The sequence below is a fragment of the Nelumbo nucifera genome, chromosome 4 (assembly GCF_055504915.1).
Source record: "Nelumbo nucifera cultivar China Antique chromosome 4, China Antique-T2T, whole genome shotgun sequence".
NCBI lineage: Eukaryota > Viridiplantae > Streptophyta > Magnoliopsida > Proteales > Nelumbonaceae > Nelumbo > Nelumbo nucifera.
The window spans coordinates 66,681,303-66,825,481 of record NC_142652.1 but is presented as its reverse complement, the minus strand read 5'-3'; the positions used below and the strand labels follow the sequence as shown (position 1 = coordinate 66,825,481).

Below are 144,179 nucleotides of genomic sequence, written 5' to 3'. Positions count from 1 at the left end.
ATTCATTATTGTTAAACTAAAAGAATTATAAAAGCAATTACTATTTCAGGAATTAACTAAAAAGCATAATTATAACAAATTAATTACTTTATATTAAAAATAAATAATAATAATAATAATAACTTAATATTACTTATTTCAAAATCAATACACACATAATAAGAATATAATATTAGTAAATAATAGTAATAATAATATACTTATTATTATTACTAATTCCATAATTATTAATATATTATTAATCTATATTACTCAATAAAGACATGGAATAAAAAAAATATTCAAATTATCACTAAATGAATGAACTAAAAATCTGAGTATTATAATTGACTTAAATTTGACACATCAACATGCCCAAAATTATAATTTCAACCTACATTTTCTATTTCTATCTCCCAATTCCCATAATTCAAACATACCATTAGATTATGTTATGGTTTTCCTACCTTTTCCTAAAGATAAATTCTAGACAGTCTACGTGCACTGTGGGGAGCTTAGACTTAAAATCCATAACCATGATTGGCCAAAAGAAGTGTTGCCACCTAACTTGGAGGTGACGTCCATAGTTAGGATGGTCCCATTATTCTCCTTTCTTTCATGTTTCCTCTGTTGGACGGGCTTTGGAGTCCTGATTATATTATCAGTTGATTGTAGCCATACATGATGATGATTTGATTGTAGTCATATGTTTTTCATCTCTTACTCCAGATGATGGATGCATCTACAAATGTTGTTTGGCATGGATTATTTTTCTTAGCAGCTCTTTGAATGATTTTCTTCCTTCTTTGCCTTTTTTAATGGATATCATTTAAATGCTTTTTATCCATTCATATGTCCCTAATTATTAAGCAGTATTGGTGATATTGTTGTAAACATTCATCTAATTTTACTATTTTAAAAATAGATTAATGATTTCAAAGTTATTGATACTTTTTTGGGGGTGGGTTCCTCAAGAGGATATTGATTTTTTATTATTAAATAGTAAAATTCAAATTAAATGATATTGTAGTTGCTAGGGATGGCGATTTTCCCCATAAAACCAGGGCCCCACCCTACCCCGAATGGAGCGAGTTTTCCCCGACCCTAATCAAGGATGGGGCGGAGATGGGGAAAATAATTTTTCCCCGAACCGGGTACGGGGTAGGGACAGGTTTTATATATAATTCCCCGAACCCGAAGGTAAATTAGTAAAATATCTCTACGTTTAATATTGATATTTAAAATATCTCTAAGTTTTTCCTAAATTTTTTTAAATCCTAGGATCCCATAATTTTATTTTTGAAATACCCCTAAAGTATTATAATTCAATTCTAAAATACCCCCAAATTCCTATATCCTATGTATAAATTGTCCATAAAATAGATAATTTTTTAAGTAATTGCCTTGGAGCAGGGAAAATTCGGGGATTCCCCATCCCCAATGGGGAATGGATGCCCCGCCATCGGGTACGAGGCAAGGTATCGTGACTTCGGGGCGGAGACGGGGAGGGGGTGCCCCGTCCCATTGCTATTCCTAGTAGTTGCCCCTTACTTAGTATGGGATCATTGTGTAGATAAAATATGGTAAGCCTCTTAAATCAAATAAAGAGCCTACCCTAAATGTCTATTATAAATAATTAAAAAAATGAAATAATTCAAATTAAATCAAATAATTACTTGCTGAAAATTACTAGATTAAGTAAATAATAATAATAATTATTTATTTATAGAAATAATTAATGATAATAACAATCATCAAGTACTTAATTAAGTAAATAATAAAAAATGAAATAACAATCTTCAGTTATCATTTATGTTTATTCAAAGCATGCCCCATAGTAATTACCGAATACAGCAATTAAACCTTAAATAAGAATCAATATTTATTAACACATTAAAATTGTTAAGCCAAATCATTAATGTTTATTCTTAAATGCAAAATATGAATTAACAAATCTATTATATAATAATTATACTTGGTTGCAAAAAATATTTTAAGTAAATATTTAAATAATTACAAGTTTAGTTATTATTATTACTATATAACAAAAGTTTTAAATTAAATACTAAAATAAATTAATAAGAATAAGAATAAGAATGGTTAAATTAATGTAATAAACAGTTCAAGTTGAATTTAATGGCCCGTATAATTTTACGGGTTTGACATATAAGGGTCAATTTATGTGAACCCATAGACTATATGAATGTCTTAAAAATTGGCAATTTATAAATAGTAATAAAAATTATTAATGTTTATTCATATATATAATTAACTTTCCTATACTTAGTACGGGGTTATTCACTAGTTATATAACATGCGGTAGCAGTACATCTAAGTCTGACCCATGCCTGGATCTACTCCTCACACAGGGTGCCTCACACCGACCTTACATCCACATCCTACCATGCATCGGGAACATCTCCCGTACTTATAAGTTGTTATTCATGGGAGATGTTCACAATACACGGTGGATGTGCCTGTGAGGCACCCGTACGTGAGTAGTAGATCCCGTTCCGCCGATAGACGAGTTATCGGATAGATAACTAAATTACTCTTATACTACCAACTGATGGTGGCTAAATTGATAGATTTTCTGATTCATCGGAATAGAGACCTGCGATCAAATCCCGCCGCCACCAGGGGTTGGGGGGTTAAGGGAAAGGGGATGGACTACCCCTGTTGTGTAGCCCTACGAAGCTAAAAAACTAAACTCTTCTACCTGCCCAACAGAAACAGGTACAGCTACCACATTATTTGGACAAGGCTGTTCAAGGTCGGAGCCTCACATCTTTTCCACTTCTAATTAATTGTGGTTTGCGTGGCAACGAAGCAAGAGTTAACCCGAGTCCGCATTTTCTGTCTTCTGTTCTGCCACGACTATATTCGCACTTAGGTGAGGTTAATCCAAAACCATCAACAATCAATAGGAGAATGAGTTATCTACGAAGACAACGGGGAGACAAGTGTTGATGCTTCATTTTTTGACCATTGATTTGTTCACATTCGTATAATCGAAGAAGAATCTTTCAGAATTGGCAGTGTTCCAAATAACCTATGCCAAAATTTTCTCTCTCTGTTTTGATTGATTTCTTGGACCGATGAGTCGTCAAGGTACCGACAACATTTCCACATTTAGAGGAAGAATTGAAATCAGACCCCACAAGATAATTCCCCACAACGTCCCACAGCATATTCTCGCTGTGTATTAGGTACATCTCTTAATGATGCTTCATCATTTTTTATACTATTATCAAGGATACATGGCGGGAATGTGTGCTGTAAGATATTGTGAGGGGCTGATTTGAACTCTATGAAGAGGTGATTGGTGGGTAGAGAAATGTTGAAGACAGAGATATCAGTCCTACTTTACACGCACCTGAACTGGTCACATTTGCATTTGCAACCTATAAAAGTGTCTTTGCATTACAACCAAACGCAGCCTATGAGACAACATCTAACATTGGACTCTAGGCTAGAGGTTAGAGACCTATTTGGGTTTGAATAATATATAGATATGGCACAAATTAAGCTGAGGAGTGAAGACAATCAAGGGTCCATTTAGTTTATAAGAATATGGAATCAGAATCAGAATGGTCTATTTCAATTTCAATTCCAATCATTTGATTGGATGGAATTAAAATCTAATTCTCATTCTTAGTGGAATTCCACGGTCTATTTGAGAGAATAATATCTCATTCCTTCTGCCTCCCCTTAAGAATGAGAATCCATTCCAATCGATTTTGATTTCAATTGTCATCTAAACCAAACAGGAAGAGGGAATATATCATTCTGATTCTGACTCCAAATCAAACGGACCAAAATCATTGAGAAAAACGATTTCATCAACTGTTATGACCACAACATCCATGGATGCATATCTTTATGCCATTTCTGTTCTAGCTGTACCAGATTCACAATTAGCAAATCAAACATGACTGGATTTGGAGGTCGAGACGTTTAAAAAGGCTCCAAACTTACAAGGAAACAGAATTTCTGCAGTTCCTTTTAGTTCTGTCCAGAGACTTCCAGGTCTTCAAGGATGCTCCTACTGTTTTGGATAGAGTCTCTTACCAGTGGGCCGGCCTTAATGTTTTCGGTTCTGGGTATATATCTCTTGAAAAGTAAAAATAGTAATTTTGTAATTTTCTTCATCTTTTATCTTTTGTATTAAGTGGGTTTGTTTTAGGAATTGGAAGCTGAAAGGTTTAGACCATAAAAATAAATCTCCTTTATAATATCTTGTAATCCATCCGAAACATTTTTGTAACAGAGCTCAAAAGGCTAAGAACAAAATAAAATTCATGTTCTCTTCTTTTCTTCATTCTATATTTCTTTTCTCTTTTACAAAATTATTTTGGTTTTCCTATGATTTTTACAACCACAATTTCATTGCTCCAACATATACAATTGTGTTAGTTGTATTACATGATGTCAATGTAGTCTGTCCATCCATGATCTACCCTAAAACCTGATCACTGAGTTTTGAGACTAGCCCTTCTGCATCAAGATAAACTTTTAATTGGATTGATGTTCAAATGCTTTACTTGTCCAAGTCTTACTGTCGTCGACTGCTTGACATCAAGAACTCTGAAATGAGACAATCATTCTTTGACATGGGATATATGATATTGGATGATGTAAGAGATTGTCGCACATCTGTAAACAACAAAAAGGTTTGAGTGGAGAGTGGAGTCTAGAACTTGTGAAGCATTATTGTTTGTGATGTGAGAGATTGTCGCATAAGTGCTGTTAAGCTGTAGATTATAATCCTATGCCTCTATCTTTTCGTATATTTTCTTGATGTAACCGTTTTTGGTCACATATCAAGTTTTTGGGTAAGTATCTCGTGAGGTTGAAGTAGAGCTCCCCAGTGTAGTGTAATCCGGCTGTTCCCTGGAGGGGATGATCTGTTCCTCTTTGTAGACGGTGGGAACTAAGAGATCTGCGAGATCTGAATCAGAGAATTCGGGGATGTTTATTCGGCGAGGCCACTCCGATGGCTAAGTCAGTACTTAATTGTGAGTTGAATATGATATTGGAGAATGAGAGAGCTAGAGAGCAGGGGTTACCATTTTACCTTCGCCACTGGGGGGTGAGGTCTTTATATACTGGAGTCCTCGTGGGTTTGGTGGAGCAGTTCCTAGATTCCCGCTGTGACAGGACCTGCTTTCGTGTTAGGTGGGGGTAAAGCCACCAACCGGTAAGGTCACCCATTTCCGCCTGACTCGGGGAGTGGGTGAGCTAATATAGCCGTTATAAGTCACAATCCCGTAAAATGCGGAGTACGGTGGTGAGCTCCTCGGGGTTGTCACGCGGTGGTCAGTCTGACTAGGAGGCGAGCTGCCCGTAAGTGGCAAGCTGCCTGGTGGCGAGCTGCTTAGTGGCGAGCTGCCTGTGCAGTGCCGAGTTGTCTAAGTTGCCAGGCTGAGGGTGAGCTGCCTGTGGCGAGCTGCCTATGGCGAACTGCCTGTGACGAGCTGCCTGTGCCAGTGACGAGCTGCTTTAGTGGCGAGCTGCCTGTGGCGAACTGCCTGTGGTGAGCTGCCTATGGCGAGCTCGAGCTGTCTAGTTATCAAGAGGCTGCACTTAGTTGGCATGAAGTGCCAGGTGTCATAATGTCATTGGAGGGCCAAATCCGCCCTCATCATTTGCCCCTAGTCCCGAGCTAAAAGTAACTCGGTGAAGGGAGTAGATTTCTCCTTTTGGCCCATAATTCGGCGAGCTCGTAAGCGTTGATTCAGTTTCTTAGGCTTTGGGAGCTGCTTGGAAGCGAGTTGCCCGTAAGGTGCCGAGGTCTTTGCCAGTTCAGTATTTTAGTCCTTAGGCTCTGGGAGCGACTTGTAGTCCACTCTCCTTGGCTTTGCCCATGCCGACGAGGCGGCTGGGTCTTGTGCAGTATTGTAGCCCGTAAGCTTTGGGAGCGATTTGTAGTCCACTCCTAGACTTTGCCCATGCCGAAGAAGTGACTGGGTCTTAAGCAGTATTGTAGCCCATAGGCTTTGGGAGTGACTTGTAGTCCACTCCTAGACTTTGCCTATGCCGAAGAGGCGACTGGGTCTTAAGCAGTATTGTAGCTCGTAGGCTTTGGGAGCGACTTGTAGTCCACTCCTAGACTTTGCCCATGCCGAAGAGGCGATTGGGTCTTAAGTAGTATTGTAGTCCGTAGGCTTTGGGAGTGACTTGTGGTCCACTCCTAGACTTTACCCATGCCGAAGAGGCGACTGGGTCTTAAGCAGTATTGTAGCCCGTAGGCTTTGGGAGCGACTTGTAGTCCACTCCTAGACTTTGCCCATGCCAAAGAGGCGACTGGGTCTTAAGCAATGAGGAAGTCTTTTATTAGTTCGCCAGTTCGTGCCTGGGTCAGGCCGTCAGGTCGGCGCCCGTGCCAGGTTGCGCCAAGTCGGCGCATGTGCCAGGCTGCCAAGTCGCCAAACCTCACGCAGGCCGCACTAGGTGGGCGCCTTAGAGCTACTTAGTCTGTTAGCTCCCTGCATAGTCTTTGAGTTCATAAAAAAAGGGAACTGTAAAGCAAGAGCTTCGGTTTCTAAAAAGTGAGGGCTTAGTTTTCTGGGAGAAGAGGACTTAGCTTTTTGTAGGATGAGAACTTAGCTTTTTGTAACGTTTCCCACAGACGGCGCCAATTGATGTAACCGTTTCTAGTCACGTATCCAATTTTTGGCTAAGTACCTCATCAGTCGGTCTGCTCCCAAGTGGCTTGCGACTCAGAGGCTAAAGTAGAGCTCCCTAGTGTAGTGCAACCCGGCTTCTCCCTGGAGGGGATGATCTGCTCCTCTTTGTAGACGGCGGGAGCTGAGGGACCTACGAAAACTGAATCAGAGAACCCGGGAGTGTTTACCCGGCGAGGTCACTCCGATGGCTAAGTCAGCACTTAGTTGCGAGCTGAATATGATATTAGAGAATGAGAGAGCTAGAGAGCAGGGGTTACCATCTTACCTTCACCCCTAGGGGGTGAGGTCTTTATATACTGGAGTCCTCATGGGTTTGGTGGAGCAGTTCTTGGATTCCCGCTGTGACGGGACCTGCTTTCGTGTTAGGTGGGGATAAAGCCACCAACCAATAAGGTCGCCCATTTCCGCCTGACTTGGGGAGTGGGTGAGCTAATATAGCCGTTACAAGTCACAATCCTGTAAAATGCGGGGTACGGTGGTGAGCTCCTCGAGGTTGTCACGCGGTGGTCAGTCTGACTAAGAGGCGAGCTGCCCGTAAGTGGCGAACTGCCTGTGTAGTGCCGAGTTGTCTAAGTTGCCAGGCTGAGGGTGAATTGCCTGTGGCGAGTTGCTTTAGTGGCGAGCTGCCTGTGACGAGCTGCCTATGGCGAGATCGAGGTGTCTAGTTATCAAGAGGTTGCACTTAGTTGACATGAAGTGCTAGGTGTCATAATGTCATTGTAGATTACAATCCTATGCCTCTATGTTTTCCTATATTTTCTTATTTCAAAGACTGCCATATTTGATAAAGCATAATTTAGGGCTATTCGATAAAGAAAAATTTTGCTCACGTAGAAGCTGTTTTTTTTGTTTTATCATGTTGTCGAACACCCCGTGAACTCTCGCTCTCAAAAGATAGACTTGTGTCCAGAGATGAAATGTTGATATATCGATCAGTACTCCAAGTAGAGAGGATTCAAAGGACATACAAAGGTGATCGATTTTTAAAACCAGATCGGATCGGAAAAATCAGGAATCGGTCAGGTGACCGGTTTCATTTCCCCCCAACCAGATTTTCTAAAAAAACATAAATTTTGGTCAGCAAATTATTGAACCGATTAGTTAATTGTTCGAATGATTTTGACTAAATTTTTTTATCAAAACGGGTTGACTGTTTGATTCATCAATTAAACCGTTTGACCCGATAACCGAACCCCTGACGGATTCAATCTCCGAATCGATTTTAAAAACTATGCTCAAAACACCAAGGCATCATCAGCCTGCCATTTATTTGCACCAGATGTGGGGCCTGCAGAACTCCACCCATTCGGTGTATCATATATTAGATGCTCAAACACCAAGAGCTGTGCAATATGTACGCTCAAATGCTGTTAGGGTTAGGTTCGGAGTCAGCGTCAGTCGGTACTGATTATCAAAATCAAGTCAGTTGAATGGGTATTTCGGTCCCACTGCGATGTATTTATGATGCATAATGTTCTCTCTTCCGATAAGTTTTTTCTTTTTTTTTTTTTTAATCTTGCCGTTTTCTGCCGTGATTGTAAATTCCTATAAGAAATTTGATACCTTAGGAATCTTGTTTCAGACGTTTTTCGGTAAATTTGCCGAACAAGGTTTTGCTGCTGAATGGTTTAGCTATTCAGTGTTCAGCAGGCTGCGGAACCAATGTTCTATGTCGGTATTTAAATGCATGGGGCCTCATTAATTACACAGCCTGCTAAACAGTTAATCTAAATTCGGATTTGCCAAGGGTCAAGATGTCGATGTAGGCCATAGATGCATACCTACACAGACCGGAATTCATGTCAGGATCTCCTGCCAATAAAACACATTCCAACACCCTACCAATATGATCTAACATCATACATCTCATGGGAGCCACTATAAAAGTGAGACCCATCATACATGAGATGTGCGGTGTGAGATGATGTTGATAGAGCATTGGAATGTCTTTTATTGGCAGGTGAACTAACTCCCCACAACACATCCCAACCGTGTATTTAAAACATCTCCCAATGATAAAAGGGAGATGTTTCTAATGCATGTTGAGATGTGCATGTGAGGTGCCAATGTGAACTCCACAAACCCATACTCAAGTGTTGGACAATTTTTAAAACAAAAACAACTGACATGTCATTTAAAACCATATAATTTTTTCTTGATGTTTGGATTGTTCAATTTGTTCAAATTGGTTTTAATTTAGATTTATTCCAATCCAAACCTGGTCCATTGGCACCCTTATTCTTATCTTCTATTAATGGACCATATATTGGTAGAATCTAACCCAATCCAATATAAATCTGTTGTGGATGGACAGGTCCGATCCAATCCAATAAATACTTTGGACTATTAAGTCTAGATTGGTCCAATTCAATATATCTTATAGGTTCGTCCAATCCATCCAAATTGATTTTGATTTGGACTGGTCCATTGACAACTCTAAGTGTATTCATGGCTCTCCATGACCTTGGATATGGATTTTATTTTGGTAGAGACCTTGGATACAAATATGATATGCCTGATATCATGGTTTTCAAAACTAGACCGGACGGTCAGATCGGAAAAACCGAGAACCGGTCAAGTGACCGGTTTTGGTTTTTCCCAAAATCGGATTTTCTTCAAAAACCGTTGATTTTGATTAGCAAACCGCTGACCTGGACGGTTAACCATTCAAACCGTTCGAACGATTTTGACCGTTTTTTTTTTATCAAAATAGGTCAATCGTTCGGTTCAAATAGTCGAACCATTCAACCCAATAACTGGACCCCTAACCGATTCGGTCTTCGGATCGGTTTTAAAAACCATGGCTGATATCATATCTATATTTTGATCCTTTTGTCCAAGATTGTGAACATGCCTCTAGAAGAAATAAAAAAGGGTAGAGGTTAACAGTCCACATCACATGCCAATAACATACATTCTAACCCCCTTTCAGCATGCTGTGTGTTGGTGACCTGAATTCTAATTGAAATCCAGTCTATAATTCAATCCAGACAAAGTTAAAAAAGAAAAGTGAATACAAAATTTGTGGAAGCGAAGGGCTTGAGCCACTATGCAAGTGGAGATCAACAGTATTCATACTTGCAGCATAACAAACCTTGCAACTTATTGTTATCTGGTGGCTCATTTGGATCTTGCAGGACTCTAGACTCACAATAACCTGATATGGCAAGCTGATCTCGTAGTCAGGACTTGTTGATCTTGGGATCATTGATCTCTGATTCGCAAGTGTGATCTCATATAAAGAGTCTTGTACCTTCGGTAAGAAGTTTTCTTGGGACTGTTTGAGAATAAAGGAGTACGACCTTTGTTTAAGAAATTATCTTGTATTTTGTAAACATTGTAATTATAAATCTCCTTGGCTGATAGTAGATTTCTTCTCCTTATGTGATGTTTGTGTGCTTTGTTTTGTTTTTTCTACTTAATTTTTTGTTTTCAATTCATAGATTTTTTAGAACTTCAGTATAACATGATCTGTGAACCGTACATCTCATACTTGCAAGTCCTACTTTTAGGGTGGATCCCAGTCTCATGTAAGTTGTACAGCATCAGATCATGTCGGTAAACCAACATACACTCCTAACATTGTTCGAACATGTCACTGTAGCTGCACATTGGGAATATCCCCCTTATCATTCAAAAGAGAGATATTCCAGATGTATGACTATAATGATTGGGTGAAGCATTATTGGGATCATGTGATGATAACTGATCCAAACTCGTATCACGTAAGGATCTGCTACCAATATTACGCTTCAACACTGTCCCAACATGTTACTGCTGCACACGGGGAAAAGTTCTGGAGGTACGGCTGCAATGGCCGATTGAGATATTGTCGAAACCATATATTGTAGAGAACTGCTACCAATAAAATGCTCCCAGTATACCACTGGGACAGCACATTGGGAACATCTCGTCATTTCATTTACTTCGGTATTAAATCTATTTAAAGCCCACAGCAAATAAATCAAAGGCCCTATAAACCCAAACAACTTATTATGGCCCAATAACATTTTCTATTCCACATGAAATTCCTTGCTGCTTTTATAAGGCACAACTCACAAGGATATCCATTTCTTTATTTACTTTTTGTTTTGGCTCCGCAGCTAATTAATCTCTTTATTAAAGTAAAAGGAAAAAACTTCATCAAACCTGATCCTGAACTTCTCTGCAGTCCGTTACTCTCATCAGTCGTCATTTCCTGTGAATTTGGTGGAGGCGTAGAGAAAAAGCAAGGTTTAAAATATCGATAGGTTATAGCAGGGGCGTATCGGTATTTAAAATAATATACCTCTGTGGTTTTTTAGTTTTTGGGCCTATTTTTTATTAAAAAGATGAATTCCTAAGCCACCAATACACCCAATTAAGGCCTTGTTTGGTGCATTTTTCCGTATTAATTGTCAACTTTTTAGAAATCCAGCAGTTCGTTTTTTGGTCTTTCTTTATTTAGTTAGAGGAAGATTTTCCGGCCGAAGAAGCTCGATTCGAGTAGAAAGACATGCCTCTAACCAAATGATCTTTGGGCTGTCAAAATCATTAATTATATAAAAATTCACTACATTTTTGGCTATCAAATCTTATAAAAAATCCTGTAGAACATTAGGTACAGGTACGTGAGGAAGCAAAGGAGGATGATAAATTGGTGGAACCTTGTAAATGGTGATTTTGTAGACCATGTCTCTAGCTCTGCAATCTGCACGTACCACATTACCACTAAGATCCTTGTGTCAAGAAGCTTGATAAGCATGATTCTGCAGGAACCATAACATAACAACTCGGACTGCTCACCAACTTATCCACCCAGTTCGTCTGGTCGGCCACCTCCTGGATAAAACACAGCCAAGAGAGAGAGCCTAGAGGTACACTGGTCATGTGCTTCCAACCCCGATAGTAAGAAAGCAAACCAGGATGGTTAATAGCATGAAGCCTTTGTTGTTTTAGGGTTATTGGCCAGCAAAGACACAGCATAGTAGAAGCCAAGGTGCTACTGCTACTAATTAACTGGTTGCGCTTTCTATATCACGGAGCAACGTCATTGTCATATAATAATGCGGAGTGGATTTAAACAGTTTCTCTGTTTGCTTTGTTTATCATGTTTAACCATTCGCACTGACCTGTAATCATGTTATTCGTTTTATTAAGTTGGCCGTCTACCTTTTTGTTTGTTGAATTAACAGCAAGAGTAATTGAATTGCCAGCACTCTTTCCAATACCCACTGCCATACCACCCAGAATAGAATCTTTATGTGGAAATTTAATTATGATCAAAGTCATAAATTGTTTTGTTTTATTTTCTTTTTTGCCTTTAATATAGTTGGATCATGGTGGGATTTTATATATAGAAGGGATTTCTTGAGTTAGTTTCTTTAGAAAATCAAAGAAAATAAACTTTTGGATTTTTAAAAATTTTTGTTTCTAAATTCTTTTGTGCTTTCTAATCTGTTTCTTTAATTAGTAAGAGGAGGACAATTAAAAGGGCACGTAGAGAATGAAATTTTGTAGGAAGGAAAAGAAATGAGATCCTCCTTTTTAATTGGATATGGTAAAAACCTGAGAAACAGCGAGACAATTGAAAGAGGTGTTTGTAAGAGTGAGGGAAACCATGAAAAGTTGTATAGGATGAGATTTTCTAATATCATTTTTCTTTTTTTTTCTTTTTTAATTCAAAAAAAAATCTTCAGGGATTGAGAGGAATAGGGAGACCTCCAACACGAAAATCATCGTAGCATGTAGATTTGGTGGTAAGATATTCCTTCATCACAACCAGTTAGCAAAATCCTGTTTCTCTATTGGTAGATTTGGTAGAAGTTTTCTTGGTTTGATGAAGTCTTCATGTAAATCTTTTACAGAAAAAAACACTGACAGTTTTATCACACTGCATAAAAGAATCATGTTAACAGATTTTTATAAAATGAAGAAATAAAAGGAAATAGTAGTAGGGAAAAAAGTGTCTGAAAGACATCAAGATATTATAGCCAAATGTATGATTCATGTTAGCACAGTTCAAGAAATACAAAAAGGGCATAGATAAGGAGTGTATGAAAGAATGGTAAAATCCATCATATGGACGCCAAAAAGGTTGCGGAATGGGTGGGCAAATTTCAAAAATTTCTTACATTTCTTTCAACTGGAAATCATATTCCCTAAATTATCCAGGAATTATCTTGAATCAAAACCGAACCAGATCTGAACCAAAAGAGAAGGGAAGGGATATACCTGATCCGGAGAAACAGTATCACCCAACGTCGGTGTTCACGCCCCAAAAAAATCCCAAGAACTGCTCCCACTGAATATGACATAATGATGATGGAACAGAACCAGCAGTGTTCGTCCCATGAACCAAGTTCTTCTGAAAAACTCGATGGAAGCAGTGAGCACCACACACAATCAAGAACTTTTCTTAATCTTCCCTCTCAGAGAACTCGAACTAGCAGTAGATGGCGGCGGCAGCTAGAGGAGAAGGCTAGAGAAGAAGATGGCGAACTGCTTTCTCTTCTCTAGGGTTTCTGAGATCCTATCTCAAGAATGCAGTCTAATATGCAAATCCCTTATGGTTCGAATTCTTGTAATTCGAATTAGGGTTTCTCCTCTTTCTTTGTGATTAAGAAACCTCCTAATCTCATTATGAGCTATCCCAATCCAAATATGTATTTGATAAAGAGTCTTCTTAATCCTATCTACAGATTAGATCAGCCCACTCCTGATCTTATCAGGAGGTTACCATATTCAAATCCTAATTTGAATTTGGTCTCCATGAGTGGATAGGGTTAAGACCCAATAATTTTTGGCTTGGCCTAACCTCAGATTCGCCCCTTTAAATGACTGATCAAATCAGCCCAGTTCGAAATGGGTTTTAGGTCCAATATGTTTTAAGTGCTCAATAGGTTTCCAAAACTACTGCCCAGTTGAGCTTCTTTGTATGGCGTGGGACCCAAGCAATGATCTACACAATAGCCACATGGGTTCGGCCCAGCGATTGAAATCAACTGCCAGCAGTTTGGTTTCCATCAAAGAGAGTGCATCCCCGATCATTACCTTTGTCCGACAAAGGGGCTGATCCTATCACTATGATCACCCACTCAGATGAATTCTCAAATTGTCCCAACATACCCAGGTTTTGACCCCCGCTAAGGATCTCACTGATTGGCATATCAAAGACAACCCAATCTGACACCTAGTGTAGTATCATAATCGAGTCTAGGGGTCAGGTGTAACTTTCTAGTTTTGCCCATCAATCTCCAAGGTCCAAGGCAATACTGGAAATCTGTTTTGGTTCAAAGATTCAAGTAATCCTACACTGCATGTGCCTTGGGTCTTACCCTAGTGGCTGAGACAAGCCACCCCAACATTTGGCAGCACACCAGTGTCAGCCTTGGCAGGATAAATCTCCCCAAACTTATCCAACGGCTGTGAACATTCTAAACTAACACGAGTTTCATTAAGTATCAAATTTAAGGGTCTTACACAGAAACATACCACACAACATGAATCAAATATGCACTTTATCCATTTATACTAAATGTCAAAAGTACAACAAAACTTATTGGAGCTAAGGGCATACAAAACTGTCTAACAACTCCCACTTACAGTTAGGTCCAATCTGGTACAAGCCAGAGTCCCATTCTTTCCACGTGCTTCTCAAACACTTTTTGTTTGAGTGGATTAGTAAATGGGTCTGCCACATTATCCGCTAACGCTACCCTCTAAATCAGGACGTCCCCTCTACCAACAATATCCCGCAGTACATGGTACTTCCTCTCGATGTGCTTTGACTTCGAGTGGGCTAAAGGCTCCTTAGCCCGGGCGATCGCTCCATTGTTGTCACACAACAACGGGATGGGTGATGTGCTGGATGGGACCACTCCTAATTCGTGAATGGACTTTTTCATCCACACAGCTTCCTTGGCAGCTTCACTTGCGGCAATGTACTCGGCTTCGGTCGTGGAGTCTGCCTTGGACCCCTGTTTGCTGTTTTCCAGCAAACAGCACACAATCCTATCGTGAAAACATACCCAGATGTAGACTTTCTATCATCTGGATCTAAGTGGAAATCGGCATCAGTATACCTTAGAATTTGTAGTGAACTACCATCGAATACCAAACAAAACTCTTTTGTCCTACGAAGGTATTTGAGTATGTTTTTCACAGCAGTTCAATGCTCCTGCCCTGGGTTGAACTAGAACCTGCTTACCACACTCACCGCCTGAGCAATGTCAAGGCGAGTGCACAACATGGCATACATGATGCTCCCTATGGCTGAGGCATAGGGAATGTCTTTCATGCCCTCAATCTCCTCAGAAGTTTTGGGAGACATCTTCTTGGAGAGAGTGACTCCATGCTTGAAAGGAACATTTCTCTTCTTGGAGTTCTCCATGTTGTACCTTTTGACAATTTTGCCAATGTAAGCAGCTTGAGATAATCCTATTATCCATTTCGATCTATCTCTATAGAGTCAAAGACCCAGTATATAGGAGGCTTCTCTAAGATCCTTCATGGAGAATTGCTGCAAAAGCCACATGGCCTCCACCCACTTCTGGGAATCTGTGTCCAACATAGCTTCTGCGTAAGTCACGAGATCCTCCTTACTAGTCAAGGCTTCCACCAGGTAACTATTCTGGTCATAACCATAACGGACTGGTGGCCTGGATACCCAGGTGGATCTTCTAGGTTGGTCACTACCTGGAACTTGTGGGACACCTCCCACTGCTCCTGAGCTCTCCTCATCAAGAACTATTTCCTGACGATGGGTGTCCAGGATGTAATCGGTCTCTAAGAAGTTGGCATTTCGATTGCAGAACACTTTCTGCTCACTTGGGTCATAGAATAGATAACCCACCGAATCCTTTGGGTAGCCTACAAATAGGCAATGACTGGTCTTGCATTCCAACTTGTCCGCATTCGTTCTTTTAACGCGTGTAGGACAACCCCAAATCTTCAAGTGTCTGACACTTTGTTTCTTTCTGGTCCAAAGTTCGTATGGAGTTTCCGAAACCAATTTGGTTGCAACCCGATTCAGCACGTAGATAGCAGTTTCTAATGCATATCCCCAAAAGGTTGTGGGTAATTCTGAGCATATGAGAAGTGACCGGACCATGTCTAACAAGGTCATATTTCTCCTGTCTGAAACACCGTTAAGTTGTGGTGTTGTAGGAGGAGCTAACTGTGATATTATCCCGTTGGCCTTCAAGTAGTCCTTGAATTCGTCACAGAGATACTCGCCACCTCGATTTGATCGAAGGGCCTTAATTTCTCTCCCTAACTGTTTCTCGACTTCTTGTCTGAACTCTTTGAACTTTTCAAAGGATTCGGACTTCTGTCTCATTAGGTACACGTAACCATATCATGAGTAATCATCGGTGAAGGAGATGAAATACACGTGTTGGTTACGAGTCCTAACACTCAGGGGACCACATACATTAGTATGTATAAGGTCAAGCGTGCTTGTACATCTTTCAAACTTACCGTTAAATGGTTGTTTTATCATCTTACCTCGAAGGCAAGGCTCACAAGTGGGAATATCTTCAACGGTTAGAAAATCCAAAGGACCATCCTTTACCAGCCTTGTGATTCGATCAATACCGATATGGCCAAGTTGGTAACGCCACAAGCACATGGGACTAACTATATCACGAGTTCTTTTCTTGGGGATTTCGATCGACGTAGTTTCGATTAAGTTAGTTTCTAGAGAAAAATGTAAAACAAAGAAACTGTTCTCCAGTTCCCCGCATGCGATGAATTTATTGTTCCTTTTAATAATAATCATATTACTAAAATAGACAGTATATCCATCAGCACACAATTTAGAAACAGAATTCAAATTTCTTCTTAAGTTTTGTACATAAAGACAATCCTTAAGTACATGAATTCCTTCTCCAAAGACTAATTCTACGGTTCTTATTGCCGTAGCTGCAACACTTGTAGAATTCCCCAAGTAAACCGCCACTTCCCCTTCACTCTACCTTCTGCTTGCTTTGAACCCCTATAGTGAATTACACGCATGAGTTGAAGCCCCGGAGTCAACACACTAGGACACAAAAGTAACTAACAGATTAGTCTCTATGACATAAGTTTCGAAATTTCCTTTCTAAGATTCCAAGTAGGTAGGACGGTTTCTCTTCTAGTGGTCGGCCTGCTTACAGAAGTGACAGGCATCTGATGCCTTGTCTTTCTTTTGCTTCTTAGATTTCATGGCCTTTTTCTAGGGCTTTCTCTTTGCCCTCCTCTTCTTGCATGATTTTCCAGTTTCAACAAGCATGGCTATTGGCTCATCCTTTCTAATATGTTCTTCGGCTCGTTGCAACATATTGCTAAGCTCTTGAATGCTAACATTCAGCTTGTTCATATTATAGTTCATAATGAACGGATTAAAGAACAAAGGCAAGGAGTTAAGAATGGCGTATATCTGTGTGACCAGATCTAGCTCAGAGCCAAGGGCCTCCAGCTTGTTTATGTAACCCATCATCCGGAGACAATGGTCATGAACTTGTTGCCCCTTGGTCATCTGCATGGTCATGAACTGCTTCAGGACCTTTTGGCGAGTAGAACGGTTCTGTTCTTCGTACATAGTTTTTAGACTATCCAATATGTCTTTGGCGAGTTGGATCTGATCAAACTGCCTCTGTATCGGATTATCTCAAGAGGCTATGATATAGTAGCGGGCTAGGGAGTTTTTCTCCTCCCACTCTTGGTATTCCCTCTTGCGGGCTTCTGAAGCCCTGTCTCCCGGACGTTCCGGTGCAAGATTCTTTGCCACTTTGTCTAACTTTTCTGAAGTTAGGACCAGCATAAGGTTTCTGTACCAGTCGGCATAGTTTGGACCCTTAAGATTATTATCGTCAAGAAGCTTTGCAAATTGATTGTTTGCCATTTTCTGGTAAAACAACAAAACGTTAGTCCACAACCATAGTTTGATTCAAGTTACCTACATAGCTTTTAATCTATGTTCCATTTCCATTGGTTCATCTCTAAGATTTCCCTCCCATCTCAGTGACGGAGATGGCGAAATGTCTTTGGAAATGTGGGAAATCACATAGGGTGCATGGAGCCAACTATTTCAACTGCATAACCCCACCACCTTTCTGTGAAGGATCACATCCACTCATCGTATGAGTTTTCCCTTTGGCCTCTGCCAGACAAGGTTCATAGCCATTTTAGGGTAAACCTTTCTGTCCAGTGAGTGCTCACCCATCATATTCAGGTTACGCCAAGGTACCGTGAGAGAGTTCCCATTTTCTGGTGAAGCCCCTCCCACATCGGTCTATGACGCCCCTATCATCTTATGAAACACTCTAACAAATCCAACAGCAAATGGATAGCCCAATTTTATGGTGCGTTTCCTCATTACTGAAGGACCCATCGTTGTGCTAATGACAAAAGGCCTTTAGAGAGATCATCACATGAATCTCCCTATCACATGCACTCATATTTGCTGGAGGGAACAAAATTTACGCCCTAGTTAATTTAGGTCAAACCAAAGTAGCTCCCACTGAATTTCATAAAGTCAGATTTCTGGTGGCCCAATTCGGTTAGGGTATCCGCACGCGACCCCTTTCAAGGTTGTGGGGCCCACCACGAAGGGAGGGGTCATCTAATGACCGCAAGGGACACCATGGCAATGATGTGCATTCAGCCATGGTGTGCGCAAGAGCCACTATCGTATCGTCATGGGCCAAGTGACTATGGCCCATGGTCACAACACATCAAACATCCATACATCACATGAAATGGAAGAATTGATCCAATCAATCAATTGCTGTAAAGCCCATTAAAAGTCCATAATGTTAACAATTAACATTATCTAGGTATAAGGGTTGAATGGCAGTTAGCAGTTCGGCCCATATAGCGTTCACACAAAAGTGGGCTTTTGCAGTTTTAACTCTTTAAAATTGGGCTTTACAGGTTGGGCCGAATTAATTTTTACAATTAAACATTAGTTTCAGACCTGAAAGTGGGAGAAATCATGACTGAAAATAGTCTCCTTTGAACCCTAGATTCGATCCAAACCATTTTGGTCCAATTTCGTCCGAAATTGTCCGAAACTAATTTTCAATTCAAGAATCAATTTCAAGAAAGATCCGAAATTAATAATTCTGATTACAAACAATCACAAATCAGACATGGGATTGTTCGTACCAAATCCACCTGCAAAACAAAGGTTAGAACGCAAGGTTGTCGTTTCACAAACAGCAAAACGTAGATTAAGATAGTGATATCTGTGAACCTCCAGCACCGCCGCCAACTTCAATCAAGAAATAAAAAAAAAAAACAGAAAACCTAATTTCTATTAATTAATTACAACTTGATTGAATCCTATACATTCAGTCTAGAAAAATGAAAAAAAAATTATTTACAAATCGAATGAATAGAAACTGCAAAAAGAATGCGCAGACATTCTGCGCTGAATCTGCATCTCGATCTCTAGGTACGAACAACCCAAGAAATCAAGAAATAAATAAAGAACAATTCAAAATTAATTTCATATCAATCACCCCACATCTAGAAACAAATTTCTAGAAATAAAAACAATCTGCGCAAATCCGGGTATAACACCTTCTGCCCATTTGCGCAGGTTCAGATCTGATTTTATTTGATTCAAGATTCGAACCTATGGCTCTGATACCACTGAAAGAATGGTAAGATCTATCATATGGACGCCAAAAAGGTTTCGGAATGGGTGACCGAATTTCAAAAATTTCTTACCTTTCTTCCAACTGGGAATCATATTCCCTAAATTGTCCAGGATTTATCTTGAATAAAAACTGAACCAGATCTAAACCAAAAGAGAAGAGAAGGGATATACCTGATCCGGAGAAGCAGTATCTCCCAACATCAATGTTCATGCCCAAAGAAAATCCCAAGAACTACTTCCACAAAAGATGACATAGTGATGATGGAACAGAACCAGCAGTGTTCGTCCCACGAACCAAGTTCTTCTGAAAAACTCGATGGAAGCAGTGAGCACCATGCACAATCAAGAACTTTTCTTGATCTTCCCTCTTAGAGAACTCAAACTGGCAATAGATGGCGGCGGCTGCTGGAGGAGAAGGCTAGAGAAGAAGATGGCGAACTACTTTCTCTTCTCTAGGGTTTCTGAGATCCTATCTCAAGAATGCAGTCTAATCTACGAAATCCCTTATGGTTTGAATTCTTGTAATTCGAATTAGGGTTTCTCCTCTTTCTTTGTGATTAGGAAACCTCCTAATCTCATTAGGAGTTATCCTAATCCAAATATGTATTTGGATAAAGAGTCTTCTTAATCCTATCTGCAGATTAGATCAGCCCACTCCTGATCTTATCAAGAGGTTACCATATTCAAATCCTAATTTGAATTTGGTCTCCGTGAGTGGATAGGGTTAAGACCCAATCCTTTTTGGCTTGACCTAACCTCAGATTCGCCCCTTTAAGTGACTGATCAAATCAACCCAGTTCAAAATGGGCTTTAGGCCCAATATGTTTTAAGTGCTCAATAGACTTCCAAAACTGCTACCCAGCTGGGCTTCTTTGTATGGCGTGTGACCCAAGCAATGATCTACACATCAGCCACATGGTTTTGGCCCAGCATTTGTTACAATGCCTAGCCGAATTCACTGGAAAGCCCAGTGAACCCCTTGAGCCCATCACATGGACTCTATGGGCCCAACACGTACACTAAGTGGTCCTTGGGCCAAGCCATCTTATAAAAACCCAAGGACTGTGGGGAGATGCAAGATTAGCCCATCAGGTATAACCTTAAATGGCCTTACACTTAACCTCTCAGCCCATAATGATCAAACACTACCCGATAAGAGAGGACCTCTCCCTCGGCTGCAAGGAACAGTGTTGCACTCTCTGCTCACATCGATCCCGGGAATTGAAACCATTTGCAAACATTTTGAAACCGTACATATCTATATATCGTATATATAAATTTCGCAGAACAAAATTCCAACGATTGAAATCAACTACCGGCAGTTTGGTTTCCATCAAAGAAAGTGCATCCCCGATCATTACCTTTGTCCGACAAAGGGGTTGATCCTATCACTATGATCACCCACTTAGATGAATTCTCAAACTGTCCCAACATACCCAGGTTTTGACCCCCGCTAAGGATCTCACTGATTGGCATATCAAAGACAGCCCAATCCGACACCTAGTGCAGTATCATAATCGAGTATAGGGGTCAGGTGTAACTTTCCAGTTTTGCCCACCAATCTCCAAGGTCCAAGGCAATACTGAAAATTTGGTCCGGTTCAGGGTTTCAAGTCTACACTAATGTACCTCGGGTCTCACCCTGGCAGCTGAGACAGACTACCCCAACACTTGGCGGCACATCAGTGTCAGCCTTGATAGGATAAATCTCCCCAAACTTATCCAACGGCTGTGAACATTCTAAACTAGCACGAGTCTCATATGTGTCTAGTTTAAGGGTCTTACACAAAAACATATCACACAACATGAATCAAACATGCACTTTATTTATTTACGCTAAATGTCAAAAGTACATCAAAACTGATTGGAGCTAAGGGCATACAAAACTGTCTAACAGTGTAAGAATAATTGTTTTGATGTAATGTATTTTGTAGTCTGCAAGCTGTTCAACTTCATATGTTCTCCATTTTTGTTAAGTAAATATTCAACTTGATTAGAATTAAAATGTATCGAGCAATTAAGGTCATGTTTGGCAAGAATGAGCAAGAATGAATAACATTAGAGTGTTTAGTTTTAAAATTCTTGCCATTGGTTATTATTGTTTTTAGAATGAAAAATCAACCCCATAGCACAAAAAATTGAGTAGCCTGCAACAGGAAAAATAATCATGCCCTATCTTGCTCATTTTCATTTGTTGAGAAAACTTTGCCTATAAAACTGTTGACATAGATGTTTACTTTTGCAAAAGCACTTTTGTGAAAGTACTTTATAAAAGCACTTTACAAAAGTATTTTTATGAAAGCACTTTTGTGAAAGTACATTTATAAAATCACTTTATGGAAGTACTTTTATGAAAGCACTTTTATGAAAGTACTTTTATAAAAGCACTTTTATGGAAGTACTTTTACAAAAGCACTTTTACAAAAAAGTACTTATATAAAAGCACCTTTAAGAAAGTATGATGAGATTGAAAATTATCATATTTTTTAAGGGATGAGAGATCCCTTATACGGATGGCCAAACCCTATAGGAAGGTAAGGCGAAATTTCAAAAATTTCTCTCTCTCCCACTTGGGAATCATATTCCCTGTTTTAGAAAATCTGCATTTTCAATGATCAATCTTGAACTAAGAACCGAACCAGATCTGAAACTAGAAGGTAGAAGTGGGATATACCTGATACGAAGAAACAGTATCCTCCAATGAAGGTGTTCACGCCCAAAGAAGTCTCCAAAGTCTGCTCCCACTGAAGATGACACAGTGTAGGGTGGAGCAGAATCAGCAGTGTTCTTCCCAAGAACCGAATCCTTCAGCAAGAATTCGATGGAGGCTGTGAACATGACTTCAGATCAGCCTTTCTCCAAAGACTGATATCAAGAACTATTCTTGATCGCTCCTACAAGAATGGAGATCAAACTAGAAATGGCGGCAATAGGAGGAGGGCGCAAGAGCAGAATATGGCGCAGTCTTACTATAGCTGTCTTCTCTCTTGTATCTGATATTATATTATATCTGTTGAGATGAATGGAGGTTCGCCCCCTCCTCCTTTTATAGACTTAAAGAGATCAGCTCCTAATCCCAGTAGGAGTTTTCTTATTCAAATCCTTTTTGATTCTAGACTCTCTTCAAGTGATAAGGATAAATCATTATCTTATCTGGAAATTAGATCAACTCTCCTAATCTCATTAGGAGGTTTCCATATCCAAATCTCAATTTGGATCTAGACTCTCTGAGTGGATAAGGTAAAACCCTATCCTATCTGTTGATCCAAATCCTAGATCCTCCCCTCTTTAATTAATCTAACTAAACCAGTTCGAAATGGGCTTTAGGCCCAATAAGTCTTATGTGCTCAGTGGCCTTCCAAACGGCTGCCCAGTTGGGTTTCTTTGTATGGTGTGGGACCCAAACATTGATCTACACATCAACCACATGGGTTCAGCCCATCCTTTGTTACAAGGCCTGGCCGAATACACTGTTATGGACAGTGAACCCCCTGAGCCCATCACATGGGCTCTTAATGGGCCCAACGCTTGCACTAAGTGGTCCTTGGGCCAAGCCACCTTATAAAAACCCAGGGACTATGGGCAAATGCAAGATTAGCCCATCAGGTATTACCATTAATGGTCTTACACTTAACCTCTCAGCCCATAATGATCAAACACTGCTCGACAAGAGAGGACCTCTCCCTCGGCTACAGGGAACAGTGCTGCACTCTCTACTCACATGGATCTCAGGAATTAAAACCTTTTTGCAAACATTTTGAAACCATAATATATATATATATGTATATATGTATATCCGTATATAAATATATTTTGCAAAACAAATTTCAACGATTGGTTTCCATTAGAGAAAGTGCATCCCCGATTATTACCTTTGTGCGACAAAGGGGCTGGTCATGTCACTATGATCACCCACTCAGATGAATTCTCAAACTGTCCCAACATACCCAGATTTTGACCCCCTCTAAGGATCTCATTGATTGACATATCAAAGACAGCCCAATCTGACACATAGTGTAATATCATAATCGAGTCTAGGGGTCAAGTGTAACTTTCCAGTTTTGCCCATCAATCTCCAAGGTCTAGGGCAATACTGGAAATCTGGTCCGGTTCAAGGTTTCAAGTAAACCTACACTGCATGTACCTCGGGTCTCACCCTAGTAGCTGAAACAGGCTACCCCAACACTTAGCGGCACATCAGTGTCAGCCTTGGCAGGATAAATCTCCCCAAACTTATTCAAATGCTATGAACATTCTAAACTAACACGAGTCTCATATGTGTCCAGTTTAAGGGTATTACACAGAAACACATCATAAGAACATTAATCAAATATGTACTTTATTCATTTATAATAAATGTCATAATGTACATCATTCTGATTGGAGCTAAAGGCATACATTGTCTAATAGTTTTTATTCCTTAACATTTAGGCTTTTATACTTATTTTGTGCCTAATTGAACTCACTATTCTTATATTTCAATTTAGGGCACGAAAGGAGGCGTTAGGTGAAAAACAAGGCTAATCGGGTAATTTTGTATAGTTTCGGCATCATGTGGTAATTTGGGCATAACCTTCCCATTTGGACTCCGATTGAGATTATTAAAGATGCATTAGAAAGATAAGGAAAATATCTACAATTTTCATGTTTTGCATTTTGATAGATTCGGACTGCATCAAGGTCAAAATCGGGGCTGAATTCTCTGCAAATTCATAGAGAAGCTCCAGTTCGCTAGAGAAGACTAGCCCAATTCAGCATGCAAGTACTTCACCACTCCTAATAGAATTCGGCTAAGAGTCTTAACCAGATCTGATTTTTATTGTAATTTTAAAAAAAGAAAAGAGTTAGAGTCCAACTTAGTTAAGAGTTTCTATTTAGAGATAAGGATAAGATTAGATCTGAATTAAGCTTTATCCCATTATGAGATAAGACTTTCTATTTTTGAGAAGGAACTCCTAAGGGGAGTTGGAAACAACCCCTCCCCCAAAGGCTATAAAAAGGGGGGCGGACTAGCAAGGAGGCACCACTCAACCTTGGGGACAAGAACTCAGCAAACAAGGGAGAAAGAAAGCAGATTTGGAGCAGTCGAACCTCTCTTCTCTTCTCTTTTCTATTCTTTGATTTTTCTTGAGTTTTCACCATGACCATGCATGGCTAAACTCTAATACTTGGTCGAAGGAAATAGAAGCCTTAGAATCCACCAACTGTGAGATCTAATTTGATTTTTATTGTTTGATTTATGCTTTGAATATCGAATGTTCTTCTATGTTCTTATTCATGATTGTTTCATCTGATTACTAAGAGGCCTACTAGTTTATTATTCGTTACGATCTACTACTAGATTAGATATCAAATCCGTAATTGTTTGATCCCTCTAATCTGCAAAGCAACTAGGGTTTAATGATTTGCTGCGTCAGAAATCGTTAGATCTTAGGAAGAACACTCGACTAAATTAAATGCAACCACTTGTGCTTGTGTTGTTTAGCTTCATCGATCTCTAATGCTTAAGACTATTGTTGGATTAAATCTTTATCGCTTGTGTAAGGGTTGTTCAGTAGTAAGGGTTAAGAGGACCGCTTGTTTTCGGATTAACTATGGTAGGGAGATATAGGAGACCAACTCCTACGATGAATATTCAAAGTCTGAATTGATTTATTTTTGCATCGATGATCAATAGTGAAATTCTGATAGTGGATGTTATCCTAGACCAAGATTCGTTCTTTTGATTAGTCTCAACACTCTAAATCGTCTTGTTTCCCATTTAAATTTTTTTTTTTAATTCTGATTTTCTTTATTTTATTCTGGTTTTCGTTGCATACAACCCCCCCCCCTCCACCTTTGTTCACGCAGCACATAATTCAGGTTAGATACTCTCTGTGGGAGCGATCCTTACTCGTGCTACTGCATTTAATTTTTACGAGTATAGGTTTTATTTTTGGGTGTCTATGACAACACGCCAAAGTACTTTTACAAAACATTTATGCCAACTTGTAAACATTGATTGTTGGAGACCTAGGCTGACAGTTTACGAATACCGGCAGAATTTTTTTTTTTTTAAATAAAAGTGAGCAACAAAGGACACTTATTAGTTTGAAAAGATTTCATTTTTAGGAAAAAAGCGTTTGATTCATGGCAATATTTTCTCATTCTATCTATTTTTACCCATTCTTGTCTTTTTTTTTTTCCTAAGTATGAATTCTTTTCAGACTAACAAGTGTCCTATGTTGCTCATTTTCATTTTTTTTTAAATTATGTCAATATTCATAAACTACTAGCCTAGGTCTCCAAAATTGTTGGCATAGATGTTTACCGATGGATGGCTAGCCATCAATGTTTACCAGTTGGCATAGATGTTTTGTAAAACTGCTTTTATAAAAGTACTTTCATGTAAGTGCTTTTATAAAAGTACTTCCGTAAAAGTGCTTTCATAAAAAAGTACTTCCATAAAAGTGCTTTTATAAAAATATTTTTGTAAAAGTGCTTTGATAAAAGTACTTTTATAAAAGTGCTTTCATAAAAATACTCTTGTAAAAATGCTCTTGTAAAAGTACTTTTCATTAATTTACTTGTATAAAAGTGCTTTCATAGAAAAGTACGTTATAAAAGTGATTTCATAAATGTACTTTTATAGAAGTGCTTTTGTAAAAGTTCTTTTGTAAAAGTGCTTTCATAGAAGTGCTTTCATAAAAGAAAATATATATATGACAGTAGTTTTGTAGGCAGAGTTTCCTCAAAGAATGAATGAGCAAAATGGGGCATGATTATTTTTCATGCGGCAGGCTACTCCATTTTTGTGCTATGGGCTGATTTTTCATTATAAAAAAAATGTGGTACATGACAAGAATTTTGTAACCAAACACTCTAATGTTATTCATTCTTGCCCATTATTGCCTAGAATGAACGAGAATTAAAAGAATGAGGCATAGAGCAAATTGCCTAATGCATTTTAATTCTAATCGAGTTGAATACTTAACAAAAATGGAGAACAACTGAAGTTGAGTAGCCAGCAGACTACAACATACATCAAAACAATTATTCTTACACTCCTTATCTATGCCCTAGTTCGTCGGAGGAGTCACTTGCTGCCGCTAGTTCGCCACTGCTTCAAGTGGAGAAGATGAATGGTGAGAGGGAGAAACACAAGCATGTTTTCAAGGATATTTTGGACTTTCGGCCAGGTCTGAAATGCATATGAACGCATGCAGCGCCTAGCCCAGGTCTTATTATATTATTTCAAATATTCAAATTCAGATACACTTCCAAACACCTCTGTCATCTGAAAAGCAACATTTTCAGAATTTAGAGGTCTGAAAAGTGTTATCAAACGCCACCTTAATACCCAAAAAAAGATATAATAGTAGTAGGGAAAAAACTGTTTGAATGACATCAAAATATTATAGCCAAATGTAAGAATCATGTTAGCGTAGTTCAAGAAATACAAAAAGGGCATAGATAAGGAGTGTGAGAATAATTGTTTTGATGTGTGTTGAAGTCTACTAGCATATCAACTTCACCCGTTCTCCATTTTTGTTAAGTAGGGGTGGCCATGAGCTGAGCTTCTCATGAGCTATTCGAGCTCGGCTCGGCTCGGTTTAAACCAAGCTTCGAGTGAGCTCAAGCCCAATGAAGCTCGACTTGTGAGGCTTACGGGTCTAGTATAATAAATAAATATTTTTTTATTATATAGGCACACACACATACATACATACATGCATGCAAACATATATATACATATAAATATATAAAATAAATAATTTTTATTATATATAATAATATTTTTATATAATGTTTTTATTTTTTATGTATAATAGTAAGTAATTTTTATAATTCTTATTTGTTGTAAGTAAAATAAAAAAATATATATTTTATATGTATAATTTTTATTTTTTGGAAAAAACTTGGCTTGTAGTCGAACTCGAGCCGAGCCAAGCTCGAACTTGCGAGCTTTGAACCAAGCCTAAGACAATTTCAGCAAGCCGAGCTCGAATAGCCAAGTATTCGGCTTGGCTCGGCTCAAACCCACCCCTACTGTTAAGTAAATCTTTAACTCAATTAGAATTAAAATATATTGAGCAATTAAGGCGATTTTTGTTTCAATTCTCATTCTTTCTCATTTTTACCCAAGATGAAATTCTAAAATGGACAAGAATGGGTAAAAATAGGCAGAATGGGAAAATATTGCCATGAACTATACACGTTTTTTCTTAAGAATAAATTCTTTTCAGACTGACAAGTGTCCTATGTTGCTCATTTTCATTATTAAAAATACTATGTCGATATTCATAGACCACTAGCCTAGGTCTCCAAAACTATGCATGGATGTTTTGTAAAAGTGCTTTCATAAAAAGTACTTTCATAAAAGTGCTTTTATAAAAGTACTTTTGTAAAAGTGCTTTCGTAAAAGTATTTTTATTAAAGTACTTTCATAAAAATACTTTTATAAAAGTCCTTCATAAAAATACTTTTGTAAAAGTACTTTACTTTCGCAAAAGTACTTTTCACAAATTTACTTTTACAAAAGTGCTTTCATGTAAACGTACTTTTATAACAGTGCTTTCTTGTAAGTACTTTTATAACAGTGCTTTTGTAAAAGTGCTTCATGTAAAAGTGCTTTCACAAAAGAAAACATCTATGACAGTAGTTTTGTACGCAGAGTATCCTCAAAGAATGAAAATGAGCAACATCGGGCATGATTATTTTTCATGTTGTAGGCTACTCAATTTTTGTGCTATAGAGCTGATTTTTCATTCTAAAGAATGTGGCCCATGGCAAGAATTTTGTAACCAAACACTCTAACAATATTCATTCTTGCCCATTCTTGCCTAGAATGAACAAGAATTAAAAGAATGAGGCCCAGAGCAATGAACCAAACATGGCCTAAATTTATCAAAGTAACTTTGTTTATAATATTCTACTTTTCATTTTAGTGGAATTAAAGGTAATTTTGTGAAGTAGATATTTGTGAATACACAAATGATATATCAATGCATGCAAGAATAACCCCGCATTTATGCATGTAAAAGGTAGAGTGAAACCTTTGTTGAAGATATCTTCTTCCAAGTTCTCAGCATTCCTTTCTTCGGATGATGATTGAGAATTATTTTTTTGATCAATATCTTCCACAACAGGCAATGATTTCCTGATACATGACTTCTTAAAATCACTAGCATAATCCTGCAAGTTAAAAGGAAAGAAAAGTAAAAGAGTTTTAGTTCACAGACTAGAAAACATATCAAAAAATTATAACTTGCTAAAGAACTAAGAACATGGAAGATTTTGTTTGTGAATACCAATCCAAAAGAACTTGGTTTTGAAGTCAGCAAATATTTCAGGTTACACAAACCTTCTTCCATAAACTTTCTCTCAGTTGTTGCTATGCTAGAAATTCATCAGCAATGGTGCATAAGGAGAGCCTTTTGGCCCTTCCTCGATCATTGTTGAACAACCCCTAAACAAGCGTTAAAGATTTAATCCAGCAGTAGATTGCAACGAATCTGATACCTAACCTAGCAGTAGATTGCAACGAATAAGAAGCTAGTAGGCCTCCTAGCAATCAGACGAAACAGTCATGAACATAAACATAGAAGAATATTTGATATTCAAAGTATAAATCAAACAATAAAAATCAAATTAGATCTCACAGTTTTGTTGATTCTAAGGCTTCTATGTCCTTCAACCAAGTATCAGAATTAGCCACACATGGTCATGGTGAAAACTCAAGAAAAATCAGAGAAGAGAGAAGAGAAGAGAAGAGAGGTGCGGAAGCCCTATGTCTAATTACTTTCTTGATTTTCTTTTCTTTTCTCTACTTCCCCCAAGAGAAGCCTAAAAAATCTCCTAAAATTTCTCTAGATAACAGTCATCCAAATCTGATTCATCAAGAAAGAATTCAAAAATAAGATAAAACCAAATTCTCGTGTAAGTGGGAGAGTGGTGATTTCGCTCATGAAAACTTGCGGTTGCAGATACTTTGGACCCGATTTTAACTTCGATGCAATCCGTATCTATCAAAACTCAAAACATAAAATTTGTAAAATTTTTTCTTATCTTTCCAAAACGTCTTGAATCATCTCAATCGGAATCCGGATAAGAAAGTTATGCCCAACTTACGACGTGGTGCCGAACTGTCCAGAATTACAAGATTAGCCTTGTTTTCCACTTAACGCCTCCTTTCATGCCCTAAATCAAAATATAAGAATAATGAGTCCATTTAGGCACTAAATGAGTATAAAATACTAATCATTAATGGATAAAAATATGATATTTTGCATTCTCATCAGTTGCGGTTGGGTGGAAGAGTCTAGAGTCCTCAGTTGAGGAACTCTAGTGTCCTTAAGTTGGCTGTCTGGGGTGAGATCGATTTGATGGGTGGATCAGGTGGTTCAACGCTTGTGCCATTTCTATTATGGGTCGATAAATGAGTCATTTCTTCTTCCTGAGGTTTACACATGTGCAAAAGTGCGGTAGAAATCCTACGACGTTGATTTGGATTGATTTGAACCATTGGCTACCTCTATATAAAGGGAGGTGGCGAGCAATTTCACTTTGTCATTTTTAGTGAAAGCAATCATAGGAGCTTGACGAGTGTTAGTCCTCGAATGGTGCTTTAGGTGTTTCACGGTGTTACTTTTTGGTAAGATGTCTTCATCTTCCTTCTCGTCTTCTTGCTCTTCCTCTTCTTCGTCCGATTCTTGTATGTTGGGTAGTGAGTCCAAGCCAGGGTCTCACCCTGAGGTCATTGCACTCGTGGTCCACGAGACTGATGTCCATGGTGCCAAGGTCAAGGGTACCACGGTGGAGGAGGCCAAGTGTTGGACAGTTTTTGTACGCCCTTAGCTTCAATCAGTTTTGATTACTTTTGATATTTAATGTAAATAAATAAAGTACATGTTTGATTCATGTTGTGTGGTATACTTCTGTGTAAGACCCTAAAACTGGACACTTAATGAGACTTGTGTTGGTTTTAAATGTTCACAGCCGTTGGATAAGTCTAGGGAGATTTAACCTGCCACGGCTGACACTGGTGTGCTGCCAACTGTTGAGATGGCTTGTCTCAGCCGCCAGGGTGAGACCCAAGGCACATGCAGTATAGGATTACTTGAACCCTTGAACCGGACCAGATTTCCAGTATTGCCCTAGACCTTGGAGATTTATGGGCAAAACTAGAAAGTTACACCTAACCCCAAGACCCGATTATGGTACTGCACTAGGTGTCGGATTGGGCTGTCTTTGATATGCCAATCAGTGAGATCCTTAGCGGGGGTCAAAACCTGGGTATGTTGGGACAGTCTGAGAATTCATCTGAGTGAGTGATCATAGTGATGGGATCCACCCCTTTGTCGGACAAAGGTAATGATCGGGGATGCACTCTCTCTGATGGAAACCAAACTGCCAGCAGTTGATTTCAATTGTTGGAATTTTGTTTTGCAAAATTTATATATATTTAAGTATGGTTTCAAAATATTTGCAAATGGTTTTAATTCCCGGGATCCATGTAAGTAGAGTGCAGCACTGTTCCTTGCAGCCGAGGGAGAGGTCCTCTCTTGAATCTTGATTCTAAAATTAGGGAATGTGATTCCCAATTGAAAGGTAAGTAGAAAATTTTTGAAATTCGCCCACCCATTCCACAATCCATACGATGGATTCTACCATCCCTTTCACCAAGGTCCTTCAGTAGGCCAAAGTCGGGGAAACCAACGAGGCTGAGGTTGATGTAGAGGTGGTGTCCGAAAGAGGGGCTCGGCGCCTCTGCACTGTTTAGAAGTCGCTTCGCTTCTTCTCCCTAGGCTAACACCCCAAGACCTGGCCCGTATTAGAGCCCTTTATTATATCCCCAAAGAGTATGAGTTGAGGTGTCTCGGCATAGGTGAGTGGGCCACTTTGTCTTAGTTGGATGAACTTTGTATTTATGAGCACAGCCTGATAGCCAGACTAAGGTTCCCTTTGAGCGTGGGCATTGCGACAATGCTGAGGTGGTACCCCGTCTAGCCGATCCAACTTATGTCAATTGAGGTTGGTTTCAATTGGTTTTGGGTAGAACCTACTCATTTGCTAGTTTATTTGGCAAATAAAAAAGGAAAGAAATTGATGCTACCATACTTCAATTACTAAATCCAAGTAGTACTAAAAGAAAATCCATTAAGACTATTTTTGCTATTGAAGTTCTACACCAAAACAACTAATTTATAATATATTATATATATCATTACGGTTGAACCTCTAACCCTACCTCTCTCTCTCATCTATGCTAAATCCGGTTTTCTCAACATTGAAAAAAAAAGTTTTTTCAACCGGTTAGCTTCCTACCCAAGCCAGGTTTACTGGAGAGAATTGGGCTAGGCTAATCTAATATATATATAAATATATATATATATATATATTAAAGGAAGGCTCTCAAGCTACAACCCCCACCATTCAGACATGTGGCCTTTTCAAATTTAGACACATGGCAATTTCTGAGAAGTTGTTGTTAAAGCCCATAACCCACTACTACAATTTAGACAAATGACCTTCTCATTTTCTAGAAAACTAGACACGTGGCAATTTCTGAGAAATTCCTAGTAAAGCCCACAACCCACTACCAGGCTACAACCCCCCACCATTCAGAGATGTGGCCTTCTCATTTTTCTAGAAAGCTAGACACGTGGCATTTTCTGAGAAGTTGCTGCTAAAGCCCACGATCCACTACCACTATTCAAATATAATATAATCTAATTTTAGGAGAAAAATTCAAAAATTATATTGCAACCAACTCATCCCCACGTTCATGTCAGACTCAAAGTCACGTCCAAAAATCTACGTTCTCATTCAATCTATCACAATCTATCAGTTTCAAACTCTAAATTCTACTCTAGCCTTCACAGTCTTTGCATACGATCTTCTCCAAATCTATAATTTCTTAGAGCTTACAAGTTCAATTCATTGGAATTTTTACTTAGATGTTTTCAACTTCAACCACTTAGGTTAGTTTTACATTTCATTTCACTTTATCTTATATGTATAGAGTTTTGAGTTTCAATTTTGGTAGACATGTTTCAATTTTATGTTTCATTTATTTTATCATGTTGAACTCTGTTTTCTCAATCTTTGTCTCATGAATCCTATCTCATGAAAAAATATATGTCAAAACATTTATACGAATTTCAAAACATTTGTTCCAACAAACTCATCAACACCTCCTGCATCAAAACTACAACTGAGAAACTTTTGTGTGACCGCTGGTGGCCATAACAAATAGCAATAGTCGGTGATGCGGCAAGATCCGGGCACTCCTAGCTGGCTACTGACTGGCTCCTTGCTGGCAACGAATGGCTCCTGAGAAGGAGAAGGTGAAGGATTCTCGGGGGATTTGCCCGATGGGAATACTCCGAAGCTTAAGTTAGAACGCTGGGGGAGAAAGTAAAGAGTGTAAAGAGGCTAAGAGTGTAGGTCGCGCTAGATCACTGAGTTCTCAAGATTAGCTCAAGAGCAAGTAAGATGACTCAAAATCAGATTCGATCAGAGATCCCTCTCCCCTTCGACTAAGGGGCTTTTATAGGCGCATTCTTGTCAAATTGGGCATAACCTCCACTGGGCTTCTGTCACAGCTGTTACTTGCCAGGGCTGCACAGGTGACCGTTGCAAGGTACTATCCAATTGGATGGGTGACACGTCCCGGGAGGACAGGCACGCCACCATCTGTCGAGAGATGTGGGTACAGTCTATCGAATGAGCAGGGACTGCGCCGTCAGTCAGGAGACGTGGCGCAACCTGTTAGGTATGGTCTTGTCAGATAAAAGCTTCCTGAGAGCATCGCGTCGCTTAGTCGCGAGCTACTCTGTTGCGCAGCGAGCTATCTTATCGCGAGCTACTTTGTAGCGAGTTCCCAAGGGTACTTCGAGGTGACCCTCATCGAGATTGTCTTTGGGGCAGTCTTTCTGCCTAAGTGTTAGAGCGAGCTGGTTACCCTAGCTCGCGAGTTGGGATAGTCTTGGAGTATTCCCTTTCAGTAGCTTGAGGGACCTCAAGCTCGCATTGTAGCGAGCTCCCCCTATAGTGAGCTATGACGTAGCAAGCTATCCTGCAGGCTCGTTACTTAGTCGCAGCTAGGCTGTGGTGCTGAACTGTTGCTCGTGCTGAGTCAGGTCCACATGTCATTGTCTCAAGGGATCGGGTCAAATCATCCTCCATCAATTGCTCCCACTCCTCGGGCTAAGAGTGCTACCTTAGCGTGAGGAGTTCATGAAGTGTGATGGGTGGATTTGACCGAAGTTCAAACTTGATTTATTGCTCGCATTAAATGGGTGTACAAAAGTCAGGGGATTTCTGACATTTCGAACACTGAGAAACGCGCCAAACTGGCTCTTAACTCTGGATGTCGTGCAGCCGTTACCTCAATCATGGGAGACGTGCAGCTAGTCACATTTCGGTTTCAGAAGACGTGCGGTCAACTTGACTGCGAACCGTTTGATCTGTGTCAATATGGGCCATTGATCCAGGGGCACAGTGGCTATAAATAGGAGGGCCCCTAGGCCTCGTTTTCTTTCACGCTAACTTGTTGTCTTCGGATTCTGAGGTCGCACATCCATCTAGTCTGCCCGAGCTCTTCGGTTCACACCGTTTCATCTTTCGGTGAGTTTTGTTCATTCTATCAATCATGTCTGGGTATCCATACCACGTTTATCCCCGGGACGGTGACTAGGACGGCGACGCCCCCTCGAGTGCTATGAGTATTGTCTTCCCCTTGATCTCGATATCTTTTCTTCCATTCTCTGTATTAAGAATGCCACTCCCGGAGCACCTCCGGAAAGGCGTTCTTATTACTTTTCTCCCCGTCGCGGCTTTAAGCGCTTGCACGACCTGCCGAACAGGGTTTCCGCCTGGAAGCGGGACTATTTTGTGGTCCGTAACTCCGAGGGGTGGCCCTTACCAACCTCTTGGAGGGGTGCCATCTAGGACCCCGGGGTTAAGTTGGACTCTGAAACTCAGAAAGCGATGCTGTCCTGGGCAGCTGTAGGCCTTCTCTGTTCAGATTACTTGACTGAGGAGAAGCTCATGCTGGCTGGCCTGAGTCCGGGTAGGTTGCCTTTTAGGTCGCGTAGTGCCTTGTAAAAGTATATCATATGTGTATACATATATTTTCTTTTTTACTGGACTAATACATTGTGGTTTTTTGGCAGCCATCATGTCTAGTGTTGACGCGCGCCGCCTTCTTTCTAGCAACCAGAAGCGTAAGGCAAAGAGGTCGCGTCTTGACGAACTCCTACTTCTGGGGGTACTGAGTTCGAGTCTGCTAAGCCAGACTTTGTTTCTATGCCACCTAAAGTTCCACCGGCCCCGTCTGAAGGACATGTCGAAGAAGGTGGCCTCGAGGAGGGCGAGCTCCCAAGGCAAGGGGTGATTCTTCCTGGTCCTTCCCGCCCATTCCCCTACATGCAGTTCCCAATGTGGGACTAGGAGGGTGCCAATGACTACCTCATCGGTGGGCGGAAGAGCCGAAGGGCGATCTGCCACGAGGAGGTCGCTAAGTGGGGGGAGATGGAGCCCAGGTCGCTCGCCGCCTCTAACTATATGGTGGTAAGTGGTCCTTCCTCTTTTCTTCTCATTCTTGCCATGGCCCTTGTTTGGAAGGTGAACTCTGCCATCCATGCCATGGCCCTCCAAACCAACAACCACTCTGGCGACGCTCGTAATCAGAGGGTCCTCGTTTAGAAGCTCCAGGGCGAGCTCGACTAGGCTCGAGGTGAGCTCCTTTAGACTCGCAAGGGGAGCGAGGCCTAGGAGCTGCTCGCCCATGACCAGGAGGCGCAGATCGCCAGGCTTTCTGAGGAGAGTGCGTGCTATAGGGAGGAGTCGTCGAGGGTGGCAACGGAGAGAGAGCTCCTTCGCTAGCAGGTTTGGGACTTAGAGTCTACACTTCTGGACCGAACTCGGAACTTCGACACCATGGTGGAGGCCGAGCGGGCTAAGGCAGTTTGGGACTTCAAGGACTCGTAGGAATATCACGACTTCCAAGTAGAGTATGGCTCGAGCTCGTACTGCTCCGGATTCAACCTCTGCCGCTGGTTGGTCCGAAAGAAGTTCTCTGGGCTCAACCTCAACGGCGTCACAATGAAGGGTTTGGCTCCCGAGACGGTGGACCAGGCAGAGCAAGAGGATCCTGATTCCCCGGAGAATGAGGACGAGGTGGAGGAGGTGGACCCTTGAGGCTGGCGGCTCTGTTTTTCCATTTTTCTAACTGACTTCTGGTGGTTCCTGGGTGCTAGAACCTGGTTTTCAAAAATCTTCTTCTTGGGCAGTTGTGCTCTTTTTTACATCTTGTTGAACTTTCCCGAGCTTTTTTAGCTCAGTTTTTATTTATTAGTAATGAAAATTTTCTTTTCCTTTAAGTATGGTGTGCTCTTTTATGTTTTGCCAAAGCGATCTCATCACTCGAGCTATTAGAGCTACATACCCGAAATAGGATTTTTCAGTAATTATTACCCCGAGCTATCCCTTAGTGTTTTGAGGCATTTTTATAGTATACTGCCAAGTAGTTACCGTGTATGCCCGAACTGTATGTTTGTAGGTTGTACCTTATCCGGTCCAACCGATGTATTAAGACGAGCTATGCTTCGTAGGGTTCAGAACCGAACTGCTTATGCCTCTGATACTTCATACTTTGCCTTCGCTGGCAAAGCGGCTAAGTATTTCATCGTGTCGAGGTCTTGGTTAGCTCGGTGTTGTTAGCCCTTATGCTGAGGGGGTGACTTATAGTCTACCCTTGGAGTTTGCCCATGCCATGGAGTCGACTGGGTCCCATTGCACCGAGGTCGTGTTAGCTCGGCATTTTGGCCCTTAGGCTCTAAGAGTGACGCATGGTCTACTCAGTAGTTCGCCCATGCCATAGAGGCGACTGGGTCTTATTGCACCGAGGTCGTGTTAGCTCAGCATTTCGGCCCTTAGGCTCTAGGAGTGACTCGTGGTCTACTCAATAGTTACAGGTAATACTGCCTTAAGTTGACAATATTCCATGCCTGAGGTACTTGTTTCCCTTCAAGGGTTTCGAGCTCTTATGTTCCTTCCCCGAGCACCCGTTTCACTCTGTAGGGTCCTTCCCAATTCGGTCTGAGCTTGCCAATGCCAGGCTCAGGTACCATAACTTTACGAAGGACTAGGTCGCCGACGCAAAGGTTCCGCTTCTTGACCCTAGCGTTATAGTACCAAGCTACTCTTTGCTGATAAGTTGCGGTCCTAATATACGCGAGGTCCCTTACCTTGTCGAGTAGGTCGAGGTTGGTACGTAGCTCGTCTTCATTTGCTTTGTCGTCATATGCTTCCAGTTGTAGAAAGGGAACCTTGATCTCAATTGGGATGACTGCCTCGGTGGTTCGGTAAGCCCACAGAACACCGAATAGCTCGTCTGCCCATAGTTTTTTACCATGGTTCAACCGTGCCTTCAGTCTGCGGAGGATAGCCCTGTTCGTGACCTCTGCTTGACCGTTTGCTGAGGGTGTGCGACCGAAGTGAAGTTTTGTCGTTTGATCTCCCCGAACTACTTACCGTTATCAGAAATCAATACCCGAGGTAACCCGAAGCGGCACACTATGTTCTTTCAAAAGAAGTTCTGGACATTTCAGGCTGTGATCGTTACAAGAGGTTCAACTTCTACCCACTTGGTGAAATAATCCACTGCTACCACTAGAAACTTCCTCTGGCCTGTTGCTGGTGGAAACGGTCCAAGTATATCGATGCCCCATTGCGCGAAAGGCCATGGGCTGGTGAGATACTTGAGATCGGCAGCTGGTTGATGGTGGATTTTGGCATGCTTCTGGCACTTGTCACACTTTTTGACGAGCTCAATAGCGTCTGCTTTCATTGTTGGCCAGTAGTATCCCTGTCGTAGTGCTTTTTGGGCGAGGGCCCTGCCCCCCAAGTGTCCGCCGCACAGGCCCTCATGAGTGTTGCGGAGTACGAGCTCGGCTTCGGAAGGTCGCAAGCAACGCAAGTAGGGGAGCATGTAGGATCTTCGGTACAGTCGTTCGTCTATCATGACATATTTGGCCGCCTGACGCTCTACCCTTCTGGCGGCATTGCGATCTACAGGGAGGGTCCCATGTAGTAGGAAGCTCGTGAGCGGGTCAATCCAGCTCGGCTCTGATTGAACGACAGGAGCGACCTCCTCTGCCACCCGAGAATGCTAGGCCAGGCAGGTTCTCTATGTACACGGTTCTCATAGTGTTATCACTGGTGCTGGCTAACCAAGACAGGGCGTCGGCCTCAGCGTTCTCCAACCTCGGGACTTGCCTGATGAAGTGTGACTGGAAGTTGAGCAGAGCCTCTCTTACTTCGGCTAAGTAGGCAATCATAGTCGGTTCGCGAGCTTCGTATTCGCCTATAACCTGATTGACCACGAGTTGGGAATCGCTGCAGATGATGATATGCTTGGCTTTCACTTCTTTGGCTAAAGCTAGCTCGGCTATCAACACTTCGTACATCGCTTCATTGTTGGATGTCGCGAACTCGAAGCGTAGTGTGTACTCCAGTTTTGTGCCACTTGGGCCGTGTAGAACTATTCCGCCTCCGCTGCCCTGCTGGTTCGAGGAGTCATCTACGTGAAGGATCCAGGGCTCCTCATCCCAGTTCGCGCTTGGCCTAACTAGGAGAGATGCCGCACTGGCTGCTACCTCACGGTGCTCAGACTCAACCGGCCTGGGAGCTCCGGGCTCGCTCGAACTAGGGGTCTCGTGCCCAACCAGTCTAGGGACTTCGGAGCTGAAAGTGCACTCCGCGACGAAGTCTGCTAAGGCTTGGGCCTTAATAGCAGTTCGTTGCTCGTATTGGAGGTCGTACTCGCTGAGCTCAATGACCCACTTCGTCATTCGACCAGAGACCTCGGGCTTGAGTAGGCCTTGCCTCAGAGGTTTGTTGGTGAGGACGATAACAGTATGAGCTTGAAAGTACGGACAGAGCTTTCGGGCTGCAATAACCAGTGCATAGGCCAGTTTTTCTATCTCTGGATATCTTGTCTCTACTCCCTGCAACACTTTACTAACATAGTAGATAGGTTGTTGGACCCGATCTACTTCTTTTATTAGTACCGAGCTGACCACTTCGTCACTTTCCGAGAGGTACAACTCTAAAACATTGCCCTCTTCAGGCTGGGTTAAGACCGGTATGCTGGCGAGTTACTTTTTGAGCTCGTCAAACGCGAGCTGACAATCTTGGGTCCATTCAAACCCTTTGCTTTTAATTGCTTTAAAGAAAGGTAGGCAGTGATCTGCCGACTTGGACATGAAGTGGCTCAGAGTGGCTATTTAGCCATTCAGCCTCTGAACCTCCTTCACTTTTTGGGGTGGTATCATATCTAGGATGGCCTTAATTTTGTCTGGGTTGGCTTCAATGTCGTGCCGATTTATGATGTATCCCAGAATTTTACCCAAGGTGACACCAAAGACACACTTATTCAGGTTTAGCTTCATATTGAATCTACATAGGATTTCAAAACAAAATTCAAGTCTTGTATTAAATCATATGAGAACTGGTTTTGATGACTATGTTGTCTACATAACATTCTACTTTTTGGCTAATCAATGGCTCAAACAGTTTATTTACAAGTCTTTGAAAGGTCGCCCCAGCATTTCTTAGCCCAAAGGGCATGACCTTGTAGCAGTACAGGCCAAGCTCGGTTATGAAGGCAGTCTTTTCTTCTTCATCCTGTGGGGTCCATCCTGATCTGGTTGTAGCCCAAATAGGCATCTAGAAAGCTCAACAACTCGTGCCCCGAGGTCGCATCCACCAGACGGTCGATCCTAGGGAGTGGGAAGCAGTCCTTTGGGCAAGCTCGGTTCAGGTCAGTGTAGTCGACGCACATGCGCCATTTACCGTTAGCCTTTTTCACCAGAACGGGGTTGGCCACCCAGCTCGGGTAATGGACTTCCTTGATAAAATCGGCTGCAAGGAGCTTCCCTACCTCCTTGTTGACTGTCGTCCATCGCTTTGGGGCTAGGTTGTGTTTCTTCTGTCTAGCGGGCCTAACTATAGGATCAGTATTAAGCTTATGAGTAATGATGTTAGGGTCTATGTCGGGCATTTCTACCGCAGACCATGCAAAAACATCTAAATTTCCAAGCAAAAAGCGTACTAACTTAGATCGTAGAGGCTCCTCAATGGAAGCACCGATCTGAAGAGTTTGGGCTGGGTCCTGCGTCGAGGCTGGGATGGAGATGGTCTCTTCTATGGGCGCAACTCGCTCCTCACTCTACTTCGTAGGTCGCTCCAGCTTGAGGTCATCGGCCACCTTGGCTTTCCCTTTAAGGGCGGTGACGTAGCACTTGCGAGACTCAAGTTGGTCACCTCACGCTATCCCGATTCCGAAGTCCGTGGGGAACTTCATGGTCAAGTAGTAAGTGGACACCATAGCCCATAAGGCATGGGTAATTGGCCGACCTACTATGGCATTATACGGGGAAGGGGTTGCGACCACTAAGAAATCGTGGTTGAGCCTCACTATGCTAGGCCAAGTGCCGACTTCCACGGGTACTGTAATCCTTCCCAGGGGCCTGACTTTCTCTCCGCTGAAGCTTACCAGGGGAGTGTTCGCAGGCTTTAGGTCACTTTCCTGGAGCTGCAGTTGGTCGAAGGCTGCTTTGAAGAGGATGTTCGCTGAGATGCCTGAGTCGACGAGGACGCGCCTGACTTCGAAGTCGTTGATCTTCACCTTTATGACGAGCGTGTCATCATGGGGGTAGTGGACCCCACTTTGGGGGGTTCTACTCTTCCCTGACGGCTTTGCGAGTTGATGCGTAAGCTGCAGTTGAGGTGCAGTCCACCATAATCGAGCCTCCAACTATGACGTGGATGGTCCCCCGAATCGGTCTCTCTTTGGGGGGCTGCTTTTACGGCTATTCCGCTTGTCTGCTGAACTCAGAAGCGTCCCTACTCTGCTTCCCTTGCCGACTTGCTTTATTATTATTATTATTATTACTTTGTACAAAATTTCTCAGATATCCGCGACGGATGAGTTCTTCTATCTCATTGCGGAGATTTTTACAACTTTCGGTGCTATGACTGTGATCTTCATGAAAGCTACAGTACATATTTTTATTTCTAACATTAGGGTCCGCCTTCAACTGAGGTGGCCACTTCACGTACGGGGCGTCCTTGATCGCCATGAGGATCTCAGCCCGCTTCGCGTTGAGGGGTGTATAGTCCCATTCTGCTGCTGGAGCTTGGAAAGGATGATTTGGCTTTGCCCCCCGAGCTTGGTCCTTCTTCTTCCTACTGTCGCTCTGAGCTGGGGGCTCTGGTTCCCTCTTCCTCTTCTCAAGGGTCTGTTCGCCCTTCTGGTTGATTTCCTCCTCCGTCCCTATGAACCGATCCGCGGGCTTGAGGAACTCGATCACGGTCTTGGGTTGATTGACAACTACATGTCACTTGAACTCTTTGTGGATGATACCTCGCTTGGCTGCGGTGAGGCGAACTGCGGGATCCAGGTCGGGTATCTGTAAACAAGCGTCGTTGAACCGCTTGATGTAACTCCGAATGGACTCCCCTTCCTTTTGAACTATGCCGAGGAGGCTTTCCTGAGTTCTCAGGCACCTTTTGCTGGTGACGAAGTGGGAGGTAAAAATTTGCATGAACCGTGCCCAGCTTCTCATCAAACCAGGCGTGAGGTTACGGTACCATGTGCGGGCTACCCCTTTGAAGGTGGTGGAAAAGGCCACGCACATGCAGGATTCACTGGCTCTTGCCAAGTGCATCTGAGACTGGAAGACGTCCACATGATCATTTGGATCGAAGGATCCGTCATACTTGTCCAGTGGAGGGAGCTTGAAGTCCCTTGGCATGGGGACAACAAGGAGTTCTAGAGATAATGGGGAAGAAACTGAGAGGAGAGGGGTAGCTTTCACTTCACCTGAGCATACCTCCTCTTTTCCTTTGAGCTCGGGAGAGACTCAGGTAACAGTTTGGTGAGCTCACCGGCGTCTTCGCTGCAGCTTTGCTGGCTCGGCGTTGGTGCTTGATGCTTCAGTGTCGCCGAGCTCGACGGGCTCAGACTACTGGTGGTGGCTCTGAACCGAAGGGCCCTGCCTATAGTCTGCGGCCAGGACCTCGAACGGATTCTCTGCGAGTGGGAGCTCGAATCGCGAAGGCTGGGGCGATACGGGCTTGGTTGGCTGGGAGGCCCCCGACCTGCCCACAGGCTATGAGGCGGGGGTGGCTGGCCTCTCCTTCTAGCTATGGGAAGAGGCTTGGCTCTTGAAGGGATCCTGGGCCTGGGAGGCCTCTCCCTGGCGAGGTCGTTCACTCTAGTGGGAGGGCTTGGTTTGCTTCGTGGCTGAATGCCGAGGGGGAAGCGATGGCTGGGCATGAGGCAAAGAGGGAAACTGCTGTTGATACTGGTATTGGGAAACCTGGTGCAACACTTGTTGTTGATAGAGTTGGAATTGTTAAAATTGTTGCATTTGAACTTGCATGGCTTGTATGCACTACATTAAGTCCTTCAACTGGTTCGGGTTGGCCACTGGGGGCACAACCGAGGGTTCAGCAAAGGTTGCTTCAACTGTGGAAGGGAGTGGAGCGACCGCGGGTGCCACTGTGAGAGGCACATTCAAACTGGGAACTCTGTCCACAGAGAGGGGGACAGTGAATTGCCCAATACAAACAGTAGGAAGTTGGGGCTGCTCCCCAGAAGCGTTCTGGCTGGCACCACGTCCGGCATTGCTGGAAGAAGCCATGAATGCTGAGTTTTCAGAAAAGTAAACTGTAAAAGCTTAAAGGAAGGCTTCTTGAAGCATTTCCCACAGACGACGCCAAATTATGCGGCACGATCTGAGCACTCCTAACTAGCTGTTGACTGGCTCCTTGCTGGCAACGGACAACACCTAAGAAGGAGAAGGTGAAGGATTCCTAGGGGATTTGCCCAACGGGAATACTCTGAAGTTTAAGTTAGAACGGTGGGGGAGAAAGTAAAGAGTGTAAAGAGGCTAAGAGTGTAGGTCGCGCTAGATCACTGAGTTCTCAAGATTAGCTCGAGAGCAAGTAAAATGACTCAAAATCATATTCGATTAGAGATCCCTCTCCCCTTCGGCTAAGGGGCTTTTATAGGGGCGTTCTTGTCAAATGGGGCGTAACCGCCACTGGGCTTCTGTCGTAGCCGTTACCTGCCAGGGCTGCGCAGGTGACGTTGCAGGGTACTACCCAATTGGATGGGTGACACATCCCGGGAGGACAGGCACGCCACCATCTGTCGAGAGACGTGGGTACAGTCTGTCGAATGGGCAGGGACTATACCGTCAGTCAGGAGATGTGGCGCAGTCTGTCGGCTACGGTCTTGTCAGATAGTAGCTTCCTGAGAGCATCGCATTGCTTAGTTGCAAGCTACCCTGTCGCGCAGCAAGCTATCTTGTCGTGAGCTACTTTGTAGCGAGCTCGCAGGGGTATTTCGAGGTGACCCTCATCGATATTGTCTTTGGGGCAGTCTTTTTGCCTAAGTGTTGGAGCGAGCTGGTTACCCTAGCTCGCGAGTTGGGATAGTCTTGGAGTATTCCCTTTCAGTAGCTCGGGGGACCTCAAGCTCGCGTTGTAGCGAGCTATGATGTAGCGAGTTGTCCTATAGGCTCGTTACTTAGTCGCATCAGGCTGTGGTGCTGAACTGTTGCTCGTGCTGAGTCAAGTCCACGTGTCATTGTCTCAAGGGGTCGGGTCAAATCATCCTACATGGTCTATTAAAATTTAGCCCAAAATGTTACTTGGGAAGATAGAGGTCCTCTTAGAAGAAAACCATACGTTTTTGTTTTTACTATTAGCGACCAACGATTGCTATTGTGGTCGGGAGGGTCATATGAAGGTAGAATATGGCGGCCCTATTTACTGTTATTGCAAATCCATGCCTGAGATGAAGGTAGAATTCGAGCCTTTTTTTTAATACAAATGAATATTGGTTGTTCTTTAACGTTAGATGAGATCATCGGCCACGAGCATCACTTATGGGTGGTCGTCGGTGGCTGGGAAGTTCATATGACCAGTGTATATGAAGCCAGATACGAGTGTTTTTTTTTTTTAAATACAAGCGACCACTGTCTCTTCTTTAAGGTTAGATGAGATCGCCGACCACCGGCAATCATTTATGGGTGGCCTCTGGTGGCCAAGAAGGTCATACCATCGTTGTTGATGATGCCACTGGTGGTCGAGTTTTGCATGAACCATTTGCCTGAGAAGACAACATTTCGATTGAGAATACCGGGTCCCACTACATCTTTCGTACACATTAATTAATAATCAATATTTATAAATAGTAATTAATAATATTAATAATAATCATTAATGAATAAAAAAATATTAATTAACAAATTCAAGAAATAATAATTATACTCGATTGGAAATCAATTTGCTTTACAATAATAACCACTACTACTACTACTACTACTAATAATAATAGTATTCTTTAAATAATTAATTAAATCAGTATTTTAAACGAATAATCTTAAATAAATATTTCATTGATTACTAAAAAAGTTAATAATATTATTAAATAACAAAAAAGATTAATTAGTTACTAAAATAGATTAAAAATTTGTAAATATGCTTAAGCTATTAAAAATTTATAAAATAATGAATTAGCTTAAAATGATTAAAAATTAATAAATGAATTATGAATGAAAACAATAAAAAATTAAATAAAAATGACTAAACAATTAATACAAATGTTGGAAATCAAACTTGAGTGAATTTTCCCATACTTTAGTATGGGACCATTCACTAGCTAAATCTTTGTAATTCAATTTCTCAATTCAAATATAAATATTATTGTTAAATAAATAGTGAAACTCAAATAAAATAATATTACTGTAATAAACAAAAAATGTAAAAACCAAAATGATACATACATGGAACGACTCCGGATCTCCTGACCACAAGAACTCTGCCCATGCCTACCCACAATACACTACCCTCATGAATTGAGAACATCTCCCCTTATATAATAACATGTAAACGTATGAAATGTTCTCTATGTGTGGCTATGATAAATGTGGGCAGAATTCTTGTAGATAGGAGATCTAGACTCACATATGACTCCCCGTAATAGGGTCGAATGCTAGATAAAATATGGTAAATCTCTTAAATCAAATAAAAATCTATCAAAAAATCAAATAAAAAATCTAACCTAAAATTTTAATATAAATGATTAAAAATTGAAAATTGAAAATAGTTCATATTAATGGCCTAGTAATGAATTAATGATCACCCTAATAATGCACAGTGAAAATCTGAAACATGAAGATTATCCAGGTCGATATTTCTCGACTTGACGTGTATTGTTCTCAGTGGATTCTAAGATTCGAGTCCAATAACCGTCTGTCTGACACCTGGTAGACCCCCTTAAAAAGAAGGCTTCTCAAAGTTCCAATTTCCAACTCCAGAGAAGAGCTGACTCGCTAGAAGGATAACGAGTTGTTTGTTGTTCTGCCTCTGAAGCTCCCCTCCCGGCTCTCGCCATGGGCACCCTCACTGACATTCATCCTTTCACAAGCTGCTATAATTTTATTACCACACATTCTCGTCAGAATTCCTGTAGAGGTAGAGGTAGAGCGCCAACCTTACTCAATCCCCGGCCAAGGCCAAGCATTTCTTTGTTTCCTCTCACGCACAAACCTTCCAAACACCATGTGGCGGATTACAGTGTCTCGAGAATACGGTGCTCCATCGCCAAGGAATCCACCGTTTCACCGTCGAATGTCGATGAAGACAATTCGAACGGTTATTCCGTCGACTGTGTCATCGTTGGTGCTGGAATTAGCGGTCTCTGCATCGCGCAAGCTCTTGAGACGAAACACGGAGAAATTGCAGGGAAGGTTCTGGTGACAGAAGCGAGAGATCGCGTTGGAGGAAACATCACGACGATGGAGAGGGATGGATATCTCTGGGAAGAAGGTCCCAACAGTTTCCAGCCGTCCGATCCTATTCTAACCATGGTGGTGCGTATTAAAACTAGGGTTTTTACTTCTTTCTCCCCATTCGTGCTTTACATTCTTTGGTTTTGCTGATTTGAAGCTTAATTCCGTGATCAATGTACAACTATATTAATACAAAACACATTTCTGCTTAAGGGGGTCGGCATTTTTGAATCTGTTAAGTTTCAAACTCTCAGTTATATTTTTGGCTCTTTACGATTAACACCTTGCTGTAGTTGGATTACCTGTCAATCTCCAACAGTTGAAAAGAGGTAAGAAGAAGAAGACGAGAACCCTGATTTTGCTTGTAAAGGCTGAACACATTCACCTTTGCATATTTGGGTTCAATTTTGCCGTGTACATTTGTTCGTTACCTTTTATGAGACGTATATACGCATTTCTGTTATGGTAGTCTCACTAGATGTAGATTGTGCTTCCCTATATTCACACTATATGGGGGACATGCAATTTAACGATGGATATGGCTTTAAACCGAACGGAAATGGCGAGACAGGATTAATGTAGCCGATCCCATATAGTTATTGGATGATGGTGATGATAGGGGACATTGCAATGGTGCAAAGTCAAAGCCACTTGTTGTGCCATAAGTGATCCTAAGCTTAAAGTTGGATTTTATAGAAAACATACAAATAATACATAGGTTAAGAAAGCCAGCATAAAATGGAGAAAAAAGAGTGAGCAACACTGAGAATGCAAAGGATACTATTAAAAGCAATTGGGATCATTCCATATTTCCTGCCGGTCTTACACATGAGAGTGCTATGTGTAGTAGCACAAGATCAACATCATTTTTAGCTACAGACTACCAGTAGGTGGACTACTGCTCAAACAGTCTCATTAGTCTCATTGATGCACACATGACTTGAGTATGCTAAATGTGCTAAAGGAGTAATCTATACGCCTTGTGAGCTTGTCTTTATAGTTTAGGAGGAATATTTGAAATAAAAAACATCAAACCAACAGAGGTTAGTTAGGACAATTACTGAAGTGACCAAAATGGTAAAGGGCCTAAAGGCATTCTTTATACAGGGAAATAAGGAAAATGATAAAAAAAGAAAGTTAAATATTCCCCAATTTACTGAATGAGTTTGCAAACATGTTCAGTTCTGTTCTTAGTCCAGACATTCTTGTGCAGATGCTCTTTTCCTATTCCCAGTCATCCAGTCCTGGACTTATGTGCGCTTGATATTGGTATTGTTGACGCTAGGAGCATGACCTAATGTTCAAATTTGTTCTTATTTCAAACATTTATTTGTGTGTGAATTACCTATTCGATGAATAGTGATAGGCTGTAGACCTTATCTGCAATTTATTACACCATAATTCTATATCCTTCTTCTTTTGAATGAGTTATGCCCTTCTAATAAATATTTAATTATTTATCAATTTGAGGAATAAGTAATAACCATGTAATTATAAAAAATCTCTGTAGTTTATTTCTCCTATTCTTCTTCCTTGATTATATAAAGTGTAGTAGCTTCTTTCTCATTACAGGTGGATAGTGGTTTGAAGAATGATCTTGTTCTAGGGGACCCGAATGCACCACGTTTTGTATTGTGGGATGGAAAGTTGAGGCCTGTGCCTTCAAAGCTTACTGATCTACCTCTCTTTGATTTGATGAGCTTTCCTGGGAAACTGAGGGCTGGAATTGGTGCAATTGGCATTCGGCCTCCACCACCAGTTTGTCCTCTTAACTCTTTTCTGCAATTGCATTAGAATATCTTTGCTAGTACATTTGCACATGTGAAGAAATATATGTATATGTATACCTATATTAACTACATTCCTGGATCGGTTCTTATTTTACTTTTTGACAAAGGTGACAGGGTCATGAGGAATCAGTTGAAGAGTTTGTTCGTCGTAATCTTGGTGATGAGGTTTTTGAACGATTGATAGAACCATTTTGTTCAGGTATAATCTGCATAATAAATGGATCTTTTGAGATTTAATATATATAGTTTGTATTATTCTCTCAAGTCTCATTTTCTACTTAGGAGGTATCCATCGTTTGAGATACCAATATACTTTGTCTTTCAGCATATGTTTTCTTACCTCAGTGTCATAAATTTTGTTTTAAACAGTTATATCAGGTTTACAATGAGAAATATCTCCGTAATTTTTTATGGGAAACAGTAAATTTCATTAATAATAATGGATAAAGGTTACAACTGTCACCATCCAAAGGCCGGATGGAGAACTCTTTGACAAAATCAGTCTCACAAACAAGCCCAAAACAATTCCTGCCTATTGACTCCTTGCTTAGCTAAAGCATAAGCCATTCCATTTGCTGGTCTTCTTGCCCAATTAAATATCACTCCAATCTACCTTGCTAAGCTTGAGATTTCTCTTAGCTGTTGTCTAAAGAACCATGCACCCAAGCTTCTTGCTTGCAACCAGCCTATTACCAGTTTGAAGTCTCCCTCCACTTCTAGTTGTTGCATTCCCCATTGCTTTGCCAGTTTGAGACCTTGGAGTAAAGCAAAAACTTCTGCCCTTAAGGAGTCTTCCCACCCCTACAGGGCTTGAGTAAAGGGCTAGCACTCTACCCTCCTCATCTCTAAAAACACCCCCTATACTTGAGGGGCCTAGGTTACCTAGAGAGCTTCTGTCAAAATTCAATTTCACTCTAGAGCAAGGTGGTTGGGTCCAACTTTCTTGTACTGAAGGAGAGAAGGATGAGGAACCAGCTATGGCACTCCATCCTCTAGTGAAATCGATAAAAGAAAAGTCTTTAAAATGCTCCAAAGCTTTCATCCAATGTATGATTTTGGTGGTGATGCTCTCAATAAGTGCTTCCTTGGATCTTTCTTGTCCTTGGAAGATCCTATTATTTCTCTCCTCCCACAGCGACCAGATGACAACTGCTCTTGTTGTTTGTCACATCACCCTACCTCTTTTCTTTGGTAATTGGAAGAAACTAGAGTTGAAAAGGTTTTGCACACACAAAGGAGTCCATCTACAACCAAAGAGAGAGGGGAACCAATCCCAAATATAAGAAGTATAAGGACGAGAAATAAGTAAATGAGCCACTGTCTCACCACCAAGGTTCAAAATTTTGATATGATATGCCCTGTATTGGGTGTATCGTATCGTATCTTTTGGGTCCCAATACACCTGTTTCCAAGTGTTTCGGGACCCCACTCTTTTTCAATAAAAAAACATGTTTTTAACTCCCCAAAAACTAAATTTAAAAAAACTAAAGAAAAAGAGTTTCCATGTGTTTCTAAGTTCTAGTATGCCTTTGCCGATACACGGAGGCGTATCGAAATTTTGAACCTTGCTCACCACTCCTCAGGAAAAGACAACAAACTTGTGGGGAGAGACACAAATCTTTGCTTTTTCTTTGAAGTACGTCCAAAGTATTAACCTTTTGGAGAACCACTTTCCAACAGAAATCCCTAACCTTTGGTGGAACAGGAGTACCCCATACTTGTTTAGTAGGGAAAGGGGTAGGCACAACATCAAGGTGAAGTAAAGCATTGAAAAACGAAGAGCAAGAAAAGACCCCTAAGGAGGACTCGGACCATACTCTATTATCTGGGCAAAACTGATCTAGAAAAACAACACTCATTAGAGAGAACAACTCATTTGTAAGGCCACCTTTGAGTCCCTCAACCCTCTCATTAGTTCCAAGTCCCAAGAAGCTTCATTCACACGAACAGAGGAGATAACCTTCAATTTATTTAAAGAAAGAAAATACATAAGCGGGAATGTGTCCTTAAGAGGAGTATTCCCAACCCAAGTGTCCTCCCAAAATTTTGTTACCTGAGCAAGTGTCATACCATATGAAAGGTTGAAAAGAAGGTAGGACTCCAATAATTGCTTTTTAGGGGGATAAGTGAGAAGCCCTAGGTTTGATACAAGCATCCCATCCATTTGCTGCCATACCGTGAATGCTTATTACCACCTGATGCCACAAGCTATCCTGCTCTAAAGGAAACCTCCATGATCACTTCCCTAACAAGGTTAAGTTTCTTAATCTAATATTACCAATGCCTAAACCCCTTCACTTTCTAGTGACAACTTCCCACTTCACTAGATGATCACTTTTTGAATTTCCCAGTTCTCAAAGAAAATCCCTCATAAGATTTCGAATTTTACTTGCAACCTTAATAGAAAGCTTGAAAGTAAACAAGAAATATATCGATAAGTTGGCCAAAGTAGACTTGATTAGAGTGATTCTACCCCCTAGTGAGATGTAATTTCTCTTCCAACTTGCTAACCTCTTTGTGAACTATTAAACAGAGAAGAGAGCGACTGAAGAGAGAAGAGGGAGGAGAGAAGAGAGTTGAGAGCCAAAGCCGCCAAATCTCATATTTATATTAGGGCGATCATAAAATAATCAGAAAATTACAATAGTACCCCTATAGTACTAATACTGACATAAATCATTACATAAACAGCCTTTTTACACTCCCCCTAAGTTGGGACATAGATGCCAATCATGCCCAACTTGTCACATAAGTCATTATGCCGCAAGTGATGTAACCCCTTTGTGAATATATCTGCAAGTTGCTTTTCAGATCAGATATAGGGTGTACACACTTCCCCTTTGACAACCTTTTCCCTGATAAAATGTTTGTCAACTTCTATGTGTTTGGTTCTATCATCTAGAAATGGGTTGGTAGCAATACTAATAGTAGCTTTATTATAACAATATAAAGTCATAGGTTCATCAACAATAAATCTTAGCTCACTCAACAAATTTTTCAACCACTCCATGAGGCATTGCCCTATATTCTGCTTCAACACTAGACCGAGCCACCACATTTTATTTTTTACTCTTCCATGTGACTAGATTACCCCCACAAAGGTACAATAGCCATTAGTAGATTTCTTGTCATTTAGCGATTCAGCCAAGTCAGCATCCATATATACCTCAACCTTCAAATGTCTATGCCTTTCAAACAACAAACCAGCACTTGGAAATTTTTTAAGATATCTGAGAACTCTTTCAGCTGTTTCAATATGGGTGGTCTTAGGGGCATGAATGATTTGACTTAAAACACCCACAACCTAAGCAATGTTTGGTCGGGTCATAAACAAATATAACAATCTTCCTATAAGCCTTTGAAACTGCTTCACATCCTTGACAACCTCACCCTAACAATCACCTAATTTGTGGTTTGGATCATGTGATGATTCGGCTTGCCTTGGAATTCTATCTGTCTAAGATCGGTTATGTAGAAAGAAGTAGAAAGGTGGAAGAAAGAGAGAAAGAGAGAAGGGAGAAAATCTGGTTCGAACTAGAAGTGTCAACCTAACCTTCTCCCAGTCGGCTAGACAATACTTATATTATTAAAAATAATTGAAAAGACATATGTGCCCTTATTTAAGTGAGGAGCATTGATTCCAACACAACATTACAGATCAACAACATTAATCTAGGTATAAAGACAGAAATACCCCTACGCTAACACTCCCCCTCAAGCTGGTGAGTATATATCATATACTCCCAGCTTGTTACATATGTAGTCCACTCTTCCCCGACTCAAGCCTTTTGTAAATAAGTCAGCCCACTGGTTTCCGGTATTAACATGTGTAGTGTCTAGCTCTCCATTCAGCACCTTCTCCCTCATAAAGTGGCCGCCAACTTCAATGTGCTTGGTTCTTTCATGAAACACCGGATTAGAGGAAATATGAACTGCAGCCTGATTATCACAATAGAGCTTCATTGGAGTGTTGATGTTGTACCCTACTTCTTGTAGAAGGTTCCTTAGCCACACTAATTCACAAGCGGTGTGCGCCATAGCCCTATATTCTGCTTCTGCACTACTTCTTGCCACAACCGTCTGCTTCTTACTTTTCCATGTCACTAGGTTACCTCTCAGGAAAGTGCAATAGCCTGTAGTAGACTGCCGATCAGACATAGAACCGGCCCAGTCAGCATCAGAATACCCTTCTATTTCAAGTTTTCCGCCACTCTTGTATATCAGATCGCGACCCGGAGCCCCTTTTAAATATCTCACAATTCTCGGAACTGTATTCCAATGAGGAATCCGAGGTTTTTGCAAGAACTGGCTTACCACACTAATCGCAAATGAGATGTCTGGTCTAGTAATGGTTAGGTAGTTCAGTTTACCCACAAGTCGTCGGTATCTGCCAGTGTCTTCAAACACTTCACCCATATCACTGCTCAGCCTGGTATTTGTGTCCATGGGTGTTTCAGTTGGTTTAGCACCCAACAAGCCTGTTTCTTCCAGCAAATCAAGCACATATTTCCTCTGGCACAGGTTAATACCATACTTGAATCTTGCTACCTCTATCCCCAAGAAATATTTTAGCTTACCAAGATCCTTTGTCTGAAAATGATCATGCAGATAAGTCTTTAGCCTGTCAATACCAATGTTATCATTCCCAGTAATAACAATATCATCTACATACACCACCAACAATATTTTTCCTCCCGGAGAATCATGACTAAATACAGAATGATCAACTTTGCACTTTTCATACCAAACTTCTTTACCACCTCACTAAACCTACCAAACCATGCTTGAGGAGACTGTTTAAGCCCATATATAGCCTTCCATAGTCTGCACACCTTACCATCCTCCCCCTAAGCAACAAACTCTGGAGGTTGCTCCATGTAGACCTCATCGAGTAAGTCACCATGCAAAAAGGCATTCTTGATATCAAGTTGATATAGCGGCTACTCATACATGGCTGCAAGAGAGATCACAACACGAACTGACCCTATCTTAGCAACCGATGAGAAGGTCTCTGTGTAGTCAATACCATAGGTTTGACTGTACCCTTTTGCAACCAATCGCGCTTTCAGGCGTTCAACACTACCATCAGGCAGATACTTAACCGTATAAACCCATTTACAACCAACAACTTGCTTCCTAGGAGGAAGAGCAGTGAAGTCCTAAGTATGATTATGATGAAGCATAGAGAGTTCTTCTTCCATGGCTCGACACCACCCTAGAGAGGCAAGGGCTTCCTGGACATCCTTAGGGACAACAACTGATGATAACAAGGTGACAAACTGGCGATGGGAAACGGAAAGGTGAGTAAGTGAAACATAATTAGAAATAGGATGAAGGGTGCAAGTGCGTTTACCTTTCCGCAAAGCAATGGGAAGATCAAGTTCAGATGCTGAGTGCGGGTCTGGTGCCGGATTTGTCGACGAAGATGTAGCCGGAGGAGTAGTAGCTGGTACGCGTGGGCGATGTGTATACACATGACGGATAGGTGGGCGTTCAACAGGTGGTGGCACCGGAGGCAAGGGTTTGGTCACGGCTGGAACAAGGGGAAGAGGGTCGGCAACGGGAAGTGGAAGAGGAGGAGGTGATGAGGAGGAAGAAGCATCACCGGACCCCAAAAAGAACGGAGTGGACTCAAAGAAGGTGACATCAGCACACACAAAGGATCGTCGAGAACCAGGATGGTAACACCTATACCCTTTCTAGGTCCAAGAATAGCCAAGGAAGATGCACTTGAGAGAACGGGCATCAAACTTGTCATTCCCGAGACCCAGATTATGGACGAAGCAGACACACCCAAATACCCTCGGCGTAAGAGGAAACAGAGACAAAGAGGGAAACAAGACATGAAACGGAGAATGACCATCAAGGATGAATGTGGGCATCCAATTAATCAGAAAGCAAGAGGTAAGTACTGCATCACTCCAAAAGGGTTTGGGAACATGCATGTGATGCATGAGGGATCTTGCTGTTTCCAGGAGATGGTGATTCTTTCTCTCAGCCACCCCGTTTTGCTGTGGGGTGTAGGTACATGAGGTCTGATGTATAATGTCGTGTTGGTCCCTATTCTTGAAATGATGAGGATAAATATTCGCGACTATTATCAGAATGGAAAACTTTGATGTAGGTACCAAATTGGTTACAAATCTCAGCATAAAATTTCTAAAAAATGGTAAACAATTCACTTCTTTCTTTCATTAGATAGAGCCACGTCATCCTTGAAAAATCATCTACAAAAATGACAAAATATCTGTATCCATTATATGACATCACTTTATAAGGACCCCAAACATCTGAATGAATTAAAAAAAAAGGACTCGACACACGGTTATCAACCCTAGAACTAAAGGGAACACGATGGTGTTTCCCAAACTGACACGACTCACAATCCAAAACAGAAAGCTGACTCAAAGACGGGACCAAAGACTTCCAAGACTTTTAGTGACGGATGACCAAATCGACAGTGCCACTGGAGAGGAGAAAGGGATGACTGGAGAGCTGTTGAAGTTCTACCACCACCACCATCAAGATAATACAGTCCACCAGCTTCATGCCCTCCACCAATCTTCATCCCCGTCTTGAGATCCTGAAAAACACACATAGAAGGAAAAAAGGTAATGGAGCAGTTAAGTGATTTGGTTAGTTTACTAACAGACACAACATTAAAAGGCAATTTAGGAACATACAAAACTGAGGAGAGGGATACAGGGTCTAGGTCAACATTACCAACACCACAAATTGAGGATGTGGAACCATTAGCAAGGGTGACAGCTTGTGATGTTGAGCAATGAGATAAGGAAGAAAACACACCTGGAGTTCCAGTCATGTGATCGGAGGCTCCAGAGTCAATGATCCAGGGATTGGGTGTGGATGCCAAACAAGCCATACCTGAGTTGGCGAAAGTCGTCGTGTTCTGCTGTGATTGGATAAACCTCTCATATTCATCACGAGGAACACTCACCATCTCCTTCACGGGACCATCTGTGCATGAGGAGTATCTGATCAGATGAATAATTCTCCTGTCTAAAGCTGGAATTTGAGTCACTGGTCGCGACATGATTGGCCCAGGTTGAGGGTGGACCATGTAGATCATAACAATAGTTAATGGTATGTCCATCCATACCACAATGAGTGCACTTCCTCGGGCATGAGCCACATCCTCTACCACGGGCTCCCCCTGAATCTTTGCCCCCAGTACGACCACCACCACGATTATAAGTAGGCCCACCATTGCCACTTCGGCGTACACATAACCACTACCACAACCACGGCCAGACTAAGCTCCCCTAGCTCCACCTCTAGCACCACGGCCTCTCGATACAGCAAAGGCAAATCTATCTGAGATATTAGAATTCTCAGTAGATCCGATAGAAATCCTCTAGAGTCGAGCAAATACCTCTTCTAAGGAAGGGAGAGCTGATCCTCCTAATATCTGAGCCCGTACTGGTTCATATTCAAACTTTAGTCCCACCAAAAATCTAGTCACATCAAGCTGTTCTCTTTGTTGTTGCTGAATCTTGACATCAGAAGTGAGAGGGTGATAGACATTCAACTCATTACGTATGTTTCTCATGTTGGCATAGTACTCCTCAAGACTCTGATTGCCCTGTTGCAGGTTAAAGTACTCTTGATACAACTGATACACTCTGGTTGTATTGTCCTGACCCGAATACAATTTCTTCGCATGGTCCCAGACATCTTTGGCAATGTCAAGAAACATGAAGTTTACACTAATCTTGGGTTCCATACTATTCCACAACCATGTGATGATTTGAGCATCCTCTTGCTCCCAATTTTCATACTCGTGAGAATCAGTGGGGGGTTTCTCCTCTCTTATGTGTTTTACCTTTTTCTTTGCCCTCAGAAAGACTTTGACGGATTTAGCCCAAGGCACATAATTCTCTACATTTAGTTTAATGGAGGTCATCTGAACATTCAGGTAGTCTGTAGGCACCATCACATTAGGTTTACAATCATTGTTATCTCCCATTCTGTTATCACCGATTCTGCACACTTGCTGAATTCTATTACCACTGAATTCTGCACACTGCACACAACTAGATCACACCTGTCACACTGATTTCAGCACTTGTTGTTGCTGAAAAGTGTGTTCTTTAAACCACAAACCCTACTCCTACAACTACCTGAAATCTCACCACTCTATGATCATAACTCTTCCTTCAAAATACACAAAAACCAGCATAAACCCTAGCACACTACTGTTTGAAACCCTAGCACATGGTCTGAAACACACATCCTATTTGATCCATAACAGATATCATGCACTGAAATCTCTTACCTTATCACTGAAGTAACAACCCCACGAGCAGGAAATCAGTCCACACAAGACAGCCACTGCACCATGCAGATCGGCCCTCTATTCTTCATCGATTAGGGGAGGGCGACCTTAGAAACCACAACATCCGACCACACACGACCTGACTGGAGGCATAGAAACCTCTAAGGGAAGAGGGCGATCACTCCTTTTCAGCCCTTTCCCTTATCTCTAGTCGAATGTAGAAAAAAAAAAGAGAAACCCTATATAGGGTGCGCAGAGAATAGATATCTAGGCAGATTCAAGTGGCTCTGATACCATGTGATGATTCGGCCTGCCTTGGAATTCTAGCTGTCTGAGATTGGTTATGTAGAAAGAAGTAGAAAGGTGGAAGAAAGAGAGAAAGAGAGAAGGGAGAAAATCTGGTTCGAACTGGAAGTGTCAACCTAACCTTCTCCCAGTCGGCCAGACAGTACTTATATTATTAAAAATAATTGAAAAGACATATGTGCACTTATTTAAGTGAGGAGCACTGATTCCAACACAACATTACAGATCAGCAACATTAATCTAGGTATAAAGACAAAAATACCCCTACGCTAACAGATCAATAGGAGAATCGGTAGGTTTTACTCCCAACTTTCCTGTATCTTGTAACAGATCTAGGATATATTTTCTCTAGGAAATGAAGACCTCCTTTTGTGAGCGGGCAACTTCAATCCCAAGAAAATATCTTAGAGGACCTAGATCTTTCACCTCAAACTGAGTAGCTAGGAACTCTTTTAATTTATGAATTTCATCTTTCTAGTCACTAGTGATAACTATATCATCAAAATATACTATCAAGGCTGCAATTTTACCTTCTCTTGGTCAAGTTGACACTGTTTATAGCCTCTCTACTGTACAACTATATGAAATCTGCTGGACCAGGCCCTTGGTGATTGTTTTAGGCCATATAATGACTTCTTCAACCTGCACAACTTTTGTTCATTGCTTTGAGCCTGAAAACCAGGAGGTTGCACCATGTATACTTCTTCTTCAAGGTCACCATTTAGGAAAGCATTCTTGATATCAAGTTGATGAAGATCCCAGTCAAAATTAGCAGCGAAGGAGAAAAATGACTCTAATAGAGTTCATCCTAGCAATTGCCGCAAAAGTTTCCACATAATCTAACCCATACACTTGAGTAAATCCTTTTACCACTAATTGAGCTTTATACCATTCCACAATGCCGTCAGTCTTATGTTTTACTATAAACACCCACTTACATCCAACTAGTTCCTTTCCTTTAGGAAGATCCATCAAGTCTCATGTACCATTTTATGTAATGCATTGATTTCCTCTTTCATTGCATCTGTCCATTTAGGGGTTGAGAGAGATTCTGCCACATTCTTAGGAATAGGGACACTGTCAATGGAAGAATGAAAGGCACGAAACGAAGGCGAAATGTTTTCATAAGAAACACAATGGGATATGGGATGTTTAGTGGTGCAAGACCTAACTCCCTTCCTTTGAGCAATATGAGGGTTTAGGTAATTAGCAACAGAGGTATCAATAGTAATAGGATCGAATACATCAATGGGAACAACGGTACTTGGTTGGGTATGATCCACCCCCACGGAATCCGATGGCATTGGTTGTACAACTTCTGGATGCTTAACAACTCTTGAACTTGGCTGAACTTGTTTGTGGTGATGAAAGAAATGAAAGGATGAGAGATCCATCATATGGATGGCCGAACCTTGCAGGAAGGTTGGGCGAAATTTCAAAAATTTCTCTCCCATGTGGGAATCGCATTCCCTATTTTAGAAAATTGCATTTTCAAGGATCAATCTTGAAACCAAACTGGACCAGATCTGAAACCAAAAGGGAGTAGAGGGATATACCTAATACGGAGTAATACTAAACCCCTAATGAAGGTGTTAACGCCCAAGGAGAAGACCAAAGACTATTTCCACCGAAGATGACACGGTGCGAGGTGAAGCAGAATCAGCAGGACGGTTCTTCAGCAAGAACCGAATTCTTCAACAAGAATATGATGGAGGGCTAGTGAGCACGACTTCAGATTGCCTCTTCTAGCAAAAGGCAATATCAAGAACCGTTCTTGATCACTCCCACTGGTGGAGATCGAACTAGGAGGGCGGCAAGAGCAGGAACAAAAAGCAGTCGAACTGTATGTTGACTTCTCTCTGTAATTCAGCAGATTGTCAGATGATTTGGAGGTTCGCCCTGCTCTTCTATTTATAGCCTTAAAGAGAGATTCTCCTAATCCCATTAGGAGTTTCCTAATCCAAATCTTATATTTGGATCTGGACTCTCTTTAAGAGATAAGGATAATACCTTATCTTATCTATAGATAAAGATCAACCATCATAATCCAATTAGGAGTTTCCTGATCCAAATCTTTATTTGGATCTGGACTCTTTGAGTGGATAGGGATAACCCCTTATCCTATCAGCTGATCCAAATCCTAGAACTGCCCCCTTATTTAATTAATCTTATTAAACCAATTCGAATGGGCTTTAGGCCCATTAAGTCTATGTGCTCACTTAACCTCTTATGGCGTGGGACCCAAACATTGATCTACACATCAGCCACAAGGGTTCAGCCCAGCCTCTGTCACAAGGCTTGGCCAAATTCACTGTACGAGACAGTGAACCCCTAAGTCCATCACCATGGGCTCTTAATGGGCCCAACATTTACACTAAATGGTCATTGGGTCAAGCCACCTTATAAAAACCCAAGGACTATGGGCAGATGCAAGATTAGCCCATCAAGTATTACCCTCAATGGTTTTACACTTAACCTCGCAGCCCATAATGATCAAACACTGCCCGACAAGAGAGGACCTCTCCCTCGGCTGCAAGGAACAGTGTTGCACTCTCTACTCACATGGATCCCGAGAATTAAAACCTTTTGCAAACATTTTGAAACCATAATATATATTTGTATATCTCTATATAAATATATTTTGCAAAAAAAAATTCAACGATTGAAATCGGTTGCTGCTAGCTTTGGTTTCCATCAGAGAGAGTGCATTCCCGATCATTACCTTTGTCTGACAAAGGGGCTGATCCTGTCACTATGATCACCCACTCAGATGAATTCTTGGACTGTCCCAACATATCCAGGTTTTGACCCCCTCTAAGGATCTCACTGATTGGCATATCAAAGACAGCCCAATCCGACACCCAGTGCAGTACCATAATCGAGTCTAGGGATCAGGTGTAACATTCCAGTTTTGCCCATCTATCTCTAAGGTCCAGGGCAATACTAGAATTTTGGTCCGGTTTAGGGTTTAAAAAAACCCACACTGCATGTACCTCAAGTTTCACCCTGACAGTTGAGACAAGCCACCCCAACCAAATTGGCGGCACATCAGTGTTAGCCTTGGCAGGATAAATCTCCCTAGATCTGTCCAACGGCTATGAAGATTCTAAACTAACATGAGTCTCATATGTGTCCAATTTAAGGTTATTACACAAAAGCACGCCATAATAACATGAATCAAATATGTACTTTATTCATTTACATTAAATGTCATAGTGTACATCATTCTGATTAGAGCTAAGGGCATACACTATCTAACAGCTCCCACTTGCACTTAGGTCCAATCGGGTATAAGCCGGAGTCCCATGCTTTCTATGTGTTTCTCAAACACTTTCTGTATCAGTGGCTTAGTCAATGGGTTTGCTACATTTTCCGCTGATGCTACCTTCTGAATCAGGACGTCCCCTCTACCAACTATCTTCTGCAGTACGTGGTACTTCCTCTCGATGTGCTTCGACTTCGAGTGGGCTCGTGGCTCCTTAGCCTGAGCAATGGCTCTAGTGTTGTCACACAACCATGGAATGGGTGATGTGCTGGATGGAACTACTTCAATTCCTGAATGAACTTTGTCATCTATACGGCTTCTTTGACAGCTTCACTTGCGGTAATGTATTCGGCTTCGGTTGTGGAATTCGCCGTGGACCCCTGTTTGTTGCTTTTCCAGCAAACAACACACGATCCTATCGTGAAGATATAACCAGATGTAGACTTTCTATCATCTAGATTTGATTGGAAATCGGCATTAGTATACCCCCTGGATCTTTACTGAACTACCATCGAATACTAGACAAAACTCTTTTGTCCTTCAAAAGTATTTTAGTATGTTTTTCACAGCGGTCCAATGCTCCTGCCTTGGGTTAGATTGGTACCTGCTTACTACACTCATTGCCTGAGAAATGTCAGGATGAGTGCATAGCATGGCATACATGATGCTCCCTATGGCTGAGGCATAGGGAACCTCTTTCATGCCCTCAGTCTCTTCGGAAGTCTTGGGAGACAAACCCCTGGAGAGAGTGACTCCATGCTTGAAAGGAACATTTCCTTTCTTGGAGTTCTCCATGCTGTATCTCTTGACTATTTTGTCAATGTAAGCAGGTTGGGATAATCCTATTATCCTCTTCGATCTATCTCTATAGAGTCGAAGACCCAGTATGTAGGAGGCTTCTTCAAGATCTTTCATAGAGAATTGCTGTGAAAGCCACACTTTCACCGTAGTCAACATTCGTACATCATTCTCAATGAGTAGAATGTCATCTACATACAGAACCAAGAACGTAGCCTTATCTCCACTGGTTTTCCTGTAAACACAGTGCTCATCCGGATTTTGCTCAAAGTCAAACTGTTTGACGGTAGAGTCAAACCGGATGTTCCAATTCCTAGAAGCTTGCTTAAGTCCATATATGGATCGGTTTAGTTACATACCATGTGCTCCTGACCTACAGCTATAAAGCCTTGCGGTTGCTGCATATTGATGTCTTCAGTAAGATCTCCATTCAGGAACGCAGTTTTGACATTGCTTAAGTCCATATATGGATCGGTTTAGTTACATACCATGTGCTCCTGACCTACAGCTATAAAGCCTTGCGGTTGCTGCATATTGATGTCTTCAGTAAGATCTCCATTCAGGAACGCAGTTTTGACATCCATTTGCCAAATGTCGTAGTCATGGTATGCTGCTACAACTAATAGGATCCTAATGGATTTAAGCATGGCCACGGGCGAAAAGGTTTTCTCATAATCTATTCCTTCTTTCTGAGTGTACCCTTTCGCCACAAGAAACGAGCCTTGTAGGTCTCAACCTTACCATCTGGGCCCTTCTTCTTCTTATAGATCCATTTGCAACCATTTGCTTTTACCCCAGGGTGCGGATCTACTAGAGTCCAGACTCCATTGGTCTCCATTGAGTCCATTTTTGCTCTCATGGCGTCTACCCACTTCAAGGAATCTATGTCCAACATAGCTTCCGTATAAGTCACGGGGTCCTCCTCACTGGTTGTGACTTCCACCTAGTAACTTTCTTGGTCATAGCCGTAACGAAGTGGAGGCTTGGAATTCCGGGTAGATCTCTTAGGTTGGTTATTAACTGGAGCTTGTGGGACATCTCCCACTACCCCTGAGCTCTCCTCATCAAGAACAACTTCTTGACGATGATTGTTCAGGATGTAATCATCTTCCAAGAAATGAGCATTTCGGCTACAAAACACCTTCTGTTCTCCTGGGTCATAGAATAAATACCCTACAGAGCCTTTTGGGTAACCTATAAATAGGCAACGACTGGTCTTGGATTCCAATTTGTCTGCACTTGTTCTTTTAACATGTGCCGAACAACCCCAAATCTTCAATTGTCTTACACTTGGTTTCTTACCGGTCCAAAGCTCATAGGGAGTCTTCGGAACGGATTTGGTAGGAACCCGGTTCAACACGTATATCGCAGTCTCTAATGCGTAACCCCAAAAGGATGTGGGTAGCTCTGAGTGTACGAGAAGTGATCGAACCATATCCAATAAAGTCCGGTTCCTCCTTTTTGACACACCGTTTAACTGTGGTGTAGCAAGAGGGGCTAGTTGTGATAATATCCCATTGTTCTTTAAGTAGTCATTGAATTCGTCAGAGAGATACTCGCCACTTCGATCTGATCGAAGGGTCTTAATTTCTCTCCCTAATTGTTTCTCAACTTCATGTCTGAATTCTTTGAATTTTTCAAAAGATTCAGACTTATGTCTCATTAGGTACACGTAACCATACCGTGAGTAATCATCGGTAAAGGTTATAAAATAAACGTGCTGGTTTCGTGTCCTAACATTCATCGGACCACATACATCAGTATGTATAAGGTCAATTGTGCCCGTTGATCTTTCAGGCTTACCGTTAAATGGCCGTTTCGTCATCTTACCCTGAAGGCAAGGTTCATAGGTTGGAAGATCTTCTATAGTTAGAAAATCCAAATGACCATCCTTTACCAACCTTGTGATACGATCTATGTTTATGTGGCCAAGTCGGTAATGCCACAGGCACGTGGGATTAATTGTATCACGGGTTCTTTTCTTAGGGTTATTATCCGATGTAGTTTCGGTTATATTTGTTTCCAGAGAAGGATGGAGAACATAGAGACCAGTCTCAAGTTCTCCGTATGTGAGGAATTTGTTATTTCTTTTGATAGTAATCTAAAGAGAACAGAATATCCATCCGCACATAGTTTTGAAACATAAATAAAATTTCTTCTCAAATTGGGTACATAAAGACAATCTTTTAATGTAATTGTTCCTTCTCTGAAATACAATTCTACAGTTCCTATGGTTGTAGCTGTAACACTTGCAAAAGTCCCCAAGTAAAGAATCACCTCTCCGTCACTCAGTCTTCTGCTTGTCCTGAACCCCTGCAATGTATTACTTGCATGAGTAGAAGCCCCAGAGTCAATACACCAGGAAGCAAAAGTTACCAACATATTGGTTTCTATGACAAAGAATTCGAAATTACCTTATTTCTTAGTCTCCAGGTACTGAGGATAGTTCATCTTCCAGTGGCCGGCCTGTTTGCAGAAATGACAAGCATCTGATGCTTTGTCCTTCCTCTGCCTTTTGGGCTTGCTAATTTTCTTCTGAGGCTTCTTTTTTGCCTTCCTCTTCTTCTTGCCTGATTTGCCACCTTCAACAAGCATGGCAATGGGCTCATCATTCTTTATCAGTTCTTCGGCCCTCTACAACATATTGTTGAGTTCCTGGGTGCTAACATTTAGCTTGTTCATGTTATAGTTCATGATGAACTGATTGAAGGAAGGAGGCAAAGAGTTGAGGATGACATCAACCTTGGTGACATGATCTAGCCCAGATCCAAGAGCCTCCAGTTCATTGATGTATCCCATCATCTTAAGACAATGGTCATGAACCAGCTGGTTCTTGGATATTTGTGCAGTCATGAACTGTTTCAAGACCTTCTGACGAGTAGAACGATTCTACTCTTCATACATTGTCCTTAGACTATTCAAGATATCCTTGGACAATTCGATCTGATCGAATTGTCGCTGTATCTGATTATCCAAGGAGGCTATATATAGCACCGGGCAAGAGAATTTTTTTCCTCCCATTCTTGATAGTCCCTCCTACGGGCCTCAGAAGCCCTATCAAATTGATAGTCCCTATTTTCAAGTAGATGACTCTGCCTGTAATTGGTAAATCTTTGCATAGTGACACAATTCAGAAAATGTTGACTTTGCTTGTTCTCAGATCTCATAAGCCGTTTCAGCCCACATAAAATTTCTTCTCACCTGAGGTTGCATAGACACTAGGAGCCATGACTTTATCATGCTGTTTTTCTGGTTCCACCTGTCATGTTCTGCACTTCCGGAATTGGGTTCTTTAATTTTCCCATTTATGTACCTTAGTTTTCCTCTTGCAGTAATGTACAGTCTGATCCCCTTCAACCATTCTAGATAATTTACTCCATCCAGAGGTATAACAGCCATAGGGAAGGATAAATCTATACCCCCACTCATCTCATTCTGCATTTAGGAAATACCAGATGTGGCAGAGTCTTCAATACTCATTAATAGCTGCTTCAGATCACTCCAAAAACAACTACAAGACTAAAGGGCAGTACAGTCCAACACCACTACAGATTTATTATTATTATTATTATTATTATTGTTTCACAGTCCACACAATCTTCCCCTTCTCACAATGTGCTACTGCTGGGAATAATAAGAACTGCACCAAGAAACTATGAAACCCCAAATTTTTTTTGGGCCCAACGAAGCCCTACAGATATTCAGATATTATCTTACTACTGTTACAGCACAAACAGGTCATCATAGACTTACAATCTCATCACAAGGTTGCTGTTACAGCACACACAGGTCATCATCGACCTACAGACATATCACAAGGATCACACGATCCACACTGGAAACAACAGATGCTGATCACCTCACATCAGTCGAACCTCTTACAGGGTTGTCTTGGTACACGACCAAGAGATAAAGGAAAAAAAAGAAAAAAAAGACTTCTTAGATCAGTCCGATGCTGCTCTCTGGGCTCTCCAAATAAAAAATGAACTGATGATGGAGAAAAAAAATGCTTGATCGATCTCCCTTTCAAGCCCAATAAATCCGCTCTTATACCATGGCTGAAGAAAGAATAAGAGAGAAGAGGGAGGAGAGAGGAGAGAAGAGAGTTGAGAGCCAAGAGATTGAGCTGATGGTGCCAGCTCTCATATTTATATTAGGGCGATCATAAAATAATGAGAAAATTACAATAGTACTCCTACAGTACTAATACTGACATAAAGCATACATAAACAGCCTTTTAACACGAACCTTTCCAAAACTGGGTGCCAGATACTCTAACCTAGGATTTCCCCCTAGAGGCAGGCAAACCCAAGTAAACCATAAGCCAGTCACTTACCCCACAACCTAGAGATGTAGCCACAGATAGCACCTCTTCATCTTGCCTATTTATTTCTGCTATACAGCTCTTATTCCAATTGACTTTAGTGACAAATATCTCTGTAAATATTGGTATCATTTTTATACGTTTTTCTTTTACATACTGTTTAATCATTGAACTTCTTTTGCATTTTGCAATATATATTTCTATAGTTTAGGGGTGACAATTAGATGGATTTGGGTGAGTTATGTTGGCTGAGCTACAAACCAACTATTTAACCCATTGACCCATTTAACGGCATATACTTGTAATTATAGCTTACGTGGGTGTGACCCAACCAGCACCTACTGAATCAACTCATTTAAAGCCAATCCAATGGATTCCTTTTACCAACTACCCTAACGGACTCAATAGATGGCCCAAGCCATTTCCAACGTAAAGGGCAGCCCATTGCACGAGGCTCCCACCAATGCGGGATCTGGGGAGGGACAGATGTATGTAGCCTTATCCCTGCACATATAGAGAGGATGTTCACAAGATTTGGACCCTGGTCACCCAGGTCACAATGGAGCAATCCATCCATTGTGCCAAGGCCCACCATCAACCCATTTCCAACATGCAACATGGAATTCAGCATTTGGCAAGTTTCCCTAAATGACCTAGAAATCTTCCATGTTGAAACTTACTTGGGGCTCAAAAGGTGTGTCACTATTTCTCAACCCATTCTTTATTCATGGGAAAAATTCAATACAAAAATCCTTGCCAAGTATGCAGAATGAATTATAAATCTTCTAGATATCTAATACTGACAATTGTATTATGGCCTCATATATCCCCAACTGAAAATGTTGCATAGGATAATGCCTTTTAATAGGAATCGATCAGCACCCTTGAAGACTTATTCTAGAAAGAAGGCCTTACAACAGGTCCTGTTGTGGCATAGTGATGGTACTTGGGATTTGGACTGAATTGAACACCAAGGGTATTTTTGCCATTATATAATTTTTCTGTAGGGTCCAATAATATGGTTTAATTGTCTAGTTATAGTTTGTTTATGTTTAAAATTTCAGGGTCATTGCATTAGTAGGATTAGAGTTATTAAGTCTTCTTTGAATTGAAATAGGATATGACAGCTTACTTTGAGTCCTAGTAACAGTTATCAAGTCTAACAGTTTGACTCCTAAGACTATTATGAATCTAATAGTTTGACTCCTAGGATTATTATGAGTTTAGAGTCTATATGTATGGACGTTTTACACAAAGGCAATGAAATATATATTGAGCTTTCTTCAGCTTATGCTAGCTATGGTGAGTGATTCCCATGCCCTAGAGTGATTGTAGGCACCCTGTGAGTGATTCTAGGTATTTTCTCTCTTCTTTCTCTCCCTAACTTCTCTCTTCTTTCTCTCCCTAACTTCTCTCTTATTCCTTAAAGAAGCCATTACAGCCATTGACAACCATAAAACTCTGATCAAGAAGACCATTCAACATTCTCTAAGGACTAGAACTGAGCTGGTCCTACATCACCTTCTCTGTTTTTTTTTTAACATCTTGAAGAGCATAATTAAGACTGCTTTCACTATATTTGTCCCAATTTTCTTCTTAACTTGAACCTTACTTGCGTCTCCATGAGAGACTTGACATGTGAAATTGAACATTAAATGGTACATGTATTTATATAGTTTGTAAAAGGGCATATAGGCATGTGGTGATGGAATAATGAATTATTAATTGTTATGTGTTTTTCTTTATAAATAAAAGGTTCCATCTTATATTATGACAAGACATGTATGGGTGTGCATATGTACATGCTGATGTTGTATTTATGGGGTTTTGGGCCCATATCCATGGGGATCCTGCACTAATTTGTCTCAAATTAAGTGGGTTCTCTTCTCGGATGCCCACTTTCCACAACCCATGGTTGAACCCTACTACAAAACCCAAAAGAAAATATTCCAAGAATTTGCTTTATGAGAAACTGTTGTTCTTTTCCGCTTTCTTTTTTATTTGTTTATTCGCTATTTCCTTTGTTTTGTTAGGTTTCTATTTCTTATTTTAATAAAATTTCTTTTTATTTTACTACACAATATCTTTTATCTTTTACCTTTTACCTCTGTTAAAAAATTTAATATCATGAGCTATTACTTTTGTTGTCACCATGTAAAACTTCAGGTTGTCATGCACAGTGAGTTCTGGTCAAGCTGTCTATGTTAGTGATTAGAAGTCATATCCATGGTGTAGTTTTATAATGGAACTTGCATATTTTTAGATTTAGTTGAGCCAATATTGTTGCCTGCAGGTGTTTATGCTGGTGATCCTGCAAAGCTGAGTATGAAAGCGGCATTTGGAAAAGTTTGGAAACTTGAACAGAATGGAGGTAGTATCATTGGTGGGACCTTCAAAGCAATTCAAGAAAAAAACCCCAAACCTCCTCGAGACCCGTAAGACTTATGTATTGAAGCTTATCTTTTACAATAGCTTTCTTCCATGTATTTTCAAGACATTGAATTGAGTTAGCATGCAGGCGTTTGCCAAAACCAAAGGGCCAAACCGTTGGATCTTTTAGAAAAGGACTTGCTATGCTGCCAAATGCAATTTCTACTAGGTAGGCTATATTGTTAGAATACAAGGGTTTTGGAATATCATTATTCCTGTTCAGCATGCTATTTTGGAGTTCCATTAGCTTTGCACTTTACAGAATTTACCTTTGGAAGGATAAGTACTCCATGCATATTCAAGAATTTTTTTTTTTTGCAAGTCAGCACTGATTTTATGTTAGTTCTATACTGCAATTCCTCTTTTTTTATGGTTTTTCTTTGAAATTATAATGACAGTGATGAAGTTCCATTTAGTCTTTCAGGTTGGGTGGCAAAGTCAAATTATCTTGGAAGCTTTCAAGCATTAAAAAGTTAGATGGTGGGAGTTATACCTTGACATATGAAACACCAGAAGGAATTGTTTCTGTTCTGACAAAAAGTGTGGTGTTGACTGTTCCATCCTATGTTGCAAGTAGCTTGTTGCGTCCTCTTTCGGTACATTCCATTTTTAGTCCTATGGAGTCTGGTTCATATTTTTGGTATTTGTGCAACAGTGCAAAATGGATTTCCTAAATGAAGTGCATATAGTTTACTTCAATGCTTGAGGCATCTCATGGACTTTCACCTTGTACATAAAGAGAAAAATGATAAATGTAGGCAAAACTTGAAAGGATAATTAAGGATTAAATAGGGTGGATGCAAACTGGAAACCTGGGAGTGTGGTCTCTTAGACAGCCTCTAAGAGAGATTATTAGCTTAGCAAGGGAGATTGGGGTGCACTTTAATTGGGTAAGAAGGTCAGCAAATGGAATGGCTGACACTTTAGCTAAGCAAGGAGTTACTAGGGAGGCTTTGTTTTGGGCCTGTTTGTAAGTTTTTGATTTTCTTTTTCCATCCATTTTGTGGGTGGTAAGCCTGTAATCTTTTCAATTATCTAATGAAAGTTACCGTTTCCTATAAAAAAAAAAAGATAATTAAGGATTAAATATTTTATATAGGCAAGACTTGGAAGGATAACCATGCAAGGGTGTTTGGGTACTTTATGTTTCTTTCTCTGGGCTCTATCCAAAGTTTTAGTTTATGAAGTCTTAATCCTAGAACCCTAACCAGTAAAGCAATTCTTCTCTCAAAATCCTAGAGATTATGAAGCATTGGATTTTTCTGATCTGAGACATTTCTTGAAAGCTTCACATAATTTCCTCTTAGCCTGAAATCTTAAACCTGACTATCCTATCTTCAGTCCTATAGTATCCCCTTTGACTTTTTCTCACCTTGACCTCAAAGCCCATCCCATCAGTTTCTTTCCATCTCATATTTTGGACTGCCTTATTTTATTGTCCTCTTCCAACATGATAATTATCCCTATTGACAAAAAAGGAATATTGATAAAAAAAGATGATAATTATCCCATTGACCTCAAAACCCATCCGATCAGTTTCTGTAAGCCTCATCTCAAGGCAAGTCCTAAGATATATACCTCACACGTATATCTTGTTTATTCCTTTATTAACTTATTCTCTTATGAGACAAAAAAGGGTTGTCCATCAAAAAGACAAAAAGGTTCCATTAAGGCTGTTTTATTTCTCTGTAAAATGGATATAAGATTTTCAGACTGAAATATGTCAACTGTTATTTCTATCCCTTCTACAGTAAAGACTTTGTTCTCCACCCCTTGTAATTTGTTTTGATGTAAATGCCAAGGAAAATGAAATTTTCATTGAAAAAAGGGCACACATTTAGCTCAAATATTTCACCTTGAATAATTTGTGTTGACACAAAAAGTCTCTAGTGTAAAAGGATACAAGGACCTTGAAAGTGGTCCATGAGATTGATCTGAAAAAAGAAAAAAAAAAAAAAACCTGGTTGATGTGACCATGAAGCATTATCAACCTTTAAATCCCTTCTCTGGCTGAGGAATCAGGCAAAGCATTTGCTAAATATGGAATTCTTTCTGTGCTATTTTTTTTTTCCTTGATCAACTAAGTATGACATTCATGAGAATGTTCTTTAAAAACTCTCTACCTTATTGTTTGCAGAGTGCTGCTGCAGATGCCCTCTCAAAGTTTTATTACCCTCCAGTGGCCGCAGTTTCTATATCATATTCAAAAGAAGCAATCCGGAGAGAATGCTTAATAGATGGTGAGCTTAAGGGGTTTGGACAATTGCATCCCCGTAGTCAAGGAGTGGAGACTTTAGGTATATCTTCTTTCCTTTAGAACAATAACCGACCAGGGTTATTATGAAAACATTCAGGAGAGCAAAATGTTCCACAAAGGGATGTTGCACAATAGTTTCAGTTTAACTCATAATGCTGGTTTTTCTTGTGCAATGCAGGGACGATATACAGTTCATCACTTTTTCCTAACCGAGCACCACCTGGAAGAGTTTTGCTCTTGAACTACATTGGAGGGGCTACCAATCCTGGAATCTTGACCAAGGTGAGCTTTAAAAGTTTATTGAGAACTTTTCTGCAATGCTATGCCTGTCAAAGGACTCTAGGCCAACCATTTGGTTGGTCTTCTCTAGTAGACCTTTAATGTGAACCCCAACCCAGATGCATATTTGTAGTGCTCATTTTCTTTTTATTTGAGAAAAAAAAAATTCATTAAGCCAAAAAGGAAGGGGAGTGTACATGAGATGATGTACAAAAGGGCTCAAAACAACCAAAAAGAAAAGAGCCCTTTCAAAAACAAGGAAGACCATTAGCACTATACAAACTATCCCTTCCCAGCCCAGATTTAGCTAAAGTGTCAGCTGACTGATTGAGCTCTCTCAAAATCCATCTGAATCTGTAAGTAATAGAAGCTGAAATGTATGAAATTTCATGCACAAAGTGAGCCAGCATCCAAGGCTCAGTCCCCTTCGAGTTTATCCAGCTGATCACATTCTTAGAGTCATCTTTTACTAGGAAGGAATAACTAATTGAAGACCTTCCAGGAAAGCTTTAACCTCAGATTCTGAGGCATCAGCTACTTTAATTGGGCACTGAAGACTAAACACCCATTGTAGGCTACTCTTAGGGCTCAAAATGACTCCCCCTATTCCTGATGCCATCTGGTTGTCTTGATCTTTCCTTAGACTACCATCAAATCATAGAACAGAGTTATTAGGAGATCTTGGAGAGAGGGGAAGACTGATATGAGGAACAGATGGGGATGAATGCAGTGTTTCCACCAGATTCCTGTCTAGATCACCAAGGCTAATACCTGTGAGGTGGAGGCTTTGTGAGCAGATCTGTTCACGGGCAGGGCTCAGGTTGAGCTTTTGCCAAAATTTGAATGGGCCCAGCCCAAAGCCTGAGCCAGAAACAGTGTAAAATGTCATGGGCTGAGCCCAAAGCCCAGTCTGTGAACAGGTCTACTTGTGAGCAAGCATCAAGGAGTTAACCAAAGCTGAAATGCGCCTTTGTAGTGCTCATTTTGGAGGTTTCACGTGAGTCGTGGCTTCTTTTGGCTTTGCAAGGTGGGCCCACCCAAAAAGACTATAAGAAATGTCTGGTGAAAAATCTGGAGAGCCCAAACTCGCTATCATTCAGCCTCATACATGGCTTTCCATTGGAGCTTCTTTTCGTGGCTTCTTCAAAGCAGCTAATCTGAAGCAACTCAACCAAAGGTTAAGCCCTGCCAAATGTGGCTGTAGTCTATTAACTTATCGTACAGGACGCAATGCTATAGGCTATGGCCTTCCAATCCTCCTTGGAAAAAGTAGGAAAAAAGAAGACTGATGGTTATTATCACTTGAGTTCATTAATGGCATCTCTAATGGATTTGTTGAGTAGTGGGTCCCTTCCTCCAAAAGGGATTGAATGAAGGGGGTTTTTTGTCAATTGTTGTCCTGACTGGTTGGTTGATCATCTATGGTGGACTCTACTAGTTCTTATTCTAATAGGTCGGTGTAATTGGATGTGTTGTGGTGTAGTTGGTTGTTTTGTCTGTATTGTCTCATACTCATTGTATTCCTATTCTTTCCCTCGTTGTTCTTGTTGGTTTAATGAAGGTTATTTATTACCAAAAAAATCGTTTTGGTAAATGTTTGACACTTTTGAATGCTTTTGGTGGCTGCGACATATATTTTTCTTTGAGGCTACATTTGTTTGTGGTGTAAACTCTGGACCAGTGTAATATTGCACTCTGATCCGGTTTTGTAGAAGTTTGGTAGAGGTGTTAATATACCTCATAAATCGGTATAAAACTCCATTCATGTCAGTTTTTCCCTCGAAAATCAATGGGAAGTTTATCTTCAAAAAATCTATACTGCTTTAAAAAGCACCAATGGCCTCAAGAATATTTCTGGAATTTTCTTGTTGAAGATTAATTAGTTTTATGATGTTTTTCTGAGTAGATGTTTTATGTTAGTTTTAGATGGTTGTTATATATGCTGTTTTATGTTTTGTCGCCCTATAAGGGCATAGTTGTCTTTGTACTGTTCTATTATTTTAGTATAAATAATAAGTGAAGGGGGCGGCCAAATTATTGCTCTCTTTTCTTTTCAACTTCTCTTCTCTTCTTCTCCTTCTCTCCTCCTCCAAGAAACTACTTTCTTTCATATTTTTTTTAATTCAGAAGATTCCTACTTGGTATCAGAGCATCGACTAGGGTTTCTTGAAGCATTCTCATGCAGCCCTAGATCAACCGACTGCATGAAGTAGTAAAGGGCTGATCTATCTGCTATAGATTGCCCAGTTCTTGGAGTTTTTGGTGGGATCTAGACATCAGGAAGGTGATCTACTGTTCGACATCAAAATCAGGAAGAATTGGAGTACAGGGAAGAGTCCCAGAAAAGTTGGACTCTTTGTTTTTTATCTGATCTTGGGCGCCCAGGTATTGTTAGTTTTCTTTTGATTTTCTGAAGAGGGCGATTTGGTTTCTGAAATTTTCTAGGCCTCCCAGAGTGATCGATTCACTTCTCTCTGTTGGGAGGCATGGGGAGGAGAGAGATTTCCCTCCAGCTAGGGTTTTCTTCTTCCGGAAGGGTTGGTTTCTGTGTGTGTGGTATTAAATTATTTTTTGAAGGTTTCCAATCTATTTTTTCTTACTGTTGAACTCTTTGAAGTAAAATGGAGAGTTGGAATACCGAGATGAAATCTACCAGTACTGTGGGACTGGGTGTTGGAGGTAGTAGTGATATTTTTGGGTCTGAGATCATAACTACAGTAAAACTTGATGGTACAAATTATTTGGAGTGGGCACAATCAACTAAAATGGCTATTGGTGCCCGTGGAAAATTAGGGTATCTCATTGGGGAGGAAAAGAAATCTGATACTGACTCTTCCTGATGGGTGCAAGAGAATTACATGGTAATGTCCTGGCTGTGTAATTCTATGTTACCTCATATTGCAAAAAATTTCCTATGGGCTAATACTGCTAAGGAGATTTGGGATGGAGTGACTAAAACCTACTCTTAGAAGCAAAATGAAGCCAGAGCCTATCAGTTAAGAAATCAGGTGATAAGTATGAAACAGGGAGAAAAACCTCTTGCTGTGTATTTCTCCATGCTGAAAACCCTATGGCAGGAAATAGATCACTTAGAAACTGTGGTATAGGAAAGTGTAAATGATGCGGTAACTCACAAACTAGTAGAGAGGAATAGGGTTTTTGAGTTCTTGGCAGGGCTGAACCCTGAATTTGACATTGCTAGGCAGCATATTCTTTCTAGGGAGGGTGTGACACTCTCTTAGGCTTATGCTTTTGTCTCTGGAGAGGAGAGTAGGAGGAATGTAATGCTGAGACAGCCTGGGATTGACTAGTCGGCTATGGTTGGTACAACAAAACCTAAGCCGAATGGAGACAGGGGGAGTAGTGAGACTAGAAGGGAAGATAAGAAGAACTTGGTGTGTGATTATTGCAAGAAGCCTAAGCATACCAGGGACACTTGTTGGAAGCTTCATCCAAATCTTATGCCTGCTCGGATAAGAAACAAGAAGGGAAATGCAAATGTAGCCACTACAGGAGACTCTTCAGCCCCTCCCAAACGGATTGGGAATCCATTGTAGTAGCAACAATGTAAACAGAATTGGAGAGATTTGGACAGCTTATGAGTAAGAAAGATTCACCCAGCTCTAGCCTTCCAGATGGACAGCAGAATGCAGGAGCCAACTACACCACTTCCTTTGCACATATAGTTAGTTCATATGCAACTGCAAATCTTGCATCCACTTCAGGTAAGGAGGGACCTCCCTGGATTATAGACTCAGGAGCATTTGAGCATATGACTAATGCCCCTACCATTTTTAGTTCCTATCAGTTGCTCTGGTAGAGACAGAGTCTCTACAGCAGATGGTTCACATATGCCCATTGCTGGGAAGGGGACAATTAGAGTGACCAATGATATAACTGTCTTTTGTTTTACATGTCCCTAGACTTCATACCAACCTACTGTCTGTTAGTTATTTGACAAAAAAAATTGAATTGTTCTGTGACCTTTCTTCCTGGTAATTGTGTTTTGCAGGATCTGTAGTCAAAGAAGATGACTGGGAGTGGTCGTGAGGTGAATGGAGTCTACCTTCTAGATGAGATTCCGAGACATTAAGGCCATCATGTTAGCAGCAGCAGTAGTAGTGGGCAGAGTCAGTGAACCAGATTATGCTTTGGCACAATCGCTTGGGACATCTTTCTTTTAGTTCTTTGAAATGTCTTTTCCCAAAACTGTTTGAGTCTGTTCAATTATCTACTTTGGAGTGTGAGAGTTGTCAGTTAGGAAAGCATTGTAGACAGTCTTTTAAACCAAGTAATAAAAGAAGTACTTCTGCTTTTAATATTGTTCACACTAATGTATGGGGGCCATTGAAGGGATGAGAGATCCATTGTATGGACGCCCAAATCTTGCGGAATTAGGTGGGCGAATTTCAAGAATTTTTCCTCCCTTCAACTGGGAATCGCATTCCCTATTTAGAAAATCATATTTTCAAGGATCAATCTTGAACCATAAACTGAACCAGATCTGAACAAAAGCAGTAAGAGAGGATTATACCTAATACGGAGAAATAATATCTCCCAACGAAGGTGTTCACGCCCAAGGAAGGATCCAAAGACTGCTCCCACTGAAGATGGCACAGTGTAGGGTGGAGCAGAATCAGCAGTGTTCTCTCCAAGAACCTAATCCTTCGCAAGAAGTAGCAGGATGGCACGTGAGCACAGCTTTCTATCAGTCCCTTCACAAGGAACTGATATCAAGATCGAATCTTGATTTCTCCCACTGAAAAGGAGATCGAACTGGCAGGTGAGGCGGCAGCAAGAGAGAATTTTCGCAGGTATGCTGAATTCTCTCTTCTGTGATTTCAGCTCTAAAGACTTGCAGTGATCTGATGTTCTTGTGATGTCTAAAGGCTGCCGCCCCTTCCTTCTTTTGTAACTTTAAAGGATCAACTCCTATTCCCATTAGGAGTTGCTGATCCAAATCATATTTGGATCAGACATCCCTTTAGGTGATAAGGATAAACCCTTATCTTATCTGCAGATTAGATTAGCCTTCTCCTAATCTTATTAGGAGGTTTTCAGATCTAAATCACATTCAGATCTGGACTCTCTGAGTGGATAGGGTGAAGACCCTATCCTCTCTACTAATCCATCACAGAATTCGCCCCACATTTAACTAATTAAATTAGCCTAGTCCGAAATGGGCTTTAGGCCCATTAAGGTTATGTGCTCACTTAGCATTCCTAACTGCTGCCCAGTTGGGCTTCCTTGTATGGCGTGGGACCTAAACATTGATCTACACATCAGCCACATGGGTTCAGCCCAGCCTTTGTTACAAGGCCTGACCGAATACACTGTTATGGACAGTGCACCCCTTGAAACCCATCACATGGGCTCTATGGGCCCAACACTTACTCTAAGTGGTCCCTGGGCCAAGCCACCTTGTAACACCCAGGGACTGTGGGCAGATGCAAGATTAGCCCATCAGGTATTACCCTCTATGGTCTTACACTTAACCTCTCAGCCCATAATGATCAAACACTACCCGACAAGAGAAGACCTCTCCCTCGGCTGCAAGCAACAGTGTTGCACTCTCTGCTTGTATGGATCCCGAGAATTAAAACCTTTTGCAAACATTTTGGAAACCATAATATATATATACTTTTATATCTCATATAAAATATATTTTGCAAAACAAATCTCAACGATTGAAATCGGCTGCCGGCAGTCTTGGTTTCCATTAGTGAGAGTGCATACCCGATCATTACCTTTGTCCGACAAAGGGGCTGATCCTGTCACTATGATCACCCACTCAGATGAATTCTCAAACCCCCCATTAATCTCCAAGGTCCAGGGCAATACTGGAAATCTGGTCCGGTTCAAAGATTCAATTAATTCTACACTGCATGTGCCTAGGGTCTCACCCTGGCGGCTAAGACAGGCCACCCCAATCGACTTGGTGGCACATCAGTGTCAGCCTTATCAGGATAGGTCTCCCCAGACCGACCCACTGGCTGTGAACATTCTAAACTAACTCGAGTCACATTAAGTGTCTAGTTTAAGGGTATTACACAGAAACACACCATAGGAACATGAATCAAATATGTACTTTATTCATTTACAATAAACTCATAATGTACATCATTCTGATTGAAGCTAAGGGCATACAAAACTATCTAACAGCCATATCAAATCCCTTCCATTGGAGGATTCCGTTACTTTCTCTTGTTTGTGGTTGATTATACACGATATTCTTGGATATATTTGATGAGATCATGTGATGAGGTTCTTAACTTAGTACGACAATTCCACCTGATGGTTCTCACACAATTTGGAGTGAGAACTAAGGCTTTTAGATTAGATAATGCCAGAGAGTACTTTGAGAAGGACCTAACCACGTATCTCTTAGAACATGGTGTAGTTCATCAGAGCAGTTGTGCATATACATCGCAACAGAATAGAGTTGCTGAGAGGAAAAACAGACACATTGTGGAGGTGGCAAGGAGTCTTATGGTGTGTGCTTCAGTTCCAGTGCAGTTTTGGGGAGATGCAGTTCTTATAGCCGTAAATGTGATTAACCGTGTTCCTTCACGGACTTTGGGGTTTAAGGTGCCATTTAGCCTTCTTTTTCTAGATGGAGAGATATTTCATATACCTCTGAGGGTTTTTGGTTGTGTTTCTTTTGTTCACATTCTTAACCCTCATCGCAAGAAATTGGATCCTAAGGCCATGAGATGTGTTTTTCTTGGGTATGCTCAGAACCAAATGGGGTATTGCTGTTATGACCCAGTGTCAAGGAGCAGATTTGTCACTATGGATGTTACATTTTTTGAATCCACATTCTTCTTCTCGAGTGGTTCTCCTCAGGGGGAGAGTTTTGGGGAGAACTCACAATCTATTCCTCTTCCTGTTTCTGTGGTGCCTCCACTATCTGTCAGTCCTTCTGAAACTCCAGATTCGGCAAATACAGTTCCAGGTATTCCTCTTGAGCATGAGCCTGTTATGTTTTCTGATGATAATGTTTCTGTCCCTAACACCATTGTTGCAGCTGATCCCACTGACTTTGATCTTCCCATTGCACTTCGTAAGGGGAAGAGAAAGTGTACAACCCACTGCATTTTACACCATCTTTCCTACAGTGCCTTATCACCCTCCTACTGTGCTTTTCTTTCTTCCCTGGATTCTGTGTCTATACCTAGGAGTGTTACTGAGGCTCTCTCCAAACCTGAGTGGAAAATAGCCAAGCAAGATGAGATGGATGCTTTAGTCAAAAACCAAACTTGGGAAATAGTTGATCTCCCCTCAGACAAGGAGACAGTCGGATGTCGATGGGTATTCACAGTGAAGTATAAGGCCGATGGCAAGATAGAGAGGTACAAGGCAAGGTTGGTAGCAAAAGGGTATACTCAGACCTATGGTGTTGATTATCTGGAAGCCTTTGCACCAGTAGCTAAGATGAGTTTAGTTTGTATCATTTTATTTCTAGTAGCCACCTATTCATGGCCCTTGTTCTAGCTTGATGTCAAAAATGCTTTTCTCAATGGTGACTTACAGGAGGAGGTATATATGGACATTCCAGCAGGCTTTTATGAAAATTTTGGTAAAGGAAAGGTATACAGACTCAAAAAATCTTTGTATGGATTGAAACAGTCACCTAGGGCTTGGTTTGACAGGTTCAGAGTGACACTCGTCCGTTTTGGATACACACAGACACAGTCTAATCACACCCTCTTTGTGAAGAGGAGAGATGCTTTGGTGTCAATTCTAATTGTGTATGTGGATGATATAGTAGTGACAAGAAATGATCTGGAGGAGATTGATGATCTCAAAAAATCATTGCAGCAAGAATTTGAAACCAAAGATCTTGGTGAGCTCAAATACTTCTTAGGGATTGAAGTTGCAAGATCCAAGCATGGGATCTTCATTTCACAGAGAAAGTATGCACTTGACCTACCGCGAGAGACTGGGAAGCTGGGGACCAAACCAACAGCCACTCCTATTGATCCAAATCACAGAATTAATGGTGTGGATGGTGAATTGGTAGAGGATGTGGGGAGATATCAAAGAATAGTGGGTTGATAGCTGTATTTGTGTATGACACGACCAGATATTTCTTATGCTGTCAGTGTTGTGAGTCAGTACATGCATGCACCTCGGGTTCAACACTGGGAAGCTATTGAGAGAATACTTGCATATCTGAAAAAACATCTTGGCAGAGGCATTCTTTTCTCAAATCATGAGAATCTGAAGCTGGAATCCTATACAGATGCAAACTGGGCAGGATGCTTAGATGACAGGAAGTCTACATCAAGAGTGTGTACCTTTGTAGGTGGAAACTTGATCTCTTGGAAGAGTAAGAAGCAAGCGGTTGTGGCAAGGTCAAGTGCAGAGGCCGAGTATAGATCCATGGCTCATGGTGTCTCAGAACTTCTTTGGGTTAGATCTCGTTTGAGTGAGATTGGGGTGAAAGCAGAGGAATCTATGTTATACTGTGACAAACAGGCTGCAATCAATATTGCCCACAATCCAATTCAACATGATAGGACAAAACACATTGAAGTTGATAGACACTTTATAAGAGAAAGGGTAATAATCGGAGAAGTTTGTTTGCCTTATGTCTCTTCAGAGTTGCAGCTAACTGATGTTCTCACTAAAGGGGTGGCAAGGAACAAGCTTGAACATGATCTACACATGTTGGGAATGTGTGACATTTACTCCCAACTTGAGGGGGAGTGTTGAAGATTCATTAGTTTTATGATGTTTTTCTGAGTAGATGTTTTATGTTAGTCGGTAGATAGGAGGTGGGGACCACAATAGTTATGTAAGTCCAAATTTTATTATGTTTTTTGAGTGTTATATATGCTGTTTTATGTTTTGCCGCCCTATAAGGGCATAGTTGTCTTTGTACTGTTCTATTATTTTAGTATAAATAATAAGTGAAGGGGGCGGCCAGATTATTGCTCTCTTTTCTTTTCAACTTCTTCTCTTCTCCTTCTCTCCTCCTCTCTTCAAGAAACTACTTTCTTTCATATTTTTTTAATTCAGCAGATTCCTACTTTTTAAGGACAAAATTTACCCCTCTATATTTAAATTTATTGATAAAAAATGTGGGCAAATAGGATAATCGGTTCTTGATATTAAATGAGTTTAAAAGAGGTAATTTTAAGATATTCAATGCATTCAATTCTCTTTCATTAAATCCAACATTCAAGTTATTAACTTGCATGTTCATTGAATCATATATTTAAGTCATTTTTGTTTCTTCTCATCATTAAGTTTTATTAATAAAATCCATAGGTAATAAATTAATAATTCCAATAACGTAAAAACTTATAATTTTAAAGTCTACCTAACAAAAATAGTGTTTTCATCTAGGTGATGGTAAGAAATTAAATCATTTTGGGTCAAATGGGTCAATCCATGTTGCCACGATTAAATAATGAAATTCAAAAATAGATAAAATGAAAAAATAGAAATTAAAAAAATTGGAAACTTTTTAACATACATATTAAACAATAATAAGTATAATAAATGAGAAATGTTTCTATTAATGATGGAAATGGAATGTAAAATTTAAAACCAATTAGAAATAAAAATATTTTCCTATTCTACTCATTAAATCTTGTATTTAAGATATATTTTTCTCATCATTAAATTCTTGTAATTAAATCCACAATATTAATTTTAATAGTATAAAAATAAATATTTTGAAAAGTAATTTGAAAACAAAACCATTTTCTTCCCTTCCAGTGGTGGGCAAGAAACTCGACCATTTGAGGGTCAAATGGATTAATAATAAATAATGCCATAATTAAATAGTAAAAAATTAAAATAAATAACTATGAAATGTAAGAAGTATTTTTATTAATGATGAAAATGAAATGCTAAATTTAAAACCTATCTAGAAATGAAATGATGTCATAGTCAATAATAAAATTTTTAATAATAGAAAATACAAAGAATCACAAAAAAAAAAGAAAAAGATAAAGAAAATTTTGGGCACATATCTAATGCTATATATTTATAAAAAATAAAATATTGGGTACATCTCTAATATTGTGCATTCATTATATTGAACAAAAATAAGTTTTATACATAAGAAATAATTTTATCAATGATGGAAATGTAATACAAAATTTAATGTCAACCTAGAAATCAAACTATTTTTCTTTTTAGATAGTTGGTTAGTGTATTGAGTCAAATGATACCACAAACAAACAAAAATTTAGTGCGATAAGTAAAAAACATTTTATATAATGTAAATGGAATATATAATTTAAAGGGAAAATTATAGTCAAAGTCGGTTGTACATTTAATTTTAGGTTGTAGGTTGGTATAGAAACGAACAAAACTCTGACAACCGGCTCTACATTTCAAATTATAAAAAAACCCTGCCATGTCATCGAAGGATTATATGGCTGTTGCCAACATGGGACTCTTAGTCCATGTTGGACACAACAAAAAGCCTATACCAAAAATAGGTTTTCAATTTCTCTCCCAATCCATCTGTCTCTTGATCTTCCTCTCTTCTCTCACTCTCACAGTCATCTCTTGATCTCCCGCTCCTATCTCTCCCTCTCTTTCAGCTTTGGTATATAGCCAAATCAAAACCCCTCTCTCTCTCTCTATTGTTCTCCCTCAATCTCTCATTTTCTTCTTCCTTACTCTCCCTCTTGGTCAATATCACCTTCTCCCTCAATCTCTATCATTCTCCAATGGTGTAAATTTCATAGACAAGAGTTTCTTGTGAATGTTTATCAAATTGGTGTAATGATTTTTGAACCATACCAAGTTGGTCTCATGTTCTTTTATACAATTTGATTAACATATAAGTGTGTAAGAAAAAAAAAAAAAAAAGAACGAGAGAGGGAGCGGGAGAGAAACTGAGGAAAAACAATAGAAATTAAGGAAGAATGAGAGATTGACTGAGAAAGAGAACGATAAGTAGAGAGAGAAATTGATATAGAGAATATAAATATAGAAACCAAAAACCATTTTTATTTATTTTCAAATCACACAGTCATTGAGCAGATAAAGATGATTGTGTGTGTGTGTGTGTGTGTGAGAGAGAGAGAGAGAGAGAGAGAGAGAGAGACTAAAAACCCTTTTTTATTTTTCCAATCACCTAACATTAAAGGGCAATTTCGGTATAAGCTTTTTGTTGTGTCCAATATGGATTAAGAGTCCTATGTTGGCAACAACCACATAAGCCTCCGATGACATGGCAAGGGTTTTTATAATTTGAAATGTAGAGCTGGTTGTCAGAGTTTTGTTGGTTTATGGACCAACTTGTAGCCTAATTTTAAATTTTTTTTGAGAAAGGGTAATGTAATTTTATTGATAGAAAATACTAGTACAAAGGCCCCCCCAACTAAACACCTTAGAAGGGGAAACAACCCAAACATAGCAAAATTACAGATGCCATAGGTTCCTAGAATTCAGCCTAGCCCCCAACTGAGCAGCCTGAATTCCCTTCGAAGCTGAGACCCAAGAAATCAGCTTTCCAAAAGAAATAGATATTAGGTCTTCTAGATCCTTATAGATATTCTGAAATAGTCTTTTGTTCCTTTCTGCCCAAATGGTACTGATAATTGCAGCCGGAATGGACATCCACACTACTGAAGCAAGCTTTGACAATCCCTGTAATCCCCAGCTCCACATCTTCTCCTTCACCGAAGCTGGCCTTGACCAGGCAAGACCCACCGAACCAAGAAGGTGATTCCAAATTCTAGCAGATATTGAGCAGTGCAGAAACAGATGACTGCTATCTTCCACTCCTTGACCACATAACACACACATCTGATCCTGAATATGAACCCCTCTCTTACATAGGTGGTCTTTAGTTAAACACCTGTCTAGAGCTGCAGCCCACATTAGAGCATTGATTTTTGAGGGAGAGGTTGGATTCCAGATTCTGGAAGCAGGCATATCTTCTGAAGTACTCATTGTCAAGTGAGTGGCAAATGACTTGACTGAGAAGAGGCCATCTGTACTCCAAGTCCAGGACCAGCTGTCTTCTTTGAGCAGATTTAGGGGTTGAAGAGACAGCAGATCAAGTAGACCAGCCAGGACAAGAATTTCCCAATCCTGAAAATTCCTTCTGAAAGAAGGGCACCGGGCTACTGAGTTCCCAACCACCTCATAACATTCAGCAATCACTGCATCTTGATGGCTTGCTAACTAGAATAGATGTGGGAATAACTCTGAAAGAGGAGTGTTTTCACACCAGGGATCTTTCCAGAAGGACAGCCTGTCACCCTTCCCAAGGTTGGGGCTTAAACCTCTATTGAGAATGGGAAGAGTGTCCATTATTTTCCTCCATACCGAACAGCCTAAGGATGGGGGAGAAGAAGTGGTGATCCAATCTCCTCTATTTGTGTTGTATTTTGTTTTCATTAACTTCCTCCACCAGTGGTTTCTTTCCAACCCGAACCTCCTGATCCATTTCCCAAGAAGAGCCTTATTAAAGGTCATCATTCATCTAATACCCAAACTGTTATGGTCACACCATCCGGCAGCGCACTGCGGCGCAGTCATAGGCAGCAGCAGGCACCACCTGGCAGCGCCGCACAGCAGCACGCACCGCCGATAGCGCGCAGCACACACCGCCAGGCAGCAGTGCACACCGCACGCACCGCATGGCAGCACGCACCACGCACACGCCCGGCACCGCACGGCAGCGGCACCATGGTGCGCAGCACGCACCGCCAGGCAGCAGCGCGCACTGCACGGCAGCACGCACTGCGCACACGCCCGGCACTGCACGGCAGCGGCACCATGAGCCGCGTGCACGCACTGCACGGCAGCAGCACTGCGTGCACGCACCGCGTGGCAGCAGCACCATGAGCCGCGCGCACGCACCCGGAAGCAGCAGCAGAGCGGGGCCCACACGACAGCTCATAGGGGTGGGCCCACCCTTATCTGGACACATCAAGCCAACTCGCCGCCAGCTTATCTTATCCCTTATCCCTTATCCCTTATCCCTATCTTATCCCTTATCCCTTATCTTATCTTATCCTTATCTTATTTTATCTTCTTAAGTAAGAGTTATGAGTTTTAGTTTGAGTAGGAAATTAGGAGTTTTAGTTTGAGTTGGATTACCCTAGCCTAGCCGAATCCAACAAGGAATTCTCTTCTGTAATCTCCTATTTAAGGAGCTACGAATTGAAATAAAGCATTCAGTTTTCGCAGTCAAGAAAGAGAGTAAGGAGTTCGGGTGATCTCTTGGACAAATCACCCATTAGGAGAGTTCGGGTGATATCTCGGACAAATCACCCACGTGATTGCCGCAATGGGCCCGCGCGTAGGATCCTGTCACGGGTCGGTCCACGGTGCAAAAGCCCTGCTTTTCCTTGTGCCTTCCCTTGCGTGCAGACCCTATTGCGGCAATCGCGTGGGTGATTTGTCCGAGAGATCACCCGAACTCTCCTAATGGGTGATTTGTCCAAGAGATCACCCGAACTCTCCTTACTCTCTTTCTTGATTGCGAAAACTGAATGCTTTATTTCAATTCGTAGCTCCTTAAATAGGAGATTACAGAAGAGAATTCCTTGTTGGATTCGGCTAGGCTAGGGTAATCCAACTCAATCTAAAACTCCTAATTTCCTACTCAAACTAAAACTCATAACTCTTACTTAAGAAGATAAAATAAGATAAGGGATAAGGGATAAGATAAGCTGGCGGCGAGTTGGCTTGACGTGTCCAGATAAGGGTGGGCCCACCCCTATGAGCTGTCGTGTGGGCCCCGCTCTGCTGCTGCTGCCGGGTGCGTGCGCGCGGCTCATGGTGCTGCTGCCGCGCGGTGCGTGCGTGCAGTGCTGCTGCCGTGCAGTGCATGGGCGCACGGCTCATGGTGCCGCTGCCGTGCGGTGCGTGCTGCCGTGCGGTGGGCGCTGCTGCCTGGCGGTGCGTGCTGCGCGCCATGGTGCCGCTGCCGGGCGTGTCCGCGGTGCGTTCTTCCATGCAGTGCGCGCTGCTGCCTGGCGGTGCCTGCTGCTGTGCGTGCTGCTGCCTATGACTGCGCTGCCGGATGGTGTGACCATAACACAAACCTCCTTTACTTTTCGGAGAGCACACCTTCTCCCAACTCACCAAGTGGATTTTCTTCCTATCCTCCTCCCAACCTTTCCATAAAAAGTCCCTTTGCAGCCTCTCAATTCTTTGGGCCACTTTGCTTGGAATTGGGAATAAGCAGAGATAAAATGCTGGCAAGTTGGATACGGAGCTTTTTAACAGGGTAATTTTGCCCCCCAAGGACAAATATTTAGCCTTCCAAGTTGCCAATTTCTTTTCTAGCTGCTCTAAGACTGGTTCCCAGATCAATGCAGAAGTGCATTTTGCTCCTAGTGGGAGTCCCATATACTTTGTTGGAAGGAACCCCACCTGACAAGCTAATCTCTCTGCCAAGACCTCTGCATTTTCCACTTTTCCCACTGGGATCAAACAGCTTTTACTCCAATTAACTTTCAGTCCTGTCACCACTTCGAACCAGCTTAGAATTCCCATTAATAGGTCTAAGTGTTCTTCATTGGCTTCCATAAAACATAAGGTGTCATCTGCAAATTGCAGTACCTGAACCTTCTCCCCTCCTGGCACCACCTCAAAGCCCTTCCACCACCCCCTCCCCTGTTTTTTGAATGAAAATTGTAAGTATTTCCATCACACAAATGAACAAAAGAGGGGAGAAAAGGTCTCCCTGTCTGAGCCCCTTAGAATTTTTAAAAAAGCCTATTGATTGGCCATTTAGGATGACTGAAAACTTAGGAGAGGTGACAAAAACTTTTATCCAGTTCCCCCAAGTCTGCCCAAAATTCATTTTATCCAACACGCAGTCCAAACATCTCCAATTGACATTGTCATAGGCCTTGTCGAGGTCAAGTTTGCAAAGCAAGCCTGGATTTCCCTCCCTTAACCTTGAATCAATTAATTCATTGGCTACCAAGACACTGTCCATCATTTGACAACCGGGGACAAACGCAAACTGATTTTGAGAGATCACACTTGGCAACACCTTTTTCAACCTCTCTGCCAAAACCTTGGCCAAAATCTTATAGAAGCTGTTCAGGAGGCTAATAGGTCTGAAATCCTTCAAGTTTGTAGCTCCTTCAATTTTCGGGATCAAAGAGATGAATGTGGCATTTAGGCTTCTTTCCAATGAGGCATTCCTATGGAATTCTTGGAAAAGCTGCATCACATCTAATTTCACCACTTCCCAATAGCTTTTGTAAAATAAAGTCTGTCCGGACCCGGGGACTTCTCTGGATCTAGATTCTTTATCACCTACCAAACTTCCTCTTCCGAAAAAGGAGCTTCCAAGCATCTTTGTTGGTCCTCAAAAATTCTTTTGAAATTAACTCCCTCTGGCAGAGGTCTTTTTTTCCATTCTTCCTTAAAGAGCTTCGCGAAGAAATTTATAACCATTCTTTCCTTGTCTATCCAACTTTTCAAAGAAACTCATGATGTCATAACTGAATAATAAATATTTAAAAAAAAGATAGAACACCAAAAATGAAAATGTATAGAATTCTTTCGAAAACATTTGAGAACATTTTTGGTATTATATATTCATCATATTAAATAAAAATAATTGTTAAAATAAAAGTTATTTTTAGTTATGATAAAAATGCAATACAAAATTTTACAACAACAACAACAATAATAATAATAGTAATAATAATAATAATAATAGTAATAATAATAATAATAATAATAGTAATAATAATAATAATAATAGTTGTTATTTGCTATAAGCATTTAAGTTTATTTTTAACCATATTGTTACTTTTGTTAATTTTCAATTTTATCTTAACTATGATATATCTAAAATTCAAGTAATTAATATGAAGAAAATTTTCTCACATGCAACGCATGTGCTTAATTACTAGTAAATAAATAAATAAAATTGATGTAAAACTTAATCTTCTTCTCCATCCAAGTAAAAACTTGTTTCATCTCCTCTCTTCTTCCCATTGGATATGATACAATGGTCACCTTGCATCTACCTTCTCTACCATCGGTGACAGATAACAATATTCCAGTTCCGGTTTAGAGCTCTCTCTCTCTCTCCATCTTTCTCTCTCATCTCTGCAGAAACAGATGCAAGCATGGAGAGACTGAGCTGTGGCACTCTAAGCTATTCATCCTGCGAGGAAACCATTTCAGTGCACAGCTTTAATGGTAGATTTCAGTTTACATCTTCCGTCATGCCCACCCAATAGGAGCCTCTTTGCGTCGTTGGTTACCAAACGAAGTGGATGCAAATGGGTCTGATAATTCAGTCCCCATTTGCATTCACCTAAACTGGTGCATGATTGATTTCCACCGTACATATTTGCATTTACACCTCAAACAAGCGCAGTTGAATGATTTTTTAGAATTTCATTTATTATGTTACTCAACCATCCCCACTACAGATTCATCAGCAGTTCTGTAGGGATGAGCTAATTAGGAATCTGAGGATTGCCCCTCATCTGGGTTAAGGAAAGTTTGAGTTAACCCAATAACTGAAGAACCAAAATCATTTCTCATGGGTGAAAACAAGTATAGTCCTTGTGTAGTTGCACACAACTACTGTACAGAAGCAGGGTTGGTTCCTATATTCAACCAGATAAAGCCTTACATCAATCATACGAGGCATGATACATGTGAGGCATTATACATGCTTGCTATTCTCCTCAAGGATCAATATTTCAGGCTTATGTTCATGGAAAATATATTTATGCTGGTTTCCAAACTCACAATCTCCTTTATCCAATCTTGGGATATGCAGTGCAGGTCAAGCTCATCACTAGTTAGTTGTCCAGTTAAAGCTATACATTGATTCTCATTATTAGACCTAAGGCTGGCCCATGGTGCCATCAAGGAAAACTGAGCCTAGTCCGGAGTGTTTTTTGGCTTGTATTATATGTTCTTTATTTTTTTTTCTGCTTGTGGTTTGTCATAATTCTTCAAAGTTTATTCCATGAGCCATCTTGTTTTCTATGTTTCCTAATATAAATTGATGACTGCAGACTAAGAGCGACCTTGTAGAGGCAGTCAACCGGGACCTGAGGAAGATGCTTATAAATCCAAACGCAGAGGACCCCTTTGTTCTTGGCGTTAGAGTATGGCCACAGGCCATTCCCCAATTCTTGACTGGTCATCTGGATCTTCTTGAAGCTTCCAAAGTTGCTCTTGAGAGTGGTGGATTTCAGGGGCTGTTTCTTGGTGGCAACTATGTGTCTGGTGTTGCACTGGGCCGATGCGTAGAGGGTGCTTATGAAAGTGCAGAGGAAGTGTCTACTTTCTTGTCCAAGTATTTGTGTAAGTGAAATCATGTTGGATAGAGGCGCGTCTTTAATTTTTTTTTTTGTTTTTGGCAATTGGGTATAAAAGGATATGGTCGGGTGAAATAAGAGGACAGGAGAAGTTTTGGGCAGTATCAATTTTGTGAGACGGATTATGTTGTTTGTCTTATATTGGTTTAAGCCAACGACCATAATTACCTGTCTAGAATTCACCTTGAATGTAATCATCTCAGTTTTGATTTGGTAGAACTTGAATCCACACCTGCTTCATCCAAAATGACATCATTTTTATTATTGTCCACTTAATCAGATCTAAGTGGAGTCACTGGCAGAATATTCGTAAAACTAGAAACCAGTTTATATTCTAAGCCGGTCATTTTCCATTTTATTGGAACTACTATAACCTTATTTGGATTTTCAAGTATGAGCTCAAGAAGTCATCATCTACCAGTGCCTAAAAGTCACTCCAAGCGTTGAGCTGTTTTACAAGCCATGTGAAAATCATTCTAGTTTGAAGGAACTGCTTCAAGTGTCACATGGGCTTGGCCCCAGAATGAACAAATTCTAGTTTAGCCACCCATGTGTAATTAATGTTTTGGCAGTAAGGTCGTAGAACATGATAAAAGTATGTAAAAAGAGGTCTAGTCTGGGCCACAATATTGATTCTGCCTGTAATGCCAGTTAGTTATTTAGGCTGTGTTTGGTTGCAATGCAAATAAATTTGCACTGATGCAAAACCATGGCAGTGTAAATGATTTGAGTGTAAATTCTGACCTATTTTTGTTTCAAATTTTAGTTTATTTTGTTTGATTGTAGTACGAATGAAGTAAATTAAAACATGAAACAGAACAAAGTAAAATCCAAAACAAAATTAAACAAGAATTTACATTTTTTTTTTTTTACATTTGCAATTTCATGCATTTGTACCAGTGCAAAATTTGCACTGCAACCAAACATAAGAGTACAAATACAAATTTCCAGATTTCCAAATACATACAAAATGAGACAAAATATAAGATTTTGCACTCTATATATTTGTATTTGAACTTCAAAAGTGAGCCTTAGATCTTTTAGTCTCTTTTGAAAATAAAATTCCTTGAACCAGATGGTTGATCTAAACCACCACTCCAGCCTGAGGTGCTAAGGTGCCCAATATGGGGTACTGTAGAACTTTGGAAACTGGTTAGAATGCGAGATGGATTTATTGGCCCATCACATGCTTCAACGTGTGGCTTTTGTTTGCATTCTGAAATCCAAAACATTGCATATTCGATTTCTTGCTTTGGTGGATGGGTTGCCTTCTAATCGAGTCTGTTTGGTGAGGTTACGTAAACAACCTATTAATCTTCTGCAATCTGCATTGCAACTTTAGGGGGGTGTTTGTCTGTACATATGATTTTGTTTCTTAAAAGTTCAAGCAAAAACAACTGTCACATCAGCAAGCTACAATATTTGTTGTGTTGAAAATATAAAATCGTACATATTGGCGAACAACCTCACTTGAATTTCAAGTCTCCCTTTTCTTTTTTTCTCACATTTTGGGAAAGAAAAAATCGACAGTACTCCAATACAATAAACTTTGGCAACAATGTTACGTGTTAATTAATTGGAGACATATTTCATCACGGTGGGTCCCCCATACTTTCTGGATATCCCACATCATTTCTCAACGTGACAGAAATAGGTAAAAGGTGTGTAGAGAAAGGCCGTACTTGCCCAATTTGGAAATCGTTTTTTTTCCCTTTATTCCCCTTATTTTATTATAAACATTTCTTCAATGTCTTATAGTCTTTATATTATCTTATGTTATATGGTTTCATACCCCGACATTGCCCCGGCTTAGCTCTATAAATCTATTAACTATTTGACGGGTTCAGGTTAGTACCCAAAGCATGCTGAAGCTGTTGATGAGATCCCCATTGACATTCCCTAGTTTATGGGTCCTGTAGACTGTAATGAAGCCCTAGACCTAGACTGATGCAGCTCTGCTTTGCCAAATTGCCATTATTTAAAAAAGAGAAAAGCTTTCAACTGTTGGTGTAAAATCCAAAGAAATTAAACGGGCCCATGCCCATGCGCCTCCCTACGGGGTCAATTGGACTGAATTGGGTCTAATCCGATCCGGTCCAATGTGAGTCCATTACAAATGGACCAGGTTCAATCTACTCCAATGAATATTTTGGACCGGTCTAATTCAATGTTTGGACCTTTTTAATCTATTCAAATTTGTTTTATTTAGATTAGTTCTAACTCAAGCCTGGTCCATTGACACCTATATTCTTATCTTCTATCAATAGACTAGATATTGACTCAATTCAACCTAATCCAATATAAATGCATTACAGATGGACCAGGTCGAATCCAATCCAATATGTCTTGCTGATCCATCCAATCTATCTAAATTGATTTTGATTTGATTGGGGTCCAATCCAAAACCAGTCCATTGACACCCCTACTCCCAAGCAACTCATGGGAAACTAACCAGCTTGGTGCTTGACTGTGGGAATCCATCAACTGTATTACCAAGTTTGACTAAGAATAAAAGTTCTAGCAAATAAAGGGGGTAAACCGAACCCCAAGGATTAGACATGATGAAACCAAATGGAATCCACAGCTTGGGAGAGAAGAAAGTAAAGAAAGTGAAAGAGAGGTTTCTAGTGGGCTTTATGAAATTGCAGTTATATTATTAAAATAAAAGCAATGTACGGGAGTATGGGGGGCAATGTGATGAGATGTTGGGAGGGTGGTCCATAGGGGCCTGGACAATGGGCGATGGGGCGCCTCCTACGATGCTTCTTTCTGGCTTCCTCCCCTTAACTTGACATTTCAAACTAGTCCCCCTCTCACTCTCTGTGGTCTCGGGTCTTTGGGTATTTGGATGAGAGAGAGACAGATATGCTTGAATTGTACACAAAGTGCATTGCGCCACAAATTAAAATTGAAGTCATTGGAGCAAGAGAAAGATGGGCAAGGGAAGCAACATAGGGGAGGGGAAACAACTGACTTTACTTTCTTTCCCTTGTTTGTTATAACCCAAATCTTCTCCACACCATCTGAGCTTTCTTCAGGAGCAAGCTAGACAACTTGTTTCCCCTTATATGGGAAATAGGGAACAGAAGAATGTAAGGGAATTTTGACCCGTTTAAAGGTGGCTTGTTTTGGCTCATGACTCATCTACTTCTAGAATTAAAGCACGCGCTATCCTGTTAGATATGAAGCTTCAGTAGGAAGAGAATGAATACCTTTACTAGTAAGGCCACAAAGCAAAAGCATTTGAGGGATTAATAATATACTGCGTGAATTTCATTAACATCCCTCAACTTTCTGATCTTTTGATCGTATCTTCTATCAAACCAAACACAGCCTAGTGTAAAAGTTGTTGAAGGGTTGTGTATTCACAATATCACATGGGCGGAACAAAGCACTACTGGAACTTGGAATGGTGCTGATCAGTGAATTAATTTGAACCCCCTTGGCTTTCAGAGGCCAGAAGTCCTTTATATGTGATGGCATCTACTCTCTGCTTCTCACACGTTCATGGACCATGGTTACTGTGAAACAATGAGAGAGAGAGTACAATTCCATTTTCCCATTCCCCCCTTCCCCCATTTCAGGGATTGAGTTGAGTGCATGTCTCCTAGAGTCGCTCTCATGTCTTTCTTTTAGGAGGTGTTTGAGATTAGTTTACAGGGCCTCATTATCAGACAACCCCCACCAACAGCAACCTCCTAAGACTTCACTTTTCTAACCCCCAGGTTTCAAAAGTTCAAACCCCATGTCCCTTCTTGTCTCTTGCTCTCTCAATAACCTATAAACAACATTCTCAATTCAGTTTACTGATAAAAAAAAAAACAATATCAATCTTACCTTACAACCCCATTCTCAAAAAGTAAAATAAAAACCATTCTCTCTCTCTCTCTCCCTTTTATTTTGAGTGAGAAATTAATTTTCAGTTCATTTGCTTTTTTTTGAAGCCTAATAAGGTGAATTCATTAAGGGAACTCAGAGAGCAGTCAAAAGAAATACAATCAGAGAGAAAATTGAGGCACACCAACCAGGTGTGAACATTTTGAAGATTTAAGCCAAATTTAGCCAGGATATGGCCCACTTGATTAGGGTTCCTCGGGATAAAGCTCACTGAGCCAAGAGGGAAATTTTGGAGAAGAACTCTGCAATCAGTAATCGTGCGTTGTATCCACCATGGTGGAGAAGATAAGGTCTCCTACAGAATCTGGATTACAATGTTAGCATCACCCTCAAATAATTCCAGCAAGGCAGGGCTTCATTTGCTTCTTAAATCTGTTCAAATAACATTTCATATATATTTCACTAATGAATTACTATTGATCATTTTTTTTTTAAATTATGGATACATGCCATTTAATTAATTAATTTTTTTTATTATTCGAGTAGAGTATGCGATAGATAGATCTTAATTTTTTATTATGGTCAATATCGACCATACAAACATTATCTAGCTAAACCTCCTTAATTAATAATGTATTATTTATTTTCTTCCCTACGTGACTCGATGGAGTGATACATTGAACATTTATGCAACTTATGGTTAAAATCTAATCGAATTCATCATGGTTTCTCGTAACCCATATATAATGGTCTCGATTATCCACGACCCTGTGTCCATTAATTTCTCAAAGCCTGGAGCTCGCTAAAATCCACTACTTTCACATAAACTTCCTTCGTTGTGTTTGGCGTTGCACACACTCATATAGACATGTTAGAAAACCAAATGTTTTGAAGCTCTAACTGCTTTATTTATTTATTGTCTCAATAGTCTAAGAGATGTGGATATATACCAAACCTCCTCCTGTTACTATAGTCTATAGCAGTGTAGCTGGTCAGTCAGGCTATACAGAAAGCGAGTGTCCAGCCTTGGCTACAGCCGACAGAGTTGTTCATCTGAACTTCAAAAAGGAGATGGAGAGTTAAATGCTTACTTGTCCCTTGTCCCTAGCAAGTAGCCCCCACACACTTATCTCTATCTTACTTTTTTTTGGGACTTTCAAAGAAAACCAAACCAGCACTACTTGGATTCTCATCGACCAAAGGATTTAAAAACCAATTGGATATTGGTGTGTGTATATATATAGCTTTCAACATAGAATATCTATCTATTATCTGTTCATCAGATTAGTATAAAAGGCTATTAGCCAATGTCCCAATGTTGGTCGAAGATATCTGGGTCTTGGGAGGGGGTAGATTGGAATTGGATACAAACTAAGCTTTTGGTATTATTTTTTTTCTTTTCGAAAGTAGTTGCCTTTATACTATAACCAAAAGTTAAATGTTTGGACCCTCTAATATATTTAAATTGATTTTAATTTTGATTGGTTCCAAATCAAAGTTGGTTCATTGACATCTGTATTCTTATGTTTTAGCAATCCAATCCAATATAAATCTATTATAGATGGACCAGCTCCAATCCATTCCAATAGATATTTTGGAGCATCGAGTCTAGGCTGGTTCAGTTCAATATGTTTTGTTGGTCCATCCAATCTGTCTAAATAATATCCAAAACCAGTCCATTTGTACCCCTATTTTTATGTCACTGCAACGCATGACAAGAGTTTTATTTTCAAAGAGACTAAGAGAATGTTCTATATACACCTTGACTAGTTTGGTTTTTCATCTGTTTTTAAAATAGCAACATCAGCAAATAAAAAAAAAAAAAAGTTCTCAGCTCCACCGTACAAATGGAATGAATCCTGACTGTAGATCGATGTTAAATTCACAGACAGGATGCGATTTATAGGGGGACTACTAGTAGAGTAGGAGGGGCTGTAATTTCATATTTCTAAGGGGGAATGCAGTCTAAATATCCCTAAAAAAACAAGTTTTTAAGACAATAATATGTTTTGTAATATATATATTATATGATTTATGAAACATGGTATTAAATAACCAGATCAAAAACATGTTCCTTGAAGCAGAAATTTATTCAAGAGTGTGCTTTTTATTTGAACTTTTGAAGCAAAACCAAAAAATAAAAAAACATGTATTACTAAGAATAACAAGTTTTCTATGCTTTTGTTTTAATATAACCAATTTATTTTGCTACACGTAACAAATTAAGTAAAATTGTACAACAAACAGACTTCACGTTGAGAAAACACCCCTAAAAGAGCTAACATAAAATTGGCATTATATGTAGGCTGAGTCAATATTGTGACCCGGACAGGACCTCTTTTACCTACATTTATTACATGCTGTGCCACCTTACTGACGAGACATTCATATTACGTACACATGGTGCTTAATTAGAATTTGTTCATTCTGGGGTCAAGACTCAAGACAATCAAGCCGTGCTCATGTACCATTTTGCTTTAATTTGTTTCAAATTTTCCTCCTTAGTCCTTCGTCAACAAACTAAGAATTAATGAAAAGAAGGTATTTCATGAAACTGATTGGAAGACATCCATCTAGTGTTTGGTAACATATGCATACCTAAACATACGTAGCATCTTAGCGTGCCGAAAATAGCAGCAGATTTATTTATTTATTATTTAATGAAAGGTAAAATTCGGTCCCGGTTTCAATCAAGGGTGCGTGGCCAGTGGCCACTAGTCATTCCACATCACACACACAGAGGGAATAGTTTGACAATCAAAGTGACGAATGCACTTACTCCATCGGTTAATGAGATGCTAAACTAAACTAGTACGTTCGCTTCGCTTTGTTATTTATAAATAATAATACATATTAACTTTCTATGCGTCGGCTTAAGCCTGCCATTTTTTTTTTTTAATTTGATTGTTTGTTTGCAGGAACAGGAAGAGGAAGAAGAATGTGGTGTTAATGGTCAAATCGCAAGGTTTTATTATTTATTATTGTTGAAGAAGCAAAGATCAATTTGACAATTGTTTAATCGCAAGTTTTTATTATTTATTATCATCTCCATGTCCATTTTTTAGATACAAACTTGTACTCTTATGATAAATGATATATTTGATAAAATATTTAAGACATTTAATTTAATAATGAAACCCATATTTTGTACAAATTTCAAACAAACATAAACATAAACATAAAAAAAAAAATGAATTACTCTCTGCATTCATGAATCGAGAAAAAAAAATATATTTACATAAAATACATATGGTCCAAACTCGAAACTGAATTGAGAACGACTAAATCAAGAATATTAGCCAACCAAGCAAAGGTAGTATATATGTCATATTCATCATAAACAAACTAAACGCCTGTGGGATTCATGGGGTGCTTTGGTCTGCTCAAAGGATTCAAGGGGCCGGGCCACTAAGTTATAAACACATTCATGAAGAGGTGAGGCTACGCCCCCACCTTCCCACTCCATGACTCCAAATGAAACCATCTCAAGACCACCATCCCACTCCATGACTCCAAATGAAACCATCTCAAGACCACCACCCCATCATGATGAAGAAGGCCAAGATTGGGAATTGGGAATTGAGAATTGGGAACATCACCAATATTCATTCACCAACTACCATACTTACCACCCTAAAAAGGCTAAAAGCAGCAGCAGAGAGGCAAAGACAGTGAACAAGTTAGTCCCGGCCGTCTGTCGGTTGGTGATGCATATGGGCTGGTAGGAGTCGTCAGTCCAGATCTGCTGCTGGTTGCTACTACCAAACAAACAAAGACAATATTAATTTTTGTGATGATATCACGGCTTTGTGCCATTTGTCTTCAAATTTGTGAAATATGATAACAAGCCACGGCGTTGAGCCCCAAGTGTCGCAAAACCTTAATGTTGATGGCATGCATGTTAATGTTGTTGAGGACATGTACCCACAAAACTAGTACTACTGCCATACTGTTATATTATCAGCACTCTATGTCGTCTATGTCTATGAACTACTCTAATTAATATTACTCCATGTGGAGTAGCATATATCTAAGGAGACAGGGATTTAAGGGAGTTCACAGCGAGAATTAAAGGAACAAGGACGTCCGGTTCATGTCAGTATATCATCACTGTAGTGTGTAGTGGTCTCCCACACCCCTACGAGCTCATGAGGTATATATTCACTCCCTAATACAGGTTTTACTTTTCACCCCCATCGACGGTTGAGATCATTCCATCAAATCAAATTTTTATATTTGAAAACTTCCTTGTTTGGACCATCAACTTGTCCAAGTCATAAGCCCCACGCCAAAACTAAACTAAAAAAAAAAACAGAAGAAAGAAGAAAAAGGAGGAGAAGAATAGAGAGGAGGTTTCAGCTTCCAAGCTAAATAACAGTAACAGGAGGGACAGCGAATAGCCGACCCGATTACATTAAGAGAGCCAGAGAGTATATGCCACGTGTAAATGTCGGCCACCCTAACGACAATTCAACCCAACGAGTCTGTCGATATTCCCCTCTGTTCTCTCTCTCTTTCTCTTTCCATCCCCTATTTAAGCCTAAGGTGGCGGCCCTCTCTCTCTCTCTTTCTCTGTTTCTCTAATTTTATCAGACGAACGCTGCAATGGGCAAGATTACCAACTCTTCATCTTCATCAATTGATAGCAGCAATCACCCGTCTATTTCCTCTGCAACTTCTTCTCTTCCTCAACCCAAGAGAGACCTCAGTACCGATCTAAGACTTGGACTCAGCATTTCAACCTCTCAACCTGATGACTCATCATCCAATTCAAGGTTAGATTCAACAAACTCAAACCCTTCTACTATTTTTCCTTCTTTTTCAAGCTTTGTACTAATACCCATTTCACTTCTTTCTTTCTTTCTCTCTTTTGATCTATAACGGTGCTGGAATTTCAATTAGAACCAAAACCCATCAGTCATGATCTCATTCAATCAATCATTCTTATTCATTCCTTCTACTTCTTTATTCCCTTGTTTTCCGGCGCTTCATTCCCCTATAAGTTGCTGCACCTGATTTTTCTTTTTTCACCTTTTTCTCTTCTGCTAGAAATTCTTCTAATATTATTCAGTTTTGCACATATGATTTCATTCTAAATTCTACTGCGGCATCCTCTTATTTATTTATTGGATAACAGGGAGCAACCATCCGATTGGCCATCGCTTAAACCTCTCCTGCGGTGTACGATTGCAGAGAAAGGAAATAACCGGCAACACCCCACATTGTTCGTCAAGGTCTACATGGAAGGAATTCCGATTGGAAGGAAATTGGATCTGTTTGCTCACAATAATTATGATAGCCTAGTCAGAACTCTTAGCCAAATGTTCAGGACGACCATCCTCTGTAAGTGAAGATCAGTGAGACTGAGACATGGATAAAGAGATTAAAGATCTGAGTTTGGATTGATTCTATGACTCAATCTAATCTAATTATTTGTTTATCACACTGCAGAATACAAAACATTTATGCGATTTTTTCTGATAGTTAATCTTAATTATATTAATCCCTATGGTTTAATTTAAAAAGTAATTAAGGATTCCTCTACGTTCTTAATTTTAATTTCGAGATTAAATTCTTGATACAGGCCCTGATATCGATGAGGTTCTTTCAGGCAATGATCACGTGTTAACCTACGAAGATAAGGAAGGAGATTGGATGATGGTGGGAGATGTTCCTTGGGAGTAAGTTCAACCTCTTCACCTTCTTGGTCTGTTTCTCTGGTTTTCAGTACTCTAAATCTAATTAAATCTAATATTTATTCAATTGGCTCTTCTTTTCCTTTACCAGGATGTTCTTGACCACTGTGAAGAGACTGAAGATCACTAGGGCAAACCAATGTTAATGTTCATAAGCGTCATCCACCATCTCCTCTCTTTTTTTCTCTCTCTCTATACATTTTTGTCTTCATGGGTGATACCCGAGATAAACCAAACTAGGAATTTGTTGAATTACAGAATAGATGTACAGGCAATATACATACCAAAATGATGATCAAGTAATAAATATAGCTTTTTAATTTATCTTTCTCCTTTGGCTATTCAATTTCAATATAATTTAATTAAGGGTCGAATACCAGAGTCGTCAAATGTGAGATATAGAAAGAAAGCAAAGCTGAAGCCTGTAATTAACCTATAGTTTGATAATGAAGATGGGTAGTAGCTAGCTTTCATATTTCTCAGTCCTTTTTCTTTCAATTCTTCTTTTGCTTTGTTAAGTGGATGTGGTCCTCCTTAATGCTCGTTAAATAATGGATTTGGATGCTAATTAGAAGACAAACTTTAGACATAGTTGCGTAAGCGTGTGCACTGATATAAATATATAGTCAAATACAAAAGACTTCCTTGTGATCAGCACACGGTGCTGATCAGTAGTTGTAGATTAGTATCTTCCTAGAGCACCCACACCCAAGAAGATGTTTGCTTGAACATTAAATCTGTGCTAGCTCTAGCCCCAGTGCTCATTGAACGTGCGTATCACAAAATAAAAGGTGCCTTGACTGCCTTCGTACTGAGGAAATGCGAAGAAATCCGCATGCTTACATCAACTATCAACTATCAAATCCAATCCTAGCTAAGCTACGTTAGGTAGTGACTTTTATCAAACAGCTCTGGTAGATATATATTGCTAATTAAACTATTCCACCTGGCAACTTCATCAAGAGCAAATTAATTAACAACCCCCTTAGGTCTATGCTTATTGCTGCTGTAATCTATACTATGTTATAAAGCGATTAGGTCCCATGTTACTAGACTTCTCCTTCTCCCATTTCTTCTTTTCTCTTCTCTCCTTTCTCCCTTGCCCCTTTCTAGCCTTTTCATGTAGCCATGTGGCAGCCCTCTCTTCTACACTAGAGGGCCACTCCAAATCTCTCTCTCATGTATTCAATCACTTAGCCAACCCCCTCCCACCTAAAATTCTTCCTAAAACACATCTTAATCTATATTGCCACGTGACATCCCTCTCTTCTTCACTAGAGTTCCACTCCAAGTCTCTTTCTCTGATGTTACCAATCAGCTCAACCCCCTCCTAAAATTTCTCCTAAAGCATCTTTTAATTTATATTATAAATCATCTAAAAATAAAAAAAAATGTGGGCAAATTAATTAATTAAAGTAATTTGGGTAGTTAAATTAATTTGTGAAGTATTTTTTATATTTTCAATAATTACTGATATTATTGAATATTATTTAGTAAATGTCAACACCTAAACTATAATTTTTCATAATTATGGTAAATTGAAAATTTTAATTACTAAGAATTACTTTTTGAAAATTAATTATTGAAATCAATAACTACAAAAAAATAATAATTAATTATAGTATTAATAAATACAAATTTAATAATTAAAAATTATCAATAATTTTTAGCAATAAGTAGTTATTGATATTATCAGTAATTTTGACCAATTTATTAATATTTAATGATATTATCAAACAATAATTAAAAAATTCACTAATTTTTTAGTGCAAAATTAATTTCAATAGATATAAAATTATTTTTATATTTTCAGTAATTTTGATATTTACTATAATTTAATTTTGAGCAATAATTAGTGATTTTTTTAATTTAGTGAAACTTAAATTATAAAACTTCCAATTTTACAAATAAATAATTGGAAAATTTTAATTATTTCCATAAGTATTGGATACTACATTTATAATTATCATAATTAATGGAACTATATTTATGGGTTTGGGGAGGTGTTATGGGTTTAAGGGGACGATCCCCAGGGTAGGAATGGCAATGGGCAGGTTTGGGGCAAGGATCATACTCTCCATCCCGACCTCGAGTTTTAAATTAATCCATGTCAAAAATTTTAGCCTACATCCCCAATCCTCGATAGAGAGGGCTTCCCTATCAAGTACCTGAATCCCTTGAATTTTTTGATTAAAAGTTTGTTTTTAGAAAGATATTTATTTAAAACAAAGGAAAAATTAAAATGCAAATAATATTTTAAATATATTTTGATATATATAATAAAATAATATTATAAATAACATAAATAATATTATATATTTAATATATATATGCACATATACGCAGATATTTAATATAAATAATTGGGGTTGGGGTGGGGTAGGAATGGCAATGGGTGGGTTTGGGGTGGGGCTTATACTCCACATCCCGACCTCGAGTTGTAAATTAATCCCTATCAAAAATTTTAGCTTGCATCCCTATCAGAAACGTGAATCCCCTGAACTTTTTTACTAAAAGTTTGTTTTTATAAAGGTATTTATTTAAAACAAAGAAAACATTAAAATGCAAATAATATTTTAAATATATTTTGATATATATATATAATATAAATAATATTATATATTTAATATAATATATATACATATATATTTAATATAAATAATCAGGGTTAGGACATGGTGTGGACTTCACTCCCCATCCCCAATTAAGTATTCCTATTAATTCCATCCCCACCCTGTCCCCGTTAAGACAATCTCCATCCCATCCCCCACCTGATCGGAGAGGCCAGGTACTTGGTAGGGATGGAGAAAATTGCCATCCCTACCCATGGATTGTGTAGCTCCATAGAACAATAAATTTTAAGTCCAATTCTATGCACCGCACAGGGCCGCTGGTATTAATATATATTGACATGGCTCATTTCAAAAGATGCTCAAAGAATGTATTCGTTAGCAAATCACATGCATGAAGACCCATGGGTTGGTACTTTGAGCTTTTAAATGCACCCCAATTCTTAATTTCAATCAAAACTTTATTTTACAATATTTCAACTCTCAAGCTTATAAACTTGGGCAGATCCTCGTTGCCCAATGTCTCTCTTTTCACATCTCATTCGTGTAATAGACTCTGGCCCATGGGCTAACAACTTTGCCATCCAAAACCATTGCTCCATGATCTGGTCGATCACTCCAGACTTTGTAAGGTCAGCATGATGAGATGTAGCTTTTGATTTGATGAATGGAATTTGTCTTAGGGCTAAAAAAAGAAAATGGGCAGATCTCCACTTACGTACTCGGAAAGGTGGCCAGGCAAACTGGTCCAATACCAATGGCAATATATAGCTTTAATTTGCTTTATAAAGAGTTAGAGACAGACCATATCACATCTAGCATGGATATGCTGAACCTACCGAAACATAGTCCTCAGCTTTCTAGGTCAAAAGTTAATTTCACGCACTCCATCAAGGATCAGACTATAATTTGGTTCACATGGTGGCCAGTGAATTTAATTAATTTATTCACTTTTATGCCTTTCACACTTATGGATCGTTTTGGTACTCAAGCTACGACTTTTGGGGATTATTATTTATTGATTGGAGTTTACAACCATATATATACCTGAATTCCCCAAACTTCAAAGCGGGGGATGACTTCATTCATATTCTTTCTAGAATGTTCACATGGACACAAAATATATTTTGTTGATTCAGGTGGAATTCAATTCTATCTCCATTTCAAGCCCATCACAAAAACAGTAATGTTTGACGAAAGGTAAACGTGTATGTTTTTGTTTTTCTTGTTTCTAAAATATATCACACCATAAAAAAAAATATATATATATATATATATATATATATATATATATATTTGAATATATGGTTTTTTTCAAATAAAATAAAACATTATAATTTAATTCAGAAAATATTATTATTTGTAAAATTAGAAAAAAGAAAAAAAATTAGCTTTTAAAAACAAAGACATGCATGCTTTCACTCCCATAAAAGGCTAATATAGGATAGATACTATATAAACTCTCTCTCTCTCAAAATTTATGGTCTTATACTAATCAGCCATGAAGAAATAAGTGCAATGATTTGGTTCTAGGGCCTTTCCTACCTAGCTACCAATTATGACCACTAGCTAGGGGATGGTTTGTATGGTGGTGTTGTGTTGTGATTGTGTTTTGAATTTATCATACCAATTGTTATTTCTATCTAAAACATTAAATATGATATTTCTCCCATACATACATTTTTCTAGTTGAAATGATATTTGATGGTGCACAATCTAGATACTCTTAGTTAGAAGACGATCCAAACTTTAATTGTGCGACGAGTTGGACCAATCTGCAAAATAGTGGATCAGAGAACCTGAGATAGCTAACCCAGCGAGGTCGCTCCGATGCTTAAGTCAGTATTATACTGCGAATGTGAGTTGAATACTTGAGTGTTTGAGTGCTAGTGAGTAAAATAATCACGCGTACCTTTGCCTTAAGGTTTCGTGTCCTTATATAATGGAGTAGTCATGGGCCTTACGAAAGAGCTCTGGGATCTCCGGGCTATGTAGATAAGGTTTGTTCCATTTTTTAAGGAGAGCAATATGTTGATAAGGTTTATCGTTTACCTCCGATTCAGGCGGAGCTAGGACGTGTCTCATCGTGATCCCGAGAAATTCGGGGTCCGTTGGGGAGGCCTTTGGAGTCGGTTATGTGGCGTTTCGGCTTATTAACTCTAAACTAGCACTTCGATTCTTTAGTCCCGAATTGGAATGGGTATCGAGGTGTCTCTATGCCAAGGTGGTCTTTTAGGCCGAGGTGACTGGATACTCGAGCTCCGAATGTTGTGAAATGGGTTCGTTAGGATGAGTTGTCACCCCTCGAGCAGATCGCGTCTACGTGTCCCCTTCTTACTAGGTCGTGCCAAATCACCCGTCATCAATTGCCCCCCACTCCTTGTGCCAAGGGTCCTAACCCGGTGCGGGGAGTTCATGACAAGTCCAGGTGGATTTGGCACAAAGTCTAGACAATTTGAAGGGCAAACTGTTGGTCGGGCTTGTTCAACCATCTGGCTCAACCATGAAATGACCCAGGTCGCATCTCGGGTACGTGCGGACGTCACACTATTTATAAACTCCGCGAACGCCAAAGGGCAAGCTCAACCGATTTCCTCCTCGGGTAGCGTGCAGTCGGTTTTCATGGGAGTTGTTGGATCGTACAGGTCTCAATTGTTGAATGCCGAATGTGGTGGACTATAAATAGAGGGTGGAAGGGCCCATTACCTTCGCCATAAATCGTGTAATTGAGCTCTCCTGAGATCGCGTCAAAGTCCTTCAGCTCGCCATTCTTCCCTTTGTGTCTGAAGTCGTTATCGTCTTTTTGGTGAGGTCATCTTCTTTCACTAGTTGTTCCCTTTTTCTTTTCCTGTCCAATATGTCTAGTGCTAGCATGGATAGGTTACTTAGCGATTCTAGTGAGGCCGAGGGTGCCGAGGTGCGGTCCTCGGCTCCCGCCGATGGGGCCAGTTCTTCGCTAGAGAGCTCCTCTTTACACCTTTTAGGAGAAACGCCTTTACCTGACGTCAGGCCATCTCGGCTTAAGGAACCCGAACCTCAGGTAGAGCAACCGACCTCTAGAGAGGGGGTCCCATCTTCTTCTCGAGGTCGGGATCCAAACAACTTTGGCCCTTCCACGATGACCTCGGACAGATTGTTGTCCTTGGTAGCTTGTTACCGTCTCCCCGACACTCTTGTCTTCAGTATTCCTTTGGGTCAATACCCTTGGGTTCACGGTCATCACGAGCTCACAGTTTTTTAGGAGCAGCTCGTAGCTGGGTTGCGCTTCCCGCTCCACCCTTTCATCATATAAATCATTAAGTTCTTTAACATCACTATTGACCAGCTACACCCAAACTCCATCCGTACCATTGTTGGCACGACCTCACTTTTCCATGAGTATAACCGACCTCTTACCCTAGACATCTTTAGCTCGATTTGCTCCATCAAGAACTCTTCTTGCCTGCGCGGGGACACCTGGCAGAGCTATTACATCTCCCCTCGCCTCGGGTTCAAGGTTCTATTCGGTAACCCAAACAAGGTATCGGCCTGGAAGAGGAGGTACTTCTTTGTTCAGAATCCTGAAGGATGGCCATTCCCGACTCACTGGCAAGTGGCCATTAAGAACCCTAGGGTGAGGTTGCATGCTGAGACAAGGGCGGTCATCAACTCTTGGAGGGACCTCGGCCTTGAAATGAAAGATTTCCTGGCTGAGGAAAAGCTTGTGTGAGCTGGGCTGAGTCCTCCTGGTAGGCCTCCACCTCGACACACACATTACTTCTCCTTTTGTCTTTTCGCACTTACTTCAGTTCGCAGCTAACTCTTTTTCTTCTCTCTTGTAGAAGCTATGACGGGTGTTGACGCTGCTAACCTTCTGAGGAGTGTTCAGAAGGGAAAGAAGAGAAAGGCCTCGAAGAGGTCTCGTCGAGAGGAGGTCGGTTCTTCGATTCCTGTCGGACCCGAGGTCGTAGCACCAGAGCCAATCTCTGTCGAGCTCCCGGGGGAGGAGGTTCGGCTCCAGCCTCCGGTTGTTGACCTGGACAAGGACCAAGATGAGGGAACCCCACCTCACGAGCCCAAGGGTACTTCGGTGCCCGAGCCTCAGCCCCCCTCAGCGAAGGAGAGCATAATGACTCAACGAGTCGGGCTTCTTAAGAGCAAGGATTATGTGTTTCTTGCGGAGGTCACGGAGTGGGCTGACATGCCAACGAGTCAGCTCGGAGGGAGAGCAGCTAGCTATTGTATGATGGTAAGTAACATGCCCCTTTGTTTACTTTCTTATTCTTCTGTTAATGGTACTTACCTTTTCTTATCCACTCACTCGTCTACCAGTCTGAGATCCGCTTGAAGCGAGCTCAGGAGGCCGAAAAAAAATGCTCGGAAGCTTTACTGCAAGCTAGATTTAGCTCGGGGTGAAGTTCTTAGAGCCAAGAAGGGAGCTCGGAGCCAGGAGGAGCTGATCCTTGTGCTGACGAAGGAGAAGAAGAATCTCAAGGGGGAGAAGGAAGCTCTCCTCTGGGAGAACAAAAAGCTCGAGGCGATGATCAAGGAGTGCACCGAGATCTTTGACACCGCCATCCAGGAGGTGCGAATTCAAGAGAGAGATCGCACCATCAAGGAGTTCAAGGAGTCCCCTGAGTTTCACGACCTCTAGGTCGAGTATGGCTTTAGCTCGTACTGGTTGGGCTTCAAGCTCTGCAAGTGGCTGATGCTGCAGAAGTTTCCTGAGCTCGACTTCAGATCTATCTCCATGTCCACCATCACTCCTGAGATGGTGAAGGAGGCTGACGAGGAACCTGACTCCTCCGAGGGAGAAAGTGATGAGGAAATTCTTGAGGCGAGACCGTCAAGGAAGGCAAGCCGAGATGACGTGGAGGACCACATGGAGATCGACCTACTTGCTGGAAGGGATTCTGACAGATCTGATGCTTAGACGTGCCTCTTTTCTTGGACCCCCTATATATGATGTATATCCCGGGCCTCCGAGCTCGGTTGTAGTACCTTTTTTTTTGTACTCGGAACTTTTGTTAATGAAGTGCAATACTTCAAAAAGTCTCATGTGTGTGAGTACAACAAAATCTTTTTTGAGTAAAAATTTTTCTAAGTATTGGTTATCCCGAAGTGCCAAGCTAACGAGCTCGACTCCAAGTAGGAATAACCTCGTATCGTTGTATGCCAAGGTGGACGAACACTGTAGGGTACATACCCGACTTGTTTGTGCACGGGCTACTCACTTGCCTAAGTGTTGGTTATCCCTTAGTGTCGAGCTAACGAGCTGGACTTCAGGTGGGATTAACCTTACGTTGTTGTATGCCGAGGTGGATAGACATCGTAGGATTTGTACCCGAGCTGTCTATGCCTCATAGGCGACTAGGACTTGTCTTTCTATGCCGAAGAGGCGACTAGGGCTTGTCTGCCTATGCCGAAGAGGCGACTAGGACTTATTGAAGTGCCGAGGTCTTTTGTCAGTTTGGCACCATAGCCCTTAGGCTTCAAGGAGCGACTCACAGTCCTCTCTCCAATCAGTTGTTTTCTTCAACCAGTTCAGTGGTCACATAGACTTGGAGAAATTTTGCCTTGGAGTCACGAGTTCATAAGTATTACCTTCTTAGATTATCGATATTCCATGCTCGATGTACCTGCTTCCCTTCCAAAGTCTCGAGCTCATATGTATCTTCCCCGAATACCCGCTTTACTCGATACAGACCTTTCCAATTCGGTCCGAGCTTACCTACACTGGGCTCAAGTACCATAACCTTCCGAAGAACCAGGTCGCCAGCACGGAAGTGTCATTTTCTAACCTGGGCGTTATAGTACTGAGCTACTCTTTGTTGGTAAGCTACAATCCGAATGTGAGCCAGGTCTCGTACCTTCTCTACCAGGTCCTGGTTGGTACAGAGCTTGTCATCGTTCGTTTCCTCATCATAAGCCTCCAATCGTAATGTGGGTACCTCTATTTCTGCCGGGATCACCACTTTTGTGCCATACATGAGGTTGAAATGGGTCTCATCCATCGCGGTCTTAATGGTAGTTTGGTTGGCCCAAAGGACATTGGGCAGTTCGTCCACCCACAATCCCTTGGCTTGAGCTAAGCAAGCTTTCAATCCACGAAGTATCGCCCTGTTAGTTACTTATGCTTGCCCGTTCGCTTGAGGGTGTACCACCGAGGTAAAGTTTTGTTAAATCCCCATCTCGGCACACCAGTTTTGAAACTTAACATCTTCGAACTGCTTCCCATTGTTGGATATCAGCACTCGGGGTAGTCCGAAGTGGCATACTATGCTTTTCTAAAAGAAATTATGTATGTTGCAGGTTGTGATCATTACCAAGGGTTCAACTTCCACCTAATTCGTAAAATAATCTACTGCTACAACCAAGAACCTCCTATGCCCTGTTGCTGGCCGAAAAGGACCAAGGATGTCGATTTTGAAAGAATGGTAGGATCCATCTAATGGACGCCATAAAGGTTGCGGAATGGGTAGGGCGAATTTCAAAAATTTCCTACCTTCTCCCAACTGGGAATCATATTCCCTGAATTTAGAATACAATATTCAAGGATCTACTTGAACCCTAATCAAACCAGATCTGTACCAAAAGATAAATGGGAGGATTATACCTGATCCGGAGAAGCAGTATCTCCCAAAGTTGGTGTTCACGCCCAAAGAATGCTCCAAGATCTGTCCCCGCTGAAGATGACACAGCTGTGGATGGAACAGAACCAGCAGGGTGCGTCCTACACACTGGATCCTTCACAAGAATCCCCTGGATGTACTAAACACTGAATTCTTTCAGTCTTTCTTGCAAGACTGATGTCAAGAACTGGTTTCTTGACTTTCTTTTCTGCAAAGATCGAATCTTGCAACAATGCAGATGGCGGCGGTAGGAGGAGATCTCCAGAAACGAAAAGGCTGAACTGTTTTCTTTTCTGGAGAGAATGAGATCTAATCTCAATTCGCAGGAACCTTTCTTGCTTACCAGAACCTCTTGGATCGAAATCTTATTTCTCTCTCTATGGTTCATTCGAAAATCTCCTCTCTTTTCTTCTTGATTAAGAAATCTCCTAATTAGGAGTTATCCCAATCCAAATCAGTATTTGGATAGGGGATAATCTTAATCCCTTTCCCAGATAGAGTTAGCTTACTCCTGATCTTATCAGGAGGTTACCAGATTCAAATCTGATTTGAATTTGGTCTCTAAGAGTGGATAAGGCTAAGAGCCCAATCCTTTTTGCTAACTTCAATCTCAAATTCGCCCCATTGATGGGTGATCATATCAGCCCACTTCGAAATGGGCTTTTTGGCCCATTAAGCATTCAGTGTTTAATTAGTTTCCAATCTGCTGCCCAGTTGGGCTTCTTTGTATGGCGTGGGACCCAAGCATTGATCTACACACCAGCCACATGGGTTCGGCCCAGCCTTTAATACAAGGCCCAGCCAAATTCACTGAAAATCTCAATGAACCCTTTAAGTCCATCGTATGAACCCTATGGGCCCAACACTTACATTAAGTGGTCCCTGGGCCAAGCCATCTTATAAAAACCCAGGGACTGTGGGCAGGTGCAAGATTAGCCCATCAGGTATTATCCTAAATGGTCTTACACTTAACCTCTCAGCCCTTAATGATCAAGCACTGCCCGACAAGAGAGGACCTCTCCCTCGGCTGCAAGGAACAGTGCCGCACTCTCCTCTCACATGGATCCCGGGAATTAAAACCATTTGCAAACATTTTGAAACCGTACATATATATGTAAATATATTAATTTTGCAAAAACAAAATTCCAACGATTGAAATCAACTGCCGGCAGTTTGGTTTCCATCAGAGAGAGTGCATTCCCGATCATTACCCTTTGTCCGACAAAGTGGCTGATTCTGTCACTATGACCACCCACTCAGATGAATTCTCAAACTGCCCCAACATACCCAGGTTTTGATCCCCACTCAGGATCTCACTGATTGGCATATCAAAGGCAGCCTAATCCAGCACCTAGTGAAGTGTCACAATCGAGTCTAGGGGTCAGGTGTAACTTTCCAGTTTTGCCCATCTATCTCCAAGGTCCAGGGCAAGACTGGAAATCTGGTCCGGTTCAAGGATAAGTAATCCCATGCTGTATGTGCCTCGAGTCTTACCCTGATGGCTGAGACAGGCCATCCCAACACTTGGTGGCACACCAGTATCAGCCTTGGCAGGATAAATCTCCCCAGACTTATCCAACGGCTGTGAACATTTAAAACTAACATGAGTCTCTACAAATGTCCAGTTTTAGGGTTTTACACAGAATTAAACCAAACAACATGAATCAAACATGTACTTTATTTATTTCCACTAAATAACAAAAGTACATCAAAATGATTGAAGCTAAGGGCATACAAAACTGTCTAACAGATTTCCCACTACGCAAAGGGCCACGAACTGGTGAGGTATTTCAAATCACAAGTTGGTGGTGGATGTTGGCATGCCTCTGGCACTTATCACACTTTTTGACGAGTTCGAGTGCATATGCCTTCATCGTGGGCCAATAATAGCCTTGCCTTAACACTTTCTGTGCGAGGGCTCTGCCCCCCAAGTGTCCACCACACAAGTCTTCATTGGTGTCGCGAAGTACATGCTCAGCTTTTGAGGATCGCAAGTAGCGTAGGTAAGGGAGCATGAAGGATCTTCTGTATAGATGTCCATCTATGAGGACATACTTGGCTGACTAGCGCTCTATCCTCCGAACTGCATTGCGTTCCGTAGGTAAGGTCCCGTGTAGCAGATAACTCGCGAGTGGTTTGATCCAGCTCGGTTCCGCTTGTGACACGAAAGCAACCTCTTCTGCTCCCCCAAGAATGCTGAGCCGAGGTAAGTCCTCTATGTACACAGTTCGCATAGTGTTGTTGCTCGTGCTAACTATTCATGACAAGGCATCGGTCTCAGTGTTTTTAGACCTCGGAATTTGTCTGAAAAAGTAGGAGATGAAGCTGTGCAAGATCTCTCTGACTTTGGCCAAGTAAGTTGCCATAGTGGGGTCACGGGCTTTGTACTCACCAGTGACTTAGTTAACCACTAGTTATGAGTCACTGCATATGATGAAGTGCTTTGCTTTCATTTCCCTTGCTAAGGTTAACCCGGTGACTAGCGCTTCATATTCTGCCTCATTGTTCGATGCCTCAAATCCGAACCAGAGAGCATACTTCAACTTCACCTCGCTTGGGCCGTACAGTATCAGTCCTGCACCGCTTCCCTGCTGGCTGGACGATCCGTCAACGTGGAGGATTTAAGGCTCCTCATCCCAGGTCAGTTCTACTCTGACTAGGATAGCCGCACTGGTTGATGCTCCCATCGTGTAAGTGAGCTCGGTCAACTTGGGGGTCGCTGTGCTGAATGTGCACTTTGCTACAAAATCGGCCAAGACCTGAGATTTGACTGCTGGTCGAGGCTCATACCGGAAATCGTATTCGCTCAGCTTGATGGACCACTTCGTTAATCTTCCAAACACCTCAGTCTTGAGCAGAATCTGCCTCAAGGGTTTGTTGGTGAGAATGACGATAATATGGACCTGGAAGTACGGGCGAAGTTTCCAGGCTGCTATGATCAGTGCGTATGCTAGTTTCTTAATCTCTGGATATCTAGTTTCTGCAACCTGCAAAATTTTGCTAACATAGTAGATGGGTCATTGGACCCGATCTACTTCTTTGATTAGTACCAAACTAACCACTTCATCGTTCACAGAGAAGTATAGCTTTAATACGTCCCCTTCTTTGGGTCGAGTTAAAATAGTGGCAGTACCTAAGTATCTTTTCAGCTCGTCAAAAACAAGTTGGCATTCTTCAGTCCATTCGAAGTCCTTGCTCTTTTTTATAGCTTTAAAAAAGGATAAGCATCGGTCTACCGATTTAGACATGAAGCAGCTCAAGGCGGCTATCCAGCCCGTCAGCCTCTGGACTTTTTTTATTTTTCGGGGTGGTCTCATATCTAAAATCGCTTTTGTTTTGTTCGGGTTGGCCTCGATGCCGCGTCGGTTGACTATATAACCTAGAAATTTACCCAAAGTGACTCCGAAGACGCATTTATTCGGATTCAACTTCATGTTATATCTTCATAAAATTTGAAAAACATCTTTTAAATCATTCATCAAAGAATTTGAAAACTAGGTCTTGACGACCATGTCATCAACATAACATTCTACTTTATTATCGATTAACGGCTAAAAAATCTTATTTACAAGGTGCTAGAATGTTGCTCCAGCATTTTTCAATTCGAAGGGCATGACCTTGTAATAATATAACCCGAGCTCAATTATGAAAGCGACCTTCTCTTCATTAACAGGATCCATCCTAATTTGGTTGTAACCGGAATAGGCGTCCAGGAAGCTCAACAACTCATTCCCTGAGGTCGTGTCCACTAGGTGGTCAATCTTGGGCAGCGGGAAGCAATCTTTCGGGCAGGCTCTATTAAGGTCGATGTAGTCGACGCACGTGCACCATTTTCCATTGGCTTTTTTCACCATAACTGGGTTAGCCACCCAGCTCGGGTAATGGACTTCCCTAATGAAGTCTTCCGCGAGGAGCTTCCCAACCTCTTCATCGACTACACTCCAACGTTCTGGGGCGAGGTTGCGTTCCTTCTACCTTACATGCCTGAACTAAAGGGTCGGTATTAAGTTTGTGAGTTATAATTTTTGGATCAATCACGGGCATCTCTTCCGCGAACCAAGAAAAAATATCTAAATTTTCAAATAAAAAACTTACTAGTTGGGCTCGAAGTGGTTTGCTGATTGAGGCACCGATATGAAGAGTTTTGGTTGGTTCGACGGTAGAGACTGGTATGTGGACTGTCTCTTCTTTCGAGGCAGCTCGTTCGTCAATATACTCCATTGGTTATTCGAGCTCGACATCCTTTGCTAGCTTTGCTTTCCCTTTTAAGGCAGCCACATAGCACTTACGGGATACGAGCTGGTCACCTCGCACGACTCCCACTCCGTAATCAGTTGGGAATTTCATTGCTAAGTAGAAAGTGGATACTATCGCACATAAAACATGCGTGATAGGGGGTGGGAATCGCAACTACCACGAACATGTGCTCGAATAGCATGATGTTTGGCCGCGTGTCGGCTTCCACGGGTACTATAATTCGACCGAGAGGTCTGACCCCCTTGCCATTGAACCCAATCAAAGGCGTATCTGCCGGTTTCAGGTCACTCTGCTATAACTGTAATTTGTCAAAGGTCTCATTGAAGAGTATATCTGTTAAGCTGTCTGAGTCCACCAAGATGAGTTTTACCTCAAAGTCGTTAATCCTTAGCTTCACCACTAAGGCATCATCGTGAGGGTACTGGATCCCACGCGCATCGTCCTCATTGAAGTATATCGGTTCTTCGAACCGAGGTCACTTTGGTGGGTTTTCCCCTTCGTTCTCCAATTCACAGACCGAGGTCCTCCCAGCTGTTGATGTACACCCGACGATGATGGACCCACCGGTGATCATGTTAATTACCCCACGGACTAGTCCTTCTTCTGGCAACTGTCGCGGTGGTTGCTCATTCTGCCTACTGACCTTTGTGCCATTCCTCCTCTGGTCCCCCTATCGATCTGCCAGTCGGTCTACTTGTCCCCTCTCTTCTCGCAATATGAAGTTCTTCATGTACCTGTTGCGGATAAGTTCCTCGATCTCGTCGCGGAGATTCCTGCAATTCTCCATGTTGTGTCTATGATCTCGATGAAAATGGCAGTAAACATTCGGGTTTCTTGTTGCCAGGTCTCCCCTTAACCTGGGAGGCCATTTGACGAAAGAGGAATCCTTAATAGCCATTAAGATCTCTCCCCACTTAGCATTCAAATGCATATAGCTCATTCTCTCCACAGGTGGGGTGCTAGAGCGCCAACCTGACTTGTGGGTGCACGAGGGGGATCAGCTTCTTGACTTGCTTCTTCCCCTGCTCGGGGACTTTCTTTTCTTTCTTTTCTACCCACCATTGCTCGTTCCTTCATTCTCTCTCTTCCTCTTTCCAATGGTAGATTGTCGATCTTTTGGTTGATCTCCTCCTCGGTACCGATGAACTGATCTGCCAACCTGACGAATTCGATGATATCTTTCAGTTTGTTAGCTACCACGTGCCACTTGAACTCTTTATGGGTGATTCCTTTCTTTGTCGTAGTGAGTCGCACCGTTGGATCGAGGTCCGGTATCTGCAAGCAAGTATCGTTGAAGCGCTTTATATAGCTTCTAATTGATTCTCATTCCCTCTGAACCACGTTCAGAAGGCTTTCTTGCGACTTCGGGCACTTCTTGCTTGTAATGAAGTGCGCAATAAACATGTTGGCAAATTAGGACCAACTTTTGATGGAGCCCGGCACGAGATTTCGGTACCAAGTTCAGACTACCCCCTGAACGTAGTGGAGAAGGCTACACACATGCAGGACTCGTCAGCCCCAAATAAGTGCGTCTGAGACTGGAAGGAATCCACATGATCGTTGGGGTCAAACGACCTATCATACTCTTCTAACGGGGGTACCTTGAAAACTTTCGACATCGGAGTTGCCAAGAGCTCAGGCGACAGAGGAGATGACCGACAAAGTAATGGAGGCGCAATCTTCGTAGCCACCAAGCTCACTTCTTCCCTTTCTTTGGCTTGCTCTGCTTGCTCTGCTTGCTGGCCTGGCTTCGCCGGTGGATTGTTTCTGGCCAAGGAGCAACGTGCCTTGCGACGTCGCTGCTGCTGCTTCTTCACCAACTCGGCATTGGTACTGCTGATTTTAGTCTGGTCTGGTATTTCAGCATCACCACGGACATTATCACGAGGTAGACCCTGGTTCCTTCTTTGTAGATTCTCTTGGTTATGGGATTCGCACTAGCTATCGCGAGGGACAGAGGGATCTTGCCTCGAGTTCGCACCTCGAACTCCGGGCTGGTTATTATCTCCTCGCGAGCCATCATTTTCCTGTTGGGAGTGCCGAGGTGGATTGGCCCTGTTGAGCTGACTATCCCCGGACCTGTTTCTAAAATTTCCCTACGAGGCTGGAGGAGTGTGTTGTCCGTCTCTCCTCCCATAGGGCGAAACCTGACCCTTGGGAGGAATTGGTACTTGCGAGGTCCTCTCACCCCGATGGGGGGATCGGTTGACGTTCTGGTTGGTTCCAGGCCGATTCGGGTTCTGGCCCTGATGCAACTCTGGGTGCCGGAGTGGAATCGACTACTGGTTTGGCTGTAGTGGTGAGAACTGTTGTTGGTACAGATAGTACTACTGATACTATTGGAATTGTTGGACTTGTTGCATCTAGATTTGTATTACCTAGACGTACTGAACGAGGTCATGGAATTGGGAGTGGCCGATTCCAGGAGGGACCACAAATGGCTCGGAGAAAGTTGCGCCCACTAGGGGAAGCGGAATGCTCACTTGCGTAGTGCCCTATGGTACAGACAATGACGGGACTCCTGACACTATAAGAGGAATAATAAACTGGCCAATGCATACCGTAGGGCCTTGGGGGAAGGTTGATTGCTGATCTTGCCCCCGGTAACGTTCATCTCGATACTTTTTCCGATGTTTTTGGAAGAATCTATTGGGATAAATAAAACTACAACTAATGTTGGGATGACCTCTCGATCGTTTCCCACATACGGCGCCAATTGATGGTGTGCAATCTAGATACTCTTAGCTGGAATACGATCTGAACTCCAATTGTGCGGCGAGTTGGACCAACCTACAAAATAGTGGATTAGAGAACCTAGGATAGCTAACTCGGCGAGGTCGCTCTGATGCTTAAGTCAATATTATACTGTGAGTGCGAGCTGAATACTTGAGTGGTTGAATGCTAGTGAGTAAAATAATCACGTGTACCTTTGCCTTGAGGAGTCGTGGGCCTTACGAAAGAGCTCTGGGAATCAGTTATGTGGAGGCCTTTGGAATCAGTTATGTGGCATTTTGGTTCATTAGCTCCGAACTGTCACTTTGATTCTTTAGTCCTGAACTGGAATGGGTATTGAGATGTCTCTACACCGAGGTGGTCTTTTAGGCCGAGGTGGCTGGATATTCGAGCTTCGGATGTTGCAAAATGGGTTCGTTAGGCTGAGCTGTCACCCCTCGAGCAGATCGCTTCTACGTGTCCCCTTCTTAATAGGTCGTGCCAAATCACCCTTCATCAACATCCATGTTATATGCGACTTTTTTTTGTTAAAAAAATATTAATAATTAAAATAAGGAGGAGGGCAAATACCTTACCCTTGAAACAAAATTAGGAGTCTGAGCTCACTAAAAATAAAAGAAACAAAAGTAATTTAAGAATAACAGGGGTGGTAAGTGGTAACTTTTTGTTTATTCTAGAGAATGTACGAACATTTCCTGATTGAGATGTTCCTTGGGTCTTCTAGCTTAGAGTTCCTTTTCTTCTTGCTTTATCCTAATTTGAACCATTTGTTTCCTTGGGTATAGCAGTTATAATCGGATTCTCATAGGATCACCTTTTCTTGTAGGAGTGGCCATATTAACGGAGATCATTGCACCTATATTTTCAGGAACACCCTTAGCTCTATAAAGATCTACTAAAAAGATAGTGGACATTATTATGGATTTCAATCTCCTCATCATCATGACTCCATAGATTCGTTTGGACTAAAATACCAGTATGCTGAAAAACCTGCTTATCTATCAATCCAATTGATCTCCATCTTCTTTGGTTCAACAAACTTTTTATCTTTAGATGTCAGAGTCATATTCTCACCCTTTAACTTCTTTCCTTCCTTCTTGATCCTCTGATAGCATTCATCTTGATCATGGCCATTTATATAAAAAACTACAATCTTTGGAAAGATTCTTATACACAATCTCTTGCCCAAAATCATTCCATGCCAACACTAATCCAAACCCTAGTGTTTTCTTTTAACAAATCAACTTCCACGCAAACCCTAGTGGTTGTTGTACGTGTAAGTCAAATAGTCACAAGATCAACCTTCAGGACTCCCCCTACAACCTGGGCAATGGAGAGAATAAACTGATCATTAATTGTAGAGATTGATTGACAATCCTGGGAAACTTATCCAAATGAGAACTACAAAAGGCTCCCAACCCTACTCGATGCCTAGCATTCATCGAAGAAAATGAAACAAAAGGTCTTTAATCACTACCACTTCATGCAACCAAGCCCAGAGAAACTCATCTTCATCGAAAAATCAAAATGGCACATGCTTCGAATCAAGGGACATAACAACTATTGCATCTTTCAGAGCAAACGCCCCTACAAGAAACTCCCTGATCTTCGCCATAGATGAACGACCATACACACATTTTCCTACAAGAGCAAAACATAGAGGATCTAAAGATTTTTCTACCTCTTCATTTGAAAACAAAACTGTAGACTCCCCCCATTTGAGAGTGGGAGTACAAATAGGAATATCAATCGGCTTTGGATCTACAATTTGGGGAAAAGGAGTTGAAGAAGATGAAATGATTGAAGCAAAGGACGATTTTCCAAGGGGTCCCCTAGTGGCTCTCCCATAGAGAAACCCTAGTTCTAAGGTAATTTTAAGGGCCAAAAGAGAGCCTCAAAATGCAATGAGACTGTACCAAATGGGTATGATAGCAGAGAAACTCTGAATTTTGCATAATATGAAAAGGATGCATAGCAGAGGAACTTTGAATTTTGCAGAATATCAAAAGGATACATAGCAGAGGAACTTTGAATTTTGCAGAATACCAAAATGGTAATGACAATCAGAACTCCCTCCCCTACAAATTTTGCAGAATGCTAGTATTTATTGGTTATCGGTTTTCTTTCCTACTTGTAGTTTCAAGAGATGTATCAATGTTTGCATTTTGAGTTTTTAAGATTTTAAGAATTTCTGGTTTTACGATGGCGCTTAACATAATTAGTCGTATGTTAAATTAGTTGGATTATCGGATAGAACTAGAAGAATAATAATTAAAAAAAAAAAAAGATGAAAGGATTAGTATTACTTTTATAGTTTTATCAAGTAATTTGTTTTCCTTTTCTTTGTTTTATCTTCTTTGCAATATTTTTGTAAATTTTTGCTAAAGGAGAAGTGGGTATTACCGTATTAGTATTAGTCTATTACAACAATCATGTTTGGGACTTGCAAACTCCATTTAATCATAGGGTAATGTAGGTTTTAGAGTCTAAGACTTGGAAATGCATACAGTACGCATGCTTAGGCTAAGTTTGGGAGTTCTTAAAAATGAATAAGCACTTATTTTGAGTCGGGACCACACCAATAAGCACTTATTAGTGTTTGGGAAATAAGCCCAAAATAAGAGAATAAGTACTTATTTGAGAAGCCCAAATTTTAGGCTTATTTTTAAGTGCTTATTCATTAAGTACTTATTTCCTTTCTGGCTGCCATGTCATTTTAAAAATACCTATGCTACCCCTATTTAAAATAAGTGCTTTTTACCAAACACTCATAAATAAATAAGCACTAGTTTTTAAGCACTTATTTTTCAAATAAACACTCCCAAACTTGGCCTTAGTCTACTTATGCTTGGTGGGCTGTGTTAAGTGGTATCAACATATATTCTGCTAGTATATTTTTCAAAAAGAAATGACATTTTCTATTGGTAGGCCTCAAAAAGCTAAACATCAATTTTGAGGAGGGTTAGTTGATCTCCTCAGATGCCTCCCCTACCCCTTGGCAATCCAAAGACTAATATCCCTTGAGGGGCGACCTTGGCTAATGGCTTCATAGCTATCAGGATTTCTTATGGGCACAAAATTGCTCATAGGGATAGTGCATGAATTGGCACTACGCGTAACACATGAAAGGGAGGCTTTGCATGTGGGTTGGGCTTAAGCATGCCCTTACATCTTGTTAGTCCCATATCTGAGCTAATCAAGCTATCCGGTCGTCCAAGCACACAGATGTGTTCCAAGGCCAAATAGTTGCCTAGCATCTCAACATCGGCATAATCCCCTATTGCACATAAGTGACGCCTCTTGTGGACTGGAAATGACACACAGATAGAGCCCCAACTCTGAGTGTTGGGAAAACGACTAACTTGGGCTAGAAATTGAGCCATCACCCATCAGTTATGTGAAATGGAGGTGATAGGACCTCCAATGATGATTTTCAAAACTATTTTTGTTTTAATAGTCACTCCAAAGCTCAAGGCACTGGCTACACCAATCCAATCCGAGTAAGACTGGGATGGGAGAGGAAAGGGGTTAGGCACCCCTCTCCCGGGTCCAATAGGTGGGGCAGACATGAGGTTCTAATAAGCATAAGCACAAATACACGCAAAAAAAAGGCAAATATTTAATCCATAAAAAAACTAACTAATGTCAAGAAAATAACAAATCAACACAAAAGAAATTCCTCATTTTTACTTATCTCTATTTTTTTATTTTATTTTTTGCTCTCTTTTTATTCTCTTTTATTATATATATATATATTTGAATTTTCTTTGATTGATTAATTATTTTTTTATTTTTTGTTCTTAATAATTTTTTTACATTTTTATAATTTCATTTTTGCTTGTCTTTATTTTTATCAATTATTTATTTTATTTTATTTTTTGTTATTTCTTCATGAAATCCTATTAACGTATTTATTTATTTATTTATTGACTGCTCACCAACCTACTATTTTCTAACCCTTCCTAACTTGTTGATACTTCCTAACTGCTAAGCTAGCCAAAAAAATCAATCCAATTTTATTATCATTATATTTATTTTTTATTGTTTTTTATTTTGTTTTTTTTTTTACAGAACCGTGCTCTGTATAACCGACCCCCTCTTCATTCTAGTCTAGGAATATATCTCACCCATAGATCTGTCATCTCCCTCCTTGTCACTGATTTTGACTAATATTTTATTTATTCTCTTTTTTATCCATAGCCACTGTACTACATACTTACTCGGCCATCTCCTCCTACTCCGGCATTAATGACATCGAACAGTGAATGGTAAAGATAGCAGAAATGCAAAATGGCAGATTAACCAGAATAATTAAGAGGAAGAAAATTACAAATTGAGATGCTAAGCTTAGAAACTTGATCGCAAGCAGAACAAAATGAAAACACCATCGTCGTAATCATTGAAAAATAGCACGAGTCTAAGCTTAGATAAAGAGATCCAAATACTAATCTGTATGACCAGAGTTGATATAGAGAACTTACCAGGCTGAACCAGCTCCTCCGACAATCTGACTATGGCCTCAATTTACACGATGGAACAGGGGAACCGAGATTGAAATTGAGAGATCGCTGAAAAAAGGACTTCCGCCGTAAAGTTCGATTGAAAACGAACAAAAGAGTGTTAGATGATTGCTACCATGTCGACTCTAGTCTGATTTTAACTCTGATTCAATCAATGTCATTGGCAAACTCCGTAAACGCCGCCATGAACTGTTGGGTGTGGGTCCAGCCCATATGGATGGGCCCACCCCACCTTCATTTGCTCCCTAAAGAAAAGGGAGCCGAATAGTGGTAAAGTGGTTACCACATTGTCGGTTTTGTATTATTTTTTTTTTTTTTTTGAGTGGCGTCAAACTAGTAACCACCGAACAAGAAGAACTAAGAAGAAGAAGAAAAATACAGAACCAAAAAGAAAGCTTTTTTCTGGTTCTTTGAGTTTTGTGAAGAAGAGGAAAAAATTGGCTCTTGCTCCATTCAAGATCAAGTTTGGATGTGTCTTTTAAGCCCGTTCTTAATGATATTAAGTGTTGGAGTTAAGAACCCCACTCCAATTCAGATTTGGTGATTCTTCTTCCTTTTCTTTATTTCTCAGTTCAAATTTACAGCAACTTGGTGAGATCTAAACTTATGTTTGTGTTATATCCACCTTACATTTGGTGATGTTAATATTGTTCTTGTGAGCCAAGGATTATTTCCTTGATATTTGTAAACCTCTAGTTGCAACTAGAGAAGACTATTGTACTCATTAATTTCTGAATTAGTTGAAGACTTTTACGGACCATAGGTCCCGTGGTTTTTCCCCAATTTTGGGGTTTTCCACGTAAAAATTCCGATGTGCTATAGTGTGGTGATTGTTATCTGTTTTCTGTTACTTGGCTGAATTGTTTACTTGTTATTATTATTGTTGGCAAACCCATTTTGACACAATTAATTTGGGGGAAAGATTCTTGTTGTCCTGTAATTGGTTTTACATTCATTTCTGCTACTATAGTGTAACTTACCCAACATGAACCAACTGTCTTCTAATAGATCGAAGCTTGATGGTAGAAATAGTGAGAATTGAGGAAGTCTGGTTGCCACTGATCATGTGTGAATGAAATTACTTTGACTAATCACAATTGCGAAAAAATGATGCCGTTGATCCGTTGCTGGCGAGAGGTGGAAGCCTAAAAGGTAATGAACAGGGATTTAGGCGGGGGTCCGGGATAGTGGGAATAAAGAAAGAAACATGAGAGAGATTGAGAGATTGAAGAAGAAGAGGAATGAAGAAGGGAAATGGTTCTGTCGAGCTCTGTTCTCATCACAAGGTTGAAGACGATGAGTAGAGCTTCGGTCGGGTTCTTTGGGGAAGAAAGAAGAAGATGAGAGAGAGGAGAGAGAGATCGGAAGTGAAGGGGGGTTACCGCCATTGCATTTGGTTCATCGCCTCTGCTCTCGTCGTCTCTAGTTCGATGGTGACAAAGCAGTCAAGATGACGACGACGATGAGTTAGAAGAAGAAGAAGAAGAAGAAGAAGAAGAAGGAAATAGGAAAAGAGAGAGATAGGAAAGAATGGTTGGGAAGATGATTGAAGATGAAGGGGGTCGCCGCTGCTCTGCCTCTCTTCGAACAAAAGAGAAGATGAATAGTGCATTAACTTAAACTGAAAATTTAGTTTATGTTTGGTTTGAAGGAAAATACAAGGAAATGTAGGAAAACCTTTATATAGGTTTTCCTGTCCCTACCTTTCCCTTCCTTTTCCTAAATTTTCTATCAAACCAAACATATCCTTAAGGTTTAATTAGGTTTAATCTATAGATATGGTTAAAGGGTATTTTCATAATTTTAAAAATTCAACAGCATGAAATTTTGGGCTAAAGCGCGTCCTGGGGTCATTCTAGGGTTCTACTTCAATGATGGGGGGTTTTGGGCTAATGATTATAGGGTTAAGATTGGTTTTGGGCATAGAGAGGGGTTTTACATGTGTGGGCCAATGAGATTGGCCAAAACGGAATCTTTCCAAATAGATGGGTAAACAAGGGTATTTTTTTATTGAAATTTGGCAAGATGAGATTTTTGGACATTTTAAGTTTATTGGTGGGGTCAGATTGGGCCAAATGGGCTTGGATTTGATAGATCTTGAAAGGGATTTATTCGGTCAATATGGAGCCTCGGAATGAAATCTTGGTGCGATGGAAAGGCAAACAAAGGTTTTGGGCTCCAATTTCATAAGTGGGTATTTTAGGGTATCCGAGATCTGGTGGTAATGTCTGATTGGTTCAGGGGGTCAAGATCGTAGAAATTTGGGGCAACAGGGGGATCTAGAATGGAATCTTGGTTCGATAAAAGGGTAAACGGAAGAATCTTGGGTTGAAACTTTATGGGTAGGTGTTTTGGTGTATCCAGAATTTAATGGTGTGGTCTGATTGGTACAGATGTGTTAAGATCAAGAGAATCTGGATTTCGAGTGTTTAGGCTAAAGAGACATCGAAACGGAATATTGGTTTGATGGAAGGGTAAACAAAGGAATTTTGATTTGAAGTTTACTAGGTAGATATTTTGGAAGGTCTTGAGTTTAATGTTGGTGTCTATTCTGAGGATTGAGGTGTAAATAAGGGTTGATCAAGGCCATTGGATTTGTATCAAATAGGTTTAACAGTGGATTTGGGCAGAAAGTTGGGATTTTTAGGTTTTTCGGAGAGATCGAGAGTGTCTGAGTGGTAATTTGGGGTGAATTGGGGTTAAAGCAATAGACTGAGCAAAAATCAAGTGTTGACAACTACCTCTCTTTGTTATGAGGTAGGAGACTACGAAATAAAAAAAATAAAAAATAAATAAACCAAAAGAAGCACACAAAGATTTTTGTAAAGGGAAGGCTTAGGAGAGGGGCGAAGTAAGGAAGGAGGAGGAAGGAGAATTGAGGTGAAGGCGAAAAGTTCCCATGTAGCATTGTTCCATCGTTTACAAGCTATTTTATTTTTGGCAAAGTGATTCATCCTAGGTATCAAGAACCTTCAGAATCAAAGTACATTTGCTGAAAGAAAAAAAAAAAAAAAAAAAAAAAAAAAAAAAAAAAAAAAACAATAATGAAAGCAACTTATCATGTGAAAGCTGATTACTTTTGGCAAAGTGACCCCTCCTAAGTATCAAAAACCTTATGGAATCAAAGCACATTTGTCGTAAATGTGCTTTGACCTCAAAGCATAAAGGCTAACATAACCAACGAATGATAGACATGGGTCAAAGTATAAAGGCTGACATGACCAACGAAAGACATACGCGTGTTAAAGCATAGAGGCTGACATGACCAATGGAATTTCTGACGTGGGTCAAAGCATAGAGGTTGACATGACCAATAGAGGATAGACGCGGGTCAAAGCATAGAGGTTGGCATGACCAACGGAATTTTTTATTGCTGACCAAGGCATAGATGTTGACATTACCAACGGATTTTCTAACATGTGTCAAAACATAGATGTTGACATGACCAATAGAATTTCTGACGCAAGTCAAAGCATAGTGGCTAACATGACCAACGGATTTTCTAATGCAAGTCAAAGAAAAGAGGCTGACATGACCAACGGATTTTCTAATGCGGGTCAAAGCACAAAGGCTAACATAACCAACGGGATTTCTGACATGGGTCAAAGCATAGAGGCTGACATGACCAATGGGATTTCTAACACAAGTGCATAGAGGCTGACATGACCAACGGGATTTTTGACACGGGTTAAAGCATAGAACCTGACATGACCAATGGATTTTCTGACGTCGATCAAAGCATAGAGGCTGATATGACCAACGGAATGTACTGACATGGGTCAAGGCATAGAGGCTGATATGACCAGCGGAAGACAGACACGGGTTAAGGCATAGAAGCTGACATGAACAACAGAAACCAATGCGAATATCACCAATGAAGTTGAGATTTATATACTTTAACAAACAAATCTTTAATCAAACTATAAACTCAAGAAGTAAAACACCGATGTGTGAGATAAACACTTGAAGGGATTTTTGAATAATTAGGAAATGGTTTACACAAAAGACCTCGGAATAACCAACATATAAGCAAGCAAAAGGATATGATGTGATGGTAAAATAAGATAGAAGTTGATCAGTATGTACTAAAAATGTCAAAACATTTCCTCAAACTATGGTACAAGGAAGTATTCAATTATCGAGCAATGCATACGGACATGAAATATTGGAATGGTAAGAAGGAAAATACTCAAGGGCAAAAGTGCCTTCAACCTTAATTCATATGGAAGTGATTATGTCCAAATGGTCCACTTTTTGTTCGCATCAAACAAAAGTGTCTCTTATTTTTAGGATCATCACTTAAAACTCATTGACTTCAAAAACATGTGTGATGGAATTGTAAGGTGTTGAACAAGGGATTCACTTTAGGAAAAACCTTCATTATAGGGTGTTTACCTTAATTTTCTATTTTTTGTTTTTTTTCTCTTTTCTTTTTTTTTTTTGACTAACATAAATGGTGGGTTATGAAACTGATACTCCAATGGAGAGAGTCACAACTATGGTCCTTCATTGTCAGCTAAATAGGTCTATTCAGTGCTTATTTGCCGGTTTTTCAAAGATCGAGGTCTTGTTCTTTATGATGAAATGTAGCATGGGATGAAGGTTACAAATGATGGGTTAAAAGGCCCAAATAACAAATTAATATAGGTTTTTCATGCTCAAATCATCATTTGGAAAATTTAATTCAGAACTTACTCTCATCATCACATTTTCATCTTCTTTATTTTCTTTCTTCTCTCTCTTTTTATTTTATTTTTTTTTTATCAAGGCTCTCTTCATAGCCATATGGATGGAAATTGCTCTTCATATTCTTCATTAGAATGAATTATACATTCTTATTGATTAGGGAGGACTTAATTTTAGGACAAAATGTAAATAGCTAGAGAAGATCAAAACTAGCATGTGAGTGTCATCATGAAAGATCCCATAGTAATAAAATCATCTTAACTGCCTTAGTTTCTTCTAATTATTTCTTCATTCTCCGTTTTCCAATTCACTATTGCATTGATCTTCATTGACAATTGCCAAACTTTCCTTGATTATTTCATTCTCGGCAAAGCTACCAAAAGTTCATTCATTTTTCCTATCTTCCTTCTCTTTTTTTTAATTTTCTTTTACCCTTACCAATTTTTTGCACTTCTCTTCCTTTCATTTTCATTTTTCTCATTTTCTCATTTTTAAGCCTTTTCCTTTGAGATCTTTCTCAATTACCCTAATTGCACTCTGCTTGTTTTAACACCCACTTGCTAGGAAGTGTTTATTATGAAGAAAATGTTGATAGAAAGGTTAAAATGGCCAACTATGAGACTTTACTACATATTATTAGAATTAAATGCACAAGGTCAAACTAGAGGCCAGGGATGGCCTCCCTTCATTTTGTTATTGACTGCCCATCACATATTGAAGAAGCACATGTTGTGCATAGTATATGTCAAGCAAAACCCCTTGGACACTCTCACTCTTCTCTCTTTTTTTCTTTTTCTCCTTTCTTTTCTTCTCTCCTTTTTTATTTTTCATCATTTTCAGCCCTTTGATAACCCCTAAGGTGTATCCTATGGATTTGGCTAGTTTGTCAAAAAATATGTCTAATGCATAAGCTCAATTGATTAACTAATGATTTCTACAAATTCAAAGGATTATTGAAAAAAGAGAAACGGCCGAATGATGGCCATTTGTTCTATGCCAGCTCAAGCATTATTCAAAGGGAATGTGCTACATTCTGATGACTTCAATGTTGCCCTAGTTTGGACAAGAAGGATGCACTACAAAAAATAAGGGTTTTGGCGATATTAGACAACTGCTGCCAATACCACTGCTACAAACATCGTGGAAACCTTCTTGCGACGTTTGCACAAATGTTGCCCCTATAAAAGCCCGAAAAAGTTTCGATGACATTTCTAGAAAATTTTAGTGATGTTTGCAAATGTCACTGAAATTGGTTCACGTCTCCTTTGGTCGCACCAAAGGCCACACTTTTGGTGACGTTTATGACCCCACTTTTGACGACGTTTGTAAACGTCACTAAAAGCTCTCAAGATTGATTTCCTTGGTCACTTATGGCGACATTTGTACACATCGCCAAAAGGTGACAATTTTTTTTCCTTGACCACCTTACAAACGTCACCAAAAGTTGACTTTTTTTCTGTCCCCATTTTTGAAGCTATCCAAATGAGTTTAAATAACCTGATTTACGCTTTACACCTAATTAATCGTATTTATCCATATAACATTCTAATTGACAATATAAACATATATTAAAATATTACAAAAAAACTTTAATACTTGCAATTAAACATTTATGTTTAAACAAAAAATATAAAAAAGAAGATAAAATATCATCCAAAATGAAGGGATTTCCGCTTTGCATTCACATTCTCCTTTTCCCTACTTGTTACATGTGCACAAAAGGACCCTATGCCAGGTACTTGTCCGATGTCCTACTAAAGACAAAACAACTATATTATATTTTCGCTAAAAAATAGGAAAGTATAAACATAATTTTTCTTGGTTGATATAAAAATAAAATTAAATTTGGCTTATCGTACCAGGTTTGATGATGGACCTGCATGATGGGAATCAAGATCTCAAAGTGGAACAAGAGTGTTTACCGACTCATGGTTCTACCAAAAAAAAAATGTATTCAAATATTCTTATCAGAAGTGAATAAGAGAAATGGATTAATTATCATAAACATATTATTCGATACAGCAAACCTGTACAAAGCCATCGAATATGAAGAAATACTTTTTGTTGGCTATTTTGATTTTTGCATCATAATATTTAACTAAATTATAAAGTACACCTCAAGTTTTTTCCAGTGACACAAAACAATTGAAAAGGATCAAATACCAAATAAACTTAACTTGAAATTACCATTTACCTCTACCCTGTATAGGTGGATAGTGCAGCAAATGGATCAAATATGATCTAGTTCTACTTTGAATATGGTCCACTTAAGCCAAGTTAATTTAAGTGCTAAGACTTAACTTTCTAAATTTTGACTTTTTATTCATCAATGTATACGATGTTGGTTCGGTGCAGCTTATGACATTTTATTAATTTTTGAAAGTGTTAAAAAGCTAATTAATGTAGAACTTGTGCTACAGAAAACTCCCTTACCGACCCTTGAACAACTTTGATATCACATGGACTTGAATGAATGGATCCCAGTTGAACTACTTTTTTTTGTAAAAAGGTAAGGTAAATTTATTAATTGAAACAGAACCCTACAAGCAAGCCACAAAAGAGGAGCAAACACCGAGAACAAACTCCCAGATAACATTACAACTCAAAAATACTTTTGGACCTTAGAAGAAAGGAAATGATCCTCTTCTGCTTGACTACACAGCTCACACATCATGTTCTGAATCAGGACTCCTCTTCTGCCCAGATTCTGTTTGGATAGATCTCTATCCAAAACTATAGCCCAAAGCAGAGCATTCACTTTGAAGGGGGGAATTTGGTTCCAAATTTTAATAGTAGGAAAATTTTCAATTCCTCCACCTGCTAACCTTCTAGCAAAAGAATTCATAGTGAAGCTTCCATCTGCATTCCATTTCCAGATCCAAGAATCTTCTTCCAAGGGATTCAACATCTGGTTGGAGAGCTGCCCAATAGCTCCACCACTTGATCTACTTCCCAATCTAGAAAGGGTCTTTTGAAAGCGAAAATCCAGGCAAATCTATTTCCAATCACTTCACAACAATCTGTTACCCTTACCTCTTGGTTTTCTGCAAGTTGAAAAAGTTGGGGGAATAACTCTTCAAGGGACTTGTTATTGCACAACTTGTCTTTCCAGAAACTCAGACGATGCCCTGAGCCCAACTTAGGGGACAAACCATTGCGAAGAAGAGGGTAGACTTCCATGGTCTTCTTCCAAAGAGAGCACCCCAAGGAAGGAAGGTTTGGCTTGGCTAACCAGTCCCCTCCATCTGTTCCATACTTAGACTACAAGTAAATTCCTCCACCAACTATTTCTTTCTCTTGCAAATCTCTAAATCCATTTTCCCATTAACGCTCTATTGAAAATTTTCAGACTTCTCACCCCCAATACTGCTCTGCTCACTTTCATCAACTGCAACACAACCACAACCCTGGAGGGCAGGGCACTAGGACAATTAACTTTTTCTTCCTCCTCTTTTGGACCAAGTTCTTTTCTTTCAATTGCATTTGTGTATAAGCTCTTCTGAAATATCTCTTGTCAAAATAGAAAGATAGAGAGAGGGGGGAAAGAAATTTATCAAAAAAACAAAGAAGATAATGCTCCCCAAAGCATTCAAATCATTCATGGATTGGCCATGTATGATTTATTTCAGTCCACCAGTCCATGATTCATAATTTACAACCCTCATATGAGCTAGATTTGCTAGTGGGTGGGATTCAGTTTTTGGTCTCTGATTTTCTTGGTTGGAGCCTTTGGTTTTTGCAAAGAACTAGTAGGTTGTTTTCATTTTCTTGAATTATCATGGGTAGACTCTGCTATGTATGGAAATGGTGTTCAGTTGTACGGTTACAACAAGGTCTTATAATGGTAAAACCTAGAGAGGGTCTGGTTTAGAATTTGGAAACTTATATGCAAAAAAGGAGAAAGAAAGGTGAACCAGTCCCCTTCCTCTCTTCTAGCTTATCCTATTATCTTATCTAACTTATATATCTCCATCAAAAGAAATGGACCAAGTCCCCCACTCTCTATCTGGCTTCCCACAAAACTCTCTAAAGTGGTAGTTATGTGCATTCTACAGTACTACAATTTCTATTCCCAAGATTTCTTGTTATTGAGATATCTAAAATAAAGCTTTCCTTTTAGAGTGTTTGGTTGCTTGGATCATTGGGGTGTTCCAAGAATGTACTTTAGCTTAGAAAAGTGTCAATGAGCCAAGCCTAGAGCCCCCTATTAATTGCTAGCAGGGGCAGGGCCCTTAGGTTGTGTTTGGTCTAAAGGAAAAGGTAGGGAAACCTATACAACAATTTTATTGGTTTCCCTACCTTTCCCTTCAAAATAAACTCAACATTAAATTTAGCTGCTTTTGCTTAACAAACCCTTTTTGAGCTATGATTAGTGGCTCACTTCAAGCTCAGCTAATTTATATGTGATACAAATAGATATAAGTGGATAGAGGTATCCCCCTCCCCCATTTACACAAGTTGTATGCATACATATACATGAAACCACCTGACCTAGCTCATTTTTTAAGAAACCTCCTACACCTGAGTGGCCTGGATTCGCCCTACTACTTCCATCAATGTTCAATTTTATGTACCCCTCAGTTTATGAAGATCTCATTCTTCCTATCTTACTCTTCCCCTTTCAAATTTAGTTAACAATGCCAAGTGACACTTGCAAAACCATGATTTATTTTTTTATCAATAATAAAGAAATAACAAGGTGATTTTATTTTCTTTTCAAAACCTGTCCTACTTTTGTTGATATTCTACATTGGATGAACAAAATAGAGGTTGGATATTTTTTAGTTTTTTACTTCACTCTTGAAAATTTTTGGTCCTTATGTTCATTTTCACACAAGTAGCAGTTAAATTCCCTACAAGTAATGAACAAATGCATCAAACAATAGGTTTATGTATATGCTTGAAAATTTGCTAAAATTGGAATTCCAGGAGCTCTTGTAGAAGCACTTTCTGAAGGATTAAGTTCACCTAGTCTAGTTTCGGCAAGCATTGCCCTGAAGGCTGTTGCTGTCAATGTAAGTTTAATTTTGAAATTCTTCTAGTTTTTATATTACTATATTTTAATGTTTTACCTGTTTCTGCTTCTGTTGTTAGAACTCTCTTAATGTAGTCTATATTGGCTATTGTAATCCGTATAAACTCTCTTATAGTCTTTCTTCATTTTAATAATTTTGCCATATGTTAATTATTTTGAAGTTATGCTGATTACCAAGGGAAGTATTTCTTCTTATATGTTCAGAGATATCATATCCTTTCTTTTCTAGCTGAAGAGAGTACTACCAATAAAAAAAGTGAATGATCAACATTATTCTAGCCTGCTTGAGCACTTTTTTGCATAGAGTGGTCGTTCATAGACTTGAACCCACATTCTCACATTTGTCAGCCAGAGGTTTCAACATAAAAGAATCGGCGGAGAAAGAAAAAGAAAAAGAACCAAACTACTAAGAGAAGACTCCTTGACAAAAGAAAAAACAAAGAATAATCGTCTTTTCTCTTTAGCATCTCTAAGGCCTAAACACCTACTCAGTGGCCCAATGCAAAGAAACAGAACAGAAAAGCGAATGGTTTTATCATCTCCAATTTTGCCAATTTTGCAAATTTTATCAAAGGCCACAGTAATCTAACAAGAAAATAGCAAAAACAAAAAAGAATAACAAGACAATAGGAATAAAACTCCACACAGGATAGAATAAACATACCTATCTAAACTTGTTCTGTTGTTCTTCTACTTCGGTTCCTCAGTATTCGGTGTTAAGGCTGACTAGCTTGTTTTGTTGTTCACAGGAAAGCCTAACTTGTTATGTTGTTCTAACAGTTTTGCCACAGGTTAGAGTCTAAAGATGGAGATAAATGGATTAGGATTTTTCTTTTTCAAAGTGTAAAAGGTATGGAATGGGAAGGAGAGAGAGAATGTAGTAGCCGGTGGCGAGTCGGCAACAATGGTGGGAATGGGGCGGATATAGTTCGGTTAAGTAGGAGAAGAAGAGGGTTTCGGGTTTCCACGATTGGTGACGGTCAAATGGAAATAGCAGTGGTGGCCGGTGGTCGATACTCGATAGAATGGCTGCGAAGACATACGTTTCTGTGAGAGAGGCGGCTGAGAGCTGGCTTCAGTGTTTTGTCGAAGAAGAAAGGTAGGGTAAAAGGGAAAAGTTAAAGTCGAGTGGTTTCCTATGTTTTCAAAACCGGAAACGGTAGACTACGAAAATCCAGGAACCGGTCACCTGATCTGTTCCGTGTCACCCCAAAATCAATTTTTGGCTAAACAACATTGATTTGGTTAGTGAATCGTTGATCCGAGTGGTATCATTCAAACAACGGTTTTTGGTTTTTTTTTGTTTTTTAATTAATTATTTTATCTTTTTTGTCAGAACAAGTCAAAAAACGATGATTGAACCATTCAACCTAGGGACCAGACCCTATAATGGTTCTTTGTCTGGTCTGATTTTAAAAACCTTGGTTTTGTTTTTACTTTTTATTCTTTTTAATTTTTATAAAATAAATACTTTTATTATATATTTATATATTTGTAATTTAAACTCTAAAATATTCGATATATATATTTGTACAGTAATTTATAATTGGATTTAGTTTATAATATAATAAACCAAATCGAAACCATAAACCGTACTTTTCAAAATTATGTAACCAAACCAAACCATTTTTATTATAGGCCAAACCAAACTACCAATTTGGTTCGAAGTCGAATCCTAACGGGACTCAAATCATATTCGGATTTAACCCAATTCTGCTTTAATGTTTTAAAATCCAACAAAAATAAAATTTTAATTACCTTTTAACTTTTATGCAAATATACATATTGAATTTATTATATATAGATCCATATATAATATAATATATAAAAATATATTTTTATAAATTCAAATATAATTATATAAAGTTTATATATTAAAATCAATACATGCTATATTATAATCGCATTTGGACTTTAGTTGGATAAATGGAGTCAAATCCAAATCTCGATCCAATTATTAATCGGATGTAGGTTAAAAACTCCAAATTTTATCTAATTATATAAATACATCATCATATAATCAGATCGAGCCTCAGATTTTTGGGTATCATTGATAGGCTTAGTCCTCGTCCCTGTCCCTAATCAGGGGTATTCCTATTAATTCCATCTCCACCCTATCCCTCTTAAGGCAATCTCCATCTCCATCCTTGCCTAGTTGGGAAGGTTGGGTACTAGGGGTGAGCAAAAAAAAAAAAAAAACTAAAAAACCGAACCAACCGAAAAAATTGACCGAAGGTTCCGGTTTTTAAAAATCTGAAGGTATCGGTTTGGTTTTAGTTAACCAATATAGAAAATCGACGATTAACTGAACTAACCGGTATTCATATATTTCTATATATTTTGTATATATTTATGTATATTATATTGTATATTATAAATTAATAAATATGCATTATATATATAAATATATATTTATAATATATGATATATTATTTTTTATTTAAAATATAATATTTATATATTTTTTTTTATTATATATTTTTATATTATATTATAAAAATTAAAAAATTAAAAAACCGATGAACCGAACCGATGGTTAACTGAACCGGTCAACCGATTAGTTTGATTCAGTTTTGATTACCCATTTTCCAAAAACCGGTAGTATCAGTTCGGTTATAAAAAAAGGCCTATGGTTCAGTTAACCAAACCATAAACACCCCTATTGGGTACTCGATTGGGATGGGAAATTTGTCATCCCTACCCTCAAGTTGTGTAGCCTAATAGAGTAATAGGTTTTAATCCCAATATTTACATATTACTAAGTCGGCTCAGATTGAATTTATATGGGAACGTTTTGGAATAGGATTAAGTAAAACCCATGCTCAACCCAATTTGACATCACTAAATATAACTAATCCTCAAAGTTTTATTATCTAATTAATTAATTAATTAACTAGTCATCTAATTAATAATTAATAATAAAATAAAATATAAAATAGATAAAAACATTGTTGATTAATTATACATGAATGAATATTTAATTAAAATAAGAGTTAATATTTAATAAATTAATAATGTCATTGGCACTACTTTATACTTACTATATATCTTCCCTTTTGCAAACAACCAATAAAAAGTGAAAAAATTTCCACCATTTCTTTATATATCATCACTATAATTTTTTTAAGAAATATAAACAAATAAAATAAATGCCTAAATATTCTAAGTATAATAAATTATAATAATAACATGCCTAAACTTAATTAAACTCCATTTCAATATTCAAGATAACTTTAAATAAGACATAGCATACAATTAATATTAATAGTTGAATACAAATTTGTAAGGTTAACAAATAAATTAATAAAAATATTAATTACATTTGTAAAATAAAAATAAAAAAAATCTATAATTGATGTAGTGTGATCTCTCTACTCCCTACTGGAGGATGACCTGGCTTCCAGTCGGGCAACGAGCTAAGTGAATCTACAAGACAGCGAATCAGAGAACCCGGGGTGGCTAACCCAGTGAGGTCGCTCCGATGCTTAAGTCAGTAAATTGTGTTGCGAGCTGAAAAGCTTTGAGAGCTAGAGAGCTAGAGAACTAGAGAGTAGAAAAATCACGCGTACCTTGTGTCATTGGGGTTGGTGCCTTTATATAGTTGAGCCTTCGCAGGTTTTGCGGATCGGTTCCGAGATCTTCGTCCTGATGGGATCCGTTTCTGCTTTAATTGGGGAGTAACGTTATCAATTAATAAAGATTATCAATTCCGCTCAATCCGGGAGGGGATAAGATAAGCTTGTTGTTACGTGGTGTGATCCCGTGAGGTTCGGAGTTTGTTGGAGAGACTTCCGGGATCGTTATGTGACGGTCCAGGTCGGTAACCCCGAGCTGATACTTCAGTCTTTTAGTTTCGAACTGGATTGAGTGCCGAGGTGATTATGCGTCGAGGTGACCCTGAGCCAAGATAAACCTGTGCCGAGGTGATTGAATACCCGAGCTCAACTGTTGTGAACTAGGCATGCCAAGCTCAGCTATCATCTCTTAGTCAGTTCGTGTCAACGTGTCCCCTTTTTGCTAGGTCGGGCCAAATCACCCTTCATCAATTGCCCCCCACTCCCCGAGCCAAGGGACTTAACCTGGCGCGGGGAGTTCATGACGAGTCCAGGTGGATTTGGCACGAGGTCTAGAAGGTTTGACGAGCGAATCATTGGTCAGGCCAGTTCAGCCGCTCGGCTCAACCAGGAATAACCCAGGTCGCGTCAGGTGTACGCGCGGACGTCAAGCCGTTTTATAAACTCCGCGGACATCAAAACACGGGCTAAACCGATTTTAACCTCGATGGTCATGCAACCGGTTTTCCTAGGAGTCGTTGGATCATGATAATCTCGACCGTTGATTCCCGGACAAACCAGCTATAAATAGGGGTAAGGGACTCATTTTCTTCGCCATAAGTCCACTAATCTTCAACCTGAGGTCGCTCTCGAGTCCTCCAGTTTGGTGTCTCTTCAGTTCGGTGTCTTTCCGAGGTCGTCTTCCTTTCTCCGGTCTTTCTTTTGGTGAGTCTTCCCTAGCTCTCTTTTTCGATTCTGCGTCTTTCCATTATGTCTAGCTTTAGTTTCGATAGCCTTTTAGACGGAAGCGGTGAATCCGTTGGAGCCAAGGTGGGGTAGACATAGTAGGGTTTGTACCCAAACTGTTTATGCCTTAGGCATGAGAACTGATTTGCCTATGCCAAAGAGGTGACTAGGACTTGTTTGCCTATGCCGAAGAGGCGACCAGGACTTGTCCGCCCATGCCAAAGAGGCGACTGGGACTTATCCGCCCATGCCGAAGAGACGACTGGGACTTATCTGCCCATGCCGAAGAGGCGACTGGGACTTGTCGTAGTGCCGAGGTCTTATATCAGCTCAGCATCATGGCCCTTGGGCTTCTAGGAGTGACTCGCAGTCCTCTCTCCAGTTCAGTGATCACAAGTAATATCTTCTTAGGTTGTTGATGTTCCACACTCGAGGTACTTGCTTCCCCTCCAAAGTCTCAAGCTCGTACATACCTTCCCCTCTGTTGGTAAGCTGCAGTCCGAATGTATGCCAGGTCTCGTACTTCCTCCACCAGGTCCAGGTTAGTATGAAGCTTGTCATCATTCGTCTCTTCATCGTAGGCCTCCAAGCGTAGTGTAGGCACCTTGGTTTCTGCTGGGATCACCGCTTCTATGCCGTAAGTGAGGTTAAAAGGAGTCTCACCTGTGGTAGTCTTGATGGTAGTCCGGTAGGCCCAGAGTACACTGGGTAGTTCGTCTACCCACAATCCTTTGGCTCGAGCTAAGCGAGCTTTCAGTCCGCGAAGTATGGCTCTGTTGGTGACTTCCGCTTGCCTATTCGCCTAGGGGTGTGCCACTGAGGTGAAATTTTGCTGAATTCCCATTTCGACACACCAATTTTGAAACTTGATATCCTTGAATTGTTTCCCATTGTCGGAGATGAGTACCCGAGGTAGCCCGAAGCAACACACTATGTTCTTCGAAAAGAAGTTTTGTATGTTGCGAGTCGTGATTGTTGCTAGGGGTTCAGTTTCCACCCACTTTGTAAAATAGTCTACTGCTACGACCAGAAACTTCCTCTGTCCTGTCACTGGCGGGAATGGGCCAAGTATGTCAATTACTCACTGTGCAAAGGGCCATAGGCTAGTGAGGTATTTCAGGTCGGCAGCAGGTCGGTGGAGGATGTTAGCATGCCTCTAACACTTATCACACTTCTTGACGAGCTCAATTGCGTCTGTCTTCATCGTGGGCCAGTAGTAGCCCTGTCGTAATGCCTTCTATGCTAGAGCCCTACCCCCCAAGTGTCCACCGCACAAGCCTTCATGGGTGTCGCGGAGTACATACTCGGCCTCTGAGGGTCACAAGCAGCGTAAGTAGGGGAGCGTGAAGGACCTTCTATACAGTTGTTCGTCTATAATGATGTACTTAGCCGACTGGCGCTCTACCATTCGGGCCGCATTGCGTTCTTCAGTGAGGGTCTCGTGAAGTAGGTAACTCACGAGTGGGTCGATCCAGCTCAATTCTGCTTGTGCTACAGGAGCGACCTCTTCTGCCCCCCTAAGAATGCTAGGCCGAGGTAAATCCTCTATATACACGACCCGCATGGTTTTGCAACTTGTGCTGGCTAATCGGGATAAGTAATTGGCCTCAGCGTTCTCGGACCTCGGAATATGTCTGATGAAGTAGGAAATGAAGTTGCATAGGATCTCCCTAACTTTGGCCAAGTAAGCAGCCATGGTAGGGTCACGGGCTTCATACTCGTCGCTGACTTGGTTGAATTCGAGCTGAGAGTCGCTGCATATGACGAGGTGCTTTGCCTTCATTTTCCTTGCAAAGGTGAGCCCAGCGACCAATTCTTTGTACTCTACTTCGTTGTTCGATGCCACGAACCCAAACTGGAGTGCGTATTCCAACTTCACCTCACTTGGGTTGTACAAAATTATTCCTGCACCGCTACCTTGTTGGTTGGATGAGTCGTCGATGTGGAGAATCCAGGGCTCCTCGTCCCAGGTTGGACCTACTCTGACTGGGACTTGGCGCCGCACTGGTTGATGCTTCCATCGTCTGTTCGAGCTCGGTCAACTCAGAAGTTGCGGTACTGAATGTACATTCTGCCACAAAGTCGGCCAAGGCTTGGGCTTTGATAGCCGTCCGAGGTTCATACCGGATGTCGTACTCACTTAGTTCAATAGCCCACTTCGTCAATCTGCCAGACACCTTGGGCTTGAACAGGATTTGTCTCAGAGGCTTGTTGGTGAGGACGACAATGGTGTGGACTTGGAAGTATGGACGAAGCTTGCGAGCTGCTATGATTAGCGCGTATGCTAGTTTCTCGATCTCTAGGTACCTAGTTTCTACGTCCTGCAAAACTTTGCTAACATAGTAGATGGATCGTTGGACCCGATCTACCTCTTTGATTAGTACCGAGCTGACCACCTCGTCACTCGCAAAGAGGTACAACTTTAATACATCCCCTTCCTCGGGTCGGGTAAGAATTGAGTTGCTAGCTAAGTATCTTTTTAGCTTATTGAAGGCGAGCTGACACTCTGCAATCCATTCGAAGTCTCTACTCTTTTTTATGGTTTTTGAAAAAGAGTAGGCAGTGATCTACCGATTTAGACATAAAACGGCTCAAGGCAGCTATCCGGCCATTCAGCCTTTGAACCTCTTTTAGTTTGCGGGGTGGTCTCATATCTAAGATGACCTTTATTTTTTCCGGGTTGGCTTCGATGCCACGTTGGTTGACTATATAGCCCAAAATTTTACCTGAGGTGACCCCGAAGACACACTTGTTGGGATTTAATTTCATATTATATTTTCGTAAAATTTGAACAACACTTTGCAAATCATCTAACAAAAAATTTGAATATTGGTCTTCACGACCATGTCATCAACATAGCATTCGACTTTATTGTCGATTAACGGCTCAAAAATTTTGTTTACATGTCTTTGAAAGGTTGCCCTGTCATTTTTTAGTCCGAAGGGCATGACCTTGTAGCAATACAACCCAAGCTCAGTTATAAAGGCAGTCTTTTTTTCATCGGCGGGGTCCATCCTAATTTGGTTGTAACCAGAATAGGCATCCAGGAAGCTCAGCAACTCATGCCCTGAGATCGCGTCCACTAGGTGGTCGATCTTGGGCAGCGAGAAACAGTCTTTTGGGCAGGCTCTATTCAGGTCGGTACAATCAACGCACATGCGCCACTTGCCGTGGGCCTTTTTTACCAGAATTGGGTTATCTACCCAACTCAGGTAATGGACTTCCCTGATGAAGTCTTCCACTAAGAGCTTCCCGACCTCTTCATCGACTATCCTCCAGCGTTCTGGGGCGAGGTTGCACTTTTTTCTGTCTAACTGGCCTAACTAAGGGATCGGTATTTAACTTATGAGTTAGAATCTTGGAATCTATTCTTGGCATCTCTACCGCAGACCAAGCAAATATATCTAAATTTTGTAGTAAGAAGCTTACCAGCTGAGAGCGAAGTGGCTTCTCAATCGAAGCGTCGATCTAGAGAGTCTTGGTTGGGTCATCGATTGAGATCGGGATGTTGATCGTCTCTTCTGTTGGTGCAGCTCGCTCGTCGGCATACTCCGTTGGTCGCTCGAGCTCGATGTCAAGCCGCTAGCTTTTCTTTCTCCTTGAGGGCAACTACGTAACACTTCCGAGATTCGAGTTGGTCACCTCGCACAACCCCTACTCCATAATCTGTTGGGAACTTCATTGCCAGGTAGTAGGTGGATACTATCGAACGTAGGGCATGCGTAATGGATCGACCTACTATGGCATTGTAAGGAGAGGGAGTCGTGACCACCAGAAACGTGAGCTCGAACCTCACGATATTCGGCCACGTGCCGGCCTCTCCGGGTAATGAGACTCGCCCAAGAGGTCTGACCTCCTCGTCGCTGAAGCCTACTAGAGGTCTGACCTCCATCATATGGATGGCTGAACACTGCAGATAGGTTGGGCGAAATTTAAAAAATTTCTCTCTCTCCCATATGAGAATCACATTCCCTATTTTAGAAAACTGCATTTTCAAAGATCAATCTTGAACCTAAACCGGACCAGATCTAAAACCAAAAGGGAGTGGAGGGTTATACCTGATAAGAAGTAACAATAACCTCCAATGAAGGTGTTCACGCCCAAGGAAAGATCTAAAGACTGCTCCCACCAAAGATGACACAGTGCAGGATGAAGTAGAATCACCAGGATGGTTCTTCAGCAAAAATCTGATGGAGGGTTGATGAGCACGACTTCAGGTCACCTTTTCTACCAAAAGGTAATATCAAGAACTCTTCTTGATCGCTCCCACAGGTGGAGATCGAACTGGTATGGCGGCAGGAGCAAGGAGAAGGAGACAGTGTAGTCAAACTGTGTTGAGGTGACTATGCGCCGAGGTGACCCTGAGCTGAGGTGACCCTGTGCCGAGGTGATTGAATACCCAAACTCAATTGTTGCGAACTAGGCATGCTAGACTGAGTTGTCATCTCTTAGTCAGTTCGTGTCCACGTGTCCCCTTTTTGCTAGGTCGGGCCAAATCACCCTTCATCAATAATTATTTCTTTTTAACTACAAGTTAGATTTATAATTAATATATTTTAAAATTCATTAATAAGAAAGTTAAAAGAAAAATAATAAATTTCTATAATTCTTTCAAATCAACTATATAATTAGTTAACTTTATAATTAATAAATTTTAAAACTAATTTTTAAAAATTTAAAATCCATATAGAGGTAATTTTTTGCGATGCTTAACTCTCTTTTATTGTAACGTTATGTCCAATGTCGTTAAAAATTGCATTCCCACCAGAAATTATATTGGCGGGATACATTTATAACAACGTTTAATATAAACATTTAAAATTTATAATTAATAAATTTTAAAGTAATTTTTTGCAACGTTTAACTTTCTTTTATTGTAACGTTTATGTCCAATGTCGTTAAAAATTGCATTCCCGCCACAAATTATATTGGCGGGAGACATTTATAACAACATTTAATATAAACGGTTGGTGCGAAAATTCGTAGTGGCAGGAGAGGAGCTTTAATGAAATTTATACTCAAAGGTTTCAAAATCTCGTATCTTGCAACAGTTATTTATAACCGTTGCCAAAAGCTTTTTTCCCACTAATGACATTTGTAGTAAACGTCACCAAATAACATTTCTTTGTAGTAATGACTTTATTATGGGTTGAGAGGTCAAAAAAGGAAATTCGACTATAGAGCTCTTTATCAACAATTAACTTTTTCTTCAAGCATGCTTTTGGGGGTTCAAGAAGGAACAAACTCTGCCTTCTTCTGCAAGTAGACAATCTCGAATGGACTAATCACTCTCTAATAAATAAGCACCTCAGGTAAAGGAAAAAGAATATTTTATTTATGAAAGTGATCGGACCCATGAGATGGATTGCTCTACATACCCTTTTGAAAATGATCAGGCTGGACGTAGTTCAAAATGTCTTGGAATGACACAAAAGAAAGAGAGAGAATAACAAACTAAACACATGCAACAAAAAAGACTCTCAATGATTGGAGGCAAGGTAGAGAGCATTGACCCCTGCCTCAAGAACTATATTCAAATTTACATAATTGGTCTAACATCATAGATGATACCCCAAAATTGACCAAGGAAGACATTCCAAATATGTTGAAGAGAAGAACAAATGGGTTAGTTCAAATATGGTTCTTGAGGCTCTGAAAATGCAACATGACCTTGGTCATTCAACTTTTGAACTACAATTTTGAGTTGATGGCAATTGTCAATGATATGCCTTGGGCTTCTATGGTAATCACAATAGGCATTCTCATCATAATGTTTTGGTTTACGCACCAACAAAGGCCTCTCTTCAGGCAACTCCAAATATCCACCTTTAACCAAGGTAGGTAATAACTGAGAGTGTGGACAAGGAAGTGGGGCCAACTCATTTTTTGTTTGGGGAGCTTGTTGCACCCTTGGCGTGTGTTGTTGCTAACGTGATTCTGGAGCAGGCATCTTAAAAAAAGGATTAGATGGAGTTGTGGCTACAAGGCTAGCTAGATGGCTAGATATGAATTGTATTGCATTCCGTCCTTGATACTTGGTTCCAAACTTCTTTGGCTCAGAGGTGGTTGCCCCTACTCCAATCATCAGTGGGTTTATCTATGCATGCCTAAAGATTCTTCAATTCTAACAGCTCATTTCACTACTTTGCTAAAGTTCTTAAGTGGTTGTGCAACCAACAGAGCATGGTAGGGATTTTTCAAAGTCTTGACAAGAAGCCTAACCGTTTCTTCCTTGGGCATGGGGTGACATAGTTTGGATGCCATTTCATGCCATCTATATGCATAATCTACAAAAGATTCTTTAGGATTCTGAGTCATGGACTCAAGACCTGCTCAATCTGGTATTAATTCCATGTTGTAAGAAAAATGGTCCAAGAATGCTTCAAAAACCCCTTTCCATGATTTCTTTTTCTCTTCCTCAAGATTGACAAACCGCATTCTAGCACTCCCAGTTAAGTTTTTTTGGAACATCTTGACTAAGAGCTTCTCATCAGAATCATAATGAAACATATTACCACAAAAGACTTTTAAGTGAACCTACGAACAACTTTTTCCATCATATTTCTTGGAATAAGTTATCTTGAATTTCTCAGGCAACTTGGCATTTGGGTGCAAGCATAATTCCTTGAAGTTAGTGATTCCCAAATTGTGCACTCTCTTCACTTGTCTCATTTCTTCTTTTAATTTTTCAGATCATCCTTTCACGGGGTTTGAGACATAGGCGGGGATGGTGTAGTAGTAAACTTGGGATCGTCCTTACCGAATAGGGTTAGAGTCAGCTACCAATAGGACTGCAACGGAAAGCTAAAGTTTGGTTGGGATGGAGACTAGTGTGACAAAGCAGTGAACACTAAGGGAGGGGTGTAAGGGTAGTATTGGGTGTGGCAAATGTCAGGAATGAAGAGGATGACAAAGGTGGGAAAGATGTTGTTGTGTTCAGAGGTGTGAAGCTGGGAGAAGGTCTCAATTCTGGTGGTTGGGTGCCTTGATCTATTGGGTGAGGAAGAAGTGGTTCTGATTGCGTATGTTCCACGCGAAAGGCTACAAATTGGGCTATCACTTCTTCTAGCTTCTCTAGAAGTTTGAGGTACTAAGTGTATGGAACTGAAACTGGTATCCTTGAGTCTGAAGAAGCAAACAAATCCACAAATGAAGGGATGGTAGTGTTCTCAATCTGGTGTGGACCTTGCACCATAGCTCACACAACTGATTTGGTTATTATATGACGAGTCAGAGGTTTTGGATTGCCAGTAATGCTGTCCTATCAACATAACTTAGTTAGCAACTACTTCTTTCTTTATTCTACTCTCATTCATGCTATCTTTGAATTTTTTATTATTATTTGAAGATTGATTTTTTTAAATTTTAATTTTTATTTAATCTTTAGGCATTTGTACCTTTTAACCTTGATTTTTTTGTTTACTTTTATTCTTTATCCTTTACCTTATTTTATTTTATTATTATGTATTTAATATTCCCCTTCTTTTCTTCTATTTGTTTTAATTTTTTATTTTTTTCTTTTCCCCTCTTTTTTCCCTTTTGTATCCTTTCTTTTAATTCCCTTTTTAATGATTATATGATTCAATTTTTCTTCTTCTTTTTTCTCCCTTTCTTTTCCTTCATTCATTTTTCACCATTTCTTATTATTTTAATTATTTTTGTTTTATTAATTTTTATTTATGGTTTTATTTGTTATTTTTACTACTCTTTAGTTATTACTTATTTATTATCTTTGTTGTTTTCGGATTTTTAATTCTTAATTGACTTGATTTGGTTTTTGGAATTTGATTTTTTATTTTTGTTATAATTAACTTTTCTTGTTTTCTAATTAATCATTCTAAAGAAGTATGGTTAATTTTCCCATTTAAGTATTTTCCCTCATTTTTTTTAATTTTCTTTTTTCCTATCTTTTCTTTCTTTTCAATTTTTTATTATTATTTCTATTTGTTATGAATTCATACTATAGGCTTATTATATATATATATATATATATATATATATATATATATATATATATATATATATTTGTTAACTTTTTATTAATTATCCAAAATAAATATGTAGAATTTTTCTTGTTTAAATGATTTTGTTTCTTTCATCTTCTATTTATTTTTCCTTTTTCTACTTTTTTTTCTTTTCTTTTAGTACAATTTTTTTTCCGTTTTTATCTTTACCCTTTTTTTATTTCTTTTCCTTGCTCTTTTTTTTTGTATTCCTATATTTTGTTGATTTTTTGAATTTATTATTTTTATCATTTCTTTTGTTTTGATTTTTTCAAATATTTGGTACCTTTTATTTATTATAGTTTTTTTGCTTATTTTTTATTATATTTTGTCTATTTTTTACACTTTATTTTATTTTTTCGATTTTTCAAAAATTTGTTATTTTATTGTTTTTTTTGCTTCTTGTTTTCCTTACATTTTTATACATTATTTCTTTTCTTTTTTTTTCTTTTGATTTTTTTAATGTTCTATTTTCTCTTCTTTTTTTATATTTTTATTGGTTTTACTTTCATATTTTCCCTTGCATACATCTCCTTCTCCTTTTTTCTCTTTTTCTTTTTGTGATGATTTGACCTTTTATTTTATTCTTTTATTATTTTTTAATGTTTTTGTTTGTTTATTATTTTTTTGTATGTTTTTTATCTGATAATGTTTTTATTTCATTTCCCAAAACCTTGTTTGATTAAAACATACTCTAAGAAATTTAGATCATTCTCATCTTCTCTTTTTCATTTTTAATTCATTTTATTTATTTATTTACTTACTTACTTATTATTTTTTATCCCTTAAATATTTTCTTTTTCTTGTTTCGTTTATTTTCAATTTCATTTTTCTCTTGTTCTTTTCTTTCATTTCCGTATCTTATTCTTTTTTTGCCTTTTTTTTTATTTTTGTGAACATCTTCTTTTATAGTTTATTATTGTATTTTGTTTTGTATTTATGACTTTCTTTTAATACATTTTTTATTTTTATTTATTTTTGAATTTTTATTTGATATATATGTTGTTTTTGGAATTTTAATTTTATTATTATTATTACTATTATTATTATTATTATTATTATTATTATTTTCATATTTTACATTTTTATGTTTTTTTCACTTTTCTTTTTTGTTTGTTTTGTTTTGTTTTTTTTTTTATTTTTTTTGTTCCATTTATATTCCATCTTCTCTCTTTCTTTGTATTTCTATTTTTTTATTTCTTATTTTATTATTATTTTTTATTTTCCATATATTTTTAATTTTTATTTTTAATTATTATATTATATATTTTTATTTTTATTTTATTTTTTTAACAATTTACTTTATTCTTGGATGCTTTAGAAATTTCTTATTATTTTTGCCTTTCTTTACTTTTCATTTTGGGAGAATGACGGTTCAGCCCAGGGTAAGAATTTGTAGGCTCAGAGTACTATCGGGGTAGGCTCCACTCGAAATTGATGCCAATTCATGGGCGGGCATTGGTGCATAGAGTGTGGATTGTTGACCTTTTGAATGTTTATAGCTCTTTAGTGAAAATCAGAAATTTGCATTGGGCAAATCCGTACTTCTCCGTTTCGTTTTCTTTACATTTTTATATACTTTTCTTTTTTAAAGACTTAACCTTTAATTTTTCTCTATTTTAATTTTTTCGATTTGTTATTATCTTTTTATCTTTTTATTTGATTTTTTAATTTTTTGGGAATTTTTGTTATTTTATATTTCTTATATTTTTTCTTTTACTTTTTTGTCTTGTGTTTTTTATTCTTTCTCTTTTTTCAATTTTTTCGCGTTTTAATCTTTTCAACTTTTTTGATTTTCATTAATGTGCATTTGATTAACCTTTCCTACCCTCTTTTTATTTTAACTCTCTTTTTTAATTTTTTCTTTTTCTAATTTTTTTTGGATTTACTTTTTTAAATTTTTTATGTTATGTTGTTTCTTTTACTATTTTTTTTTATTTTTGTTTTATTGGACTCTTGATCTTTTACTTTTTTGTTTTTTATGCCATTATTTTATGTGGGCCCCACAAAGGGCATATAAGTAAACAAAGCTGATGTAGCAGGCACCCTAACTAACTAGGTTGACACGTGGAGTGTAATGCATGAGGGGAGGATTTGACACATAGACCTAGTGGATCCAACAAGGTTGTTAGGCTTCAAACCTTCACCCATTAAACAAATGAGCTTCTCAAGTTGGTGGTTGGTGGTTGGTTGAAAACTTTCAGCTCCACGTATAGGTACTTTGATCCTGAGGCTTAGCTTACTGCCCTCTCCTATAGGACAATAGGATGCTAAATCTAGTGCACGATGATGTGTGCAAAGTGTGAACAAGTAGATAAGCAATGTGAGAAATAAAGCAATAAAGAACCATCTAACAATCATTAAGAAATGCGTATTTATTATTCTAACCAATAGAAATAACATAGAAGCATGCAATATATACAAGGATGTCAATCAAACCAAATGGGTCCCATGTTGTCCCCACCTATGGTCCAAGAACTCTCCAATGGAGTCACCAGTCTGTGACCATTGGAAAATGGCTCACTTGGGTTGGAAATGGATTCGCCATTCATCAGTTATGTGAAATAGAGGTGATGGGACCTCCGATGATGATTTTCAAAACCGTTTTTGTTTTAATAGTGACTCCAAAGCCTGAGGCACTGAGTACACCAATCCAATTAAGATTTAGATGGAAGAGGGAAGGGGTTAGGCACCCCTCTCTTGGGTCCAATAGGCGGGGCCCACATGAGGTTTTAATAAGCACAAGCATAAACACACGCAAAAAAAGGCAATTATTTAATTCATAAAAAACTAACTAATGTCAAGAAAAGAACAAATCAACACAAAAGAAATTCCTCATCTTTACTTATCTTTATTTTTTATTTTTTTTGCTCTCTTTTTATTCTTTTTTGTTATATATATTTTGAATTTTCTTTGATTAATTAGTTATTTTTTTTTATTTTTTATTCTTAATATTTTTTTACATTTTTATAAATTTTCTTTTTTTGCTTCTATTTATTTTATTTTATTTTTTTGTTATTTCTTCATGAAATCCTATTAACATATTTATTTATTAACTACTCACTAACCTACTATTTTCTAACCCTTCCAAACTTGTTGATACTTCCTAATTGCTAAGCTAGCCAAAAATCAATCCAATTATCAAAGACTTTTATTATCATTATATTTAGTTTTTATTATTTTATTATTTTGTTCTTTTCTTTTTACAGAACCATGCTCTCTATAACCAACCCCCTCTTCATTCTAGTTTAGGAATATATCTCACCCACCCAGATCTGTCATCTCCCTCTATGTCACTAATTTTGAGTAATATTTTATTTATTCACTCTCTTTTTTATCCATAGCCATTGTACTATAAACTTACTCGACCATCTCCTCTTACTGTGGCATTAATGACATCGATCAGTGAATGGTAAAGATAGTAGAAATGCAAAATTGCAGATTAACCAGAACAATTAAGAGGAAGAAAATTACAAACTGAGATGCTAAGATTAGAAACTTGATCACAAGCAGCTCAAAACGAAAACACCACCGTCGTAATCATTGAAAAATAACTCGATTTTAAGCTTAAAGGGCGTTTTCATAATTTTGAAAATTTAGTGGTATTTTAGTAATTTTAAGAAAATTTGGGTCAAACCGGGTCCAAGGGTCAAATCAGGGTTCTGGTTCAATGATGGGGGGTTTTGGGTCAATGATCAGAGGATTGTGATTGGTTCTAGGCATAGAGAGGGGTTTCACATGTGCGGACTAATAGGATTGGCCAAAATGGAATTTTTCCAGATGGATGGGTAAATGGGGGTATTTTTACTAAAATTTAGCAGAGTGAGGTTTTTGGACATTCTAAGTTGATTGGTGGGGTCAGATTGGGTCAAATAGGCCCGAATTGGGCAGATCTGGAAAGGGTTTGATTTGGTCAACTTAAAGCCTCAGAACGAAATCTTGGTGCGATGGAAAGGAACATAAAGGTATTTTGGGCTGCAATTTTACAAGTGGGTATTTTAGGGTATCTAGGATCTAGTGGTAATGTCTTATTGGTTCAGGGGGGTCAAGATTGTAGAAATTTAAGTTAGCAAGGGGCAAGGTTCAAAATATTGATATAGGCTGATACATTGGATCAGTGTTTTTTTTGTGTTTTTTTTTTCTAATTTGGTTCAGAGAGGTCAATTTAAGGCCCGACTACCCTCTGAACCATGGTCTGACCCGAAACACCCCTTGTAGGGGCGTAACGAGAAGGCCATGATATGATACGTATCGGCTGATAAGGGCCGATATGTAACGATATTTTGAACCTTGGCGAGGGAATTCGAAATGGAATCTTGGTTTGATGCAAGGGTAAATGAGAGAATCTTGGGTTGAAACTTTATGGGTAGGAATTTTGTTGTATCTAGAGTTTAATGGTGTGGTCTGATCAGTTCGGATATGTTAAAATCAAGGGAATATGGGTTCCATGTGTTTAGGCTAATGAAAGACATCAGAACAAAATCTTGGTTTGATGGAAGGGTAAATGAAGGAATTTTGAGTTGAAATTTGTTGGGTAGGTATTCTGGGAGGTCTTGAGTTTAATGGTGGTGTCTGATCTAAACGATTGAGGTTTAATGGTGGATTTGGGCTAAAAGTTAGGATTTTGGGTGTTTCAAAGAGATTAGGAGTGTCTAATCGGGCATTCGAGGTGAATTGGGTTCAGGTAGTGGATTGAGTAAAAATCAGGTGTTAACACCGACCATGCGCACATGAGGTCATGATCCAATGCCGTTGACCTTGGTGGAGCCATCCAACAAGTCAATACATGACCCTTACACACAAAAGGCTTATACTGGCCGCACAAGGCTAGACGTTGCATGGGTATCTTCCGCTACACCAGTTTATCCTGTGATAATTGGTATCTGAGTGTATCAGCCAACTAATATAGAAATTGGTACCAAAGCAAAATAGGTAGCCAGTTTGAAGTAGTCATTATTAATAGCAACAGGGTGGGTGGGTTCCTTGACACTCCCACTTAACAAGTTTGGGTAAGCACATACGTCGGGCCTAGTAAGAGACCATACACCATGTCCCTATTCCAATGACCCATGAAGCAGCACTCATGCAAGGGCAAACACATGGACCATCATTTAAATGGCATATTGTGGTGGTTTGAGTGGGGGACTGCCAAACTTCCTCATAAATATTAATCATTGTTTATTATGGTGGGTCATGAATGGTGCGTGTACGTCTTGGATTGTCAAATGGACGGCCCATTGATCTGTAGCTTGTCAAAGACAACTAAAGCAGGGACAACATTCCGAAATTAATTTATGTTGATGGTGTTAAACAGCGTATGCCCTTAGCTCCAATCAAATCGATGTACATTAGTGACATTTATTGTAAATGAATAAAGTACATAGTTTATTCATGTTATTATGGTGCGTTTCTATGTAATACCCTTAAATTGGACACTAATGAGACTCGTGTTAGTTTTGAATTTTCACAGCCATTGGATAGACCTGAGGAGGTTTATCCTCTGCCAAGGTCAACACTAATGTGC

General features: G+C 40.0%; 2 protein-coding genes and 2 long non-coding RNA genes across 5 annotated transcripts; 2 read left to right on the top strand and 2 right to left on the bottom strand.

Annotated features, from left to right (window-relative positions):
• The first annotated feature begins 44,657 nt into the window (after positions 1-44,657).
• On the top strand, positions 44,658-86,434 carry LOC104585578 (Flavin containing amine oxidoreductase family). Its single transcript, XM_010242506.2, has 9 exons — positions 44,658-45,229; positions 46,721-46,906; positions 47,053-47,137; positions 66,221-66,362; positions 66,446-66,526; positions 66,782-66,953; positions 68,495-68,654; positions 68,793-68,896; positions 85,882-86,434. The coding sequence occupies exons 1-9, from the start codon at positions 44,750-44,752 to the stop codon at positions 86,179-86,181; spliced, it is 1,710 nt and encodes a 569-aa protein (XP_010240808.1). The 5' UTR covers positions 44,658-44,749; the 3' UTR covers positions 86,182-86,434.
• A 6,771-nt stretch (positions 86,435-93,205) lies between these two features.
• On the bottom strand, positions 93,206-116,660 carry LOC104585577 (uncharacterized). The gene is made up of 2 exons (XR_733315.3): positions 116,373-116,660; positions 93,206-93,779 (listed from the first exon to the last, which is right to left on the bottom strand). It is a non-coding gene; the product is annotated as an uncharacterized LOC104585577 (long non-coding RNA).
• IAA31 (indole-3-acetic acid inducible 31) lies at positions 94,534-96,193 on the top strand. 2 transcript variants are annotated; one of them, XM_010242505.3, is made up of 4 exons: positions 94,534-94,799; positions 95,162-95,367; positions 95,636-95,705; positions 95,812-96,193. In XM_010242505.3, exons 1-4 carry the CDS (start codon positions 94,630-94,632, stop codon positions 95,864-95,866), a joined length of 501 nt encoding a protein of 166 aa, XP_010240807.1. In that variant the 5' UTR covers positions 94,534-94,629; the 3' UTR covers positions 95,867-96,193. The 2 variants fall into 2 exon arrangements, with proteins under 2 accessions (XP_010240807.1, XP_010240806.1); XM_010242504.3 differs by having other exon boundaries at positions 94,540-94,799; positions 95,609-95,705.
• A 5,938-nt stretch (positions 116,661-122,598) lies between the features above and the next one.
• Positions 122,599-127,355, bottom strand: LOC104585575 (uncharacterized). Its single transcript, XR_733313.3, has 3 exons — positions 126,797-127,355; positions 122,957-123,031; positions 122,599-122,848 (listed from the first exon to the last, which is right to left on the bottom strand). It is a non-coding gene; the product is annotated as an uncharacterized LOC104585575 (long non-coding RNA).
• Between the last annotated feature and the right edge of the window lie 16,824 nt (positions 127,356-144,179).

Excerpts from the sequence above, each read along its gene's own strand:
- LOC104585578 (XM_010242506.2), top strand. The coding sequence starts at position 44,750 with ATGGGCACCCTCACTGACATTCATCCTTTCACAAGCTGCTATAATTTT. Across the intron at positions 45,230-46,720 it reads ATCCTATTCTAACCATGGTG|GTGGATAGTGGTTTGAAGAA; the intron begins GTGCGTATTAAA and ends TTCTCATTACAG. Across the intron at positions 66,527-66,781 it reads CCAAATGCAATTTCTACTAG|GTTGGGTGGCAAAGTCAAAT; the intron begins GTAGGCTATATT and ends TTAGTCTTTCAG.
- IAA31 (XM_010242504.3), top strand. The coding sequence starts at position 94,630 with ATGGGCAAGATTACCAACTCTTCATCTTCATCAATTGATAGCAGCAAT. Across the intron at positions 94,800-95,161 it reads GACTCATCATCCAATTCAAG|GGAGCAACCATCCGATTGGC; the intron begins GTTAGATTCAAC and ends ATTGGATAACAG. Across the intron at positions 95,368-95,608 it reads GTTCAGGACGACCATCCTCT|GCCCTGATATCGATGAGGTT; the intron begins GTAAGTGAAGAT and ends TTCTTGATACAG.